Source organism: Carassius carassius, chromosome 39 (genome assembly GCF_963082965.1).
Source record: "Carassius carassius chromosome 39, fCarCar2.1, whole genome shotgun sequence".
Taxonomy (NCBI): domain Eukaryota; kingdom Metazoa; phylum Chordata; class Actinopteri; order Cypriniformes; family Cyprinidae; genus Carassius; species Carassius carassius.
The window spans coordinates 20,014,871-20,141,618 of NC_081793.1; the positions used below are offsets into that span (position 1 = coordinate 20,014,871).

The window sequence follows — 126,748 nt, forward strand, 5'->3', positions numbered from 1 at the left end:
AGACTATCTGTAATGCTATCTAACATTTATTTACTGCTTTAGGAAAGTTCTATTAAACTAAATGTACAGAATAGTGCTAAAAGACAATTATAGCAAGTCATTCCTTTGATAACTTTTTTAAGAATGACAATAGCTCAGCAAATTCAAACATTAACAAGAGCAATTTCTTTTTTTTTACTGTTAATAAGCCGTAAATCCTTGAGGGTTGTGTGAAAAGCGATACTTTCAGCCTGTATGTACAGACACTAACACATCCTAAATACCAGTGAAGTATTTAGAAATCACCAAGAGAGAGACTGGAAGTTGTACTACATTAGAGCACTTTCATGAGCTCATGTTGTTTTACATGTCAATGTCAATGTCAATGTCAAAGTCACCTTTATTTATATAGCGCTTTAAACAAAATACATTGCGTCAAAGCAACTGAACAACATTCATTAGGAAAACAGTGTCAATAATGCAAAAATGATAGTTAAAGGCAGTTCATCATTGGATTCAGTTATGTCATCTCTGTTCAGTTAAATAGTGTCTGTGCATTTATTTGCAATCAAGTCAACGATATCGCTGTAGATGAAGTGTCCCCAACTAAGCAAGCCAGAGGCGACAGCGGCAAGGAACCGAAACTCCATCGGTGACAGAATGGAGAAAAAAACCTTGGGAGAAACCAGGCTCAGTTGGGGGGCCAGTTCTCCTCTGACCAGACGAAACCAGTAGTTCAATTCCAGGCTGCAGCAAAGTCAGATTGTGCAGAAGAATCATCTGTTTCCTGTGGTCTTGTCCTGGTGCTCCTCTGAGACAAGGTCTTTACAGGGGATCTGTATCTGGGGCTCTAGTTGTCCTGGTCTCCGCTGTCTTTCAGGGATGTAGAGGTCCTTTCTAGGTGCTGATCCACCATCTGGTCTGGATACGTACTGGATCCGGGTGACTGCAGTGACCCTCTGATCTGGACACAGACTGGATCTGGTGGCTACGGTGACCTCGGAACAAGAGAGAAACAGACAAATATTAGCGTAGATGCCATTCTTCTAATGATGTAGCAAGTACATAGGTTGTTATGGGAAGTGTTTCCGGTTCCGGTTTACCTAATTAATGCAGCCTAAAAATCCTTTAACGGATTTGGATAATAAAAGCATATTAGTATGTTATGTGTATGCCAGGTTAAAGAGATGGGTCTTTAATCTAGATTTAAACTGCAAGAGTGTGTCTGCCTCCCGAACAATGTTAGGTAGGTTATTCCAGAGTTTGGGCGCCAAATAGGAAAAGGATCTGCCGCCTGCAGTTGATTTTGATATTCTAGGTATTATCAAATTGCCTGAGTTTTGAGAACGTAGCGGACGTAGAGGATTATAATGTAAAAGGAGCTCATACATGACTGTCTACTGTTTGCAAGAACAGTCCTGTTCAACATATAGAAAAAAATGTATGATAAATTTTTACCTCGATTTTAAAAGAGAATTGAAGGGATTAAGAAGAAGAAGAGTAGCACAACATGGGATTTTGTTTTTGTCCTCAGCAGGGTTCAGAATGCAGAGGAATTGAGCCCTTACGAAAATTAACCATGGTTTTACTACAAATAAAACCAAAAAACCATGGTTACTATAGTTAAACCATGGTAACTACAAATTAACCATGGTTTTGCTATTTTAACCATGGTTTAACCATGGTATTTTAGTAAATCTGTGGTTATACAAATGGTAGTCAACACGCCAAAAAACCATGGGTTACTACAGTTTTACTATAATAAAACCATGGTTATATTTCGTAAGGGAGTCTAGGAGCCTTCGAGTGGTCGGTTTAATCTGGAGCAAGAGCAAAAACGTGTAAGTTCAACCATAGACATATTTTAGCTCTGATTACATTTACAATATCATTCCTGTACTTTGACTCATGACTAACTCGCTCTTGCTGAGTCTTGCTGAGACAGTGCACTATAGACCCCGTGAGGAACAGTTCCACTCATTCTCTACTATAGGTGAGGAAGAATTGTATAAACTTGTTAAATCATCTAAACCAACAACATGTCACCCTATACCATCTTAGCTCCTAAAAGAGGTCCTTCCAGAAGTCATAGATCCTCTTCTGACTATTATTAATTCCTCATTGTCATTAGGATATGTCCCCAAAACCTTCAATCTGGCTGTTATTAAGCCTCCCATCAAAAAACCACAACTTGACCCCAAAGAACTAGTTAATTATAGACCAATCTCAAATCTCCCTTTTCTGTCCAAGATACTAGAAAAGGTGGTATCCTCACAATTATATTCCTTCTTAGAGAAAAATGGTATATGTGAGGATTTCCAGTCAGGATTTAGACTGTATCATAGTACTGAGACTGCTCTCCTTAGAGTTGCAAATTACCTGCTCTTATCATCTGATCGTGGTTGTATCTCTCCATTAGTTTTATTGGATCTTAGTGCTGCGTTTGACACAATTGAATACAACATTCTTTTGCATAGACTTGAACACTTTGTTGGCATTAATGGAAGTGCATTAGCATGGTTTAAATCGTACTTATATGACCGCCATCAGTTCGTAGCAGTGAATGAAGATGTATCATATCGATCACAAGTGCAGTATGGAGTACCTCAAGGCTCAGTATTAGGGCCCCTACTCTTCACGCTTTATATGTTACCCTTGGGAGATATCATCAGGAAACATGGTATTAGCTTTCACTGTTATGCTGATGATACTCAGCTCTATATTTCTTCGCGGCCCGGTGAAACACACCAATTTGAAAAACTAATGGAATGCATAGTCGATATAAAAAACTGGATGACGAGTAATTTCTTACTGCTGAATTCTGAAAAAACAGAGGTGTTAATTATAGGACCTAAAAACTCTGCATGTAATAACCTAGAACACTGTCTAAGACTTGATGGCTGCTCTGTCAATTCTTCGTCATAAGTTAGGAACCTAGGTGTGCTATTTGATCGCAATCTTTCCTTAGAAAGTCACGTTTCTAGCATTTGTAAAATTGCATTTTTTCCATCTCAAAAATATATCTAAGTTACGGCCTAAGCTCTCAATGTCAAATGCAGGAATGTTAATCCATGCATTTATGACCTCAAGGTTAGATTATTGTAATGCTCTATTGGGTGGTTGTTCTGCATGCTTAGTAAACAAACTACAGCTAGTCCAAAATGCAGCAGCAAGAGTTCTTACTAGAACCAGGAAGTATGACCATATTAGCCCGGTCCTGTAAACACTGCACTGGCTCCCTATCAAACATCGTATAGATTTTAAAATATTGCTTATTACTTATAAAGTCCTGAATAGTTTAGCATCTCAGTATTTGAATGAGCTCCTTTAATATTATAATCCTCTACGTCCGCCACGTTCTCAAAACTCAGGCAATTTGATAATACCTAGAATATCAAAATCAACTGCGGCAGATCCTTTACCTATTTGGCGCCTAAACTCTGGAATAACCTACCTAACATTGTAAACTCTTGCAGTTTAAATCTAGATCAAAGACCCATATCTTTAACCTGGCTTACACATAACATACTAATATGCTTTTAATATCCAAATCCGTTAAAGGATTTTTAGGCTGCATTAATTAGGTAAACCCGAACCGGGAACACTTCCCATAACACCCAATGTACCTGCTACATAATTAGAAGAATGGTATCTACACTAATATTTGTCTGTTTCTCTCTTATTCCGAGGTCACCGTAGCCACCAGATCCAGTCTGTATCCAGATCAGAGGGTCACTGGAGTCACCCCGGATCCAGTACGCATCCAGACCTGATGGTGGATCAGCACCTAGAAAGGACCTCTACTGCCCTGAAAGACAGCGGAGACCAGGACAACAAGAGCCCCAGATACAGATCCCCTGTAAAGACCTTGTCTCAGATGACCACCAGGACAAGACCACAGGAAACAGATGATTCTTCTGCACAATCTGACTTTGCTGCAGCCTGGAATTGAACTGCTGGTTTCGTCTGGTCAGAGGACAACTGCCCTCCCCCCCCCCCCAACCACCCCCCCCCCCCCCCCCCCCCCACCAAATGAACCTGGTTTCTCCCAAGGTTTTTTTCTCCATTCTGTCACCGATGGAGTTTCGGTTCCTTGCCGCTGTCGCCTCTGGCTTGCTTAGTTGGGGTCACTTCATCTACAGCGATATCGTTGACTTGATTGCAAATAAATGCACAGACACTATTTAAACTGAACAGAGATGACATCACTGAATTCAAAGATAAACTGGCTTTAACTGTCATTTTGCATTATTGACACACTGTTTTCCTAATGAATGTTGTTCATTTGCTTTGATGCAATGTATTTTGTTTAAAGTGCTATATAAATAAAGGTGACTTGACTTGACTTGACATTTAGATACACTAGAGAGGAAAAGAAATGTGGCGGCTAAACTACGGTAAACATAAGAGGTAGTATTTGTAGTTTGTCTTATATTCACCATGTTGGGCTGAACCAGGAGTGTCTTGCTCTTTTATTTTGAGGTTACACCACTGGCTCAAAAAAAAATTGATTTTTATTTAAAAAAATAATTTAATAAAAATAAAAAAAAATTAAAAAAACTTGCATGAACTAGATGATACTTTTGGGCTCAGCCTAATTTTCCATTATATAGTATTTTTGGAGTTATAACATTTTTTTATAAATCTGTGAGAATCGTGTGTGTTTCACTGAAGAATGGAAAACATGTAATTATAAAACATGAAACTCACATAGTATAGTATAGTCACAAGATTCCATTGTTTGACAACTAAATTCTGCACTTTAGGATGTTGTTTTCTACTGAATTGACCTTCTACAAATGTACTAAACATGTATTTTTGACCTAATGATAAGGCATAAATCATCTCTTGCCTAGAACTGACCTGTTCAGCTTAATGGTGGCACATTTTCCATTGAGTTTTTAGAGTTTTTATTTTTAGTACAGCTATTTTGTATTCCATAAATCCTGGGATGACAATAAAATATGATCCATTATGATGGTGCTGATTTTTTTTTTTTTTAAGTTAAACTGTAACTTTGTAAGACAATTAAAAATGATGATGTAAGTCTCAAGAATAAGGTTGCAAAAATATTTCTGACTTGCCTTTGTAATATGAGTAATAATTACTTGGACAAGATCAGTGCTGGATACTTTTGAAAAGCGTGATGCATAATGATTTGTGAATAAAATGGTAAAAATCAAAGAAGAAATTTGTCTTTTGTATGTTCAAGAAGGATACAATTGGCTTTAAATCTAACGATTAATGTAAAAAAAAATTTAATGGTAAACAAACAAGCATTGTCTAACAGGTTAAACAGAGGTAAATGAGAGTTTTTCATACACCTGAATACATCGAACAAAGGATGTGGTTTATTTATGTGGTTATACTGAATTATGATATAAGTGTTTGGTTTTTATAAGTGAAAAAAGAATTATATCCCTGCATGATAGTAAACCTTTTTTTTATGTGAAATGTAAATAGCAGCTTTCGTCTTACGTGGAAGCTATAGATATTTTTTTTGCTGGGAAGTCGTCGCCTAATGGTTAGAGAGTCGGACTTCCAATCGAAAGGTTGTGAGTTCGAGTCCCGGGCCGGCAGGAATTGTGGGTGGGGGGAGTGCATGTACAGTTCTCTCTCCGCCTTCAATACCACGACTTAGGTGCCCTTGAGCAAGGCACTGAACCCCCAACTGCTCCCTGGGTGCTGCAGCATAAATGGCTGCCCACTGCTCTGGGTGTGTGCTCACAGTGTCTGTGTGTGTTCACTGCTCTGTGTGTGTGCATTTCGGATGGGTTAAATGCAGAGCACAAATTCTGAGTATGGGTCACCATACTTGGCTGAATGTCACGTCACTTTCACTTTTATAGGTTTGTCTCTTTCAGTGGATTTGTAGTATTTTAGCTCATGGCTGTGAGCACAAAGAAGTGGCTCTTCCATGATTTCTGCAATGATTTATAAAGCATCTTAGATGAAATACATAGATAATACATATAAACGGTTGATATTTCTTTGTAGGAAACCAGATGTTTTACCATATTTTTTATAGAAGGAGGGGACTTTAGTAGAAAACCTGCACACACTTCCCCCACCCCAGCTGCTTCATTGTGACATGAAGCATTTGAATCTGTTACAGAGGAATACGAATGATTAACCAGAATTGAACCGTTCATCACTCTCTGTAATAGTTGATTTTTTTCTGATATTTCATCTCTGGCTATTCTGTTTCCAGTCAGTCTGTATTGTTTTAAATAGATTTCAGACATACCTGATTTACCGCTGCTGTTCATTTGGATGATGTTAAATCTCTGGCAAAACAGACATATGTGTTGTAAGTAATGTCTTTATTACACACATCAGATAATACTTAAGCAATGGTGCATGAGAATATTCAAAATAGAAAAAGCCACAGTACTGTATTTTACACAACTGTATTTATGAAGTAAAAAAAAGAAATATTATATATATATATATATATATATATATATATATATATATATATATATAAACAAACAATCAGTTGACACACTCTTTAAAATATCTTCTTTTGTGTTCCACAGAGAATAACAAGTCATATAGGTTTTGAAATGATATGAAGGTGAGTAAATGATGGCAGAATTTTCATTTGAATGTTCAAATTCAAATAGGAATATTAATATTTGGAAAACCAAAACAAAGCTTTTTATTGTAAGTACATGACCAAACCTCCTGTTTCATAGTCAAATAGTTACGGACCTATTTACACTGGGTGATTTTCAGTCTAATTCTTTAAACCAAAGAAAGATGCAGATTGCCAAAAAAAAAAAAAAAAAAAAAAATATATATATATATATATATATATATATATATATATATATATAGTGTAGTAGTAGTGTAGCCATAATTTCTTAATGTGCTCAAATAAATCAGATCAGTTTAGTCATTGGATCAGTAGATTATAAATGGATTACCTTAACTACTGTGTGTGTGTCACAGTCCTGTTTTCACAATTATGAAAGTCATGATTTTGTTGGTCGCTTGTATGTAGACTTCTACTGTCGCTGAATAAGGTGGAGTTTCTGGTTATGTGTCCTTCCTTTGCTGAAAACATTTTAGGATTTTTGGTCACAGAAACTACCTGGTCCTTACTGGCAATGACTTGAAAACACGTCAAAGGCGAAGCATGTTGATTCTTTTCCTTGATGTCTGAGATCAAGGTGGTTATTTACACAAATTCATTCCAAATATAGATTAGTGAAATTCCACCACATTCAAACTTCCGTGTGAATGGCACATATGACTTGTTTTTCTTAATTTCTGATTATATCATATATGTAAAATAATTATATCACATGGCTCAAGTAAATCGTCTCAGGTTTGTAACCTTGGTTTCCGAATGTAACCATGGTTCCCTGAGAGGGAACGAGACACTGCGTCCTCTAGGGGTCGCTTTGGGCAACACCTCGTCGTGACCCGTGTCTGAAGCATAGTTTGAAAAACGCCAACATGTTGGATGGTGACAGCCTCTGACGTCACTACCGGCGCGACTATAAATACGCGCCCGTAGGACCCGTCACTTATCTTCTTCGTGAAGCTTGTGTTCGAAGCATGGCAGGGAGCTAGAGGATGCAGTGTCTCGTTCCCTCTCAGGGAACCATGGTTACATTCGTAACCTGAGACGTTCCCTGTCAAGGGAACTTCGAACTGCATCCTCTAGGGGTCGCTTTGGGGAACAGTATACCCACGCCGCCATGCTGAGGGGAGTGCAAGCCCTCACCATATAGGATTTTAGAAAGAACGCAGAGTACTAGCGTGCGAACTTACCACAGTTTGGATTTCAGAAAGTGTGCAAAAAGACTTCACGTGCACACTTACCATAGCATGGATTTACAAATACTGTTCTAAGGAGGTGCTCTCGTGGCACACTGATAGCGCAGCTCATAGATGGAATGGCCGAAGCAGAGCAATTGGAGGAAGAAATGTACAGATGAAGCCTCGACCACGCCTGTACCATGGCGTCCAGCCCCAGTGGAGCTGGATGAGTCAGAGGAAGCCAGAGGGGATAGTGCGATGCTCTCTCGAGTCGCAAACCGATCCACCCAAGTCTGGCCAACCTCTCGAACTCTGCTTCATCACCTTGGTGTGAAGGCGCCATTCCCCGAGCCTCAGCCCCTGCCTCAACAGGATGTCTGCTCTCACAGTGCATCTCAAAAACAGTATGTAGTACTGGAGCGCTCTGGTGAAAAAAAAGAGAATTCAGACTCATATGAGAGGACAACTCCGAGCTCAGAGTAGCACGCTCATAGGCGACCCTTTTTCTATTGGAAAAAGGGGGCGCTGCTAAACTACCACGAGAATTGCGAGAACACGTTGGCGTTTTTCAAAGTATGCTTCAGACACGGGTCATGACGAGGTGTTCCCCAAAGCGACCCTTAAGCCTGGTTCACACGGCAGGATAATTAGGCTGATTTTAGCCCCGATTCACCCCTTCCGACAATCTTAAGAATGCTCTGATTATCGTAAAATAATCTGATCAGATATTCCTGCCGTGTGTGGTGTGTTAAGACTGCTCTCCTCTGCTCGGAAGGACATCGGGGCCGCTCCGATCTCAAATCGGGGATATCCAACATGTTGGATTTATTTGGCCCGATTTCTTCTCGTGTGTGGTGTCCCCCGAGGACAAATGATCACGCAGCCTGTGGACTGTGGCGTGTAGCCAATCAGAAAGCGAGGTGACGAGGCAGCGAGGAAGTACCGGGAAACAAAATCAAAACAGCCGGCGGCATGGCGCACCAGAAAGTCCGGTTTCATGTTTTTCTTATGTTTTTTTTTCGGTTAAAAACAAAGCACAAACTATGGCCACTGCATCCTCTTCGTCCGCCATGATTGTTTACTCTGAAGTCACGTTTGATCTCGAGGGATTTTGCGAGATTTCCCGTCTGACCTGGGAATGCTCGGGAGCCAAATCGGTTCGTGTGTGATGTGTTGATTTTGCCGTGTGGCTGCACACCACACACTGTACGACCAAAACTGTTAGACCCGTGATTTTTTATCGCCGTGTGTGGGGTCTCTCAGGTTTGGAAAATCGGCCGACAATTTTAAAATCGTCCCATGTGAACCAGGCTTTAGAGGACGCAGTTCGAAGTTCCCTTGACAGGGAATTATAAATTTGAGTGCATTTTAAGGCCATTTAATTTGAGAGTATATTTTAATATTCCATAATACTATCCTCAAAAACATTAGATGAGATTAATTATTGAGACACTGGGATTCATCAAGGGTCTTAGATGAGGGATAATGAGTGCCTTGATTTCATGTTTTATAAGTAAACTATAAGAAACAACTTGCACTAAGACAATAGACCAAAGATTTATTCATCACTCTCAGTCAGAATCAGCTTCTACTGTACCTAAAACATGCATGTTTGGTTTATTTGAGTATTTGTCTTGCACTGCATTTGCAAAGTGACTAAAGTGTTGTCACACAACAGTGTATACAGTACATGAACTCTTAATAAGATGAGAAATATTAGTTTTAGAGGTGTATTTAATTATTCTTTTCAAAATACACATTTCTTTACTGACAGCAAAAGACAGTAATTCCAACAACTCAGTGCAGTTTTATAAATCACCATTAGAGAGACCTATTCACTGTAGACACATGGATGCCTATAACACCTGATGTGAGCTCTGTTTACTCTTCTCCATAAAAGGTAAAAAAAAGCGCTAGAGATCAGGCGAAAGATGACAGCTCTATTCTGGTATGCTAAAAAGCTAAAAATGCAAAGGGTGATCAGCGCAATCAATCAAGACTAGTTAGGCAAGCCTGGACTAATGCAGCTTGGATTGGTGATAAGCTTGACAATGAAAGTTTAATTATGGTTAAAAATATGTGGAAAAAACAACTGGTAATAGTGATAATGTTGAGTGCTAAAAATGACAGTGGACAATCAGTTATATCTTTCAAAAAACATTCTGTGACGTCACTGACGGTAGCAATGAGTAAGAATGAGGAAACACCTTTTTGCATTATGAATCATCTCACTAAGCATGTACATTTTTCATTAATCCAGAGTGACAGAACCATTCAAAAGTTTAGGAACAGTATGATTTTTTAAATGTTTTTGAAAGAAGTCTCTTTTGCTCACTAAGGCTGCATTTATTTGGTCAAAATAGAGTATAAACCGTAATATTGTAGAAAAAATCATTACACTCTAAAAAATACTGGGATATTTCAATCCAACTTTGGGTCAAATGTGGACTAACTCAGATGTTTACATTTTTAAAACTCAATTTCAATATTTAATTTTTTTTTTTTTTCTATTATTCAGTAGCCATTACTGCAATCTTCAGTGTCACATGATCTTTAAAAAATAATTGTACTATGCTGATTTGGTGCTTAATATTTTTTGATTCAAGATTATTTATATTATTTGATTATTTTTTAATCAAGATTCTTTGATGAATAAAAAATGAATACAATGAAAAGGTGTTTTTGTTCATTTTGAATCCTTGCTGAATAACCTGATTCATTTATTTTTTTAAACAAATCTGAACCTATAGCCTTGTGGTGTGTTACTGTATGATTTGGCTGATTATTAGATCTCCAAAATTTGAAATGTTAATGTGTCATTGGCCAGCGTCATTTTCTCTCCTCTCCTCTTCTAGTGAAATATTTTCAGTTTTTAAAAATTTCCTTCATTTTTGTTGAAAATGTCTTTCCAATCGGATATATGATGGGGGAAAAAAGAGAAGAATGAATTCAGCAAAAGGTGGATTGAACTCTGTTTGATCGTGTCAAAACGCCCTACACCACTAAGCCTGTTGGTGGGAAGAGCTAGTGTAAATAGCCTCTGCCAACAAGTTGAGCTATGTTTACTTAGTGTGGCCCTAGCTATTCGCAGTGCGCATGGGCCAATCTGGCCATGGTGACGGCAAATAAATGTAAAATGAATGCTGAAAATGTATTAGAATTAGAAATATAATTTTTTGAAGATTATTCTATTATATATTACATCAAGATTTGTGTATTTTACTAACCACAATTTCTATGGATAAATGAAAGATTTGTTGTTTAAATTAAGCTGTTTTTATATCATGCAGGAAGTAGGTGCTTCAAACATGGCTTTGAGAAGAGCACTGAAATGCTTTTGAAGCTGGTCTATAGTATGGAATGAAAACACTGCTTTGCTAGGAATGCATCTCCAACAGCTTTAACATGAAATGAATGTGTAGATTAGCCCATTATAATCTTTACTCATGTGTATCATGCATATTGCATAATGCAATTCAATGCAAACTTATAAAAATATTGCAGAATGCATTTTTTTGTTTACATTTTGCTTTACAGTAAAGTTTCTTTCTGTCCGACCTGTTTTCTCCAATTAGAAATAACCTACTAAGATTTACTTTTCATGTCTGTGGGATTATGCGATAATATGTATTTTAGTCCCAGGACCACAATTTTTACCAGGGGACCCCCCTCGAAATGCTTTTAGTTTGGCCTAGATTAGCAATTGGGCAGGTTTTGTTGTGAAACCATGGCAACCCTTTCCATCAAGTAACTAACTTACTTTCTGGAGTTCCACAACTATTGACTTTGTCACTGGACTCTCTCACTGGACTTGTGTGTGTGTGTGTGTGGTGGGTGATGTAAAAGAGGAAACCAGGCATTTGGACCGAGGGCAGGGGAGGGGGAAACTTATAATTAATGATTCTCAGGGATGTGATTTTTCCATATTTTCCGACCTCTGAGGGACGACCCATGTGAACTGCGCAGATCCCGGTTTATAGTGTTTTTTTTTTTTTTGTGGTTGGGGTAATTGAAATTATGAATGGCGGTGAGAATTTGAGATTGGTAGTGCTATTTGAGATTGGCAGTGCTGTCCTAAAATTCACAACGGGTGTGATGTAATTATATAATAGGCTGTAGTCTGACGCGCTACATGTCTGCTGTTACATACTGTTTTTAGTTTTAGTATTCACTTGTTACTGCCAGTCTTGCCAGCTCATTTTCAGGGGAAGTTGCTAAAGGCAGACCGATTTGTTGCTAAATGACGTTGTGATGTAATTTTGTGATGACATCATTGCATAACCATTACTTAAAACAGCGTTTGTACATAGAATACACAACGAGATCACTCAAATCTCAGCGAAAGATATATGTTTTACAGTTATTTCTTCATAAAAACATTATAAAACATAAAATATTTAAACTTTTACAACATTTTAAGTAAAACTGCACATTCTGAACAACTAAAGTTTCAAGCAATGTATTGGTAGTATGCAACACAAAAGTCTGTAAAAATACAATACTGTTAATTTGAAGGAACAATCCATATTTATTTTTCACAGGTGTTTTACCTGTATGAAATTCCACATTGTATTTTGTGTTTTAAGGTTACAGGGTTACAACTTAAAGGATAACATCCTGGCAGAAAATGACTAGTACCTTTTCAGTGTTTCTACATCTTTTTGTCTTACAGTGTACCTAACTGTACAACAATTATATAAACAAGCTAATAGCATGCTGTATCATAAATGTGCATATTTTATTGACCAATTGGAACTAGCAACTTAATGCATATTTGATGTTTCTACTGTTAGTCATCTTTCTCCAGCTCTCTCCAGGTTGATGTGCTGTTTGGCTGGCTAGCTGTATGGTTTCCTTTTTGTGTAATTTAGTAGAAAATATGTGCCTTTTTTATCATTTGAATCACTTTCAATTAGTTGAAATTGAGTTATGATTGATGATCAGCTGACTTTCTCAGACCACATTGCTAAAACTGTCCGATCCTGCAGATTTGCTTTATTCAACATCAAGAAGATCAAGCCCTTTCTTTCGAAACATGCAGCACAACTCCTTGTTCAAGCTCTTGTTCTGTCCAGGCTGGACTATTGCAATGCCCTCTTGGCAGGTCTTCCAGCCAATTCTATCAAACCTTTACAATTAATTCAGAACGCGGCAGCAAGATTAATTTTTAATGACCCAAAAAGAATACACGTCACACCTCTGTTTATCCATTTGCACTGGCTTCCAATAGCTGCTCGTATAAAATTCAAGGCATTGATGTTTGCCTACAAAACTACCACTGGCTCTGCACCCATTTACCTAAATTTGTTACTTCAGACTTATGTGCCCTCTTGAAGCTTGCATTCTGCAAGTGAACGTCGCTTGATTGTGCCATCCCAAAGAAGCACATAGTCACTTTTACGGACTTTTAAATTAAATGTTCCCTCCTGGTGGAATGACCTCCCCAACTCAATTCGGACAGCTGAGTCCTTTTTTTCTTTTTTTTGAGAGTTTTCTTTTCATTAATTATGCAATTGTATATGTGTGTGTGTGTGTATGTGTAAAGACCTTTAACACTAGATTGCCCTATTCTTTTTTTATTCTGTTTTCTTTATATTATATTATTTAAAATCCCATGCTAGGTGTACTGTGTTGACCTAACTGAGACTTGTTATAGCACTTATACTGTATATCATTGCTCTTTTTGTTGTTTTTGATTGCTTCCACTGTCCTCATCTGTAAGTCGCTTTGGATAAAAGCGTCTGCTAAATGAATAAATGTAAATGTAATAAATTCAGCCTTGATGAGCAAAAGATCTTAATCATTAATAATTGTAATGATTCCAAACTTTTGGCAGGTACTTAATAATAATAATTCTATATACTTTACTATAATATATTATAATACTTTATTAAATAAAATTATTATATTTTTTTATGATTATTAAATGCTGCTTTCTATCTTTTAAGGACAGTATATATTTTTACAATACGATATATCTTTCAATGTGCTAAAGCTCTAGCTGATCACATGCCTGGTTTCTAAACTTAAACGCATTTTGCCTTGTTTTTTTTGTTTTACTACCTACACAATTATTTAAAACTATAATATTTACAATACACAGCGTGGATGGGGTGTGTGTGTTGCGAGGTCTAAACACTTTTTGTTCTTGGCCATGATGGGAAAAGAAGTTTCAAGTCCGCAACATCTTATTGTTCATCTTGAATTTTACCATTTCCAAATGCACTTGTAAAAAATCAGTTGTATTCTGCTTTTTACAAAATGCGGAAAAACTGGTTTCATTCTGAGCCAATGTGGTTGTTTAGAAGGAAGCTGCAAGGGTTTGTTCTTAGCTGTGATAGGAAGGGTAGATGGAGTTTTGGTTAGATCCATAAGTTCTAAATTCTAAACTTATTATAAAATTAATAAATAAGTAAAAACAGGGTAGCAAACAACATCCGAGTGATGTATATCTGAGTGAATTTGGTTGTAGACACAACTGTTTAAACAATAGAGGGAGTTATGATGCATGATTAATTGTATTTTATTCAGTGAATCTGTTTTATGCATTAATGTGCATTTTAATCACATGCACACAGCAAAACACAAAAACGGCAGAAACAGTTAAATGGGAAGTTTAATAACATTTCACAGTGTAACAATGTAACAATATAACTATAGCAAAATTCATCTATATTTTAAGCAGGATATACTTACTGTTGTTCAGAAATCTTCATATTGAGTGACAAACATTTAAACCAATGCATAATGATTGGGAGCAACGTGTCACTGGTTACATGTATTGCAAAACAAATAAAGAATACACAGTGACAGAAATGTTTTATGTACATACACAGTAAAGTGCTGCTTTAAAATATATGAACAGTTAAACTAGTTTTTCACTGTGAAGTCTCAAACTTGTTATGAAGTAATACTTGACTCTTGTTCTCCAAACAAACAAATATAGTACCCACTGTCTCTTATGTAATTTCATGTACATGTGCCATTTTTTATACATATTTAGATGATTAATGTACATGCAAGAGAGAATAAGGTACTTTAGATAACCGGATTGCCTCTTCGGTTACCCAGTAGTGCCTTGTTTTCCACCTGTATGAGCAAATGACCCTTTGACCTTAAAGTAGACATGTGTACAACATTTTTAATATTTTTTATGGGGATGAGAGAATTTGTGTTAGATTTTGTTTCATGTGTGGTGGCCAGGGTTCAGAAAGATGCTTGGATGCTGCTGAACTAGGAGTTCTGCCTGCAAGTAATATCAGTAACTTTAATTATAGGTCTCGAAATACATTGATGAAAAAAACAACAACATTATTTTACTGTGATTAATCATCTTACCTCATTCTTGCTTAGAGTTTTAAAGCATTTCTGAATATTTTTTACTGTGTCTGTGGCCAGGATCTGATCTCCCCTTGAGTCCTGAATCTGACGTGACTGAGACACACTGAAGAAGATGATACATTGTAAGTAGTTCATTTCTACTCATATTAACATTAATTCTAGTAAAGACCTGTCATTAATTATCTTGCTGTAGTGATGTACCATGGTTTGCCTTCTTCCTGTGTCAAGATCTCCTTCTCACCATGTGTGTGTGTTTCACTACAAAGCAGAAAAGTACAAATGCCACGTTTATCATAACCACACTGCTAAATATATGTGAGTATTTTACTTAGGAAAGGATAGACTTTTACTCAACAGCTGACACATTAATACACCCCATAGTTATTTTCTCTAAGACAGAAACACCCTGCTAATGGTATTTCCAGTAGTTAAAATTAAGGATGTAACCACATATTTAAGATTAAATGCGTACCACTAATAATAACTCTATATGAATAGACTTCACTGGGGTAAAAACATCAGATAGTCAAAAAGAGATACTGTCAGTCCTAAGTGTATTAAGCAGAATAATGCACTAGTAGCTTTTCCACAACTCTCATGATCTTGGTAAAACTGACATATGAATACAGAGAATTGTCTGTTGCTAAAATTTTACCATATGATTTGATTGTTTAATTTGAACAAAGGTGAAACCACCTTAGACTACATCCTTTTTCAGATGCAAAATATCTTAATGATCGCAAAATCTTTTAGGTATGATAAAACCTTGCCAAATATTTGCTTTTATTTGAACTGCCATCCAAAACCATACCTGGTCAGCAAGAAAAAATATATAATTTTTTTTGTTTTGCAGTGTTTCAATATATATATATACTGTATATATATAAAAACATTCACATATATCTTGCATCAGGGCCATGAGGCAGAAGAAACTTAGTGAACAAATTAAAATGTAGCAAAGAGTAACAAACTGACAACTCATATATTTATCATAACTGACACAATAGTGCAATCTCATGAGGTAAATAACAGTGAATCAAAGACTTCAAAATTACGTTTTTTTTTTGCATGCAGTATCATCCTCCTGTTGGTCACCTTCCAACACCATTTGCCTAATCAGAAAAGACCACAGAACATTTAAATTAAACTGTGTCTCTGAAAATTATTTTATCTACAGTGCATTCCACAAGGCCAGTTAAAAGGAAAAGCGCTCTTAAACACTTGCACTGATCCCATGGTCATGTATTCATTGTTGTCCCTTGGAGGTTCATCCTGCTTCCCGTCCTTCTCATCTTTTTCCTCAATAACTGTAATCTGCCAGATAGAGGTTTGACTTTTATTTGTGTATTTTGTCATATGCACATGTGAAAGAAACTGTGTTTAAATGTGTAAAATCTTGTGTGTTACTGGTACTGGAGGTTCGCTGTGCTTGCGAGGATTGCCATAATGATTGTGTTGTTGTGAAGAAGTTAATTTAGATGCTGACCAACTCTTGTACTTTAGATCTAAAGTGCTCACAGGTACAGATCGTGATCTAAATTTCTTGTCCTGTAGAAAAGTTTAAGCATGTGAGCATCCACCCCTCTCAAAAGATTTTGTATACGGTACATTTGACTGACTTTTTTATTGACTCTCTGATCAAAAATAATATTTTTTTGGTTACTGCATAATTGCCATATTTCTTTTTAAGTTTTTCTATTATTCTCAAATGTAGGCAATAGTAGTAAGTATCAGTAGGTGCTCAAACATATAGCTGATAGTTCGCATATTCATATATGTAAAGATAGAGAGGGAGAGAGAAGGTTTGTTTACCTTCTGTAGGTTAGAAGCGTCTGTATGTTGCAGTTTATTTTGTGATTTCTGGATCTTCATTACCTTGACTATGGCAGTGTGCAAACCCTCCACTTCATCCCTGAAAACACCAGAAAACCTTTAACATTACTTTCATGGCACTATGTTATGCCAGAAATGAGAGATATGCTCAAAATAATGGTGGCAAACCTGTTTTCTCCAATGAGGAAATATTCTCTAGCTTGTTTTAGTGTATCATCTTCCACCTTTAAGAAGAGCACACTGGATGGAAAACACTTGAAGTTTTTCTGGATCCAGTCCCACTTCTGATGTGCCTCGGGGCCAATAAACAGCAGGCTGATCCTTTAAAACACAAAGGCGTTCTCATTATTGAAAATACTTTATGTATATATTTATGAGATCTTTTTCTTACTTAGAAAGGTCTATCTCTCCCAAAGTCTTGTCTTTCTTTTCGTTTTCATGATATGTCAGCTGGTATGAGTCTTCACGAGTTTTGGAGAGCACAAAGAAACGACGCTTCCATGATTTCTGTGACAGATATATAAAACTGCTAACTTTCACAAACAGAGGAACTGTCTTTGACAGACTGTAGATATTTCAGTTTCAGAGTAAACTGTAATATGAGACGTACAGTGGTTTTATTCAGGGCCGTTAGAGGGGGGGACTTGTGCAGGTATCCAGTGTACAGTTCCTCCATCACTGGTTCATTGTACATTTTTGCAGTTGCTTCTGCAGAAACATAATTAAAGCTGATCAGCATTAAACAGTGCTCAATTCTATTTAGCCTTTAAGTTCCTTGATTATTTCACTTTTGCTAAGAGATTTCAGACTTAACATGTTTTCTTGTTGGACATCCTGATGTTGTTGCTTGAGTTCTAAAATAGTTGTGAAATGTTAAAGTAATTTTACTGTAAGCCACTCATATATCTGATAAACAGAAGTAAACTACAGTGATTTATGATTTTGTAAAATAATATTTAGTGCGATGTCACTGTCAGCAGCACAAAGCAATTGCAATGCAATGGAAATGAATCCTTCACCATATTTCAATTGTATAATATTATGTGATATAATTATATTGCTCTACGTCTTTTGAATATTTCAACTCAAACTGTACTTCTCAGATAAATAGTATCAGCATTATTTCTCATGTTACAAGCATCACAAAGCAGAATCATCACATCAGTAGCCATATTCTATATTATTATTAGTTTACCTTGTGTCGCGTTAAAAATAATGTCCTCTGAAAGGTTTTCAGTTCTCCCAATGCTAGATGATTTTTGTTTTTTCCAGAGTGTTATGCTGGAAAGAGTTGGCTCTGGTCATATGTGAGCCCAGGTTTAAGATCCCTCCCATTATCTCTGTCATTCCTCTGGGGAAACTACCAGACAAACATGTTCATAGCATTAATATATTGTGGAAAGCGTACTACAAAAAGAAATGTAGCTTCTGATGCACATGCAGTACGCTGAGAAACATGTACCAATACAGTACACACTAATAATCTTACTTTTTTGAATTCAGTTTTTTTGCTTTTGTAGCTTTTTTATTCTCTATGTTTCACCTGTTTTTTTTGGTTCCCTTGTTTTTTTTGTTTTTTTTTTCTCCAGACAATAGGCAGATGACTATGTGGTGACATACCTGCTCATTTTCTATTTTTGATTGCAGAGGTTCGCCAAATGTCTGTGTGACAGAATATAATTCAGATGACTCAGCTTAAAGATATTATTTGTATAGCATATATGAAGTGTATGAGACACATTTTCAAGTAAGAAATGTCAAAACATTACGACGGGATCCAACAAGCATGTGGACGATTATTTAAGATGGCCAAAACATGGCAGTAAATAATTTGTTCTTCTCCCAACTACACAAATATGTTACACTGCTATTTAAAAACCAGAGACTATTTAAAAAAATAAGTCATACTGAATATTTGACTGTTTTTAAAACAAATGATAAAAATAGAAATTACAAAAATTCATAAAGTTCTTTGAAGGTATTCTCCTATTATATTGAAAATGTATGTATATTTATTAAAAAACATCACATCATTGTTTCAAAAGTTTAATAATACTTCACATTGTAACACAGTGTGCAAAAATGTGTTTTTTTTTCTACAGCATAATTCATGCATAAATTACGTAGGCTAGATGATATTCAGTAATCAGCAATCTAAGAGTGACTGAAACATTTAAATCAAATCATAATGACTAGGAGCAATACATAGCTGACTAAATGCTTTGCGAAACAAAATTGACAATGACAAAAAAGTTGTATATACACAGTATATAAAGTACCTCCTAATGTTAGTATTGTAAAAAAAGTGCATTTTTAAAGAGGATAAAATCCATTAACAGTTTTGAATTGTGCATTTTTCAATGTGAATTAACCTTCATACTTATTATAAGGTAATACTTGACTCTAGTTCTTCACATTAACAGATGTGAACTAATTTACCCACTACCACTCACAGTTTCATGTATACAGTCTAAATCTTACTCATTTCTTTCACTCAGTTACATTTCAATGTCAGGGAATCTAACATTCACATTGTTTCACATATTTACATTTTTACACCTTGTGTCACTGTAAAAAGTTATTCAGCTCTCACAAGGTGTTGGTTATGATGGCAGTTTAAGAGGAAGCTAGTTGCCTTTTGTCTCTTTCAGAGTGTTACGCTGGTAAAAGTAGTTTCTGGTTATACGTGAGTTCCGGTTTAGAATCCCTCCCCTTTGATTCATGTACAGTCATAAGAGGACAAGTTACTTTAGATAACCTGAATGCCTCTTCTGTTCTTCATTAACACCTTGTTTTCCAGATATATTTATAATATCTTGATGGTGATGAATCACATGTGATTTTGTTTCATGTCCTCATTATGTGAGCAGGGTTCAGAGTGCAGAGGCTGGGATCCTATAAGCCGCCGAATAGTGAGTTTTACCTGTATGTAATTTCAGTAGCATTAATAATAGCTCTCTTAATAGTGATAAAAAAAATAACATTATTTTACTGTGAATGGTCATCTTACCTCATTCTTGCTTAGTCTTCTTAAGTACATCTGTATCTCTTCTACTGTGTCTATCAGCAGGTCATTGAAGTCCAGGATCTGATCCCCCTTATGAAATAGACACAAGTTCTGAATCATCCGACACTCAGAGACACTGGAGAGAAAAAAAAGAACACCAACAATGAGAAACATAAAACAATGTAAGTTGTTAATTTGTACTCATGTTAATGTTTTCAGAATAGGATACATATTAAACTGTAATAACTGTAATTAATTATCAGTGAGAGTTATACCATGGTTTGCCCTTTGCCTGAGTCAAGATCACACTGTTTTTCAGATCATTTTGACTAACGCAGATCTCCTTCTCAATGTGTATGCTTGATTCACTGCAGAATAGAAATATGCATTGATACAATTCAAAAAGATGCCAAATTTTCATGCTAAATATAGCTCTTTTATGCATAATAGTCCAAATTTACCATTCATTTTCATCGTCCTCATCCTGGTTGACTGCACCATTGCACACAGAGGACTCGTGACCATTAATGGAGGTGCTGAAAAAAAAATTATAAACAAAAGTTCATCTAGAATCAAGATCATATTAGTGTTAAATTAGAGTAAACCATAGAAAGATGTCTGCTAAGGGTACATTTATTTTAGTGATAATTTTGTAAAAAGGTCCATTGACAATAACTTAGCGATGTATGAGTCACTGCTCACAGAAGTCCCTTATACATAGCAGCTTTCTTACAGTTAGTGCAGCAAATTAAATGAAATGAAAATTAAACTCTCAAATTTTTTTATTTGATTAACAGAGTACGTTTATATTCCACTAGGATTTAAGGTGGGAAGGTGCTCTCAAACACTTACAATGATGCCATGCACATGTATTCACTGCTGTCCTCTGCAGATTCATCCTGTATCTCATCCTTCTCATCTTTATGTTCAATTACTGGAATCTGCCAGACAGAGGTTTGAGTTTTATTTTTTCAGTAGAAAGTTTAATAGCAAGTATGTTCATATAGTTTGTTTAAGAAAGTGTTTGTAAATGTGTAAAACCTTGGGTGTTACTGGTACTGGAGGTTCGCTGAGTTTGCGTGGATAGTCATAATGGCTGGACGGTGACGGGTAAGTTAACATTAATTCAGGTGCTGACCGTCTGTCATTAGGCTGATCCTCAACCTTTGGTTCAGAACTCTTCACAGGTTCAGATGCTGATCTAAATCTGTTGTCCTGTGGAAAAAAGTAACGCATGTGAGCATGCTTTAATGCTTGTATATATGTTATAAATAAATATAAATGCATTTATAAATTTAATAATAATTTTTTGGACATATTTCATTTTGCTATTTATTATTCAAGAGAAATAATATTCAGTAGCTGTGTTCAAACCTTTGACAGGTAGTTTATATACATATATGAGAAGAGAGAGATATTTTAATGTTTACCTGAAGGGTATTTCCTGATCTCTGGATCTTCATTACCTTGACTATGGCATTGAGCCAGCCATGCACATCATCACTGAAAACAACAGTAAAACATTTAACACTAGTGAAACACTGCATCAGGTGTTTTAAAATTATAATTTTTTTTATAAAAGATTTCTAGAATTCTATTTCAAGTATATACTGTATAACTCATTTAAAAAGCAGAGTGATTAAGCGATTGCTTAAAGACTCCATGAAATCAGTATTTTACTTTATTTTATTTACAGCTCAGTAGGCTACATGTTGAATTAATTTCTAAATAAATGTGATGAGATGAACCACATTTTTATTTCATTGTACTTACAATGTCTTTTTCTTTTATTCTGCTTTGGAAATATACTAAATACTTAGTCATGCTGATAAAGCTTTGTTGACTGACTCTGAAGGCTCAATTTTAAATGTGTAGATTTACTAATGTATAAGCTACACTACTAACATATGCATGACTTCAATAGACATGGGCATTTTATTTATTTATTTATTTATTCTGCATGTCATGGTTGCTTTCATGGAACTGTGTAGTGATAGCAATGAGAAATATGATCTATATGATTATGGCAAACCTGTTTTCTCCAATTAGGAAATAGTCTCTAGAGTGTTTTGGTGTGTCGTCTTCCACTTTCAAGAACAACACACTGGATGGAGAACACTTGAAGTTTTTCTGGATTCAGTCAAACTTCTGATGTGCCTCATGGCCAATACACAGCAGGCTGATCCTTTAAAACAGAAGGACGTTCTCAATATAGTGTGAAAATACTTCATTTTTTTTATTTATGACTTTGTCAATCTTTTCCTTACTTCTATCTCTCCCAGAGGTTTGTCTCTCCTTTTGTTGTTTCCATGATATCTCAGCTGGTAGTCTTCACCCGTTTTGGAGAGAACAAAGAAACGACGCCTCCATGATTTTTGTAACAGCTATAACAGATAAAACTGCTAAGTTACACAAACAGAGGAACTGTCATTGACAGACTCCAGATATTTTGATTACAGGTTGAATTGCAATATGAGACATACAATGTTTTTACCCAGGGCCGTTAGAGGGGGGGACTTGAGCAGGTATCCCGTATACAGTTCCTCCATCATCGCTGGTTGGTTGTAAAATGTTAAAGTTGCTGCTGCAGAAACATAATTGAAACTACTTTATGCTGCTCTTAACATTGATTCTGCTCAGTTTAATTTTTCAGTTGTCTTCGTGTTTATCTCATTTTTTCTCAAGAGATGTTTAGACTTGGTTTCTTTTTTTTTGGAGATTATCATCTTGTTGCTTTAGTTCTAAAATATATGTCAATTATTTTATTTGTTTTACTGTAAGCCACTGATATAGCTGATAAACAGAAGTAAACCGATTTTGTAAAAAAAGAAAACCATGCAATGTCAGCACAAGACCAATTCAAATGGAAATGAACCCTCCACCATATTTCAAATACATAATACTTTATGAAATAACATTGCATGATGTCTTTATGAATGTTTTAAACTCTAATTCTTATATTCACATGAATAATATCAGCATTATTTCTTTACGTTACAAGCAGCACAAGCAGAATCACCATATCAGTAGCCATATTCTATAATAGTATTGCCTTACCTTGTGTCACCGTAAAAAGTTAATCAGCTCTCACAAGGTGTTGGTTATGATGGCAGTTTAGGAGGAAGCTAGTTGCCTTTTTTCTCTTTCAGAGTGTTACGTTGGTAAAAGGAGTTTCTGGTTATGCGTGAGCTCAGGTTTAGAATCCCTCCCCTTTGAATTCAGACAAACGTGTTCATGGCATTGTGGCATTGTGGTAAAGTCAATAATACAAAAATAAATGTAGTTTCTGAAGCACATCCAGTAAGTGGTGACTAAAACATGTACACATATACACTCATAGTTTTATACACAAGCTGGCCTGCTTATTGGATTATAGTTATGTATGCAGTTATACGCTCAAGGTTCCCCTTAGTAATGCAAGAGACTTACTGTAAGTTACCGTGCCAAAAAATAATTCTTTCTTTCTCTGTGTGCAGCTTGGGATTGTAGGGGGAAAACCTGATTGATTTCAATAAATAGTCTAATGAGACTGTAATGTCTTTCCTCCACCGGTTTTAAGGTGTTTTTTTTTCTTCCTTCCAAGTGTAAGCTGCTGTTTGCAGGGTGAGGTGGGGTTGGGAGTGGTTAGGTGGTTTTATCACTGATGGGATTTGGTTTTGTGTCTCTAAGGGTGTGATAGTCTACACAGTCTATGACAAATAAATGTCAAAGAAAATGTCAAAACATTTTTAGCTATTTGAATGGACATTAACTATCGATCTAATAAGCATTATTAGCCTACAGTATATGCAATAATTTGAGTTAATACTTTGAATAGTAATAAATTATATTATAGCTTTTTAGTGTGATAAACTGATTAGTGTATGTAAAGGTCATATATATACTGTATATAAATGGGTATATGTTTCATTCTTGCACTTTGTTTGTTCCAGACCTAAAAATACATGCAAACTTCTGCCCTGGCACTGTTTTGTTTTACATCTTGCACAGAATGCACACATTCAGATACTGTAATTATTTGAACATATAGATAGATTGTGCAATTAAACTGAATTTGATGACAAATTGGAACACGCAGAGTAAGCCAAGTGTTAAACCTTTATAATGAAAGGCTACATACTGTATAAAATACACAATCAAATGTAATACACTGCATTTGAATTAGAGTAACATGTACAGTATAAAAAAATAGTTATTTTAAAATGGCATTATTGCATTTATATTATTTCCTTTCTATTCATATAAAGCTAGTTTACAAAGAGAACACATTTGTTTTAAAACTTCATAGAAACATTATACTTTTTAAAATATGTACTGTATTTAGTACATATTTTCATATACTACAAAATTTTCTGTATACTAAGGTATTGTTCTGGCCTTTTTGAAAATTAGCTGCCTTGTTCTGAAATCACTGTTTTGTGGTCATCTCCTTTATTTACTTGCTGACATACTTGCCCATTGTCTATTTATGATTGCGGAAGGTTCACCAATGTGTCTCTTTGACCCAAATGTTTGTGTTACAGATCTTTAGTTCAGATGAATCACCGTGAAATTAACATTATACCATGCACACTTGTGCATGAAATACACTAGATATGGTTTCAAGTAAGAAATGTCAAAACATTAATTTGGGATCCAACAGTCTGTGTGGATGATTATTTAAGATGTCATATAAAGCAGTGAGCCATTTGTCCATCTCATTTTGTCCAATTGCACAAATATGTTGCATTGCATCTTTCAGAGACTATTTAAAAATAATAGATTCTTTTTTTTTTTACTTTTTAAAACAAATGCTAAAAATAGCAATTTCAAAATTTAGTACATATCTGTAAAAGTAATATCTTATGACGTATAAAATATATGCATGAAATAACTTCAAAAATATTTTTTCTCCAAAAGTTTAATAATACTTCACATGAACAGTAACAGTGTGCAAATATGTGTTTTTCTACAGCATAATTCATGCATAAATTACGTAGGCTAGATGATATTCAATAATCAGCAATCTAAAGAGTGAATGAAACATTTAAATCAAATCATAATGACTAGAAGCAATACATAATTGGTTAATTGCTTTGCAAAAAAAAAAAAAAGACAATCACAGAAAAGTTGTATATACACAGTATATAAAGTACCTTTGATTGTTAAACATGTGTGCCTTTAAAGAGGTTAAAATACATGAACAGTTTTGAATTGTGAATTTTTCAATGTGAATTAACCTTCATACTTTGTGATGAGTGGGGCGGGGCTGAGGGATGTGGGAACACGAGCGAGGCCGGTGGAGTGATTGGGAAATCAGCGACACCTGCGACCCACCACCGGTCTCGAGTCCCACAGAGGAGATGGAAGGATATAAAACTAGAGCGACGACAGTGAAGGACGAGAGAGGACCATGCAGGCCTGGGCTTTAGTTTATGTTTTGGTTTTGATTTGTGCGCATCAGTCGTCCGTGAGGGGCTGATGCGCTGTTTTGTGTTTATTTTTGTAATTAAAGTGTCATTTTATTGTCCGCCGGTTCCAACCTCCTTCTTCCCGATGATTATGGAGATTTTATTAATACATACTTATTATAAAGTAATACTTGACTCTAGTTCTTCACATTAACAGATGTGAACTAATTTACCCACTACCACTCACAGTTTCATGTATACAGTCTAAATCTTACTCATTTCTTTCACTCAGTTACATTTCAATGTCAGGGAATCTAACATTCACATTGTTTCACATACTGTATTTACATGATTAATGTACAGTCATAAGAGGTCAAGTTACTTTAGATAACCTGAATGCCTCTTCTGTTCTTCATTAACACCTTGTTTTCCAGATATATTTATAATATCTTGATGCTGATGATTCACATGTGATTTTGTTTCATGTCCTCATTATGTGAGCAGGGTTCAGAGTGCAGAGGCTGGGATCCTATAAGCCGCCGAATAGTGAGTTTTACCTGTATGTAATTTCAGTAGCATTAATAATAGCTCTCTTAATAGTGATAAAAAAAAATAACATTATTTTACTGTGAATGGTCATCTTACCTCATTCTTGCTTAGTCTTCTTAAGTACATCTGTATCTCTTCTACTGTGTCTATCAGCAGGTCATTGAAGGCCAGGATCTGATCCCCCTTATGAAATAGACACAAGTTCTGAATCATCCGACACTCAGAGACACTGGAGAGAAAAAAAAGAACACCAACAATGAGAAACATAAAACAATGTAAGTTGTTAATTTGTACTCATGTTAATGTTTTCAGAATAGGATACATATTAAACTGTAATAACTGTAATTAATTATCAGTGAGAGTTATACCATGGTTTGCCCTTTGCCTGAGTCAAGATCACACTGTTTTTCAGATCATTTTGACTAACGCAGATCTCCTTCTCAATATGTGTGTTTGTTTCACTGCAGAAGAGAAATATGCATTGATACAATTCAAAAAGATGCCAAATTCATGTAAATATAGCTTTTTTATGCTTAATGCACTTATAAGAAAGTTGACGTGATTCAGGTGCATTCAGGAGAAAATGCATTCAAATCCAAATTTACCATTTATTTTCATCGTCCTCATCCTGGTTGACTGCACCATTGCACACAGAGGACTCGTGACCATTAATGGAAGTGCTGAAAAAAGATTTAAAAACAAACAAACATATATATATATATATAGCCTATATATATAATAAACAAAAGGGCATCAAGAATCAAGATCATATCAGTGTTGAATGAGAGTACACCATAGAAAGATGCCTGCTAAGGGTAAATTTATTTTAGTGATAATTTGTTAAAAAGGTCCATTGTCAATAATTTTGCGATGTATGAGTCTCTGCTCACACAGAAGTCACTTTCAAACAAATCCGCTTTCTTTTGGTTAGTGCAGCAAATTTGTGTGACCAACTAGAACATGAGAAAAATCTGAGTAGGCAACTCCTAAACATACAGATTTTCTATTGAAATTACTGATTTTCCCTTGCAAAATCTTGGAGGGTAACAGTATAGGCGAATTGTTGTAGTCAGAGATGATTGCATCTCCTAAGATTTTAATCTTAACATTCATCCATGACCAGACCTGTTCAACATGAGTGGAAGTTTCCAAACAACAAAACACACCATTAAGCAACACTAAGATTAATCATGTAAATTAAACTCAAAAAATGGTATTTTATTAACAGAGTACATTTTACATTCCTCTAGGACAGTTAAGGGGAAAAGTGCTCTCAAACACTTACAATGATGCCATGCACATGTATTCACTGCTGTCCTCTGCAGATTCATCCTGCATCTCATCCTTCTCATCTTTATGTTCAATTACTGGAATCTGCCAGACAGAGGTTTGAGTTTTATTTTTTTCAGTATAAAGTTTAATAACAAGTATGTTCATGTAGTATGTTTAAGAAAGTGTGTGTAAATGTGTAAAACCTTGGGTGTTACTGGTACTGGAGGTTCGCTGAGTTTGCGTGGATAGTCATAATGGCTGGACGGTGACGGGTAAGTTAACATTAATTCAGGTGCTGACCGTCTGTCATTAGGCTGATCCTCAACCTTTGGTTCAGAACTCTTCACAGGTTCAGATGCTGATCTAAATCTGTTGTCCTGTGGAAAAAAGTAACGCATGTGAGCATGCTTTAATGCTTGTTTATGCATTGTAGATAAATATAATTGTCAAGATTTACATCTATGAACATCAAAAAATAAATAAATAATTTAAAGAAATATTTAAAATAAAAATTTTAGCATTTTTTGATCAATACATAATTGCTATATTTGATTTTGTTGTTCATTATTCAGGAAATGGTAATATTAAAAAAAATCAGTAGCTGTGTTCAAGCCTTTGACAGGTAGTTTATATATGCATACATGAGAAGAGAGAGATATTTTAATGTTTACCTGAAGGGTATTTCCTGATCTCTGGATCTTCATTACCTTGACTATGGCATTGAGCCAGCCATCCACATCATCACTGAAAACAACAGTAAAACATTAAACACTAGTGAAACACTGCATCAGGTGTTTTAAAATGTTTTTTTTTATTTTTATAAAAGATTTCTATAATTCTATTTCAAGTATATACTGTATAACTTATTTAAAAAGCAGAGTGATTAAGTGACTGCTTAAAGACTCCATGAACTCAGTATTTTACTTTATTTTATTTACAGCTCAGTACATGTTGAATTAATTTCTAAATAAATGTGATGAGATGAACCACAAAAGTTCATTTTTATTAAATTTTTATTTTATTGTACTTACAATGTCTTTTTCTTATGCTTTGGCAATATACTAAATACTTAGTCATGCTGATAAAGCTTTGTTTACTGTCTCTGAAGGATTTATTTTAAATGTTTAGATTTACTAATGTATAAGCTACACTACTAACATATACATGGCTTCAGAAATAATATAAAATGTTTACTTAGATTTCATTGAGGATTTAAATATTGATTTGTTTGTTTGATTTTTGCCTGCATCATGCTGGCTTTCATGGAGCTATGTTGTGATTGCATTGAGAAATATGATCTAAATGATTATGGCAAACCTGTTTTCTCCAATTAGGAAATAGTCTCTAGAGTGTTTTGGTGTGTCGTCTTCCACTTTCAAGAACAACACACTGGATGGAGAACACTTGAAGTTTTTCTGGATCCAGTCCCACTTCTGATGTGCCTCGGGGCCAATAAACAGCAGGCTGATCCTTTAAAACAGAAATACGTTCTCAGTATAATGTGAAAATACTTTATTTATTTATTTATGACTTTGTCAGTCTTTTCCTTACTTAGAAAGGTCTATCTCTTTTGTTTCGTTGTTTGCATGATATGTCAGATGGTAGGAGTCTTCACGTGTTTTGGAGAGCACAAAGAAACGACGCTTCCATGATTTCTGTGACAGATATATAAAACTGCTAAGTTTCACAAACAGAGGAACTGTCTTTGACAAACTTCAGATGAAATGCAATACAAGACGTACAGTGCCTTTAGTCAGGGCTGTTTGAGGGGGGGACTTGAGCAGGTATCCAGTGTGCAGTTCCTCCATCATCGCTGATTCACTGTAAAATGTTGAAGTTGCTGATGGAGAAACATAATTAAAACAACATTAAACTCATTGATGCTGCTCAGTTTAATTTGAGTTTTTAAGGTCTTTCTTGATTATCAATTTTTTTAAGAGATCTTTAAGACTTACTTGGTTTCTTTTTGTTGGACATCCTGATGTTGTTCCTTTAGTTCTAAAATAGATGTCAAATGTTTTATAAAAAAGTTATACTCTAAGCCACTGGAATATATCAGATAAACAGAAGTAAACTACAGTGATTTATATATATATATACATATAAAAGCAATGTCAGCACAAGACCAATTAAAATGCAATGGATACCATATTTCAAATATATAATAATATGTTATATAATAACATTGCATGATATCTTCATGAATGTTTTAAACTCAGATTTCTTTACATGCTACAAGCCTCACCAAGCAGAATCATCAATATTCTATAATATTATTGCTTTACCTTGTGTTGCGGTAAAAATAATGTCCTTTGAAAAGTTATTCAGCTCTCACAAGGTGTATGTTATGAGGCCAGTTTAAGAGGAAGCTAAAGGTCCTTTGTTTTTTCAGAGTATTATGCTGGTAAAAGGAGGAGTTTCTGCTAATATATGAGCTCAGGTTTAGGATCCCTCCCCTTTGATTGTGTCTGTTATTTGTTTGTGGAAACCAGACAAACGTGTTCATGGCATTGTGGTAAAGTCGATACTACAAAAATAAATGTAGTTTCTGAAGCACAACCAGTAAGTGGTGACTGAAACATGCACACATATACACTCATAGTTTTATGCACTATCTGGAACATTATAATGCAAATACATCAGCGACTAAAGACTACTCCATCATGAGTCCATATGAGTCTGCAGGTCTTTGCACATGCATTTCTTCCTTGTTTACATTGCAGCTGTGCACTTTATAAATGCTACACTTGTGTTTCTTACCTCTTTCTTTTCAGTAATATTGTGATTGTTTAATTTATGTATTGTGTTTTATTCTTATGTCCTTAACTTATGTGAGAGGATTCACAGAGTAAGAATTTCATTGTATGGTGTAACAGACTGCTGAATCTTGAAATCGTCAAGTATTTGTTTGTTTATTTGTTTGTTCCTGTTTTGATTCTGATTTTGGATTGCCCAATAAATCTCACACTGCTCTTGGATCTCACGTCTCCTGTGTTCCCGAACGGGACAGAAGGACTCCATCAAGACAAAATCCAGCGGTGTGGGATTTTTCTTTCTCCGTTCCCCAGGCAGCATGAAGCGGAGGAGAAGATTCAGTAAACTAACCACCCTCCGTCAAAGGGGGAATGAGGTGGGCGGTGTAGCACAGGAATTCTGGACGTTGGCGGTAGGATTGGGGTACAATGATGAGGCCCTGAAGGACCTATTTAACAGCTGCCTGTATGACCCTTTGCCTGGGTGGGAGATGAAGGGGCTGGAGATACTGGACTTTTGGGGGTTCACCAGTTACCTACAACATCGATCTCAGTAGGATACCCCAGCCACACCTGTCTCTCCCGGTGGGATGGCCGACTCTAGACCGGGGTCTACAGACAGTAGGACCGTCAGCCCAGCACCACTGCACAATATGGCCGCCAACCCAGCACCACAGCACAAGGTGGTCGCCAGCCCAGCGCCACCACGCAAGATGGCCGCCAGCCCAGCGCCACAGCACAAGGTGGCCGCCAGCCCAGTGCCATTGCCCAAGATGGCCGCAAGCCCAGCGCCACAGCACAAGGTGGCCGCCGGCCCAGCGCCACAGCACAAGGTGGCCGCCGGCCCAGCGCCACAGCACAAGGTGGCCGCCGGCCCAGCGCCGATGCCCAAGATGGCCGCCGGCCCAGCGCCACTGAACTCTCTGTTCTCCCCTGGACTTGTGTTTTGTTGTTGTTTTGTTTTTGTTTTTTGGCACTTCCTGTCTCTGTTACCCTCTATTACCTGGCCCTCCGTCCCTCCCCCTGGTCCTCCGCCGGTCCACCTCCCTCCTTGGTTCCTTGTATTTGTTAATTGCACTTGTCTCTGTTTCCCCATTTTACCTTTTACCGCGAGGAAACCAGGTGACGGGCAGCACCACTGCCTAAGATGGCCGCCAGCCCAGCGCCACAGCACAAGGTGGCCGCAAGCCCAACGCCATTGCCCAAGATGGCCGTCGGCCCGGCGCCACAGCACAAGGTGGTGGCCGGCCCAGCGCCACAGCACAAGGTGGCAGCCGGCCCAGCGCCACTGCCCAAGATGGCCGCCGGCCCAGCGCCACTTCCCAAGAGTCGGGTCAGTTCATCGTTGACCCCCCAGAGTCGGGTCAGGTCACCGTTGACCCTCCAGAGTCAGATCAGGTCACTGTTGACACTCATGAGTTAAGCACTACCACAGCTAGACCTCAGAAGTCAAGTCAAGTCACCGGTGATCTTCAAGGACAGAGTCAAGTCACCGGTGTTCTTCATGGGCAAATTCAAGTCACCATTGATCTTCATGGGCAAAGTCAAGTCACCAGTAATCTTCATGGGCAAAGTCAAGTCACCAATGATCTTCATGGGCAAAGTCAAGTCACCAATGATCTTCATGGGCAAAGTCAAGTCACCAATGATCTTCATGGGCAAAGTCAAGTCATCAGTGTTCTTCATGGGCAAGGTCAAGTCACCGACTATCTTCATGGGCAAAGGCAAGTCACCATTGATCTTCATGAGCAAAGTCAGGTCACCAATGATCTTCATGAGCAGAGTCAGGTCACCAATGATCTTTATGAGCAGAGTCAAGTCAGCAATGATCTTCATGAGCAGAGTCAAGTCACCAATGATCTTCATGACCAGAATTAGTCACCAATGATCTTCATGAGCAGAGTCAAGTCACCATTGATCTTCCTGAATCCAGTCTAAACTCTGCGGAACTACCAGAGCCTCTCCACGTCTCTGCTGAACTACCAAAGCCTCTCCACGTCTCTGCTGAACTACCAGAGCCTATCCACGTCTCAGCCGAACTCTCTGAGCGCTTGACTGATCCTGTCGTGGCCACTGTGTTCCTTGGTCTCTTCTTGGGTTCGGGTGGAGCATCTGGTAGCTGCTCCGTGGAGGAGGGGGTAATGTCACGCTGTCTGGTCTCTGTTTCCCTGGGTGTCCACTAGTGGTCTCACTTCCCTATAGGCACCTCACCGCAGGCACTACAATTCCCACAAAACCTTGTCCCTTCATCACAGTAATTGCACTTCTGTTAATTGCACTCAGGTGTCTTCACTTGATAGTCATTACCCTGCCTATATATATCCGGTCTGTTTCCATTTGTTTTCATGGAGTCCTTACTTTCCGTCACCTGGTTTCCTCGCGTTCCTAGTTTTCGAGTTCCTGTTCCTGTTTGTTTGTTTGTTTCTGTTTTGACTCTGATTTTGGATTGCCCAATAAATCTCACACTGCACTTGGATCTCACATCTCCTGTGTTCCCGAACGTGACAGTATTTGAATGAACTTTAACTAATGATCCAATATGTGCAAGAATAAGATAATACTTTTAATAAAAGAATCTTAACATAGAACATAAAAAGAAATCTAGAGTCCTTGTTAGGGTCCCTGAGCATGTAATATTGAACTTCCCTGTTAAATGGTGTCATTGAGGAGTTGTGAACAGTGTAATACCTCACTCTCTGACAAAACCATTGATTAGCGACAATGTATATAATGGGAGTGTGAGAATGTGTTTCATTGTTGCACTTTCTTGTTCCTGGCCTAAAAATAAATAAAACGTCCGACCTGGCACTGATTGATCTAATCTGCTATGTAGAATGCACAAATATAGATATATTCTACAGATAAACTGATTTGAGGACAAATTGTACATACATATTGGATATTTATATCATTTAAAATAAACAAAAACATATAATACTTAATTTGTTTGTGGAATAAACAAAAATATATCATAGTTTTGGGACTCTTTGCTTGAGAACATACACTGGAAGTCAATTAAACTGATACCAGAAAACTTTTTTTAAGAGAAAAATGACATTGAAAGAAAATGTGCACAAAACATGATATAGTTACTTTTTATTTGGTCTAATTTTCACATTGAAGACGTTTATAAGAACATACATTTGTTTCCAATGTAATTTTTAAATGTATAATTAAGTACATATTTACATATGCCCAAAATTTTCTGCCATTAGCGTTAATCAGTACAGTATATGTATTTTTGTAAATGATGTAAATTAATCCAACTTTAGCAGTTCATCTCATTATCACTTTCAGTTGAGGTGTCCAGGGCAGTCTTATTGTGAAAACATGAATCATTTTTCTTTGCTTTAGTGCAAGCCAAGTGAAACAAAATTTATGATAAGCATATAAAGAATCCTGTTCAACTTTACGTTTATTTGGAAATTAATTCAGTATATTACTTCAACTGTAAAAAAATAAAACAACAAAACCAATATACATTAAATTAAGTTTTGTTTCAAGGCGGTTGGTCTGTTGTGACAGTTAGTGCTCCAGCTGGAATTGAGGATGAAGACTGAGTTTTTATTCATCTGTGTCGTCATCTTCATGAGTTATTTCAGTCTCCCATAATCAAAAAGAGAGTGAAAATATTAGTAAAGTATGTTTATGTTTTAAAGTGTATACTTTCTCTTGTGTTCTTTGCATGTATCTACCTTACTCTTCAGTTTTATCTGAGTAACATAGATGGGGTCATGGGTCACAGATGATGGCAGCCCATGTGTATCATATTTTGGTATACCCCACTCAGTTTTCTGTCATTGGCACAATATAGATAATGAGATTATTTTCTTGTCTTATTATTGCACAGTTACAAATGAAGTTCAATAATAACAAAAATATGTCAAAGGGATTGAATTGGTTTTGTTACAATAACTCTGACAGTAAAGGGTTAAATGAATCTCATTACAATATCAACAAGCAATGTTTCTAAAAATAGCAAACCTGTTCTCTCTCTCTCTCTCTAGATGATAGGCAGATTGTTTTTAGTTTGTTTGATATAATCAGTAAGGGTTGCAAAATCGTTTGATGGAGCATTTATAAGAGCTGAATAATGTTTTAAATTACAGTTAAATGGGACTAAACTGTGTCAATCTCCTAAGGTGTTTACAAAATATATGTTCTCAAAAATAGTTGGAAAACTTTTCATTGGCCAATAAATAAAGTACAAAAGATGGGCATCATTAAAGATCATAAAACCTGTAATACAAGTATAAGCAACACAAACCAGACCTATTTTTAGCAGCCGGTTCCATGTGCCAACTTACCTTCTTAATCGTCCTGTTGGAATTATAAGGTTCCTCTTCAGGAACTCGAGCTGGGTCAAGAGCTTTGGGGAAACGCCTTTGGCAAGATCAACTCTGAATATTGTGTGCAATCTGTTCAATGGAAGGGTGTGACGTCACAGGCGGGGTGACGTAGCGACCAGGAAGCTATAAAGGCACCTGCCACGCAGCTGACTTCAGCTTCGCGTCTTTCAGCAAGCACTCTGTGTGTGCATGCCTAAAGTCTGTCTTGTGAGTCTTATTTATTGTTGTCTGTCCCAATAAACAACATAATGCCAAAGAGCAAAGCAAAGACACAACATTTGAAGGGTGATTCCAGATCGCGCTATAGATTGTGTGTTCCTCCCTGCCCACGCTACATCACGGGTGGGGATACACACAGTCCATGCGTGGTTTGCCTGGGATCGAAGCACTCACGAGGGAGCCGACTGTCCAGCCGATGCGGACGTTTCAATCCCGGAGGGCTCTCTTCGAGGAGGGAGCCTTCGCCAGCGTTCCTCGCAATGCCAGTCCCGCTTTCGCCGAGGCGGAGTGGCACCGGCATTCGTTGGGTTTGCAGATCGATCTGATGGAGGGAATGGAGACGGGCACATCCTTATTTCCTACCTTACCCATCAGATCTGCCAGATTCCTGGGTTCGGAAGCCGGAGTTTTGGTTCTTCCCCCAGAGCATCAGGCTTGACGCTCTGCGTTTCTTTCTCCAAGGAGATTGACATGGAGGGCGTCGGCAACTAGTAGTTGCACAAACATAAAGTTGCATAAGCACCAGTATACAACAAACAGTGTTATGCCTAACATTATACGGGCAGTGTTAATGAGCAGCTATTTAATTTCCGAGGGGATTAATATTGTTTCACTTCAGTGCCCTTGGGAGGTGGGTCTGCCAACCCTGCCAGAGTTTCAGGGCGCAGCGGCTTCCAGCGAGCACTGCTTTGTTATTTCCGCCCGTGAGCGTAGCGGAGCTGAGACGCTCGCCGCCCCTTCGGGGGCCTCTTACACCAGAGGTCAGTCTCAAGAGACTGATTCCTTTAGTACATTAGTAAGCAGCGTGGAAACTACTGCCAAATGTATCTCAATGGGTCCTGCACACAATAGAAAGAGGCTATTGTCGGCCATCCATCGCCGACATTCAATGGGGTTACACCGACAGTAGTCGGCCCCCAGCAGGCTCTGGTGATGGAACAAGATGTGAATACCCTATTAAGGAAGGCGGCCATAGAGGTGGTCCCTCCTCTAAACAGGGAGTCCGGGTTTTACAGCCGGTATTTCATAGTTTCAAAGAAGGATGGGGGGTTGCGTCCAATATTAGACTTACGTCATCTAACCTCTCAGTAATGTCACTGAAGTTCAAAATGCTCACTGTCAAACAGGTTGTAGCTAAAATCAGATCCGAGGACTTGTTTGTCACAATAGATCTCAAAGACGCATACTTCCATATATCCATCCTTCCACAACACAGGAAGTTTCTGAGGTCGCTTTCTGCTTACCACGTCCCTTTCAATGGTCAGTCAGTGGGTAGACACCCCCTAGTTACACGTTTCCTCCACGGTGCACTGAGGCTGAGACCTCCAGTACGGTCCCGTATTCCCCCGTGGGACTTGGTTGTGGTGTTAGAGGCTCTCTGTAAAGCTCCATTTGAGCCAATACAAGATATATCAGATAGACATCTGACCCTTAAGACTGCCCTGTTACTGGCTATTACTTCTCTAAAGAGAGTTGGAGACCTTCAGGCCCCCTCGGTCGGCGCTTGCTTCCCTGCTCGAAGCTGAAGTCAGCTGCATGGCAGGTGCCTTTATAGCTTCCTGGTCCCTACGTCACCCCACCCGTGATGTCACGCCCTTCCATTGAACAGATTGCACACAATATTCAAAGTTGATCTTGCCAAAGGCGTTTCCCCAAAGCGATTGACACAGCGTCTCGTTCCTTCGAGGAACTAGGGTTACATTCGTAACCTAGAGACGTTCTATCTGACAAAATTTAGTTATTCACATATTCAGTGACAACTTATTTATATTTTGTGGTATATTTTTTATGTTCTGTACATTTTGGAACTTTTTATTTAAATAAACAACAAAGTTGTTTCTATACAGTCGAAATGGAATGCAAAAACGTTGAAGCTCAAAATCTCAAAACTACTCGGAATGCAGATAGAACCTTATAATTCAAAGGGGACGTAATGTCATTTTCTGATTGCGAGGCTCACCCACGTGTCTGTTAGAGTCAATTGTCTGTGTGAAATGATTAATTCAGATGATTCATCTTAAAGAAATAATTTGTATAAAATGCACATTTGTGCAAGGCAGATTTGCAGGTGAAAAATGTCAAAACATTACCTTGAGATCAGGGTACAGAGTGTGTTGATGATTATTTAAGATGTCAAATAAAGCAGTGAACCATTTGTCCATCTCCCCACTGTAATATGTTAAATGTTAAAGTACGTGTTAAAATTTGTAACATTGCATCTTTTAGAGACTATTTAAATGTATACTTGAATAAAATCTTGTCTATTGTGCTTTTTTAAAACCAAACGTAAATATATATATATATATATATATATATATATATATATATATATATATATATACACGTGTATATATATTATTTATATTTAGAATGTATCCATATTTCTAAAATATGTCCACTCAATTTATGCCATGAAAAAGAACAACAATAACAATAACCATCATTGCCCTTAACAAGGCGAATACATTGACAAACCTGTTTTCTCCTATAAGGAAATAGTCTCTTTCTGTAACTTTAATAAACATCACACATGACGCAAAACATCTGAAATTTTTTTCAATCCATTTGCACATAGGATGGCTCTCGGGGGACAAGGACACGTATGTGACCCTAAAGTACAGAGAGAAAAACACTGACTCAATGTGCAATACTTATTATAGAAGGAACGTTTGTCTAGACAATCTATGATGTTGAATAGATAAGACATATTGTTCTTAAGATACTGTGGGAGGTTGCTTGACACTTGACAGATTTTGGGGTTTAATGATATGATACAGGAAGTCTGAATAGTAATAAATCATGCAGAGTTCAATTACATGGACATACTTAGTCAAGTCAATGTCTCCCAGTGGTTTGTCCTTCTCTTCGTTTTTGTAGTACTTAAGTTGGCATGTGTTGTCTCTGTACTTTAGAAGAACAAAAAACCTCTTTTTCCATGATTTCTGCAAAAAAGGAAAGGGAAGAAATACAGAATGAGATAAATTAGCAAAGTGAGTCTCACCGACTCGCTGATGTACTTCTCTCATCCAGAGAAACATACCTGGGACTTGAATTGATTCTCTGGGGGAGATTTGTAAAGATATCCAGAACATATTTCCTCGGTTGTATGTACGTAAAATGCATAGTTATTATCTGCAGAGACAAAGAATATATCCAAAATGAAGTCACATATTAAGTTTAAGAATATCATAAGATCACAGTGCTTTGAAAAACACACCTTCCATTTTTCAGTTGTGGTGAGTATTGGAATGCTGTCTGTGTGAGCCTGAGAACTGAAAAAGCAGTTTTTACTTCAGCATATTGAGCCTAATGAATGATTTCAAGTGCCAAAGTCTCGAAACTCAAGATGCTCTTAAATGGTACAATTACACTGAATGCACATAGTGTGATCTGTGTTTGCACATGATGTACACGCCTTTAAAATCACCAGCAATCTTCAGAAATATAATTGTCTGTTTGCTGAACAATAGATACTATTGCACAAACAAGAGAAAAAAAAGACAGAAAACAATTCCTTAAATTGACAACCAATGTAAATATAGTTTTATTTGAAATATTTATTCAAATTATATGTTAATAAATATATACTAAATAGTGACTTATCATCTAAATTTGCATTTGTTGATGATGTCATACATAATGTAACAGTACACTTTCTAAAGCAGCAATCAGAATTATTAAGTAATGCATGCTGTTTTAATTTAATAAGTATGATTGTAATATTATTATTTGATTATGGTTTCTGTACCTGATATAGATGCTCCCTGTCTGTGAGAAAACAAAATTTGATTAAACTGTACAGTACGTATGAGGAAGTTTACACCATAGGTGAAAAACCTTAGATGTGATGTCACAAAGAAGGTGGCGATTTGAGACATATTTGCTATGTACTCGAACAAGAAAAACTTGTCAAGAAGTATTTGGTAAGTTTAAACCAAATGTTTGTACTCACTATTTCAATAATGGGAGACTCTGTAATATAGCATACATTATTCATGTTGCCACAGATACAGTATTATAATTTGACATTTAAGGTGATTTCTGCCACCATTGAACTGAACTCCTCCCATCTGACATTGGTTATAAAAACAGAAAGCCCCATCCTGAAATCAATCCATTGGTTGAGCTGAAGTTGATGTATGGAGCTAGTAGGGAATCAAATATTATTGTTATTGTTATTTCATATTTCCTCACAATTTACATATGCATCTGTATACTGCAAGAAAATCTGTATAGGAGCTGTTTACACAGAACAAATTTCTGCCTTTGAAAATTCTACAGCAGATGGGAAAAAAGCAATGCAACTGTCAAAGACGCTTGTCTAACATGCCCAAAACACACCACAGCATTTGCTTTTGCACCTTTCACTTTATTTGTGGTGTTTTCTCCACTTTCTGCAAGTTGTCATAAATGATTGCGCACTCTTCAAAACCCTGTTTTTGAAGAGAACACTGTTTACCAGAACACTGTTTACGTTTGTAACGAAAAATTGTAAAGTCATTACAAACTATCAGCTACAGTAAATGACATGCGTGCTATAATCAAGATGTCAGTCTATAATGAGTTTCACACATCTATGAAAAGAAGTGTGAGTTTCATTTGAATCATTTATGCAAGGGTGAAAATTAGACAAAAGTTTATCTACATTCCAGAAGTCGGCTTCAAAGAAACTTGGCAGTAACCTTACACTTGCTTAGTGTAAAAACCCTGCCCTAATTTCCAGCCATGTTTAAAATGTATAGTCTCAATCGACGAGACATTCCAGGCTTGCGTCAGTTACCCCTGTACATCAAATGACTTGAGGCTGAATAATTGTTGCTCGGTGACACTGTGACGGAAAGTTGCACATGATGTGTCGGGATAGTCGTCTGGATAGTCGGGTACAGATGTAGAAAGACAGGCGGCAGCTGCAGGTGGTTTGGCACAGGCCTCAGTCCAGGCATTCCTACTCGTGCGTCATTCATAGAATTTGTACCAGTCATTACAAGTGCTAACAGGGTCATGGCTAAAGCCTATAATTGGTGCTACCTGCTCCATACCTGTTTCTGAACTGGAATTTGTCCCAGCACATTCAGACTAACTGTAGATGAAGACCCTGTCAAATTTTTCCCCAATGGTTAAACTGGACATCTTAATTTAAACGTCCAAATATTAGTTGTTGCGACACATGCAAAGCTTTTATAAGTCTTCCATGTGAGAGGGTGCTTTAAATAGAAGCTTTCTTTGGCTACAAGTGCTGCTTCCTTTCTCTTTTTGTGCACAATGTACTCAGACTACAGCAGACCCAGTACAGCTCCTTCAGTTCTTTAGCCAGATTAACGGACACTAGTCAAACAATTAAAATATTTCCCAGGGCAGAGGAACAACAGATGGACCGTCTCCCCCACCTTTGGCATTTAGTTTAGTATAGTATAATATAAAGTATTATACTATAACACTTATGTGAAATCAAATAGGAATATGCAATACTTAATTTTAACAAAATGCTGTTCATTTAAACGTTCTATTCATAAAATAATTCAAAAAAAGAGTTCTAAACATGGTTTCCAAAAAAATATTAAGCATCTCATCCATTTTCAACATTGACAATATTAAGAAATATTTATTTAGCAAATCATCATATATTTTTCTGAAGGATCACTGAAGGTGACACTGAAGACTTGAGTCATGGCTGCTGAAAATTCAGCTTTGTCATTACAGGAATAAATTACATTGTAAAATATATCACAATAATAATACAAAAATACAGTTATTTTAAACTCTAAAATTTCTAAATATTACTTTTTCTGTATTGTTAATCAAATAAACATTTGGATATTTGTATACTGTAAATATTTTCGAATGTAAAACCTATTTATATGGTTTAATAAAATATTAAGTATATTGAATAGATAATTAAATAATTAGCTATTGTACTTGAACTGAATTTTTTTCCACAAAACTATGTATATTTTTTTGTACTGTTAAAAAGCAGAAAGCTGAATAAATAAATAAAAAATATTTTATAAAAATGTAAATAAAAAACAATTACATTCAATATATTTAATTATTATCTTAAGCACAACATCAATATGAGCCCTGAAAATCATTTTGTAAAATCTTTATTTCTTTTAAAATGTTTTGCATTCCTCGGTTTGGAAATTCCTTAAGCACATAAATATATTTACTTACAGATATGAGAGATGGAGGAAAGGTAAGTAGTGTTGCAGTTTTGGGAATCTGGTTTCTGGTCCATGACAAACATTTCTGGTATGGACAGAAATGTAAAAATATGTAACAATCCAAAATGTCTGGAACATTTTACCCTGCATTGCTTTTTTTCATTTAAGTGGTTTACATGTTATTAAAAAAAATTCATGTTTTCATTTGTGAGATGGGAAAATAATTCGGTAAACTCCGCCAAGCATTTAATCAAGCATGCGATCTGAAGTTTACAAACCACAGTCCTTCCTTCTTGTACGGTATACAAAGATGTGAGGATCTTCACATTTTTACATGACAATTTCTCTTGCACTTTAAATAGGTACAGCTAAAGCAAGTGTTTTCCTCATATCTCTCACAGGAAATTTGTTTCTAAATATAGTTTCTAATTCCTTTGACTCAGTCACTTACACCGATACCTGGCAGGACGTTTCTGAAAACCCCTCTCGATTTGACACCAACCTGAATGTGATTAGTCGGAATTTTTTCACAGAAGTTCACAACTAATGGGAGGTGCAGGTAAGACATACTGGGAACTAGGGCTCACATACCCCAACATCCCCAGGAAAGGCCAAGAGGAGGACTGCTGGCTTGGCCAGTCCAACGTCCATGGTGCGTTGAGTACTTCAATGGCGACTACATTGCCTGGCACAATGACGTTCCCCAAAAGCTTTTGAGCACATTGGCATCTTCTCCAGCTGGGGGCCGACACCATGACACCCTTGTACAGTTTTTGTGCAGAAACCTTTACAGACTCACTCTAACAGGCTGTCTGTCCTGGTCATGACAAACAGGAGACCAACAGGAGACTGCTGGTGATTTGAAGCCCCCCTCCCCCCACCCCATGCATTAAATTGATCAAAAGTGACAGTAAATATATTCATAATGTTACACAAGATTACCATTTCAAGAGTCACAAATATAATGTATCAGCAGCTCAATCTTTTTTCAACACTTGATAATAATAAGAATAATTTCTTGAGAACCAAATCAGCATATTAGAATGATTTCTGAAGAATGGCTCCTGAAATTACAGCTTTTTCATAACAAGAATAAATTACACTTTAATACATATATTTACATTTAGCATTGTAGCAGACACTTTTATCCAAAGTGACTTATAAATGAGGACATTGGAAGCAATAAAAAACAACAACAACAACAACAAAAAACGATATATAAGTGCTATAACAAGTCAGTTAGCTTAATTGCAGAACACGTAGCTAGGGCTTTTAAATAATATAATAAATAAAAAGAAAACAGAATAGAAAAAAAACAGAGCAAGCTAGTGTTATATGTCTTTTTTAATATATTTAAATATAAAAGCTAATTAATTTTTTTTTTTTTATAACGTACAACTCTAAACTTCTGAACAGTAGTGTATAACTACTTTGAAGTATTAGTAAAAAAAGAGAAGGCAGATTTCAATAAAGTCTTTTAATACAATAAAATAAGGCTGACAAAGGCATTCATTTGAATTAAAGTAATTTAAACAAAAATCAACAAAAATGTTGACACAATGTAAACAAATTGTTCAGGGCATTTGTGCAAAAAAGAAAATTATTTATTAATTCATTTTTTTCTGTTAGCATTCCTGTTATCACCATAAAGCATTTAAATTTAAAAACAATGTACTATACAATTAAAAATAAAAATTGTTTTCCATTTCAAAACAAGCACTTCCTACAGTATAGTTGGAGCACTTCACTAATAATCCATGCATAAAGAAAAGAAGGCCTTTCATTTGTGGCGGTCGGATGGTGCACAAGCTGGCAGATTCAGTCTGGCAGATTCAGTGTGTGATCTGGATGAACAATGAGAATGAAAGACATCGAAAGGAAAGGAAAAACTGAAGACAACCAGCTCTGAACAACATCAGAACCTTCCATTCAGGTTGAAACAGCACATTTGTTCAGATGGGTGATAAATGGTTAAAATGGTCACCAGTAAAACAATAGCTGCCTGTGTAGATTATAGTCGGATTCAGTACAACACATCAGTAAATACAGTTTGTTCAAAATACACGGGATGAATGCTGATCTTAGTTTTTCAGTGAATGCAAACTAACCAGCGTGGGATGAATGAAAAGCTTTTAAAACTGTGCAGGTGTCAGCATTACTTCACTATTTGCCACTTCATTTCCATTCATGCCCTTTCTTTGACCTCCTCTGAAGAGCATTCTGGAATAACCAAACCAAACCAAACTAAAATGTTACAAATGGCCTTTTATATGCTTAGAGTTTATGCTTGAGTTGTTTGTAATAGAAAAACAGAACAAATAAAAATAAATATTTTAAATATTTTATTAAGATCAATAAAGGGTGTTATCTAGTAAAGTAAAAGTTGCTTTCAAAACTTTCAAAGTTGGCAAAGCGACATGGATATTTGACACGGCACAAAGATCAAATCATATGTGACATCACTATTCCCTGGAATACTCTTGAGAACATTCTCTGAAAAGGTAGTGAACTTGAACTGGAAGTAGGACAAAGGAAGACCTTTCAGTGTTCGTATGTCCAGCATAACATAACAAATTGCTTTCACACACAAGCTTCCAGCTGGGATCCTCCCTGAATGTTGTGACGGTTTGGTTGAGTGAAATCAGTCGTTGGTCAGTCAGTGGTCAGTCTTTGAACACCTGATGTGTCTTTCCTGTCTGCCATCCTAAAATGTGCACCACTTAAAAATTCTGCTTACATTTATGTAAAAGTATTTTGCTCAAGTATTAGACTGAGGTTTCCCTCCTTGACAAAAATGTTAACAATTTGGTTAATGTTTACTGTTAAAAGATAACAAAAGTGTGCTACTATAACGTTCTTGGAAAGAAAATGTGTGCGCTGAGAAAAGGCACAGCATGTAACGATGGTCTACTCAGATCAGTTAAAGTAGAGCTCTTTAGTCAACATGGACACTACACAAGGTATCTGTTTCTTCTCACTAAAACGGGGGTCCTCTGACCAGGACTCGAAGTTGGTGGCCACCATGTAGTTGACCCGTGTGAGAATCTGCATGATCTCAAGTTGCTTGCCAAACTCATCAAGAACGTTACAGAGGGCCTGGACAAACCAGGAGCCTCGGCCTGGGTTCCTCCAGGAGTAGTAACCTGTGAGAACAAATGTGTAAGAATGTTACAATACTGTATGTCACATGTCACACTCAGGGATTTATATCTATACGGGTTTTCGAATTCACAACCTCTTGATTTGATTGAAATTGATTGAAATTGATTCATCTGGGCATTTGATTTTTCATGTCCATTTTGCTTGCATATGAAACACATTCTCTTTAAGTTAAACACAGGAAACCTATTAACTTGGTACTGTGCATTATAAAAATATTAACTGTAAAATTGACAATAGGGCCAAAACTATGCAATTCAGTTGCTAATTAACAGATACAATAATCAATGCAACCAAAAATTGTACAGTGGATACCAACAAAAAAAAGTTATGAAACTGTTATTATATCGTGTATATAGCTATTATTAAGAAGTAGCACAAGGGAAGATGTGCTACTTGTGCTGCTTAATATTTTTGTTGATACTGTGAGCATCCATGGAGGGGCCACAACCGACAGTGGAGTGTGAACGGGCTCACAGAGCCCTGGCACTCAAACCTCCACCAAACCAGCGGCCAAGACCGATCATCATACGTCTCCTCAGGTTCCAGGTGAAGGATAAGATCATCCGCCACGCACGGACCATGAGGGGTAAACTGAAATTCCGGGGCCATTCCATCCTTGTATTTGAGGACTATCCACCAGAGGTTGTGGAGCAGCGGAAAGAGTTTAAAACGGTCATGTCAGAGTTGTACGAGCGTGGATTCAAGCCGGCCTTGCTCTACCCGGCCAGGCTTTACATCAAGATGGAGTCGGGAGGTAGGAAACATCTTCCCACGGTAGCTGAGGCTGAAGCTTTCATCGTCTCCTTACCCTCGCGGAATACCTAGATCATTGTTGCCCAAATCCATGCGACGAGGGCGAAGAGACCTGCAGGACACGGCTTACTGTCGCTTAAGCTCCTATTTTATTTCCGTTTTCCACTGACAGCGTACAGTGGTGATCTGGTTGCCTCTACTCTTGCGGATTTTGGACGACAGTCTCTCTATTATGACTTAATGTGTCTAATAAGTTAGCCTATACTCCTCTACGGGACACTTGATTCGTATTTTGTACCGGAGAGGTGAGAGACATTTTGCTTTCTATTTCTATGAGTCTATTTTTACTTTTTCTTTCTTTCTTTGCGAGATGGCGCGGATGACTGCAGCTTGGTACAAATAGTTTACTCAATGGTACTAGAATATTGTTGTGTGCGTGTGTGTTGTGTATGTGTGTGTGTTTGGTTGCTCCGAGCGTATTCGCGACTATCGCCATGGCAATGTCTTAATGTAATCCCAGAAAATTCCATGATCAATTTGTACTGTAAATACTATGGGTTCTGATGATTTCAATATTGTTGGAGATTCTCAGCACTGTATTGATATGGATGGCAATACTACGTGTAATGTTTTTGACCTTGATAACTTAAAACAATTAAATGACATATATAATTATTCACTGTTACATTTAAACATCAGAAGCCTAAACAAACATCACTCTGATTTAGTTTCTCTACTATCTAATTCAAGTTGTCATTTTGATGTTATTGGATGTAGTGAAACCTGGCTCAATGATTTTTCAAATACCGATTTGCTTGACCTTGATGGATATAGTCTACACATTAAGAACAGACCAAATAGATCAGGTGGAGGGGTCTGCCTTTATGTTAAAAGTAGCTTCCAAATGAATATCTGTGATTTTTATTTGGAGGATGATCTCTGTGAGTCCTTATTCATTGAGATTAAAAATTATAATAAAACATTTATCGTCGGTATAATTTATCACCCACCAGACTCTGCCCTTGACACCTTTTATTGTAAACTGGAAGATCTATTACATAAACTGAATAACCAAAAAAAAGACTGTATACTTCTTGGTGACTACAACATTGATATTTCTAAGGAAGATGGGGCAAAATATGACTTCATGAACACATTGCATTCCTCCTCTTTTTTCCCCACCATTGATAGATTTACCAGAGTAACACCTACTTCCAAAAGTATTATTGACAATATCATTACTAATATTCAAAACATCAAGCTGGAGACAGGAGTCGTACAGGTTGACATCACAGATCATTTTCCAATTGCAATATTTTTTGGCTCTGGCAAATCAGTCTCTCCTCGACTCTCTAAAATTAAATCTAAAATCCTTAATCAGAAAACCTTACAGCATCTAACTGTTAACTTACATGCCAAGTCGTGGGCTTCTGTCTATGATAGTGCGACTCCTAATGCTGCATATGACAATCTGCTAAAGATCATTCAAGACTCTATCAAGGATACAATTCCTGAGAAGACTGTCAAATGCAGCACTACTCTCCAGAACCCTTGGATTACAAAGGGAATTTTGAAATCTATTAAATATAAGAGTAGGCTTTACAAAATCTACATGAAAAATCCTTCTAGTTTAAATAAAGAGAAATATATTTCATATAAAAATAAATTAACGCAGCTCATTAGAAAGAGTAAAAGAAATCATTACACAGAACTTCTAAAAGCTTCACAAGGGGACTGTAGGAGCTCATGGAATGTCTTAAATGAAGTTCTCAATAGGAGACATAAACCGACTGCTCTACCTGATCTTGGTGATAGTAAAGCTGACCTTGCACAGAGTTTCAATAATCATTTCGCTTCAATTGGTGTAAATCTGTCTAAAGAGATAAGTCAACCCAAGGATGTCACTTTTAAGCAATTTCTTTCTGGTAGTTATATTCATTCTTTCTTCATGATACCGACAGACAGTACCGAACTCCTCAAGATCATTCTGGACTTGAGGAGCTCATACACTGCGGGTGTAGATGGAATATCTAGTAAGATCATGAAGGCCATTGCGAACGTCATTGTAGAGCCATTGGCTCATTGTATTAACCTTTCTTTACTTACTGGTATTGTACCTAAAATGACAAAAATCGCAAAGATTATTCCAATTTTTAAATCGGGTGATAGAAATGATATGAATAATTACCGGCCCATATCAATTCTACCCACTTTTTCTAAAGTAATGGAGAAGGTAGTATACAATAGACTTAGTGGCTATCTTGATAAATTAGATATTCTTGTTTCCTCTCAATATGGTTTCAGAAAAAAGAGCACAACCTGTATGGCAATACTAGACCTAATTGAACAAATTAATGACTGCATTGAAGAGGGAAAATGTGGCATTGGTATTTTCTTGGACCTATCAAAAGCCTTTGATACCATTGATTTTGATATCTTATTGTATAAACTACAACACTATGGTATCAGAGGTTTAGCACTTGAATGGTTTAGAAGTTATCTATCTGAGAGGGAACAGTATGTCCATGTCAATGACCATAATTCTACTTGTAAGCCCATTATCTATGGGGTCCCCCAGGGCTCTATTTTAGGGCCACTCTTATTTATTTTATATATAAATGATTTTGTAAACTCATCAACATTATTTCATAAAATCATCTTTGCAGATGACACAAATCTGTTTACATCACACAATAACCCTATTATTTTAAAAGATATAGTCAATTCAGAGTTAATCAAAGTTGATTCTTGGTTTAAATGTAATAAACTGTCATTAAATGTAAGCAAAACAAATTTCATTATATTCAAATCGACCAAGAAAAAAATATTTAAAACCACTGACCACTGCTTGATTAAAATTAATGACCAAATGATAAAAAGAGTGCATTCTGCTAAATTCCTGGGGGTCCTCATTGACGAATCTCTTACCTTTAAATGTCATATTGATCATCTTGTAAACAAACTGTCAAAGTATGTTGGCCTGTTTTATAAGATCAGACACATTCTTCCGCTGTCTGCCCTACTCTTATTGTACAAAACTTTTTTTGAACCTCATCTTAACTACTGTAATGTGATATGGTGCAACACCTTCACAAGTCATCTTAAAAAACTTGCATCGTTGCAAAAAAAAGCCATACGGGCTCTGTCCTGGTCAGAGATAAATTCTCCTACTCACCCTTTATTCTATCATATTGAGTTACTAAGATTAGCTGAGTTAAACAAATATCAAAATGCCTGCCTTATGTTTCAAATTGTCAATTGCATGAACACTGCTCTGAGTAGTCTTGTTCCTATCTCCAGCCGCCAGCATACATACCAAACGAGAACCAAACCACTCATATTTGGAAAATATCGCCGACATGTTCGCACCAGTATGAGCGTTGTCTGTAGGGGGCCGCAGATTTGGAACAGCATTGACGATGGTCTTAAGGTGTTGCTCTCTATCTCCAACTTTAAAAGACATCTAAAAAAATATTATCTATCAACCTATATTTAATATATAAACTGTCTTCTCATGGACTACTGGGATCTATGTGTATGAATGTATGTGCATGTACTTTTATGTATTGGTGCGCTTTTGCACTTTGTTTACTTACCATCGTCTGGTGGCAGGTGGTAACTGTGTACCTTGTCTGTACCACTTTTCTTTCTTTTCTTTTTTTCATGAACTATGGGCCCCTACCTATAAGCTTTTTTTTAGCTTCTTTGGGGTACCCATTCACTATACCAAATTCTGATTTTTGTACCCCCGCTGTATTATAGAATTTGCTGGTAATGGTATTTGTGAAATAAATCTACTACTACTAAAAAAAAAAAAAAAAAAAAAAAAAAAAAGGATTGTCTGATGGAGAGGATTTTTTAAAGAACAGCATTTGAAATCGAAATTGTGAGATATAAATGTGAAATTGTAAGAATAAAGACTAAATTGTCGCAGTTGAAAATGTCGCGGTTACCTTTTTATTGTTTTATTCCATGGCGGAAACCAAAAAATTCAGAATAAGTCAAACTCTCAGAGAAAACAAAATAAAGAGAGAAAAAAAGAAAAAAAACTGTGGTGGAAATAAGCTTTACATACTTTCCTGTTCTTATTGAATAGAAGTATTAATAATGTATTTAAAAAACAAAAGCTTACTGACCCTAAATGTGTGAATAGTAATGTATAAGTAATACATACACACACACTCACACACACACACAAAATATATTAAAAAATTTAGTCATTTGTTCATGAATTGGACTGTACAAGGAATGCTGTATGTTTATTGCATGCAGCTCTGGAGGACAAGTCAAGAGAAAGGCATGTTTTACATGGGAGTCTTTGAGACTACATTTCCTGCATTCTAATTTCCGTAATTAAGAGTAAAAATTACCTGGCACAGTTGAATAAGCAAACAGGAAGTCCGCCTCTACCGGAATCTTGTGTCCTGGATTGGCATCTGTCTCTATCGTGTCATTGGGCGGTCCCGAGTCTGTCTGCACACCATCATCAAACTCTGAACCCCGACAAGCCTGTCAGGTAAAACACATGACCATGTCAATATCCGCCTAGAGTGCACTTCAATAAAAGTAGGTTAACTCCGGGTATGGTGCGACTGAAATAGCATTAAAACAATAGACACCGTTGTATGTAGGTGCTCCATTTTCTCCTCCTTCATGTTTTCCTCCTCCTCTCTCCTCCCCAAATCCTCATGTGGCCCTGCTCCTCTTACCTGGATGAAAAAGAGCTTGGGTTTGCCCACGAGGCTCTTGCACATGTCTCCTTTGAAGAGCGAGGTCATGCTCTTGATGGGTATGGCTCCATCTGTGCCGTAAATCATGCCCTCCTCACCGTGGCTCAGCAAGATGCAGGCGAAGCAGGAGCTGTCAGTGTGGTCCTCTTCTGAGACTGAAACACATACAGGCAAAATATGTGAGAAAAAAAGTCAAGTGGGTTTGCAAACTCTGTACACTTTAAATAACACAAGTAATTTGGCCCACTAAACAGTAGAGGGCAGCAGTGAGGCTTTCAGTCAAAAATAGTAAAATATAAATTTGACAAAGGACTAAATGAATTAAAGGGATACTCCACGCCAAAATGAAAATTTTGGCATTAATCGATTACCCCCATGTCGTTCCAAACCCATATAAGCTTCATCTTCGGAACACAATTTAAGATATTTTGGATGAATACCAGGAGGTGTGTGACTGTCCCATAGACTGCAAAGTAAGTTACACTGTCAAAGTCCAGAAAAGTATGAAAGACGTAGTCAGAATAGTCCATCTGCCATCAAAGAATAAATACAAGTAGAAACAGCGCATCCTTGTGGCCCGGCTGACACAGAATAATAATAACAACACAGAAGAGCATTAGGGCTGTAAAAATTGCTCAAAATTGACGTTCGAATATTCCCTCTAAAAAATACACGAATATTCGAACTATTCGAACATCTGGTGGCGCATGTTGTCAATGACGCGCATTACGTCAATAACAGGCAAAAATAATACAAAGAGACATAACTACTTGTATAGATAGTCTATTTAAGTTTAAACATATATGACAACGTATTACCTACACAAAAACAAGGAAATCAACTAATGGCCAAGACTGCAGACCTCACGCTCTCTCACCCTCACGTTCTCTGCGCATAATGGTTTAAATGAACAAACAAATTTTTGTGTAAGCAATTTAAGGTCGCGACTGTTGTCCCAAATATAGCAGGCTTCATTCAGTGATTGAAACAAATATTATTAATATTAATTGAAGTTTTACAGCATATAGAACTGACATTGAATGCTCCGAGCGAGCTGTGCTGTGGTAAAAATGGAACTTTTCCTTCACATGAAACGATAAATAATCAAACCTCGGATCTATTGCTTGACAGAACTCCCCGAAGCGTGCCCCATCCGCGATACTGATCGGTCTCATGTCCTTACAAATAAACGAAATTATTTTATCCATTATGGCCTCTTGTGATGTTGCTGACAAATTGCGTGCGGCGGGCGATGCAAAGTAACGTTAAGTGTCAAGACGTGACTGTTTAGCTAACGTTCCACACATTATGCCATGCTCATTTGGGTGCACATTTTTGAGATGTGACCTTATGTTGCAAGTTGTCGAATGGTATACTAACTGTATCTTAAATAGCTTGAATACAACAATCTCGCGGGTCAACAATTTTACCTCATTTTCTCTGCTGCGGTCGAGTTGGGCTCTGCACTTGCATCTTCCATGAAGACGCGTCAACTTTCAGCAGTGATGCTGTGCCAGACAGTGCAACTCCTGTGAGGCTGTGACCTGTCCCTGAACCCTCACTCGCAAAGCAGACAACCACGCCTCTACTACCGCGGGCCTTTTTTTCCACTTTTTTTTTAATTCGAATATTAATTTTCACCTTCGAAATTCGTTTTTTAAAACTATTCGAATACATATTCGAATTTAGAATATTCGTTGACAGCCCTAAAGAGCATAGGCAGTTTGAGTGATGTGGAGAGACACAGAGGAGAATGTTGAATAAAGCCGTTATTTTTGTTTTCTTCGTTTACAAACAGTATTCTCGCCGCTTCATTCCATTACGGTTGAACTACTGATGGCAGATGGACTATTCTGATGATGCTTTTCATACAACCCGAATTCCGGAAAAGTTGGGACGTTTTTTAAATTTTACTAAAATGAAAACTAAAAGACTTTCAAATCACATGAGCCAATATTTTATTCACAATAGAACATAGATAACATAGCAAATGTTTAAACTGAGAAAGTTTACAATTTTATGCACAAAATGAGCTCATTTCAATTTTGATTTCTGCTACAGGTCTCAAAATAGTTGGGACGGGGCATGTTTACCATGGTGTAGCATCTCCTTTTCTTTTCAAAACAGTTTGAAGACGTCTGGGCATTGAGGCTATGAGTTGCTGGAGTTTTGCTGTTGGAATTTGGTCCCATTCTTGCCTTATATAGATTTCCAGCTGCTGAAGAGTTCGTGGTCGTCTTTGATTTATTTTTCGTTTAATGATGCCCCAAATGTTCTCTATAGGTGAAAGATCTGGACTGCAGGCAGGCCAGGTTAGCACCCGGACTCTTCTACGACGAAGCCATGCTGTTGTTATAGCTGCAGTATGTGGTTTTGCATTGTCCTGCTGAAATAAACAAGGCCTTCCCTGAAATAGACGTTGTTTGGAGGGAAGCATATGTTGCTCTAAAACCTTTATATACCTTTCAGCATTCACAGAGCCTTCAAAAACATGCAAGCTGCCCATACCGTATGTATTTATGCACCCCCATACCATCAGAGATGCTGGCTTTTGAACTGAACGCTGATAACATGCTGGAAAGTCTCCCTCCTCTTTAGCCCGGAGGACACGGCGTCCGTGATTTCCAACAAGAATGTCAAATTTGGACTCGTCTGACCATAAAACACTATTCCACTTTGAAATAGTCCATTTTAAATGAGCCTTGGCCCACAGGACACGACGGCGCTTCTGGACCATGTTCACATATGGCTTCCTTTTTGCATGATAGAGCTTAAGTTGGCATCTGCTGATGGCACGGTGGATTGTGTTTACCGACAGTGGTTTCTGAAAGTATTCCTGGGCCCATTTAGTAATGTCATTGACACAATCATGCCGATGAGTCATGCAGTGTCGTCTGAGAGCCCGAAGACCACGGGCATCCAATAAAGGTCTCCGGCCTTGTCCCTTACGCACAGAGATTTCTCCAGTTTCTCTGAATCTTTTGATGATGTTATGCACTGTAGATGATGAGATTTGCAAAGCCTTTGCAATTTGACGTTGAGGAACATTGTTTTTAAAGTTTTCCACAATTCTTTTACGCAGTCTTTCACAGATTGGAGAGCCTCTGCCCATCTTTACTTCTGATAGACTCTGCTTCTCTAAGACAAAGCTTTTATAGCTAATCATGTTACAGACCTGATATCAATTAACTTAATTAATCACTAGATGTTCTCCCAGCTGAATCTTTTCAAAACTGCTTGCTTTTTTAGCCATTTGTTGCCCCCGTGCCAACTTTTTTGAGACCTGTAGCAGGCATTAAATTTTAAATGAGCTAATTAAGTGGATAAAAGTGTAAAATTTCTCAGTTTAAACATTTGCTACGTTATCTATGTTCTATTGTGAATAAAATATTGGCTCATGTGATTTGAAATTCCTTTAGTTTTCATTTTATTAAAATTTAAAAAACGTCCCAACTTTTCCGGAATTCGGGTTGTACTTTTCTGGACCAGATGTGGCATTCTGATGATCTGGAGTAGAGATAAATATGTTGATCACTCACCTTTTTTAAGTAGTCTCTCCATGTTCCTGCAGGTCTGATCATTGTAGATGTTAACTTCAAAGCCCAAGTTTGTAAAGCACTTCAACAGCTCTCCAGCATCACGATCTGTGCCATTGCGTATATTCATCCCTTAAACACAGATCACAAAGTTAGAGGCCATAGTCTAACAATGCATCAATCTAGTAGCTTTAAATTACTCAACATTCAAGTTTTATTTTTGATATTTTTGATAAAACTTTTAAAGGCAGTCACCTTAGTGTCCATATTGTTTTTTGCAGAAACTATTGTAAATGTTTGTAAGAAAAGACAGATAAGCAGGTTTGGTTGTGTTCTAAGTACAGTATTGTCTTTTTGACTCATTAGTTTGGTATACTAGTGTGTTTTTACACAAGTAATTTTTTTTACTTTTCCATTATTATATATGTGAGGAGCAAATCTTATATACAGGATACCACATAAAGATTCACATTTTAAATTATTTGTTATTAAAATAAAGTTTTCATTTTAAAAATAAATGTATCAATGTAAATGACAGAAATGAATAAAGGATGATGGATTTTTTTTTAAACTACATGACAATAAAGCATCTGGTAGAAGCTCATAAAAGAAAAAGAAAAACAAAAAAACAGTTGAGTCCGTAATACAACAAAACATTGTTTAATATTATTATTATTACTATTGCCCCAATGAACTTCAAATGTTATAAATTCCAGTTTTTACTCTGTGTGCCAATTAAAGGGCAAATAAAAGATGATTGTTCAGCATAGGATGACATGGAGATGAAGACTCACCTGTCTTTTCATCAAAGTTCTTGTTGTTGATGATGATGCACTTGCCAATGCGCCGGTGGCTCATCTTATACTGGAATGTTGGTGAAACAATCCTGTAATAGCTTTCAGAAGACTGCTCTTTTTCCTGAAACTTGCCATCCTTCTTCTTACTGAGAGAGAGAGAGAGAGACACAGTTAGCCAATCTATTACAGAACCTTCATCCATCACGTACTTCACCAAATATATATTTATAAGAACGTAGGGTGTTCTAAGAGACATTAGGACACATTAAAATAATAAATAAGCTCATCTTTAAATAGAAGAACAATCAAACCTCATCAAAAATTATGCCTGGATATCCGGCATCATGAAGACGATTAAATCCTCTTATCAATCATAATATTAGCTGCTCTAAAACTTCAGTGTCCCAAAAAATAATATTCTACATGCCTGATGGAAAATTCTCACAGATGTCTCATATCCACATTGTGAAATTTCCAAAGGATCCGTCCAGATTAGTAGGCCACGGTGGACACTGGATGCACAATATGTGCAATTATTCCAGAAGAGCCTAGTCATCATGTTACCCAACCACAACAATGGGTTCCCACCTATAGACTCCCTCTCACACACATGAACAGTGGAGCGAATCACAGCTGTCCCATGTGATGCGGGGCAACAACCCCCCCCTTACTACCTCCTTTCCCATCTGAGTGCTCTCCTACCTGGACTCTTCTTTAAATGCTATGCCACTCTGCATTGAAACGTGTTGCTCTTCCCTTTAGATCTGCTGAATCTTTCCCAAATTTTAGGCTCTTTTGGGTGGATTTTTCCTTGTGATGTGGAGTTGTGTGGTGTGTGCTAGGATCCTGTCATGCTCTATACTCTATAAAGAGTGGAGTGGTGGCTCCGCTTGGCTGGGGTGGTACACGCTACCTGAGTCAGCACACACGCAACCCCCCAGAGCTTTCCAAAGGCCCATTCAAACCCCTCAACCAGGCTCATGCAGGACAAGAGCACTGACAAAAACACTATCATACTTACATATTAGGCCTGTTACAGAGCAAATACATTCAAAAGTGCCAAATAACAGATCATCAGAGCTGTTAATCTCTGCATACAGTATATATATGCAGAGATTAACACACACACACACACACACATTTATATATATATATATATATATATATATATATATATATATATATATATATATATATATATATATAATTTTTTTTTTCTTTTTTGGATAAAATTAGTTTAATATAATTCTAAATATGCAGGTGGCTTCATATTGAATTTATATTGAAGAGCTACGAAAAGTTATTCTGAGCATCTCAAAACACCTTCAAATTTTTCTGATGCAAGAGTTAGGGCTTGTTTGCCTTGTCATTTACAAAGAGGACTTGTGGTGCCACCTAATGTATATAATGAATTTTAACATCTAAAGCTGTACTGTAAATAATAAATAATTAACAAAACGCCTACTAAATAATCACAAAGGAAATTATTTTTCTCTCTTAAATAAAAGGTTACGTCAATAGTTCTGGTTCATATCTGCACATTGTATGAATGAATGGATGGACTGATGAATGGATGGATAAATTAATTTAGAAATAGTCTTACCTGCCAAAAAACAAAAATCTCGATCTGCGGTCAGGTTTTGCATCTACTGTGTCTCCTTCTCCATAGTCCTCTTGGTCCACCATACCTTCAATTTCAGTAGGGAGGGTTTCTTTGTCCATTCTGGAGCAAGAATTAATGGTGTTACTGTTCAGTAACACAACGGCAACAAAGCAGAGTAACAGAAATGGAAATTCTTGACAGGGTGAAACAAATTTGTTTTCTAAATTATAATTATCTTGACATGTTACCCCATCCCACCCCTTACTTACATTTACTATTGTAGAGGAAGAATTGTAACTTGTCAAATCATCAAAACCAACAACATATGTCAGACCCTATTCCATCTAAACTACTAAAAGAGGTCCTTCCAATTTTATTAATTCATCAATGTCATTAGGATATGTCCCAAAATCCTTCATAATGGCTATTAAGCCTCCCATTAAAAAATTAGAGAATTTGTTAAAGACAGACTGATCTCAGTTCTCCCTTTTGTCAGAAATACTAGAAAAGACCATTTCCTCTCAGCTGTGTTCTCCCTTTTGTCAAAAATACTAGAAAAGACAATTTCCTCTCAGCTGTGTTCCTTCTTATAGAGTAATGGTATCTGTGAGGATTTCCAGTCAGGATTTATACCATATAATAGTCCTGAGAGTGATTTCATCAGAGTTACAAACAACCTGCTCTTATTATCTGATCGTGGTTGTATTTCTCTATTAGAGCTACTGGATCTTAGCGCTCGTTTGACATTATCGACCACAAAATTACTTTGAGTAGACTACAAAATTATGTTGGCATTATTGTAGTTACATTGGCATGGTTCAAATCTTACTTATCTGACTGCCACCCATTCGTAGCGTGAATGAAAACGTATCATATCATATCAATCACAAGTACAGTGTGGAGTACCTCAAGGCTCAGTACTCAGTGCTTTTCACATTTTACATGTTACCCTTGGGAGATATCATCAGGAAACATGGTGTTAGATTTCACTGTTATGATAATGATACTCAGCTCTATATTTCTTCACGGCCTGGCTAAACATATACATTTGCAAAACTAGCTGCGGGTGGCAGATCCTTTCCCAAATCCAGTCCATAGCCATAACAGATGGTGGATCAGCACTTAGACGACCTCTACAGCCCTGAATGTCAGTGGAGACTATGTCAATTAGATGAGACCTATAGACAGATCCCCTGAGAAGACCTAGTCAACTAGACGACTATCGGGACAAGACCACGGGAACAAGTCCTCTGAACAATCTGACCTGTGCTGCAGCCTAGAATTAAACCACACCATGTTGGTTTTGTCTTGCCAGACGGGGAAATGGCCCCCTGACTGAGCCTGGTTTCTCCCATCGTTTTTTTCTCTGTATCTGTCAACGATTTTTGGTTCCTTACCACTGTCGCCTTTGGCTTGCTTAATTTCAGGCAATTGTCGGCTTGATTGCACAGACACTATTGAAAGAGAGCTGAACTGGATGATGTCATTACTGAATCATCAATGAACGGATTTTAACTGAAAACTTGACTGTTTGTAAGACAGCCCATATTAGTATACTATGATTTTACAGTAGTGACAACAACTTTGTAGCTATTTTTGAAGTAAATATATTTAAAGTTATCCTTTCCACTTTTTAAAAAGCCCCTTTCAAACAGCAGTGAATTGACTGTTATTACTCATAGTATGTAAAGTAACGTTACCTGCGTAAAGTAACTTTTACTTTCAGTTTGTGATGTTGTCTGAACTGAATCTTTTTTAATGACTTTTTTTTCTTTAATTTTTATATTATTCATGGCTTGAGGAGAAATAAAATCTCTGTATTTATGTATAAAAGCTGTAAGAGCTGATGAGGGAAAGATACAGTAGCCTATGTGACATGAAGTGTACAGCGGGGAAAAAAGAGAGATTGACCCCCCCTTGCCTAAAGACAAGGTGTGAATGAAATATATATTTACATTAGCATTTATTGATGCCAGTATATTTTAAGGTATTTACATATAGTATGCAATGTGTTCTACAGCTAAAATGTTTTTCGTGGAAGTGTGAAGGTCCCCCTTAGGGCAACTTCCCTTACGAAAATTAACCATGGTTTTTACTACAAATAAAACAAATAAAAAAAAAACTGGTTACCATAGTTAGACCATGTGAACCACAAATTAACAATGGTTTTCCAACCTAGAGTTTGAAGTAATGCATATTTAACGTTATATTGATTTCGTAAACGCTTCGATGCATGGCCTGTCTAGCAATGCACCGCAAAGTTTTTTACAGTTAGCCAAATAAATATGATTCAGTTCAGCATAGCTAGATGTTTTCATAAATTTACTATATTTTCTCTCGAAACTTACATTTCTGTCGGACCAGCCTCAGTTTTGTTCTATCAAGTCCAAGTACACTAGACGGAGAAAACGAAACTCATTTCCAACTCCTGGTTTTTCATTTCCTCCAGCAGAGTATCTCGTACATTTAAAGAAACAGTCACTTTAGATGTAGTGAAAAAAAAAACGGCGCGAACTTCCTGTTTATAAATCAAACACTAGAATATAACATAATAGCGTATAATAAAATAGAATATTGATGAATGAAACGTGATATTATTCAGAAATAACATCTGTATTATACAAATTTAAATGCAAATGCATTTTACCCCACATTACATAATAATAATAATAATAGTGTGTAGGCTATTTTAAACACACACACGCACGCACACACACACACACACACACACACACACACACTTTGTGAAAAGTGGGGACATCCCATAGGCGTAATGGTTTTTAAACTAAATTCTATGGCCCTACACCAACCCTACACCGAACCCTAACCCTCACAGGAAACTTTGTGCATTTTTACTTTCTCAAAAAAAAAAAAAAAAAAAAAAAAAAATACTCAATTCTGTATGATTTATAAGCGTTTTGAAAAATGGGGACATGGGTTATGTTCTCATAAGTTACCCTCTCCTTGTAATACCTGTGTCATACCCATGTCATTATACAGAGTTGTGTCCTGATATGTCACAAAAACAAGAGCACACACACAAACACACACACACACACACATATTTTCGATATAGGCAACATATTTATAACTATCATTGGACTCGAACTCCAAATACAACTCGATCACACAGAGATAAGCAAACTGAACTGTAATTAAGAAAACTGTAACAAATTATAGAAAGTGAAAGAATTAAAGAGATCAAAAAGACAAAACAATGGGAACGCTTTTTGTCCATTTGTGTTTATGTACATTGTATATAAATAGAACAATATGTTTTCCTTTTATTGTTATATTGTATTAATTCAATTCAATTCAATTTTTTTGTATATCATTTTTTAATACAATACACATTGTTTCAATGCAGCTTTACAGAAAATGAATGTGTCTACATTACAATTTAGGGTGATCTGTTATCAGAAGTGAATGTGTTCAAGTAATGTTCTTTTCACAAATGAACAGTTCAAGATAATAGAATCATACAGGTAGCTAATATTAATTAATTTCAGGCAGCTGTGCATATCGATTCAAGTTGGTGTCATCTGGGGTCCTTGCAGGGGTCAGCATCATCTCTTCACAGGTATTGGGTCATCTGAAGTCTTCCTATGAGGCTGGATCCACTCGGGAGATTGTGTAATTACAATGATATATTGTTTATTACTGGCTGATACTTAAAAGTATAAAGTGTTATTAAATATATGAATTTGTACAATACAAGTGTGAATAAGGGATAATGCATGGCTAGCTGTGCATTAGGCTAAATGGTACAGATTAAGAAACAGAATGAATAATGTCGGAGCTTATCTTTACAATGCAGGCTCCAGCACTACCAAATTGGCCATGGCCTTGCCAATTGGCTGTACAGAGTACTTAGTAGCCTAGCGTGCAGAGTCAGGTCAGTTGCTGTGTGCATCTCACATCAGAACTCTGTCTGGACTCGTCCATGGTGTGGAGAAGCTTGTCCTGAAACACCTGGTGCATGCCATTGTGCGAAGCACTGAGCCAGCCTGGCCAGCCGCTGAATAAGCCATGTTTGCTAGGGCTGAGGTAGTCCTGCAGGGCTTAGATGGATGCACTGCATGGGTTTTCACCCCAAGGCCAATGGAGGGCACAGAGCTTGCTATAACCTCCTTCCTTTAGAGAGCAAGAGGTAAAAGTGGTGGAAGTAGAGAGATTAACATGCGCCGGGTAGGAGGTACGTTTCCTTGTGATGGTGTCCCTCCAGGTACCATTCAAGGAGGCCATGGGGAGGCTCTTCCAGAGCAAACAAAGCCAGGCCGAGATCCTCCACAGCCTTAGTTAGAATGTGGATCAGCTCACTGTCCATGATGGGCTATGTTGTCAGTGTCAGAGGCAGGGTTTTGGGCTCTTTGCCGAAACACAGCCACTCTTCAGCATCCAAAGCCATTAACTTCCTCCTCAGATGGACGGACAAAATCAATCTGCTCACAGCCGACGAGGGGTGCTGTTCCTAATGTGTGAAGCACACAAGTGAATCAATGAGTAGGGGGGAGAGTGAAGCATGTGGGAGCTGCGCCAGCATGAGTTCACTTGAGCCCAGTGTTAAAGCCCTGCTGCTCTGCTGTTTCTTTTTTCTAGGGGAGAGAAGAAATGGGAGAGAAGATCGGGGAGGACCGCCTTCATTAAAGAAGGCAATCCATGAGCAGAGAAAGGTGAGACTCATGCTCTCTTAGTGAGACCATGCCGTCTAAGTGAGCACAGCCTCTGTGTGAATGCTGTCAAGACAGGCGACACATTCACTGTGCCCATCTGCATCGTGCAGGGGAGCCACATGTGCAGCGTGACATTTGCAGCAACATCACTGGAAATTTGCTCTTAGATTTGCTAGATGGCCACATGGGAAGGCTTCAGGCTTCTTCTGCTGCTGGGGGCTCATGTCAGCAAGTAGCAGAGTGAGCTGAGCTTCTTCCTTCTTCGGCTTCTTGCTTGCAGAGTCCATGAGGAAATGATCTTCATCCCTGAAGGAAAAAAATTCTGCCAAAATGGTGCTCAGAGAGTTCTTATATTGGTGGGCTCCGCCCCTTTTGGTGAGTTGAAGTGCTATTGGTTCATGCAGCTACATGAACATGAACAAATCTGTCTTCAGTATCAGAGTAAACAGGTGGTTCTCCATAAACATGTCAACACAATGGGGTAGATCATTCAAAAGGGAACTGTGTGTTTAAAAAGGAAAGTAAAAATACAAAAAAAAACTAACATACATCCACAACCCAGTAAACTGTATAATATTAGAAAAAATTACAGATGGGTTCAAGACAGCGATGAAAAATGCCTGAACGCAGCTGACCACCCCCAAGTGTGTTTACTCATGGATAACTTTATAGAAAACATATATCCTCATAATGAATATGGCATTATTTGACAACAACATCTAATCTTAAAATAAAAAAAAAATTAAAAAATACTTGAGCAAAAACAAGAGAACGAAAAATAGTTTGATTCGGATTGGGAAAGAATAAAGGAAAATTTAAGGCAGCTTGCAAATCAAAAGCTTAAAAAAATGAAAATACACTCAGAAAGAACATTTCAGTCAAAATCAGCAAAAAATAATTTAAGAATCTGTCCATTCAAACAGTTTCTAGGACAAATGGAATCTTCTGAATAAAAAAACAAAAAACAATACACACAAAATGTAAACACCTGGAAAAATAACTTTGAACAATTCCATGGCAAAATAAACATGAATACAAACAAGCACAGATATATGAAATATTAAACTATATAGAATACATAATTGGCAAATACCAAAATCCACTAGACTACCCCATCACAGAAAAAGAATTGATGAATAAAATTCAGCACTGCCAACAAAAAAAGGCAAGTGGTCCAGACGACATCCCAAATTACATGCTCAAAAATACAAATCATAAATTCTGATTGGCAATAACGAAACTGTTTAACATGGTTCTGAGTGTTGGTTATTTCGCTGACATATGGAACAAAGGACTCATTATGCCCATATTCAAGAGTGGAGACAAATCGGACCCAAACAATTACAGAGGCATCTGTGTAAGCAGAAGTCTGGGGAAGTTGTTCTGCAATATCATCAGTCTTGTACACTTCCTTACAGAGCACAATGTGCCAAGCAAAAGTCTGACTGGATTCTTACCAAATTATAGAACAACAGACCACAGACAACAGAAAGCAAAACCAATATATTTGCTTGCTTTGTAGAATTCCAAAAGGCCTTTGATTCAATTTGGCATGAGGGGCTGCTGCCAAAACTTCTAGAAGCAGGTATTTATATATATATATGTATTCAAACAACCAACAAACAGAATTCTTCACTCAAATTTTGCTCAAATGGGCTAAATTTTGCTGTGGATGGACTGAAAGAGAAAGCAAGAAATGCCTTTTATATCATAAAAACATCTATCCAAATTGAAATACCAATCAGAATCTGGTTCAAGATAATCAAATCAGACACAGAACCTATTGCATTATATGCCAGTGAAGTGTGGTCCCCTCTCCTAAATCACAAATTTGAGAAATGGGACAAAGAGACGAATGAAGCCCTACATGCTGAGTTCTGTAAGAGTATCCTCAGAGTACAGAGAAACAAACCGAACAACGCATGCAGGGCAGAATAAGGCCAATATCCTCTACTAATGCACAGTGAGAAACAAGCCAACAAATTTGGAAAACATCTAAAAATAAAGTCCTTAAAAACAATGAAATGAACCCTGAAAAAGTCCGCTAATTAAGATGGTCCTGAAGCTGCAAAAACAAACTAACATGACTAACAACAGCCAGCATTAGGACACTGAAACATCCACAAAATTTGGCCCAATCAAATAAGAAAAAAAGCACAAAATTAAAATTATCTACATTATTAGATTAAAACAACAGAAAAACAAAGAAAACTTTATAAGTTTTCAGAGACAGAGCAAAACTTCCTCACCAGCTGTATATAGTGGTTGCTAGATTCAATGTAAACACTATGTTTTGGCAATAAAAAATAACAATTCTCATGCCAACAAAGAAGAAAAAAATAAATAAATTATCATGAAAATGCTGTCAATTGCATTTTAAAACAAACATCATTAACCAGACTAAAATCAATAGATTATTGACATTAAATTGAAAGTAAATTAAGACCTTTTTATTCCAATGTGATGAGAAAAATAACCATGTGCCCATTTGAACAGCCTCTAATTCCTCTGACCTTTGACCTTGAATTTTTTGTATTTTCAGAATACTATTTAAAAAAAATTGACAACACCAATAATATGAGATAAAAGAACAAAAATGCTAATTTATGTTATTATTTAAATACTTAAGTTATTAACCCTTAGCATTCCTCTAAAATGTTCCTAAAATGCCTAAAAAGGCAAACCCAAAGTAAATTGCATGCTTTCTTGATCCATTTGGAGTATATGGTTTTGGTCTCTTTAGAAATTTGACACTCTGAGGTTTGTTTCTAAACAGAACAAACCTCAGAATCACTGTAAGTCTTACTGGTATTGAGCATGGAAGTAGCCAGCGTTTGAAAATGAATGAGGTCTGGGGTGGGGTTAAGAATTCTGCTAAAATAACCCCACATACAACTTATTATACACACTAAACACTTTAAAAGAGACAGATATGTAAATGTTTGTGAAAGATTTCTTCTCTGTTTAGGAGGAATGAGCATTGATCAATTAAATCATATTACACCATTACTTTAGGTTAGAGGTAGCCTATATAATTTTGTAAGTTGTTTATTATTAATTTAAATTAAATTAAATTAAATTAATGCATTATTCATTTAACAATACATAGGCATATTACTGTTATAGTTTTCATTAATAACCATTGCTATATAGATGACAACTTTATGTAGTGCTGTTGACCTTATGAATGCTGTTGTAAAAAATTTTAACAATACTCAATGAAATAGCATAGACGTAACCTACCTATTCGTTCTACAGATCTCTGCACTAGTGTTATATGCTACTGTTTTTATATCGTTGATAATGTTTCTGACAGATAATATCATGAGTTTTTTTTTTTGGCTTACCGAATGTGGTATCTTGTTGTCAGTAATAACGTTCGTGTGTGCTCTTTTGATTAGTGTCAATTTAAATTCTGGCGATCATTGCAGTGTTGCCAGATATTGCTATGAAAACAAATAAAAACCGAGAATGAATAAATAAATAAATAAATAAATAAACCGAACTGAGTGCAATTCTTTTGTGAATAAGATAAAGATATTGCTGACCCTAAACTACAACATCCCGCTTTATTAACTTTCTAAAGTGTCAAATTAAGTAGCAAAGACAAGTCCAAAGACGCTTATAATAACTGGATCTGGAAACAAGTCAACAACTCTGCCCGCTCCCTCACTCAGTTCTCTCAATCCTCGTAACTTCTTGACTCTGCCAGGTTTCGCAGTGATCATTTTCATACAACGCATGCTAAACATTCTTGTGAAAACTTAATTATACATGCAGACACTCATTAAAGCTGCAGTTTTGCATATTTGTTAAACCTGTCATTATGTCTTGACAGTAGAATATGAAACAGATAATCTGTGAAAAAATCAAGCTCCTCTGGCTCCTCCCAGTGGCCATTTGCACAAATACACCGCTCCCGGTAAGAAACAACCAATGAGAGCTGCGGTCCGTAGCTTTTTTTGTGTTCAAAAAATACAAAATGTATATAATAAGCGAGTACACCATGAATCCATTTTCCAAATCATGTTTTTAGTCTGTCCTGAATCACTAGGGTACACCTATAATAAGTGTTTATATTCGAAATATTTTAGATTGCTTCGGGGGTACCGCGGCGGAGTAACCCAGTACCTATGTGATCCTTCATAGACATAAAAAGAGAGAATTGTATGTCACAAAGTAAACCCTTAAAAACACGCAGTGGAACACTAAGCGGTTAACTTTGTTTAAATTTGCAGTAATGCTTAACCTAGGAAAAATAAAATGAGTAAAAAAAATAAATAACTGTAAATTTGTAAAATGATGTAGAGTCAAATATTTAATATTATTTCATAAAATTATATAAGTATGCCTCTTATACAGGGTTTCTGTTACATTTATCAATCCGATGGCATGTTTGTCACCATATTTTGATAATGACTTAATCATAGTATCTAAAGGTTATGTAGTACTGTATATAACAGCATGAACAATAACATCTTAATTGAGAAAATGACAGAAAGTCATGACAGCAAATAAGAAAGTAAGGCATTTCAACACATGCAACCATCTAGTCGTGACTTCACTCACCTATTTAGAGCACGTCTAAAGGCTCTGACTAATGTACTCAAAGTGAACAACACTGTGATCACAATTCAGTGACATCTCTCTCCCTTTTCAAGTAACTTACAGTTGGTGAACCAGTCAGCTGACCAGCAATAGCTAAAGAGGGGAGGAACTCTGCACCCACCAACATGTATTAGACAGGGTCTCAGTCAAAGAGCAGATCTAAGTTTAACACGGGACAGAGACTGAGACACAATTGGGAACAAGAGACTGTCTGGGACGCCTTACTTTCCAATACTGACTATTTGCATAAGTTGTTTTTATTTCTCTCTGGAGTTGCCATTTTAATTTGATACAAATATGAATGTTCAAAAGTGTGCCAGGTGTGGGTTTGTGTTGTACCCAGCGGAGAAGATCAATCTTATTGGTCAGGTAAGTCTTTATGATGTGTCTCAAAGACCTACAATTAAAATTATAGTATAGTCATACACTTTCTATGATGTAAGCAAGACTAATTAAGCTGGACAGATTTCAGGAGAAGGAATTGGATTCAGCCATTTTTAAAATACACATGTTCATTTTCTCCCACTCTGCATGTGTCTCTTTTTCTCTTTCAGAATTGGCACAAAGCATGTTTTCACTGTGAGGTCTGTAAAATGATACTGACTGCCAATAATTTTGTTAGCCATCAGAAAAGGCCATACTGCCAAGTGTAAGTTTTTGAGTAATTTTATGCTTAAATATATCTTTTTTTTTTGTAAGAGTTAATAATTCAGCATTATTTTCCATTGCTTCATGACTAAAGGCATAATTTGTATATACTGCATAGTTTGGTCATTAAATGTTAAATGTTTAATTATTAATTATATCTCTTATATCTCATAGGCATAATCCAAAGAACAACACATTCACAAGTGTTTATGAGACCCCTGTCAACATCAATGCCAAGAAGCAATCTGAGGCGGTCAGTGAGGTGAGGTTTTGTTTATGTCACAGACGCCACAAAATACAACCAAACTTACTGTACATCTGGCAAAGTACTATAGTAATGAAACTTAGTACACCCTTTTTAATAGAGGAGACTATAAAAACATAATTTGATAAAAATTCAAGTCATATTTTGTTTTTTTTCTGTAACATTATTTGAGAATTTTTACAAGTGTGAAGTTCTGACCAGTTGACTGTACATGACTTCTTACCAAATAAATAAATATATAATATAATAAGATCTGAGTTTAATATATCTTGTCAGTTTACTCAGTTGAAATTATCTTGTTAGTTTACTCATGGAGATTTAAAAATACTCTATTTTGAGGTCATGAACTGCTTTCAAACACAGGTATGCGGAAAGTAAAATATTTTTAAATAAATGATATAGAAATTCTTATTTTAAAAAATCTTCCAGATTCAAGAACACTTTTTAGGCAGCCTGCTGCTGAACTGCTGTCAGTTTATTAACTGTTTTATTGATAACTGTTTTACAAGCAAAAGTAGTTAAAGAATTGAATATAGGTCGTTTGGCTTGTAATACTCCCTATATGAGCTGGGTTAAAGGTCTGTTTTTAGGAGAGCTCAAAGGCCCTGGTGACTCTACAGGTTTGGAATGAGAACTGCAAATCTCCAGTTATTTCTGTGGTGTGACATGATACTTCTCTGGCCTTCTTTATGTATTTGCTGTTTAAATTTATACCACACGGGCCACCTCTCTTTTCTTGCTTCCTTTCGCTCCCTCCCTTTCTCTGAATCTCTCTCAGTGGGACCCCCACCTGCCCCTGTCTGTCACTGGTCTCTAGAGTGTACTTAATGCAGACTGACAGAAGGCAGACCGCCTTATGTACATTTCACATGTATAATTTTATTTCTTCCCTGAATAATTACATAAAGACAGTGTGTAAAAATAGCTCTCAATAGCATCACTGATGTTGCATGTCTTTGAATGTGACTTTTAATAGTTTGTGATATTCCATCATTCTTCATACATCAGGAATCACAGAAAAGGGATTTCAGAATCAATCATTGCCACATTGTAATTTACTATTGTGCTAATAGGAAGCTCACTATCATTTCTCTTTTTATATCTCTGTGGTTTTTAGAATAGATATAGAGAAGAAGGGGAGCGTTTCATGTCTACTTTCCACTATGACATGAGATCAAAGGAAATCGAGCAAGCTCGTAAGGCCAGCCAGCTTGTCAGTCAGGTGAGGAGCCAAAGGAAATAGTACCAAAAATCCATTAAGTTTAGCTGTGGACTATTTTATTAACATGTGACTGTTTTTAATCTTTCTAAAAGCAGCAAGGCTACCAAACTGAATTTGTAGGCCAACAATCAATTTACTCGGGCAGCGTTACCAGCCAGGACATTGTTCGTGTGACCCAGGCACAGAAGACCATTAGTGACGTGAGTTATCTGATTCAGACTCAATGAACAAATGAAAAATGAGGTTCTTGCTATTTTGCTATGCCAATAAATGGATAAATTATGATGATGTATTACAAAGAGCGACCTGACGTGGCAATTTGGGCTGCAGGTGGAATATAAACGAGGCCATGAAACTCGTGTGACGCAGTTTACCTCTGTAGCCGACACACCTGAGATGTTACATGCCAAGACTGGAGTCTCACTGGCCAGTGATGTAAGGATACATTTTCCAGAGTGACCTTTCTGACTGAAATGGCATGTATGGTTTTAAAAATCCTAGAATCTTTATACTTTTTCTTTTATATAGTATTCTCTCATATAAAACTGTGGTAGTAGAAAAATCTTTCTGTCATATTTCTAACTGTTGACCACAAGTATTTTTTATATTATAGTATAGTAGTATAATATAGTAGTAAATGTAACATTTTATTATATTATTTTAAAACATAACATTTTAATAATGAGTTACATAAGCTTTTAGTGTGAAAGTTGAACCTATCAATATTACTTTGTCCTGTTGAGTGACACATCCTCAAGATTTTGTACTTAATTTTCAAACAATTTTCATACACCGGCCTCTGAAGATAAATATAGAAGCAATTGAGTAGGGTGACCATACATCCTCTTTGTCCCCGGACATGTTCTGGCTGGGATTTCTAAATTACCTAAAATATCTGGGTTTTGGCTTTGTTTTCCTATTGTTTTCATCCCTGCTGAAGATAATGACTGAAAAGAAGTTTGACAAATAATGTGCATGCATTGTACATAATCAACCAATCATGACCAAAAGCCAAGACCAGGACATTTTAGGCAATTACAAATTCCCAGCCAGGACTTTTCCAGGACATATGTTCACACAGTCATCTGGTGGCTTTCCTCTTACCCCTGTTTATGTGATTAGTCATTGTACAAATTGTGTTTCTGGTCTGTGATGTTATATGTGTATTTAAAGGTGAAATACACAGAAGAATATGAGCAGGGTAAAGGAAAGGGTAGTTTCCCAGCTATGATCACGCCAGGATATGAAATGGCAAAGAAAGCCAATACACTGGCTAGCAATGTAAGTAAAGTCTTAGTTGCAAAAAGTCAATTTTCTGTCCTACCAGATGCTTTTCAAGCTAATTATTCCGTTCTTTTTTATTCAGTTGGAGTATAAAAAAGGCCACGAAGAACGAATGTCAAAGTATACCACTGTGACGGATGCTCCTGATGTACTTCTAGCTAAACATCAAGGGAAGATTGTCAGTGATGTAAGTAAATAGAATTTAGAAATTTCTTTGTGGCCGAATATTGTCTATATGTCTTAGTTTTGCATCTCCTTCCATAAAAACAGTATGTCTACAATGAGGAATATGAACAGCAGAGGGGCAAAGGCAGTTTTCCTGCCCACTTCACTCCTGGATACCAGGTGGCCAAAAAAGCAGGCGAGATGGCCAGCAAAGTAAGTGTCCAAATTTGTAAACTACAAGTGGATGAGATCTGCATGTGCATGCCAGTTGTAAGCTGGTTTTGTTTTGTGCAGGTGAAATATCAACAGAAATATGAGCAAGAGATTAAGGGCACGACCAGCACTGATGCCGGTTCTGCAGAGTTTGCATTGGCCAAAGAGAATGCACAACACTTCAGTCAGGTGACACAGTGTTCTTTTGTGCATACAGTGCCTTTGCTTTACATCCTATGTGGTTACATCCTTGCTTATGGTTATACTGAATGTCTCTAATTCCTTTAGCATGCCTATACTGAGGAATATGAACAGCAAAAGGGCAAGGGCAGCTTCCCCGCTATGATTACCCCTGGATACCAGATGGCCAAGAAAGCCCATGACATTGCCAGTGATGTGAGTATCACTGCATCATCACTGCTGAAGTGGTCTGTCATTTTAGATGTTCCACTTTTCACATTCGGAAATACACCAGTTCTGTCCAAGTCAGGGTTCAGGGCTATAGTAAGCTAAACTAAAACTAAAAATAGAAAACCATACATTTTTAGTTTTTATTTGGTTTAACTTGATGTACTAAAATAACTAAAACTAAAATAATAATTAATATAAACAATATAGACATTTATAAACAAAAAGAGCAATGATATATAAGTGCTATAACAAGCCTCAGTTAGGATAACACACTACACGTAGCAAGGGCTTTTAAATAATATAATAAATAAAAAGAAAAAGATAGAATAAAAAAACAAATAGAGCAAGCTAGTGTTAGAGATCTTTACACACACACACACACACACACACACACACACACACACACACACACACACACACACACACACACACACACACACACACTTGCATAATAAATGAAAAGAAAATAGAATACAAAAAGTTTAGAAAGGTAGTTAGATTTTTTTTTAAAGAATAGAATTAGAATAGTGAGTGTTAAAGTTAGAGGGTCAAATAAAGATGGAAGAGATGTGTTTTAAGCCGATTTTTGAAGATGGCTAAGGACTCAGTTGTCCGGATTGAGTTGGGGAGGTCATTCCACCAGGAGGGAACATTTAATTTAAAAGTCTGTAAAAGTGACTTTGTGCTTCTTTGGGATGGCACAATCAAGCGACGTTCACTTGCAGAACGCAAGCTTCTAGAGGGCACATAAGTCTGAAGTAACAAATTTAGGTAAATGGGTGCAGAGCCAGTGGTAGTTTTGTAGGCAAAAATCAATGCCTTGAATTTTATGCGAGCAGCTATTGGAAGCCAGTGCAAATTGATAAACAGAGGTGTGACGTGTATTCTTTTTTGGCTCATTAAAAATTAATCTTGCTGCCGCGTTCTGGATTAATTGTAAAGGTTTGATAGAATTGGCTGGAAGACCTGCCAAGGAAGCATTGCAATAGTCCAGCCTGGACAGAACAAGAGCTTGAACAAGGAGTTGTGCAGCATGTCCCGAAAGAAAGGGCTTATATATATAAAATATATATATAAAATATAAATATTATTTAAAAAAAAATTAATATATATATATATATATATATATATATATATATATATATTTAATAAGAAATGAAAAAATAAAAATACAAGCAAATTCTAATTATTAATAATACCAAAATAACACTGATCCCAGTTAATGTTTTCTCACCTTGGCCCATCATCACTAAGTGGAATTTGTAAATTTTCTCCCATGACTCCCACCAACAATCCAATGTTGTCACTCTAGGGGCATCAAAAGGACATATTAAGACACATGACTGTCTAAATGACTGATTGTGTATGTTCTCTCATGTCACAGGAATTCATCCTGACAGATCAGACATATTTTACAGTAGATTGAGCTCTTTCTGGTATTCTTGTGTTTGAACACCTTTTTCTCATTCCCCTCTCTCCATGTTTAACCTGCAGCTGAAATATAAGAAGGATTTCAACAAGATGAAGGGATCTTCTGCATATAACACTCTAAACACTGACGACAACTTGTCTCTAAACAGTGCAAGCAAAATCAACAAGCTTGTGAGCGGGGTGAGTGATTTATGCCACTGGTCCATTGCCTACATCAGGTACAGAAGAGAGGCTCATCTTTGCAGGATTAAAGAAGGGTATTTTAATTTTAAGAGACTTTTATTTACTTTTGCCGATTTGCCCATTAAACAAATTTAGAAACGACATTGATTAGTTAGCTGAAGATTTGTAATATGACTTCCTGAGTGCATTTTGGGATGCACAAGTGCAAAAAGAGAAAGAGAGGATCAGTGAACTCATCTGTCATTGGCTCAGTCAGACATAACGTCTCCACACCTGCTTTCTCCACATCCCAGCCACCCACAGATATAAACAAAGACTACACATAAGCCCAGAGGCCACATTGTCATTCTATTTTCACCCTCTCACTTGACCAGTAGATCTACATTCCACAGCGTATACCTGATGATGCTATAAACAATACTGCATCCTCATACTACCCTGATTTACAACCAAATGTCAAAAGGGCACATGGTTTTCTGTATGCAGATCATAAAGTTCACCACAAGTGAACTTGTGAGACTCAAAATTCCATAACATCATTGCTTATGTGACACAGACATCCTCCCGTTATACAGGTTGAATACAAGAAGGACCATGAAACCACCAAAGGCCACAGCATGAACTACTGTGAGACGCCACAGTTCAAGAATGTGTCAAAGATTGCCAAGTATACCAGTGATGTGAGTGCCCCATCAGTGATATGATGAAAGAATGACAGCATACACTATATTTAAAGTGTTGTTGTGCTGGGAACTTGTGTGCAGTCATATGCAAGCTCATTTACTCTGTTTGTGATTGCAGAATAAATACAAGGAGAATTACACCAGTCACATGAAGGGGCACTATGAGGACAGTGGCATCGACAAGAAGACCATGCATGCCATGAATGTCAGAAAGCTTGCCAGTGATGTAAGACAAAAGCCATTTTCTGAACATATTACTTTATACATATATTTTTTTTCATGTTTAATTGCATTAAATTTGTAGAATCCATATGATAATAGAATTAGCATTTGTACAATTCTGAGATATAGACAAAGATTTTTAGATACATTACAATTAAAAAAAAATTGGGGTCAGTAATTTATTTATTTATTTATTTTTTCAGCAAAGACACATTGTGTCCTTTCAAAATTTCAAATAGTTCTGAAAAAAAAATATATATTTTCCTAAAAATATCTATCCATCAAAATAGTTCTGAAAAAATATATAAATAACATGTTTTCCATGAAAGTATGGAAAATATAAATATTTAAACATTGTTCTTAAAAAGAAATGTTACTTGAGCACCAGCATATTAGAATTATTTGTGAATGATCACGTGACACTAAATACTGGAGTAATACTGCTGAAAATCAGCTCTGCCATCACAAGAACAAAATGCATCTCAAAAATATATAAGAATAGAAAATGGCTATTTTAAATTGTAATTCACAATATTACTGTATTTTCATCAAATAAATGCAGCCTTGGTGAGTTTAAGAAACTTCTTTCAAATATGTTGAATACAATTTTACCAACCCCAATGTATGTTTATATATATATATAGATATATTATTTATATATTTATATATTATTTATTTATGTTTTAATTTTAGGCATAATTCATATTGGTTACATATTCTGCAATACCATCTGATTTCAGATTGCCTACAAATCAGAATATGAGCAGGAGAAGCATGTGCAGAGTGAGTACAACTATCCAGCCACCATCACTCCATCCTATCAGTCACAGAAGAAACTGGAGCCACTCAAAGATGTAAATCTATCATTCTTGTTGTGACTATAAACCTAAACTTCATGTATTGGCTATTCTGCTTAGAACTTGTCTTTCAGCGATTGTGCCATGCTGATTAGCTTGAATAGTGCTGCCTTAGCCTTACAAATTAGCTTCATTTTGTAAACATGCAAGCTAATCTACTGAACTGTAAATGGATGTCTTTTCCCCCCACACAGAAAAACTACAGACAGCATATCGACAAGCTGAAATTCAGACAGGTTACAGACACCCCTGAAATTGTGCAAGCCAGAATCAATGCCCATCAGCTCAGCAATGTAAGCATAAATTGTCCTTGTCATTGAGTGTTCAAGTGAATTTAACATAACTTATCTTATTTCATATAACTCATCACATATACATGATATGTAAAAATTGATAGCCTCAATGCACTGTAAGTCGCTTTGGATAAAAGCGTCTGCTAAATGCATAAATTTAATTTAATTTAATTTAATGTAATCTCTCATTCAAGCTGAACTACAAAGCCAACTATGAGAAGACAAAGATGCAGTACACATTATCTCAAGATACACCAGAACTTAAAAAGGCCAAAGCCAATACAGAACTCTCCAGTGATGTAAGCCTGTACTCACACATTCCAGAGCCACATTGTTTGTCATCCATATATATAGTTCACACACGCGTTGATTTTGTTGTTAAGTGTTGTCTGGACTTTCACAGATCAAATACAAAGAGAACTGGGAGAAGATCAAATCCAAAGGATGTGACATCGGCCTAGACACACTGACACTCAAAGCTACCAAAGCCTCTCAAGACCTGGCTAGTGATGTAAGAATCAAATGTTCAATGTTTAAATGTAAACGTCATTAAAATTTGCTTTCTTGGGTTGATTTGATCTCTTGGGTTGTACAGATCAAGTATAAGGAAGCATTTACAAAGAACAAAGACAAAGCCATTGGAATGGGTGTAAGTGACTCAAAAACACTGCACTCCCTTCAGGCATCCAAGCTTAGCAGTGAGGTAAGCCTGAGTACCCCAAATCACGTTAAGTTAAACAAAATTGTATTTTTCCCATTAACATGAGTGCACAATCTGAGATTCTTCAGATGCTATTAAGCCTAGAAAATACACAAATCAAATTTCTTGCTATAGGTTGCTTATAAAAAGAATTCTAAGGAGACTCAATCCAAGTGCCACCAATCTCTGGACATGGTGAATCTGAGTCATGCTAAGAAGGCTCAGGCCCTGGCCAGTGATTTGGAATACAGGAAGAAGTTACACGATTATACCATCCCGCCTGACGACATGAAAGTGCAGCAAGCTAAGAAAGCCTACCAACTGCAGAGTGATGTAAGAGGAAGAAAGCATGTCTATTTGCAAGACAAGAGTAGAATGATATAAATAGTATACCTTTAAACATTCTATATGGTTTTTTGATTTGGCTCTTTTAGAATCAGTACCGATCAGACTTGAACTGGATGAAAGGAGTCGGATGGGAGGTTGATGGCTGCCTGGATGTAGAACAAGCCAAGAAAGCAGGAGAACAATTCAGTGAGGTTGGTCATTACAAAATGTTTATTCCCTACTGATTAGACTCGCATATCAGTTCACCAGCATTTTCATAGGCTTCTTAACTAGCCACCAAGATTTCTTTGGTCTTCAACAGGAAGACAATGCTGGACAGCAAACTTTACATATTTACTCTAATTGTGCATTTTCCACCTCTATACAGAAAAAGTATCGCCAGAAGGCAGACAGTGTGAAATTCACACAAGTGGCTGACACTCCTTCCATCATACATGCTAAGAAGAGCCAGGAGCAGCAAAGTGGGGTAAGATATGATCCATCCGATTGGACATTTAACTGAAGTCCTGTCTGAGACTGGTCTGCCTTTTCTCATCCCCAGCTGGCATACAAAGCGGACACTGAACAGACAATGCACCAGTACACTATAAGCAAAGATGAGCCTCTCTTCAAGCAAGCCAAAGCTAATGCAGAGCTTCTCAGTGAGGTATGAACTGAATCACTTGAATCTGTTACTTATGTTGCAATAATAACCTACACTTGAACTAACAACCCACAGCCTGATTTTAATCAACACATTCAAATTGGTGATTTTCAGAAAGCATATAAGAGTAGATGGGAGGAGCAGAGGGAGAAAGGTTTTGAACTAGGCTTGGACTCACTTTCAATTCTTGCCGCCAAAACAACAAGGGATCTTGCCAGTGATGTGAGTGACCAGACACCCTACTGATGCACATGACTCACTTTGTACTCAAGTAGACACTGTAAGCTCAGGTATTGTGACTAATAATTGAATGTAACATTGCTGATATTCCATATATGTAGGTGAAGTACAAGCAAGAATATGAGTTGACAAAAGGGAAGATGATTGGCGTGAAAACTGTGTCAGATGATTCTCAGATGGCCCATTCAGCCAAGGCCACCAAACTCCAGAGTGACCTCAACTACAAGAAAGAGTATGAGGACGCCAAGACCAAATACAGTACCTCACTTGATATGCTGACCCTCACCCATGCCAAGAAAGCCCAGGAACTGGCCACTGAAAAAAACTACAAAACTTTTTTACACAAGTACACACTCTTGCCAACTGATATGCAGGTGGAATGGGCCAAGAAAGCCTATGGCCAACAGAGTGATGTAAGCATTCAATTTAATGGCTTGTAGAGCCAAAACAGTTACAAGCATGCATTTTGTTTGGAATTATAATAATGAAAACTTTGTTTACTTCACAGAAAAAGTATCGCTCTGACCTAAATTGGATGAAAGGGTTGGGATGGGAGACCACCGGATCCCTTGATGTCCAGCAGGCCAGAAAAGCTACAGATTTAGCCAGCGAGGTACAGATTGACCTCTCATGAACATGACCAACTATACACACTTAATGTCATAGGTTTTCATCTGTCAAGTTCTAAAATCAAGTAACTTGAGGAGTCACCAGATTTCTAGGTCATCAGCAGGACCCTCTGAAAATGAAATTCATATGTGACAACAACAAGAGCAGTTATGTAATGCTTGCATAGCAAATAGCTTAAGTAATAGGTTATATTTAGCAGGGGTAGGAATAGGAAAGAACTATTTCTTCAGTTCATCAGCACCTTGTGTAGTTTATTAAGAATCCTTGTCTCAGCAAAATGGCTGAGAACCACATAAAAAATTATTTTCTCAACAAATTTACATTTTTAGGTTATTATGCCTTCAGAAATCTGACATTTCTTGATAACAGTGTATTTTGCTAAAGAATGTGTTTTGTTATTTACTAATTTATTAGAGCATATTCCTATACATTTAAACCTGGGGATAAAAAGTGCTGCTTTTAGGATAGAAGCCATGACTATTATTAGATGCACTTAACTTTGAGTATAGATATTCAACTCTGCTAAAATAGAGAAGCACATGCCTGTGGTTAGCATTTCAATTAAACATCTGTTTAAAGGTATTATGAAATGACTGAACCACGTCGTCCTTGAAATGATAGACCTTGGTGGCCGTACACTGAAGAGACAGTTCAGTAAATTCAGAACACACTCTACATCTCCCAGCACTGACAGTTGATATAAATCTTTGTCATGTGTTGTGTATGTTCCAGAAAAAATACAGACAGGATGTGAGTGCTCTTAAGTTCACCAGCATTGAGGATACACCAGAGATGGTCCAGGCCAAAATCAGCAGCAAACTGATTCTTGATGTATGTCTTCATTTTGAACATATATTAATTATTCTTTCTATGAATCTGTTCATTGAACTGGAGGGCAATTGTTAAAAGACAGAGGAATTTCTGCACATATGTATGTGATTATGTTCATATTTTGATGTTAACAGAGATTATACAGAAAGAAAGGAGAGAGCGAAATGCACAAGTACACACTGATTGGAGATATTCCACAGCATGTGCAGGCAAAGCTCAATGCCATGAACCTCAGTGAGGTGAAAATTCATTACACACACTGCCGTTGCTGTTTCAGAAACTATTTAACACCTGCACAAAAATGTATTTTTTAATTTCCACATTAAACATTCTACTAAAATATAATTCTTTTCTATATAGTCATGCTACAAAAAGTCCTGGAGAAAGATCAGAGATGGTGGCTACAAATTGCGCTTGGATGCTATTCCATTCCAAGCAGCCAAATCATCTGCAGAAATCCTCAGTGGTGTGAGTATTTTGTAAACAATAGATGAACTACAGTTTATTTTGGTTACCTGTCTGTCTAACTGTATAAATGTTTGCCTCCAGCAAAAATACAAGGCACAGTTTGAGAAGACAAAAGGGAAGATGATTGGGCTAAAGGGACTACAGGATGATATAAACATTGCTCACTCTGTGCATGCCACAGATATACAGAGTGATGTGAGTATTCCAGCACACTGAGCAAGGCTACAGTATTTAGAGTTGCTGTGTGAAGTGCCACAAATATAAGTTTGAGAGGTCATGTTCAAGTGATTGGTCAACTTTTATTTCCTTAGCTCAAATACAGAAAGGACTCTTCTAAGGTGCATTCTCAGTTCCATCTACCAATGGATATGTTGGAGGTGCTCCACGCTAAGAAGGCTCAGTCTCTGGTCAGCGATCAGGACTACAGACTTACATTGCACAAGTATACAACATTGCCTGACGACCTCAAAGTGCAGGCTGCCAAGAGAGCATATAAACTGCAGAGTGAGGTAATGGCTTATTTAATACAGCACTAGTATTGCTAATAATCACAGTTTCACATAATGCCTCTTGAAAGTTGAATGCTCTTGAACATTTTATCTATGCAACAGAAAATCTACCGCTCTGATCTGAACTACCTTCGTGGTGCAGCCTGGATTGCCACTGGTGCCCTACAGATTGAGGGATCCAAACGGGCCACAGATCTAATTAGTGAGGTATGAATGGCTATTCATATATTAACACATTGAAATAGCAGTTTGGGATCAGTACTTTTTTTTTTTTTTTTTTTGAAAAATATATTAAGCAAGGACATGTTAAACTGATCAAAGGTTGACAGTAAAGACTTTTACATTGTTACAAAACAAACAATTCTGTTTCGAATTAATGCTGTTCTTTTGAGCTTGCAGTTAGTCCAAGAATACTGGAAGAAAATATGTAACAGTTTTCACAAAAATAACAAAAAGCAACAGTGATAATAATAAGAAATGTTTCTTAACAACAGCAAATTATTTCTGAAGGATCATGTGACACTTAAGACCAGAGTTATTGTCATCACAGAAATAAAAGGCATTTCAAAATATTAAAATAGAAAATATCTATTTGAAATTGCAATAATATTTCACAATATTCCAGTTTTAGTATTTTTGATTAAATAAATGCAGCCTTGGTGAGCATTAGGGAAACTTTTTTCAAAAGCTTCAAATATATTACAGACTCCAGACATTTGGAATGTTATTGTATATTTCAAATTTGTAATATATATATTTATGATATATTTCTTTTGCCTGAACAGAAAAACTATCGCCAGCAGCCCTATTCATTTAAACACACATCTGTCACGGATTCTCAGGATATTGTGCATGCTAAAAGCAGTAACAAGATCACTAATGAGGTAAGAGGGCATATATTGTTTCTGTGTTTTGTAATTTCTAGCAAAAAAGGGATTATAATGTTTTGTGGTCTGATGTTATTCAGCGCTTGTACAAAGAAAAGGGAGAGAACTTTAGGCACAACTACACCATGACTGCAGAGAGACCTGAAATCACCCAGGCCAAGATTAACGCTGCTAACTTCAGTGATGTAAGATGAGCCTTCCAAGTCTATTTTCATGTATATGGATATTGCTACATCATAAAAAATCCCCTATTTTAAACTGAAGTTGATAGCTCATTTCAAAGATATTCTAAATAAGAAGTTATTCAAATGAACCTGCATGCAAGATGTTAGAGAAGGAAGTTTGAACATTTTCTGTTTTGTTTCAGGTTAAATACAAGGAGTCATGGCATGCACTCAGAGCTCTGGGTTATAAACTCACCATGAAGGATATCCCCTTCCAGGCCGCCAAAGCCTCCACCAGCATTGCTAGTGATGTAAGAATACACTCTCTAAATTTACACACATAAACATCTATGGTCAAAAACAGCTCTGATAAACTCATGCACTAATATGCATAAGCAATCATACCGCTAAGTTTGTGGTGACCAACAGTTCCTGCATGTGCACAAATATCCAGTTCACATATTCACCTCTATTACCTTGGTAGGTCCAGTACAAGCATAGCCATGTATTGGAGAAGGGCAAGCATATCGGAGCTCGCAGTGTTCAGGAAGACTCGCATCTAACGCACTGCTTAGAGATGGGTCGCCTGCAGAGCGACCAGCATTATCGCAAAGACGCTGCATCTTTTAGTGGCCAGTACCAGATGCCTCTAGACATGATGAACCTGGTTCATGCCAAGAAAGCCCAGGCCTTAGCCAGTGACCAGGATTACAAGACTCACATACACTCTTACACAGTCCTACCTGATGACATAAAGGTGCAGTGGGCCAAAAAGGCGTATGACCTGCAGAGCCAGGTGAGAAAGAGTAAGATCCTAGAAAATTGACAAGGCAAAGCATCATAACATAAATACTATAATCTCGTCTTCTTTGTCTTTCAAAGAATGTATACAAATCAGATCTGAACTTCATGAAGGGAGTGGCCTGGGACTCAGTAGGTGCACCCCAGATGGAGTCTGCAAAGAAAGCTGGAGAGCTCATTAGTGATGTAAGTTGCATTAAAATTTAACATGAAATTAAAACTGAGTCTGATTAATGCAAGCTCGTGGTCTTATTGTGAATTTTGTATCATTGCACATTATTCCAATATTTAAAAATGCCTATACAACCTAAATCAACCAACTTTATCTTTATACTGACATCAGTTAGTCTTTGCTATTTAGTTATTTTAGATCTGAATCCATTCTGGTATGGAATGTCCACTTTTCACACTCTGACTAATGGATAACCAGTGGATAACTTTTTTTCCCTTTTAAATACCCTGTTTCACTTGTATTCGTGAAGTAAATAATGAAATAAAATGTGGGGTTTCATGTTTATAGTCATCATTTTGCTAGCATATTGTGAAAAAATAATACCGCATAAAATCAAGGCTAATAATATATGCTTTTCTTCACCGTAACCTTCTGTAGAAGAAGTATCGTCAACATCCTGACAGTCTGAAATTCACTCAAGTTGCTGATTCACCTGATATCATTCACGCAAAGAACAGCTACATGCACTGTAGTGAGGTAAACTTCACTCAGCATTCTTCTATCAGTGTGTGTTTACAGTGGTTGTTTTGGGTCAAGTGAATAACAAAACTTTTATCCTGTTTCAGAGGATGTATAAGTCTGGAGACTCTGACTCTATGCACAAATGCACATTACCCTTTGATCATCCTGATTTCATCAGAGCAAAGATCAACGCTCAGCAAATAAGCGATGTAAGCCTGTTGTTGATTGGTAACATTGATTGGTTCTTATAAGAGGTATTTCAGTTGTTATGCTAAGTTTGGAAATTTTTAAGATTTAAATTTACATTTATTCATTTGGCGGACGCTTTTATCCAAAGCAAATACAACAAGGGATTTATCATTTGTTAATGGTTTTGAAAAAAGTTTTTTCATAAAGGCTTCAATGTTAAAGGTTGCAATAAAAAAAAAAAAAAAAAAAAAAATATATATATATATATATATATATATATTAAAATATAATAGATTTTTTGATGGCAGTTTCAGAAGGCTTTACTCCAGGCTTCAGTGCCAAATGATCCTTCAGAAATAAAAAATAATAATTTTTAAGTAGCAAAAACTTGTTTTCATTGATATTAACATTGAAGATTCCAACTTTTTTGACTGGTAGTACATCCTTTAACATCGTCTTTGTTCCTTTATCTCTTTCATTTTGCAGAAAGTGTACAAAAAATCAGGTGAGCAGGTAAAGTCTGCAGGTTACGACCTCAGGTTAGATGCCATTCCCTTCCAGACAGCCAAGGCCTCCAGAGAAATCGCCAGTGATGTAAGTCAGAATCAAAATGTTTATTTGCCAAACTGTGAGCTACTTTCTCAAGTAAAACCCAGCTTTGGAATTGTATTTTAATATATGTTGTACCATTTCTTCTCAGTTCCACTACAAGGAGGCATATGTCAAAGGGAAAGGCCAGCAGGTGGGCCTCCTCAGCGTTGAGGATGACCCCAAGATCAGACACTCACTGGCTGTAGGGAAGCTCCAGAGTAACAACGAGTACAAGAAGCAGTTCCAGGAGACATGCTCTCAGTTTAAGATCCATGGCGACCAGCCTGAGTTCCTGCATGCTAAGAAGAGCCAGGCTCAGCTCAGCAACCTCAACTATCGCCAGCATCTACATGACTACACCTGTGATCCTAATCAGCTCAATGTCAAACACGCTAAACAAGCCTATCAGCTGCAGAGTGATGTGAGAACTGAGTTTTGGGATTATTCAATGATTTATGACAAACTGTATTGATGCCATCCTAGTGTGTCTGACGAAATGAGTGGAGAAATTCTCAGCCATTTGAAAATATGATATTGCAGTGACTTGGTGGCAAAAAATAAAAAATAGAATAAAAAAAAAACATAACTACTTTGACACAGGAAATGTTCTTGTAGTTGTCATCATGTAGCCAGGTTTAATGGGCCTTACACTGTGGTTGCAGGTGAACTACAAATCAGATCTGAACTGGATTAAAGGTGTGGGCTGGACCCCACCGGGCTCTCATAAGGCAGAAATGGCCCGCCGTGCAGCAGAACTTGGGCTTGCTGAAGGAGTAACCACTGATGAGGCTATCGCCAAGTATCAACAGCTAATGGTGAGACAACTCTACACACAGTAACAATATTATATGTTATCTGAATATATCTAAATATAATATACCTAGTAAGCTGCCTTGTTTAGTATCCTAACTGCAGTTGGAACCTCATAAGTGAGTGATTTGGAACACTCTACTTAGCCAGCAACTCCACGAGCTACACAAACAGCACCAGTGGTGCGACCCACAGCTGATTTCTATAGAGTCTGGTGTTATCATGTTGCTGAGCTAACAGCACAATTCACTAATAAGCATACAAAATCTATAGTTTTTATATATTTTGAATTCATTTTTATATTTTCAGTTTTCATTTTAATTTTAGTAAAATGTTTGTGTATGTGTTTGTCATTTTAATGACTTAAAAAAACATAGCTACTGTATTTAGGTTTAATTTATTTTTATTTAAATTTTTGTTTTAGTTTTTCTTTTTTTATTCATTTCCAGATAATTTTACTGCTTCACCTTAAACTTAGTTTCAGTTAGTTGCCAAAACAGCATTTTGCTTATCATTTAATATTTTTATTTTATTTCATACTTATTTCAGTTAACATAAATGTTTTTTCATAGTTTTAGTTAATACTAATATCCCTGTCTATAACATTCTATTATAAAATAGTTTCATGCCAACTTCAAAAGTTTATTTTTAAATGTGATTTCTCTTACCTCATTCACCATCTTTGATTTTTTTTTCACTGAGATCGTTATAGTGCATTATGGGATTGCCTTTTTTTTTGATACATACCGTGCTGCTTTAGAATTTAGGCATATTAAGCTGGCTATGGCCTTCAAGTCATCGTACATTTGAAATTTTAACCACATTACCAAATTGCCTCTATTTCCTCTCCTTCATAATGTATTTCTTCTGTCTCAGATGCTCCAGAGACAGCAGGAGTTCCAGGAGCAACAGCAATCCACTACAGAGCAGACGGACACCACAAAGGAGTTCCAGCAGCCAGGAGTCAATCCTGATGCGACGGAGATCCTCCACGTCAAGAGGAAGAAGACTATTCACACCGCATTCAAGCAGGCCAAGACCACAAAATCCATCACGTCACAGTCTGTTGCTTCCCACTCAACCACAAGTCAGTCTATCACCAATCAGTCCACCAAGAAGAAATCCATTATGAGCCAGTCTCATGCTGATGAATCCACCGCAAGTCAGATGAGTGAAAACCGGGCCGTCACAGATCAAGTTGCTGCAAAGTCAGGAACAATGTAATCTGTCATTTCTGTCTTCCTTACTTTTTTTTTATTATTAAATTTATGAACATCATGTAGATCCTGGTGTTCTTTGAATGTGTTTTTGATTGATACATCAATTTAGATAAAATATGTAAGTGAAAAGAGAATGTGAAGATGGTTTTAAGTGAAAAGTGAACATGAAGATAAAGTAAGTTCAGACATTTTTTTTATGGTTTAATGTGGTTCTAATTATTAAGGTTTTGAAAAGATATCGAACAAAGCTGTAAGTATGGACAGTGTATGTAAAGAATAGAGGTGAGCATGATTTTGCAGAAGTGATATTTTATTATACACTATTTTAAAAGTAGATAAACTATTTGCTGGGATATCTTTTTTTCTTTTCTTTTTTATTTGCTGAGAATATAATAAGCAAGAATCAACTGTATACTGTCTGGTTAAATTTATAACATTTAATTTGTTCCTCTGGTGCATTTGACAGCTGTGTTTGGTGGTTCTGAAATAGTTATATTTGACTTACTGGATATAATGTATGTCTATCAAGCTGTGCAATATGAGAGAGAACCGCAACTCTGCTAGCAGCGTTAAATAGCTGATCTGTAAGTAAAAGTTTGAATTATGACAAATGAAAATAAAATTTATTTTGGTTTTCAAATGTCCTTCACAAAACTTGTCACTAAACATTCCCACTAGAGGGCAGACACAGACAGTTTTATTTTATTTTATTGTGATTATAGTTTCTCGTAAAACAAACTAGTTTGGCAGACAGACAGACAGTGATGGATGGAGATAGATAGCTAGATAGACAGACAGATACTTAGACAGACAGACAGATGATCAATCAATCAATAGATGATGAATGGATTGATGGACATTTGGATGGATGGATGGACCGCACTGTAGAAGCTATAAAATAGCAGTATTCCTCCAGCAGCATGGAGGAACTGCTCAGCGTGGCTTCACTATTGTTGAATCAGTTTAAGGAAATAAATCATGTTTATTTTCTTGCTTTTCCAACGCGAGTGTTGTTGACCCATTTGCCTAAAGCAGAGGTGCTGAACAACTGTTGTGGAGGAACTGTTGATGGTCAGCCCAAAGGGACACTTGTGAAGGCTGATGCAAGTTCACATCTGAGTTCTCAGCACATGGGCTTTTGGAATTGGTTACAGGAATCTATGTGGAAAAACCCCTCTCAACAGAAAAAATAGGTCTGGTTATTTCCACTGAATTTTAGCATACAGAATAAAAAGAGATTTCTGCATAATGTATGATACATGTGTATTTTAACTTCAAGCTCTATTAAAGTGATTATTTTCATACCGCTTAGGATTAGAACAGATGGGTTTTCAAAATACATATTTCTAATAGTTATTCTTCAAGAGCAGTGATAGGAAAAACAAACAGGATGACTAATTATGACATTTTTTTTCAATTAATGTACATTTTGCATGCATATAAAAGCAGGAATGACATCTCAAGTGTTTTAAAGACAAATATGTGGCCATTCCCTTAGGCAAAGTTCACTGCTGAGGAAGAGGAGAGCATGACAAAACATTGAGTAAGGTGACCATTTTTCCTACAGAGACCTGTGTCAAATGACCTGTGAGTCAATGGGTTTGTGTCAAAGTGGCAATAAAATCGTCTGTATGTGAAGACATCATTCATCTCCTCTGTTAAATTTGGTGTCCAGCCTTAGTCCCGTAATTAAGCCCCCTTGTCACCCAAAGTTATTTATGGATTTCACTGGGCTTTTGCTTCTTACTGCTGTACAAATGCCCACGTGTGATGATGTCCAAGAATACGTCAATACATAGAACTGGATTGTATTTGAATTCTGCTAATCCAAACGTAATTGAAAAAAGGTTGGCATTATCTTGAACAGTTCAAAAAGGCAAATGTGCACAGACATATCTGGAATTCTTCTGAAATGAAAGCCTTAATCAGAACTAGTTTGAACAGACATTTCATAATTGTTTGTGATGGATATTAACTACTAAATTCATAACATAACCAGTGCAGCCACTTGGCTCTGTCATTAGTTTGGTTCTGCAAAGAACATAAATGTGCCAAAGATCTTAGGAAACATCGCCCTTTGAGTATAGTTTACAGACGTTGTAAATTTCGAGTGTAGCTTTAAGCTCATTTTGAAATGAAAATACTGGACACTGTGCATTTGCCTCAGCCAGAGTGGGGCACCAATGGACACACAGAAAACATGACATTTTGGCCAGTCAGTTCTGTCCAGTTTGAAGTGAACCTTGTCCGTTTAAAGAGAGCCACATGGTTTGTATAAAGTAAGCCCAACGTAATGAGTTGTATTCCACTTGAGTATTGACTTTCATGAGTCGGCTTTTCCACATGGAAAATAAGGAAATTCCTGAGTCTTCTGTGCTGCAGCACAAACTGTCAGAATTAGATCAGTAGATGGAAAAATGAACACATGCTCTCTGCCTTAGAACCGCAATGCAACACCAGTGATTTTTACAGAGGTGGTTCGAAACTAGTGGATCACGACCCAAAAGTGGGTCACAGATCTGTCCTGATAGGGTTGAGGGGGAAAAAACAATGCAAAATGTCAAAAATACAAAATCAAAAGTGTTACTTACAGTACCATACAGCCATGCATAGGTAGGAAAACAAAATAATTAAACATTTATTTAGACAGCTCTCCCCATCTTGTTTGTCCAGTAAAATTCTACAATATTTTATATTTAATTTATGCAGTGAATTGAACTAGTTCACCCAAAAAATGAATACTGATATCCAAACAGTTATTGGTAGCCATTGACTTCCATGGTATGGAAAAATATATACTACACAAGTCAATGGTTATCAGAAAGTTTTTGGTTACCCACATTCTTCATTTTTTTGTGTTTAACAGAAGAAAGAAATGCATACAAGTTTGGAACAATATGAGGGAAGAGTAAATGACGACATATTCATTATTGGGTGAACTATTCCTTTAAGGTCAGTTCTGTCAACTTTTCTATGCTAAAGAATTTTGGTGTATAACTGTCAAAACCAGCTGAGAACCACTCATGTCAGTAACCACAAAGTGATGTAAATAAACTTATAAACTTGATCCACCAGTGCTTCCTTCTGTCTGTCTACATTCCTTAAGGTGCCATATGTAATGCATTACAGATCTCCAACTTATTCTATCTTTCTTTCTCTCACTTTTTTTCTGTGGTATTTGGCAAGAGGGACAGAATAAATAAGAGCATGGAAGAGACAGGGATTTGCCTCTGGGTGCCAGGGCAGGGTGACCTAAGTGTGAAAATGAGAACAGGATCCACGAGAACAGTTGCTATGACAGGCCTTTGGGATTCCCAGCAGAGCGAGGTTTTCTTATGAGTTTTTACTGGACACAGTTCCATTGGAAAACTAACCTTTGTGAGGGCTGTTAATCATGTGCATAAATAAAATGTGTAACATACATCACTTTTGCAACATGGTTCCATAACATGACATTTAAAGCTAATTTGAAGGCTGTCTGTTTTTGCTGCTGCCTCACCACATAGCCAAAGTTCCCCATTTGTGACGTGCAGGTTCACAAAACCACTGTTGGATCCCTCAGAGAGGGTAACCGGCATGCAAACAAGTCCAAACAAGTCAAATGAGCGTAATCATTTAATGGCCTCACTGCAAACTTGCTGATAAATCTAATATTTGGTTAAAGCTGCTGTATTAAATAGACTATTTCTTGCAAAGCAGGAGGCACATTGCAGTTGCACCAATCACTTCACAATCACTTCACTTCAAGCCAAAGAAAGTTATTTGGAAGTGTGATACGAGAGATGTGCATGTCTACATTTTTCTTTTTTTTTCTTTTTTAATGAAGTGACGTGTAGCCACTAGCCAAGTATGATGGTCCATACACACAGCAGTGAGTATTGAACACACAAACAAACACACCATGAACACACACGCAGTTGGTAGTTCAGTGTCTTGCACAAGGGTCTCACCTCAGTTGTGGTATTGAGGCAAAAGTGATGTATGTTACACATTTTATTTATGCACATGATTAACATTCACTCCCCCCACCTACAATTCCCTACCTTTGGGTTACAAGTCCCACTCTATAACCATTAGGCCATGACTGACCCCACAGTTTACTGTTTATAGTTTTTTTCGGTTGGTATCCTTGCGATCTTTGATTTTCCCAAGCAAATCTGGCACCAATTTCCAGTTATTCACGTGGATTCACTGCGTTGATCGCAACAGAAACCTGCTTGGATTGAAATAGACTTATATGGGAACCAGTGTTGTTGTTTGTTTTGTCTTTTTTCAGAATTTCACTAAATCTGACTGCACCTTAAGATCCAGAATTGTTTTCTTTTCATGATCAAATAATTAACCAGTCAATTTCAAAAACAGTATTTATTTATTTATTTTGTTCCAAATGACTTTTCTACAATTTTGACAATGTTAAATGGCTAGCTTTTACGATCCCTTCACAGTGTAGTAAAACAGACCTCTGCTGTAAATTCACAAAGAGTTTGAGGATAAAAATAGGCCATAATTTGTATCCTTATTAAAATGATATTTAATTATAATAACGATAATTATTAGCTCACAAATATACTGCTTGGAATATGAACTCATCTAAGATGATTTGCTATGCAGAGCACCTTATCTAGTCCAGACATAGTTTCAGACATCTCCAAAACTTTTTCTGTCATGAATGGTTTCTTTTGGTTCTAACACAAAGTTCAAGGTTTATTTTGGGAGCAATTCAGAATTCCATCTGTAGAAGTCATTTGTTTTCCTGGACAAATTTATCTAAACTGGAAAATGTTTTCCCTGTGCAAGATAGAATGAACTATGTTTCCATATTTACTGTAATTATGTTGAACAAAACAAAAGAGTTTAAAATGTATGTTAAGTAAAGCATTACAAACTGACACACCAACTGTTCAGACTGGAACAGGAAAGTAGCCAAAAGTACAGCAGAGAGCATCATAAATGAAGGTAAACCACAATGTATGACTATTTGGGTGCTAATACTTCCAACCCTGGGATAAGCCCTCGGGACAGAAGAGATGAAAAGGACAACATTTAAAGAGAAGAAGGCCTCTGTCAACAGATGGTACTGGAAAATGATTTTAGGTTTGGACTGCAGTGTCAGTGCATTCTTTCGCAGCTGGCAGTATGTTTGAAACATCACGCTAACTTGCATGTTTCCTCGGCAGAAACATCTTGGACAGTAGCCTGTGTGAGACGACTGAATGATATCCATTAGCCTGACACGGCGTCCTTAGCTGAACTCACATTGCCTGATTGCAGAATACCCTAGAATACACTGCATCAATTCACTCATCTCATAACCTTTTATACCTCACAATGCTCCCCACATGTCTTTGATAAATTCAAGATAAAGAGGCTCCAAAACATGCTCATATTTTGGACTACGTGCAAGCAACATGATTTAACATCAAGCACACAATGTTATCAAGATAATCTTGAGTGGAAAACAACTCTTTATATTTGCTTAAATACTTACTTTACATGTCATTTTGATACTCAGACATCTGACACATCAACCATGTCACTCTAACAACACGAATAACCCATGTATATGTTGCAGTATCATGAAAATGATTTCCTCCCATTATTGGTTAAGCTAAATGTTCTGAGGATAAAACTGGTTTTGACGTACATCTGCTTATGAAACTAATACACCTCTGGCTGAAAAATGGCTCTTGGCTATTTGTTTGAAAAATCTTTTATTACAGCTATTAAAAGTGCTCTACTTTTTCCCATCAGTCTTAGTTTATGATTAGTATCTCTGACACAGATCTGAGGTTGGTGCCCCAAACTCTATTACACATAACTTCAAAATGCCAATTAGCCAGCTCACCCTTACTTTCAATAAGGGGTTAATCTTAGGAGTTATTTTTTAAACACAGACAAGGACCAGATCATATGTGTGGTCTTTTGCAGGAGAAATACTGCAAAAACTTCAATAATGTAAATTATTACAGACAATTTGCTACTTTTATGACCCTAACTCTGATTAAATATGAAGGGTTTTTTGACTGGACTAATGACCTTTGACCTCATACAAGCTTTCAAGTGTTTTGACAGCCCCCTCATACTTTCTCCAAAGACTGCACACCATAAATTGGCACCACAAGGCAGCTATATATTACTGCAGGACTACCCATGTTGCAATACTCAAACTGGAAATCTGATCTGAGAAGCCTCAAATCATTGTATTTACTGTTTTAGCCTGTTTGCCTCAAGGATGCCTTGATGTTCTACATGAGAGATGGAGATAGACCAGGCAACTTTCTGTAGTCTAACTGAGGGAGATGTGGTAGACTCACAGAGAATCATGGAACAGACTGCTTAAAAATATTCCGAAGCAGTAGTTCTGCAAATCCTGCTGATCCTGTTCGATGGATTGTCTTACAATGCCTCAAATGATAATTCAGTAATTTGAATTGCAAAAAAAAATTCTGGAGCAGAATAAAAGTGTTCAGTATGACAAGGGTATCTGTTTAGCGTGTGTACTGTAGGCAAATGTCATGTTGTGATTTCCATGCATTCTATCATTCAAGGTATTTGTATTTCTGTGAATTCAGTTCAGTTCAGCTGTAACGATTCATCATTCTTCTGAGCTGCAGTCTCTGTTTTATTCATTGATACTGAGAGAGTTTGTCCAAAGCCAGGGCTGGTATGCCAACATCTTAGCCATGCATGGTACAACAATAATTACAAACCCAGATTCTGGACTGATGTGATCCCCTTCATAGTCTGAGTGAGTCAAGGTTTAAAGTCCTCAAGCATATGTAGGTCATTTTCATTTTCCCTGGTAATAAATTGTAAATGGAAGCAAGTGCTAACTTAAAAGGCATTTTAAAATGGGTTTCACATTTGAAATATCTGTCAGTGTTCCTTATGTACTGTAACATCATTATTTTAAATTCCCAGGGCCTTATTGATTAACTGTAAGTAAAACCTCCAAAACATTTTTTCTACACCAATGTGTTTATAAGTACAATTTAAGTGAAGAAACAAGTGAAACACAGGTGAGGCTGCACAAGTCCTTATATAAAGATTATTGGGAAGTGTTCATGCAAATTTCTACCTACAGGCAGGCGCTCCATCATTTGGACGAGCTGCCATCTTTGAAACTGTCAACATAATAAGGATAATTATTTGAATCAAAGTCAAAGAGAAGATGCATTAATGTATTTATTTTATGTGGAAACAGTTATAGTTTGTTAACTGCCTAGGTGTTAATCTTCAACATATTTGCCATGGCATTAATTTGGAAGAAAACCTAATTTAGAGTAAAAATAAAATGAAATCACCATGTGGGACAGGTAGGATTTACAGAACTACCCACTTGATTTAATCGTAGAAGAAGCTGCTCACATAAATGTGCCCTTGTGCAAGGCGCAGAGCTGAGGAATGAAAAAGATTGCAGCGAAACTTGGCACATGTCAAATATGTTTAGCCTATATAGAAAAAACGAAAGAAGTGCCAGAAAAACATGTTAGGTATGCTTCGGCTGTTGTAAAAAAAAAAAACAGAAAAACAATATACATATATATATATATATATATATATATATATATATATATATATATATATATATATATATATATATTATAGAGTTGTTTGGAGTGGTGATAAATTAAACGTGATCTGCGATGCATCATAGTCGTGTTGCATTGTGGTCTATAGAGTGGCCTATAGTGTGCATGAGCTCTCTTGGTCAAAATCGTCACGTAAACCATACATCATATATTTCAAACAGGGCATCTTGCTTTATTAATATTTATTAAATTTCTTAAATTTCAAACTTTAACAACATAAGGGCAGATCCCTTTAAAGCTAAAGGGAGCTTCGATATATTAGCTGCGTTCGAAAACTCAAAAATGCTGCCTTCGGAGGCAGCATTCTAAGGCAGGAAGGCATCAAGGCATGTCCGAATCCAAATTCTGCTTTACTTCCTGTCTCTGGGGGTACCATCTTCTGATCAAATTTTGAAGGCAGCATAGATGTATCCCGTACATTCCATTCCGTGTCTGTTGAGCTATGAAGGCAGCATTTTATAGTTTTCAGATGCAGCCCATGTGTTTTTCTCTCGCATCCTGAAGGGGCAGTGCTAAGACGCAGGGAAAGGAAACGAGGATGCGCAAACAAGAGAAGCACCCCATATAAACGTCCCTCGTCCACCTTACAAAATGGAACTCACTTCAAAATGGCAGTGGGATGTGTCAAATCTGCTGATGTAATTTCTACTGCTAAATGGTAGAGAAGGGGAGGGGTAGGCCGGGGGAGAGCTGAGCTCTCGTGCCCCCATTGAAAAAATAAATGAGCCAATCAGCATCGAGTGTTCACTCTCATCGCTGAGCAGTGTTGAGAAAAGAAACCTCACAAGGGAGGCTAGCCTCCCTACTGGTATATCAACCGCTCATCATCAATGTACTGTAATTATAATCTCAGTCAATTTATCTAATTTAATAAACCTTAATAAAAAGTTTAGTTTATGGTTTAGCTTTTGAAATTACTAGATAAGTGATTGTTACTGTATAGTGTGATTTATTAACAAATATATGATTTAAATGAACAAAGATATCATGAATAGATTTGTGTGTGTGTGCATGTGTGTGTGTGTGTGTGTGTGTGTGTGTGTGTGTGTGTGTGTGTGTGTGTGTGTGTGTGTGTGTGTGTGAGATAAACCAAATCTTGCAGACTTCATCTATCAATGCACTTTCATCTTTTAACCTAGTGTTTGGATGGTCAAACATATTGTGTCACACTTATCATAAACCTCATCTACTGTGGGATATTTATATCTTTGCAATGAACAAATTTATCTAAGAAGTTTTTCTGTGCAAAGACACAGCTTGCATGCCATTATTTTTTGTTTTATTCACGGTTCTCTCACAATTTTCCATTTTAAAAAGATAAATTGAACAATTGAATTTGTTTTCTGAGGACTTTGACAATTACAGTATATATTGTATGTGTGTGACTTGATCATACTATCCATGCATACTGCCAAACCAAGAAAGTCTATCTTTAATATTTCCTCAGAGAGGCTAGGGAGTTCCACATGACACTGACAGACTAATTCGCAGTTATCAAGGGAGCTCTTATTGGCTCAGGTTTTTTTCAGTTGTCGTCATATTTCACAACACAGTTGCTCTAAAGGAAAATCATTATTGCTCACTGTCATATCAGGGCTTTCAAAATAGAATTTGTGGAGACCCAGGTTTCCTAACCACAGATGTTCACAGCTACTTCTGTACTGGATGGATATTCCTGAGAATGGCCATTGGACTGTATTTGTCAAGACGAAAGCAAACCGTGCAGACAGAATGGATGCAAAGAGTAAGGAAATAATGTCTGCTTTGGTGTATTTACAGCTATTGCAAATGATACCTCCTCTGAATGGTTCTCTTTTGTTAGCGGCATTCACTTTTTCTGTGGTTTTAGAGCTTACAGTGACAGATAGATGTCCCTGTAATGTTTGTGATATGTTATCCTAGTGCCATCTCTAGTATGATGCTGTATTAAAGGAAGCCAAAATGGAAAACACTTGTGGTGATCCTGGTGATGCTCTGTCAAATAGAAAAACGTCTCAACATCTTCGTCTGAACTCGCTGAAGATTGCAGATGATTCCTCGTCCCTTTCTCTCTCACTCCAGCATCACTCGTCCCTTTGCCCCCCTTCTTTCTTTATTCAAATATCATATGGAAAATTTATCTTCTCCCGAAAGTAAGGCCAGAAAAAAAAAATCTTTTCTGGATTGTTCCTCAGCAGCAGTGGTGATTGATAGAGATATAGCTGTTTTTATCTTAAAATGTTGGACAAAACAAATAGCTATAAATCTTCCTGTTTGCATACAGGGAGAGATTGGCCCGAGAGAAAGCAGGGAAGAGTGCAGTGAAAAATTTATGGCAGCAACAACGTTAATGGCAGCTCTGGATGATTCCAGGAGCCCAGCAGAATCAGACTTGAAGTGTTGATGCCAGTAAATGGTGATTTCATTCAACTCCCATAACAGATTAATTTCTCTTTAAGTAACAGCAGCTACCTTTCACTTTGGCATACCAAAATGCTTACCAATTGACATAGTTTATTTAACATATGTTTGGGTCATCATAACAGTGCTTTAATTATTTTTTTTAGTTCAGCTTCAAGCAAGTGACTGTCTAGTCTAAACATGGCCTAGATTTTATTTGGTTTGTACTATCTAAATTTAAGAACAGTGTGTGAGTGATAACGTGCATGTGTGTTTCTCTGGCAAGTAGCATCTGAAGTCGGCTAAAGAGAAATGAATTAATTTCTGTCTGGAAAACATGACGTACAGCTCTCACTTCCACAGGTGCAGAACAGAATGGGGTCATCTTGTATTTATCCTCCAGCTTCCTAAAATTCAGATTAGGGGTGTCGCGATATACCGGTATTGGCGATAACCATGATATTCAAAGCAACAATTATAGATATCATTTTAATTTAGTGTGTGATGATATACCGGTATTAGCAATAACCGCAATATTTAAAATGAACAGTTCTCTTATGATAACACCACATGTGAATACTCCAGTGCCAGTACCTGGTTGAGCTCCCAGGTGGTAGTACTGTGCCTTAACGCTGACACTGTCACACAAGCAGGAGACACATCGCTCGCAGCTACTCAGAGGAGAGCCGTGTTCATCAAAGTAAGTTGCCATTATTTTACTGGTCATAGAATGGGAAACGTTATATTAACCTGTTAACAGCAGTTTTCTGTGTTCATATATTTGATTAAAGGGTGATTATTTTAATAAGTAACGCGTTTTCTTTACTCGTCTAGTTTTTGTATTTGCAATCAATACGGCCTGTGCGTAGTCACACTTTATTTCTTTGTTCAAATCTATTAACAGTTACACTATTAAAACTGATCTTGCTGCATTAAACTCTATAAAATGTTAAGTTGGCAGCAGTGCCATGCACTGAATGCCTCATCTGCGGTCATTCTTCAATTAGGTTCATTAGTTAACATTAGTTAATTACATTAGTTAACATATATAAATAACATCAATAATAAACAATATTTCCACAGCATTTATTAATCTTAGTTCATGTTAATTACAGCATTTACTAATGAATTATTAAAATTGCAAGTTGTGTTTGTAAACATGAATGCACTGTGAACTTACATGAACAATTACTCCATTTTTATTAACATTAACAAAGATTAATAAATTGTGTTATGTATTGTTCATTGTTCATTCATGTTAATACATTATTGTTAATAAATGACATCTTATTGTAAAGTGTTACCATTAATATTTATTCATCATACTGTTAAACTTGACAGTATATTCTCTCTTGTTATTTTATAGGAGCTGCAAAGAAGACAGAGAAAGCCAGAGTCTTGTGCCCTGCATTTATCAGTATCAATATTATGTTCGTTGGGTGAAAAAGAAAAACTCAATAAACAAAGTAAAAAATCATTTGACTTATCTTTTCCCCTCCAAGGTTTCTATAGATATCATGATATATAGATATCGTGAATTCTTATGGCCACAATAACCGTGATATGAAAAATCAAATATCGTGACAGCCCTAATTCAAATCATCCAGTCATCAAGATTTATCCTTTCCTTAAGAGAACACAGTTAAGAACACAACAAACCAGGAACATCAGTGGAGCTGTAGGTTTTGTACTGTTTTTCCATTTTACCAAACTATGAAGGTAGTCCACCTCTAAGATAAAATATATATATTCCTGGATGGTTCCTGGATCATTCAATCTGCTAAGAATTATTTGATGAAATATGACCTGAGGATGATGTTACTGGTGCACCATTCTGATTTCTTTCAACAGTCTGGCACTTCTCTTTGACAACTAATCACGTTGTGATTGAAGAAAAGCAATACTTTAAAGGGAATGTTGGAACATTCCAAGGCTGCTCCTGGAACTCTGCTTCCACAGAGGACTCAGAATTTAATGATATCTCAAGGCCTGTCTCCTGTGCTGTTTGAAAGGAGCTTGGCATGATGAACAAAGTCCTGTGTGATGACCTCACAGGTTCAGAATAAGTAGCTATCATGTGCGATGATCTGACTCAAAGGTCCTGGAGAACGGAAAGGACCTCTAATGGTTTTGCATTTCTTGTGTTAAACTCCCACACTCAAAGACCAACACTAGAAAGATAACATTTCCTATTTTTTATATAAACAGACTGTAATGTTTTACAGATGTATACTCCATTGTCCATTTAAAAACCAGAAAGCTGGTGAGCAGTGCATGTGACATTTTTTGCTGCTTTATTAACTCAAAAGTTTCAAAACTTCCTAGCATAAACATTTATCCATCTTTGACTGTTTAGTTTAGCGGCTTCAATCATGTTGTCCTTCCTCGAGGGGGTTTTGTCATTTTCATCTTTTCAATCTTTGTCTGAGAGCAAAAAAAAGTGCTGCTAAGTTACAAAACTCTGAAATTATGGACACCATCTTTATGTGATCCGGAAGTTTTCTGTCACTTCTTTACTGTCCTGTATAATTAAAGGCCAATAACTTAAAACAAATTAAGAAACTTAAAATTCATGAAGAATAATATAACTTCCCAACATATCTAAGTCCATATTCCAATTCAAAGCATTAACTATATTAGGATAAAGTTTTGAACTGGCTGAGTTGATAGCGTAGACTAGCCTGGTAATACCGAACTCTGCTACTTCGCTTTGCTTCATAGACAGAATCTGGAAGGTAGGGATGGGCGAATCAATCCTGAAGTATCGATATATCGATACTGATGCAAGTATCGAAAGTATCGATACTAAAATAAAAAATATTGATACTAAGGTGTTTTTATTTACCAGTGATTTTGTTTATTAAACAAAAAATTATGCCTACAATATGCCTTAAGTTGAACGAATAACCTATGTTAGCAAATAATTGCGGGGAAAGGGATTTTCCTGCTCATCTGAACACACACAAATGTTGCAAGGCAGAATTACAGAGAGCGTTCACTCACTTCTGACAGTCCATTTAAATAGAGCTGCGTTTCCCAAGAGTAGTCTATAATAATAATATAATAGGAACATTGCTCAGATTAGATCGGTGGTCTCAAGAAAAGAGATGGAGATGCTTGTTCATGCCTTCATTTCGTCACGTTTGGACTATTGCAATGTTCTTTATACTTATATCTTCTATGGAGCGACTACAAGTTGTACAAAATGCAGCTGCAAGGCTGTTTACTGGTACCAGTAAGTGGTCTCATATAAGACCAGTTCTCAATGACCTTCATTGGCTCCCAGTTGAAATAAGAGTGCAGTTTAAAATTTTAGTTATCACTTATAGAGCCTTGCATGGTCAGGCACCTCTCTATATTCAGGATCTTTTACATAAACATTCACCGGGTCGGCTCTTACGGTCTTCTGGTCTGGACCTTTTAATTGTCCCTAGAACACGTCTTAAGACTAAAGGTGATCGTGCTTTTTGTACTGTGGCACCGAGGCTTTGGAACTCACTTCCATTAGCACTGAGAACTATGGGTTCTGTCAATTCTTTTTAAAAAACATCTGAAGACGCATCTTTTTGTACTCGCTTTTATTTAACAGCAGTGGTTACTTGTCATTTCATGTTTGTGAAGAGTGTTTCTGTGTGTTGTGTTATGGTAGATTTATTGTATGCATGTTTGATCCTTTTTATTAACAAATTGTAAAGCACTTTGTGACTTCTTGTCTGTGAAAGCACCGCTCTTCTGTTCCGATCAAAACATTAAACAGGTTCTCCCCACTCAGTGATGCACCCACTGAGAAACCTGATGAAAGTGCTCTAGTTATTGGTGATTCTGTTGTACGGAACGTGAATATAGAGACACCAGCCACCATAGTCAAATGTTTACCGGGAGCCAGAGCACCTGACATCTTGGCAAATTTAAAAGTGCTGGCTAATGCTAAACGTAAATACAGTAAGATTGTTATTCATGCCGGCGCTAATGATGTTCGACTTCGCCAGTCGGAGATCACTAAAAATAACATTAAAGAGGTGTGTGAACTTGCAAGCACGATGTCAGACACTGTAATATGCTCTGGTCCCCTCCCTGCTTACCGTGGTGATGAGATGCATAGCAGATTGTCATCACTCAATGGCTGGATGTCTAAGTGGTGCCCACAGAATAACATAGGTTTCATAGACAATTGGACGAGCTTTTGGGGCAGACCTGACATGTTTAAAAGAGATGGTCTTCATCCCTCCTGGGGTGGCGCCACTCTTCTCTCTAGAAATATGGCAAATAGTCTTAGTGTTTATACTTGACTAACTGGGGCCCAGGTCAGGAAGCAGACAGACTGGCTAAACCGGTCTGGTCTGCTAGCTGCCTCCCGTCACAGAGGTCAGTTAATTCTCAGCACATAGAGACTTTTTCACCTAGATATCACACTATAGAGACTGTGTCTGTTCCCCGAACTAGAAAAAACAAAAAACGTCCAAACCAAGTTAAGATTAACAATTTAATTGAGGTTCAACAAATAAAAAACAGAAGCAATATGGATAAACAAATGATAAAGCTTGTGTAGCGGCTGTAGACTAGGCAATGAAAAAAAGGGGGAAATCTTGCAGCCGCGAGAGACTAACGCCTGAGAGACTGTAAACACTGCGACGCGCACAAACTCAGTTCCAATCGATGATCCTTTCAAAACGTTTATTGTAGGCTACTTCAACATGTAAAAATACAACTGGTACTGCAGTTACCAAGTAATAAAGTGCTGCGTGCATGTGAAAGTGCGGTCAACAGAAAAGTATTCGCTCTCAGGCTCACTCCCTCTCTGTGTCAAACTCCCATTGATTATCCCAGGTGAAAGTGAAGCAAAACATATAAGCCACTATCACTTCCGCCCAAACGCCGGTGGACACGCCCACCACCTACGATCCTTGTGCAGTGAATCACATAAACACAGAATACATGAGATACTTACAGATGACTCTTACATTCCGGCCCCTAATTATTTTAACACAATAATTATACAACTGCACATTATGTAAGAGATCAATCAATAAAAAACAAGATAAGGCAGTCCATTTGAAAGTGTCCTTTCTTCCTTAGGCCAAACAAAAGGAAGAAACAAAGTCCTTAGTCTTTGTAAGGAGTGATCTTAACAATCACTTAGTCAGTGTCAAGGTTAAAGTCAAAGTTCAAAGGTCAGCTGGATCCTTGTGCATCCTCTGCTTCCTGTAGAAGGCAAATCTTGGTAATAGGCCTGTCCAAATAACTGGTCTTCGTCCTAATTTGCACTTGACGGACAAGACCTCTTTGGTCAGGGGTAGTTTGCACAATCCTTCCTGTAAGCCATGAGTTGCGAGGTGCTGAGTCGTCAACTATGAGTACAATATCTCCAGTAAGGAAGTTGCGCTTGACACCAGACCACTTCTGACGCTCCTGAAGAAGTATTCCTTAATCCAACGTTTCCAAAACAAGTCAGATATATATTGAACTTGTTTCCATCTGCGACGAGCATAGATGTCCTCCCTTTTGAACTGACCCGGCGGCAAAGATGGCATAGTCTTGAGCAGCAACAGATGGTTAGGGGTTAAAGGTTCCAAATCATTGGGATCAGTGGATGCCTTGGTAATAGGACGACTGTTGATAATGGCTTCTGCTTCACAGAGAACTGTGTGAAGACTCTCCTCATCAAGGGTCTGCAACCTCAGGGTGGAATTCAGGACCTTCCTTACAGACCTTATCAACCTTTCCCAAACCCCTCCATGATGCGATCCTGTAGGGGGATTGAAAATCCACTTGATTCCTTTCTGAAGGAGGGTGTTATTAATTAGAGCATGATTCCAACCTTCCATTGCCTGTCTCAATTCTCTCTCTGCTCCAACAAAGTTGGTTCCATTGTCTGAGCGCAGTTCCAATACTTGTCCACGTCTTGCTGTAAAGCGTCGAAGAGCATTAATAAAAGAATCTGTATCCAAGGATGACGCAACTTCAATGTGGATCGCTCTTATGGAAAGGCATGTGAAAAGAACCCCATACCTCTTCAATGTACTCCTTCCTCGCTTAACTTCAAAAGGTCCGAAGTAATCAACTCCAACCCGAGTGAATGGCGGTTCATCTGGAGAAACTCTGTCATGAGGTAAATCTGCCATCTGCTGCCGCCCTGGAGCTGCATGGAGTCGTCGACAGACAATACATTTCGACAGGGTTTTCCTTATAGCCCCACTAACCCCAGGGATCCAGTATTTTTGGCGCAGACTAGCTAGCATGTGGTTACGACCACTATGTCCCACCTCTTGATGTATGTACTGAAGAATTACATCCGAAATATGTAAATCTTTTGCCAATATGGCAGGATGCTTAGCTTCTTCCGGCATAGCTGCTCTACTAAGTCGTCCTCCGACTCTCAAAACACCATCTTCAAGTATTGGGTTGAGCTTGTAAATGTGACTAGTCCTTTTCACACTTTCTCCCTTTTGCAAGCTGTTAAATTCTCCTGGAAACCTCCTTCTCTGACAGAACTTAATAATCTCCATCTCAGCTCTTCTGAGTTCCTCAACTGAAAGAAGACCACTGCCAGTCTGAGCCTTGATAATCTCTCTCTTGCTATTTTTTTTTCCTGTTGGTCCTTATCCAAGCCAGAATGAGCAAGAGTCACGCTCAATTGCTTTCTCTTCTGACTGAAGTACAGTAGTAGACTCTTCAGCTTAAGGAACCAACCAACCGCCTTCTTCAGACGGGTCCAAGAGGAGAAGTAGTTAATCAAGCGAGTGACTGCATCAATCCTTTCTTCAGCCTGCACGGCATTCACAATCAAGCCCATCTTAACCTCAGGGTCATCTGTTGGGATTCTCACAGAGCCATCTGGGTTTTCAGGCCATCCCTCCTCAGGCCCAACAAGGAACTGAGGTCCAGACACCCATATGTTGTTTCTCAGGAGTGATGTCACCTTTACTCCTCTGGAGGCCAAATCAGCAGGATTGCTTGTGGTGTTAACATATCTCCACTGAGATGGGTTTGATACACTCAGTATCTTTGAAACCCGATTGGCTACAAACGTACGAAACCTTGAGGTCTCATTGCTGATGTACTTCAGTACGGAAGTACTATCAGTCCAAAAAATTGAGTCCTGAAGTCGCATCTGCAGCTCCTTCCTCCACAGCTCATCCATTCGACCTGCAACCATGGCAGCTGTCAACTCCATACGAGGGATGGTAATTGGCTTTAATGGAGCCACTCTGGCTTTACCCATTATGAAAGCACAGTGAACTTGTCTGTCTATGTTGTTTAATAAAAGATAAGTCACTGTTCCATAGCCACTCTCACATGCATCCGCAAAGTGATGTAACTGAGCAGAAATCACTTCCCCAAAATCCATTGGTTTTAAGCATCTGTCAATTTCAAACCTTTCAAGCTGCCAGAGCTCCTTCAACCAACTTCTCCACTCCTGTGCAGACAAATCTGGTATAAGGTCATCCCAACCTAGATCCTTTCTGCACAAGTCTTGAAGGATCTTTTTGGCAGATAAAACCACAGGTGCCAAAATTCCTAAGGGGTCATAGATTGAACTGACCGTGGAGAGGATCCCTCTTCTGGTTAAGGGTCGATCCTTGATGAGGATTTTGAACTTAAAAGTGTCGGACTGAACACACCACTGTACGCCCAATGCTCTTTCTACAGGAAGCATGTCATTGTCCAAATCCAAATCCTTAACCTCTTTTGCTCTCTCTATTGTAGGTATGGCTGCCAGCACAGCACGTCTGTTACTGATCCACTTCATGAGCTGAAAGCCCCCTTTCAAACAAAGGGCACGGAGGTCCTGGTAGAGTGCTATCGCCTCCTCCTCAGAAGCCACTGATATTAGGCAATCGTCCACATAGAAATTGTGCATTACCGTTTCGATTGCTTTGGAACTGAATTGCTCCCGGTTATCTTCTGCACACTTTCTGAGAGCAAAGTTTGCACAACTTGGCGAAGATGTGGCTCCAAACAGATGCGCAACCATTCTGTGCTCCACCAAGCTCTGTTTATGGTCTCCATCCGGCCACCAGAGAAACCTCAACAGATCTGAATCCTCAGCTGGCACTCTGACTTGGTGAAACATAGCCTCGATGTCTGCCATGAGCACAACAGGCTCCTTTCGGAATCTGGTCATGACTCCGATTAACATGCTGGTAAGATCGGGTCCCTGTAGGAGCTGAGCATTCAAAGATGTTCCCTGGAATGTAGCTGCGCAGTCGAAAACCACCCTGATCTTTCGTTTCTTTGGGTGATATACACCATGATGTGGTATATACCATACCCTGCTGTCGCTCCGATCCAGATTTTCAATTGGCACCTTCTCTGCATAGCCCTTGGAGATGATATCATTCATAAATGTCGTGTAATCAGCATAAAATGGAGCATCCTTTTCAAACCTCCTTGTGAGGCTCATAGCACGCTGTTCGGCAACTCTTCTATTGTTTGGCATATTTACATCCCCTTTTCTTAAAGGTAAGCCAACACTATAGTGACCATCCACCAGCTTGACAGATTTTGTAACAAGCTCCATGAACTGACAGTCTTCTCTTGATAACCCCATCTGCTCATCCTGATGACACTCAGGAAAATCTGCCTTTAGCTGCTGCTTCCACAAATCATTAAGGATTGCAATAGAGATCCTATTGACAGTGACGTCTGGCTGTCCACAAGTAATTTCTCTACTTTCAACACCTCTAAGAGGTCCATTTACAGTCCAGCCCAGCATCGTTTTGACTGCATATGGCCCCCCCCCCCTCCGTGCTTCGAACGACTTGCCATGGCTCCAGTGCTCGAGGGACATTGCATCCAATCAGGAGGTCAACATCTGAGTCAATCTCCCTTAACTGGACATGCTTCAGATATGGCCATCGTTGGAGGTCTGGCTGGCGAGGAATATTACCTCGATGAACTGGCATGGTTTTCTGCGTATAAATATCAGGCAGTTCACAAAAACAACCGCTATCTAATTCAGCCACTTCCAAACCTGAGACAATATGGCTTCCAACGAACTTCTCCTGACCCATAGTCCGTAGGAGAATACCAGTTCTTCGTCCCCTGACATTAAGCTTGTTCATCAGCCGCTCTGTGCAGAATGACGCTGAGCTCCCAGGATCCAAGAAGGCATAGGTAATCAACACTTTATGTCCTTTCCTAGGCTTAACTTGTACTGGAACTATGGGGAGCGTACAGTCTGGGTCACCGGCCCCAGTGAGACCACTGGATTGAACGGAGATCAGAGCACTGCCCACTGCTGTCTCAGATTCTCCTTTGACTTGCACTAAATTAATTTCTTTCTCTTTTGGGTAAATGTGGAGTGCAGTAGGATGCTTCAGACTGCACACTTTGCATGAGAGACGCTTCCTACAGTCTCGGCTCATGTGCCCAATGCACAAACAGCCAAAGCACACACCATGTTTCTTTAAGAAAGTAATCTTCTCATTATGCACCATCCTTTCCAACTGGCGGCACAGTTCCAATGTGTGCCCACCTCCACAAAACATACAAGCCTTCATACCAGCTGAACTTCCCTCTTCAGTTTTTATTCTAGGTTCAACCTTCCTTTCCACTGTTGAGATGGTGGTAGCAAAGCTACTCCTCTTTACTCTAGAACTAGGCTCAAACCTAGATTTCCTTATATCCTTGTTTGCTGTTGTCGATGGTAAATCCTGTATATCCCCAAATAGCGGATCACTTGCAATCTTCACTTGTCTTTCAATGAAGTTGACAATATCTCCAAATGTACCTCTCCGGCCACTCCTTTCCTGCAACTCACAAGCCACAGATCTCCATCTATCCCTATGTTTATAGGGTAGCTTTTTTACAATGGTCAGCATAGTGGTAGGCATGTTCAACTCTTCCATATATTCAAAATCCTCCATGGTGTTACAGCATCCTCGTAGAAAAATACCATATGCCTGTAGAGATTTCACATCTTCAGATTTTATTGGTGTCCAAGAAAGAGCCTTTTCCATGTAGGCTGAAGCAATTTTCTGTGCGTTACCAAAATGCTCTTGCAGCAAAGCCTTAGCCTTGGCATATCCTCTGTCATGTGCCATATGCTGACAGCTTCTGACGAGCTCCCTTGGATACCCCCTCACATACTGTTCAAGGAAGTACAAACAGTCTTTAGGATTGTCAGACTTCTCTTCAATGCTATGCTCAAAAGCCCTGATAAAGGTATGGTATTGCAAAGGATCACCATCAAAAATCTGAATATCTCTTTTAGGCAACAATGAACGAGACTGTTGCTGAACCAATAAAGCAGTTATCTCATTTTGTTTTTCCAACACCGTAATTATTTGACTTTGATCACTGTGACTTGTTACCTGTGTTGCCAATTGTTGACTCCTGTGCTGAAACAGTGGACGTGATTGTACTGTATCTTGATGTCCCGTGACTTCTGGGCGTCTAGACGATGTGGGTCGAGGTGGTTGAATGACATTTTTCACTTGAGGTTTTGTACCCAAGACACGTGGATTGAGCTGTCCTAGCACAGAAATATTTGTATCAGGCACAAATGATTTTGCATCAGCACTTAGTGATTCAGTTTTCTTTTGTCCCCTTTCTAGATAAGAATTCATGCCATTGGACTTCACAGATAGTTTACTTGAAACACGAGACCCTCTTGAGCCTCTCAGCACATTCACTTTGGCCGCTGATGCAGCTATTTCTACTTCAAGATCAAACTCTTCCCGTTTTTTTCTTAGCTGCTCCTCTTGCTCTTCTAATGAATGTTTGTCTTTTAATAATTTTTGGCTCACAATGAGAGCAGCCATGTCTGCCTCTGCTGTAATGCGTGCTGATGATGTTGTTGAGACACTGGACCTTTTTCCATTCGAGCTCTGCCCAATGCTAGAGCATTTACTCCCAATGTTTGACACGCTATCACTGGGCTCTATATTATCATGTGCTTCAGGGGCTTGAACACTTTGCTCAGCGTGAATTGAAACATCAGACTCCTTATCATTATGAGGTTCATCCAACTTGTGCATCGATTCCATTTGTGCATCCTTTGTGGCATTGTGAGCAATGGTCCGGCTTGTTTGTGTCCCAATTTCAGAAAGCCATCCTTTTACATCCTCCATAAATCCTTTGTGACATTTTAGTACATTCACAAACCATTCCTTTTGTCTTTCTTGTTCCTCTTCAGGAAGTATGGGAATTACAGATTCATGTAACGTAGTAGTTTCATCCACCATTTGACTCATTTTCTCCAAATGAGAACGCACTTGTGAGGCATTATCATCTTTTTGCATAAGATCTTTTATTGTCTGTATTAGAGTTTTAATTTGATGAACCTTTTTCCTACGTTCCTTTTGTAATGTTTCAATTTTGTTCACCAAAGCTTTTGCAGTGAGTTTGATTTCTCTCCTTTTTTCATCCATCTCTGAACCATTGACATATGAATTTGATTTTGATTCACTTGTTGCCATTTCCCAATATACCACAACTCTTCAAAGAATCCATGCAGTTCAATCCGTCAATCCATCCACCAATAAATCAACTGCTGCGTCATAAACCACATTCAAAAGACCAACAATAAACACCAGCAAGCAACAATGCGTCCCCAATGGATGAGCGGCAGCAGCCTCTTTATACCGTGTTCAAACAAACAACTGGCACAGCACAAATTGACGTAGTTTTAGTACATACCGCTTCTGTTGCTGTATTGATTGTGGCCGGTAGCTTCTGTGTTTCCTCTGACCTCCAAAGCGTTCCGTTATGATCCGCGGAATCCGTGATCAACAGTTCGTTTCCGTAGAACAACACTCTGGTTTAAAAGATTTTCTGTTGACTTAATGTAGCGGCTGTAGACTAGGCAATGAAAAAAAGGGGGAAATCTTGCAGCCCCGAGAGACTAACGCCTGAAAGACTGTAAACACTGCGACGCGCACAAACTCAGTTCCAATCGATGATCCTTTCAAAACGTTTATTGTAGGCTACTTCAACATGTAAAAATACAACTGGTACTGCAGTTACCAAGTAATAAAGTGCTGCGTGCATGTGAAAGTGCGGTCAACAGAAAAGTCTTCGCTCTCAGGCTCACTCCCTCTCTGTGTCAAACTCCCATTGATTATCCCAGGTGAAAGTGAAGCAAAACATATAAGCCACTATCACTTCCGCCCAAACGCCGGTGGACACGCCCACCACCTACGATCCTTGTGCAGTGAATCACAGAATACATGAGATACTTACAGATGACTCTTACAGCTTGGCTTATTGAATATCAGATCCCTTTCTACGAAAACACTTTTTGTAAATAATATGATCACTGATCATAATATAGATGTACTTTGTTTGACAGAAACCTGGCTAAAACCTGATGATTACATTATTTTAAATGAGTCCACCCCCCAAGATTACTGTTATAAACATGAGCCACGTCTAAAAGGCAAAGGTGGAGGTGTTGCTTCAATTTATAACAACGTTTTCAGGATTTCTCAGAGGGCAGGCTACAAGTATAACTCGTTTGAAGTAATGGTACTTCATATAACATTATCCAGAGAAACAAATGTTAATGATAAATCCCCTGTTATGTTTGTACTGGCTACTGTATACAGGCCACCAGGGCACCATACAGACTTTATTAAAGAGTTTGGTGATTTTACATCCGAGTTAGTTCTGGCTGCGGATAAAGTTTTAATAGTTGGTGATTTTAATATCCATGTTGATAATGAAAACGATGCATTGGGATCAGCATTTATAGACATTCTGAACTCTATTGGTGTTAGACAACACGTTTCAGGACCTACTCATTGTCAAAATCATACTCTAGATTTAATACTGTCACATGGAATTGATGTTGATGGTGTTGAAATTATTCAGCTAAGTGATGATATCTCAGATCATTATTTAGTTTTTTGCAAAATTCATATAGCCAAAATTGTAAATTCTACTTCTTGTTACAAGTATGGAAGAACCATCACTTCTAACACAAAAGACTGCTTTTTAAGTTATCTTCCTGATGTATCCAAATTCCTTAGCATATCCAAAACCTCAGAACAACTTGATGATGTAACAGAAACTATGGACTCTCTCTTTTCTAGCACTTTAAATAAAGTTGCTCCTTTACGCTTAAGGAAGGTTAAGGAAAACAGTTTGACACCATGGTATAATGAGCATACTCGCACCCTAAAGAGAGCAGCCCGAAAAATGGAGCGCAGCTGGAGGAAAACAAAACTAGAGGTATTTCGTATTGCTTGGCGGGAAAGTAACATATCCTACAGAAAAGCATTAAAAACTGCTAGATCCGATTACTTTTCTTCTCTTTTAGAAGAAAACAAACATAACCCCAGGTATTTATTCAATACAGTGGCTAAATTAACGAAAAATAAAGCCTCAACAAGTGTTGACATTTCCCAACACCACAGCAGTAATGACTTTATGAACTACTTTACTTCTAAAATCGATACTATTAGCAGTGTTGGGAAGGTTACTTTGGAAATGTAATAGGTTACAGATTACAAGTTACCCTGTTTAAAATGTAATAGTAGTGTAACTTTTTCAATTACTTTATTAAAGTAATGTAACTAATTACTTTTGAGTACTTTTTGATTACTTTTCTAAATTTGTGAAAATTAAAGAATAATAAATGAAAGCATATACATCAACTTAAATACATTTATCTAATAAGCATGTGACGTATTCTGTGTACTAAACTCCTGAAACATTGGTGTTTGTTTTTTTAAACTGCTGTCTCTTTGTATATGATGATAGTTTTCTCAAAATAAGTAAAATGCACATGAAGTGACACAGAGCAGTTCTAGAAATTATGTTTATGTGCTCGTGTACTCCTATATTGTGGCAGCAGAGGTTGAAAACACTGCGAGCTTCAGTAGGCCTATGTAGTAAATGAAACCATGTCTTTGCCATTAATTTACAGGGGGGGGCAGACTGGGAAAAAAATTCAGACTGGAAAATTCAAACTCATACAAACAAATTCATGGACAAAACAATTTTTTTGTATGGACCTGACATAAAAAAGGTTTAAATCTTTAATTTGGGGACATGCAAAATAATTAAAAGTTCTCTCCTGAACTGCACCTTCACCTCCATTTTTCTCTTCAGTCTTTTTATTTTGCCCTGTTATCCATCTCTCTCATGACTTTAATACTCAAGATTGAACAAAACTATACTTTACAATACAATACTCTACAATACTACAATATCTTTGTAGAAAAATCCTAATACTGTACACGAGTCATGTTTTCCCTAACAAAAAAATACCATGCTTTTATTAGCCTCTATAAAAGTAAAATAACCTTGTTTTGTTTTTGTTTTTTTTGCAAATGGATTTGTATTTATTTTTAAATAATTTTACATTTTTGGTTACCACAGTTAAACAATAGTAACCATTTTCTCTGGATTTATAGTTAAATATTAAAATGTTAATTTTCGTAAGGGTTGTGTTGTCTGTCGTATAGCTCCCCCTAAACCTATAAAAAAAAATCTGATTTTTTTTCAGCTAAATTCCTACTGTAACATTACAACAGATAATAATGATGTCCTTTATATAGTATTTTGAGTGATGACTGATGAGCAACGTGCTGCTGCTTGATTAATTAAATATAAAAACAAAGACAAAAAAGCATCTTTACAGATTAAACTGACCTAAAACCCTGAACAGTAGTTCTGCTTCTCTGATCCAGCTGTGCGCTTTCACAGTCCACTCTTTTCTCTCTTGTTCTCTCGCATTGATTACTCTGATTGATTACATTGATTGAGTCTGATCCAACCCGTTTGGCGGAGGCGCGGAGAGCGCGCGAGTCATGACTAACAATTCATGACTTATTAGAGATTTAATTATCAAATGGCGGATTCGCAAATGATCGCTTTAGTATACAATAATGATATTAAATAGTGGGGCAAAATCGGCTGCCAGGCCACCGGGAATTGTCCTGGTTCTCCCGGTGTCCAGTCCGCGCCTGATTTCCACAGACACGCAGAATGTGCAAGTCATATATTGCATTTTTGGGGCTTAATATTCACAGACACTAGTCGATGTCATGTTTTGATTCAAGTGTACTGACCTACTTTTGATTTAGTCATCCAAAATGTGGCATATTCCGTCCGCGTTAGGCATTCCGTTTTTATGACTGGATTCTACGAACCAGACTGTATTTCCGCATCCTGGAAATTATTAGGGCGGTATGTCTCAGAATAGTCAGTGCAATTTGGGAAATAAATCAGTTAAATCTGTATGTGGATGTGTGTAAATATTCAAATGTAATCCCCTTTGTAATCGTTAAAAATTTCATAAGTAACTGTAATTTAATTACTCATTTTTTCGTAGTAACTGTAACTAATTACAGTTACAATAATTTTGTAATTAAATTACGTAACGCCGTTACATGTAACTAGTTACTCCCCAACACTGACTATTAGAGATAAAATTGCAACCATTCAGCCGTCAGCTACAGTATCACATCAGACAGTGCACTATAGACCCCCTGAGGAACAGTTCCACTCATTCTCTACCATAGGAGAGGAAGAATTGTATAAACTTGTTAAATCATCTAAACCAACAACATGTATGTTAGACCCTATACCATCTAAGCTCCTAAAAGAGGTGCTTCCAGAAGTCATAGATCCTCTTCTGACTATTATTAATTCCTCATTTTCATTAGGATATGTCCCCAAAACCTTCAAACTGGCTGTTATTAAGCCTCTCATCAAAAAACCACAACTTGACCCCAAAGAACTAGTTAATTATAGACCAATCTCGAATCTCCCTTTTCTGTCCAAGATACTAGAAAAGATGGTATCCACACAATTATATTCCTTCTTAGAGAAAAATGGTATATGTGAGGATTTCCAGTCAGGATTTAGACCGTATCATAGTACTGAGACTGCTCTCCTTAGAGTTACAAATGATCTGCTCTTATCATCTGATCATGGGTGTATCTCTCTATTAGTTTTATTGGATCTTAGTGCTGCGTTTGACACAATTGACCACAACATTCTTTTGCATAGACTTGAACACTTTGTTGGCATTAATGGAAGTGCATTAGCATGGTTTAAATCGTACTTATATGACCGCCATCAGTTCGTAGCAGTGAATGAAGATGTATCCTAACGATCACAAGTGCAGTATGGAGTACCTCAAGGCTCAGTACTAGGGCCGCTACTCTTCACGCTTTATATGTTACCCTTGGGAGATATCATCAGGAAACATGGTGTTAGCTTTCACTGTTATGCTGATGATACTCAGCTCTATATTTCTTCGCAGCCCGGTGAAACACACCAATTTGAAAAACTAATGGATTGCATAGTCGATATAAAAAACTGGATGACGAGTAATTTCTTACTGCTAAATTCTGAAAAAACAGAGGTGTTAATTATAGGACCTAAAAACTCTGCTTGTAATAAACTAGAACACTAGAACGTCTAAGACTTGATGGGTGCTCTGTCAATTCTTCGTCATCAGTTAGGAACCTAGGTGTGCTATTTGATCGCAATCTTTCCTTAGAAAGCCACGTTTCTAGCATTTGTAAAACTGCATTTTCCATCTCAAAAATATATCTAAATTACGGCCTATGCTCTCAATGTCAAATGCAGAAATGTTAATCCATGCATTTATGACCTCAAGGTTTGATTATTGTAATGCTTTATTGGGTGGTTGTTCTGCACGCTTAGTAAACAAACTACAGCTAGTCCAAAATGCAGCAGCAAGAGTTCTTACTAGAACCAGGAAGTATGACCATATTAGCCCGGTCCTGTCAACACTGCACTGGCTCCCTATCAAGCATCGCATAGATTTTAAAATATTGCTTATTACTTATAAAGCCCTGAATGGTTTAGCACCTCAGTATTCGAATTAGCTCCTTTTACATTATAATCCTCTACGTCCGCTACGTTCTCAAAACTCAGGCAATTTGATAATACCTAGAATATCAAAATCAACTGCAGGCGGCAGATCCTTTTCCTATTTGGCGCCCAAACTCTGGAATAACCTACCTAACATTGTTCGGGAGGCAGACACACTCTTGCAGTTTAAATCTAGATTAAAGACCCATCTCTTTAACCTGGCTTACACATAACATACTAATATGCTTTTATTTTCCAAATCCGTTAAAGGATTTTTAGGCTGCATTAATTAGGTAAACCGGAACCGGAAACACTTCCCATAACACCCTATGTACTTGCTACATCATTAGAAGAATGGCATCTACGCTAATATTTGTCTGTTTCTCTCTTGTTCCGAGGTCAACGTGGCCACCAGATCCAGTCTGTGTCCAGATCAGAGGGTCACTGCAGTCACCTGGATCCAGCATGTATCCAGACCAGATGCTGGATCAGCACCTAGAAAGGACCTCTACATCCCTGAAAGACAGTGGAGACCAGGACAACTAGAGCCCCAGATACAGATCCCCTGTAAAGACCTTGTCTCAGAGGAGCACCAGGACAAGACCACAGGAAACAGATGATTCTTCTGCACAATCTGACTTTGCTGCAGCCTGGAATTGAACTACTGGTTTCGTCTGGTCAGAGGAGAACTGGCCCCCCAACTGAGCCTGGTTTCTCCCAAGGTTTTTTTCTACATTCTGTCACCGATGGAGTTTCGGTTCCTTGCCGCTGTCGCCTCTGGCTTGCTTATATTGGCTAGCGATATCGTTGACTTGATTGCAAATAAATGCACAGACACTATTTAACTGAACAGAGATGACATAACTGAATCCAATGATGAACTGCCTTTAACTATCATTTTTGCATTATTGACACTGTTTTCCTAATGAATGTTGTTCAGTTGCTTTGACGCAATGTATTTTGTTTAAAGCGCTATATAAATAAAGGTGACATTGACATTGACATTGAAAGGTGCTATATAAATAAATTTGACTTATTTACTTTCTTACTAATAAGAAAGCATTTCTTTTCTTGGAAAAGGCAGCCAAAAACAATGCAGAAAAAACATAGGCTATATGTTTGAGTTATTAAACCTAATGAAATTTTACCCTAGTTTATGCAGTACATTTATTTAAATTTGAATGTAAAAAGTTCATACTGCTCATGTACTCTCCGAATAAAATGGTTGCATTTTATGCATGCAACAGCCTTTTACTGGCAGTCCCTTATGACAATGAACCATGGTAAAGTGAACATATTTTAACTATTTGTAGATTTCCTTGGTTACCACTACAGTAAACATATTTTAACCATGTGTAAACAAAAATATAACCTACAGTAATAAGTTGCAATTAACAATCACAATTATCGCCTTGCCGGACTTTGGCCTCCACAGTTTCTCACTAACGATCGGTAACATTTGATAAATTGAACTTTTCCCAAAACATGTCGGGACTCGGGACGGGAGTAGGGCCACAACTTCACCTCCATTCAAAATGTGAAACAAACACTCTTCCTGTTCGGGCTTCAGTTGGCAAATGCCGGGAATATTCTCCAGAACAGAGCGAATAGCATCCCGTGTCTTCGTGTCTGCTGTCGTTTTTGATTTCCCTAATCTAAATCGATCTTAACGATCTTAAACTCTGCGCTTAGCATCTACGTCACGGCTCTCAGCCTGCCCTCTGTTCGTTGATTGGCCGGCTGTTTTGGAGTCGGAGGAAAACTGGGAGATAGTTCGCTATCTCAGACTGAATACAGAAGCGAACTGAAATTGAGAGAAAGTACGAAGTCTGACATAGTAAGGCTAAGCATAGACCATTAGAAAACCAAAATCAAAGGTAGCTAGGCAGAAGAAAAAATGTTTGGTTTCTCCTGAGTCACCAATGCCTGACAGAGTTTTGCTGTCTTGTTTCCGCTCCTGTACTGGACAAAGTGCTTTTGCAAGAGTGGGGTTGGGACTCCTAGCATGTTAAAGTAATCATTTTCTGCTGGTGGACCTCACGACAGCTTTGGGAGTTCTCTCCAGGGCTTTTCCTGAGTCACTGGAGAGAACACATAGCGGTTTTGTGAAAAGGACACAGGCTTTCTTCTGAAATACCATGCAAAAAAAAAAAGATTGATGATTTAAGCCTCTGAGAGTATGATAATAAGTAAGTTCTGATAATAAAAGACTGCCTGGAGTGTGCGAACATACCGACATGACTTTTGCCCCCCTTGGTGTGCAAGCTCAATTTAAATGCAAGACAAAACAAATGCAATGGACAAAATTATAAACACAACACTTTTGTTTTTGCCCCCATTTTTCATGAGCTGAACTCAAAGATCTAAGACTTTTTCTATGTACACAAAAGGCATATTTCGGTCCAAAATTTTTTTTGGGGGGCTTGAAAACCAGTCAGTATCTGGTATGACCACCATTTGCCTCACATAGTGCAACACATCTCCTTCACATAGAGTTTATCAGGTTGTTGATTGTGGCCTGTGGAATGTTGGTCCATTCCTTATTGGCAGGAACTGGAACACACTGTTGTATACGCTGATCCAGAGCATCCCAAATATGCTCAATGGGTGACATGTCCAGTGAGTATGCTGGCCATGCAAGAACTGGGATGTAAGCCGGTATATTATGAGTGACAGCTCTCCATCCAGGGCTCCACCACAAATAAAGGAAATAAGAGGCACTGCTCCAAGTTTTTTCCTCAAATGTGCCCCAGTGAAACTCTTTAACACATACTCAGAAAGCTGTGAAGGTTAGCATAAATGCAATGGCGAGAGACATGTCTAAATCCCTAGCAGGATTCTAACCTTATGATATATCACATAGTCTGAAACACATCATTCTCTTTCATCCAAACAAAAGGGTTCAAAGCTGCTAGACTCTAAATTATGTGGTTTAAACATGAAAATGTGTTAAATAAGGCTGAAATAGCTACATGACATTGGTTGCTGAAAGCAAAATCAAATTAAGTTATATTGTACATTGTTTTGTGATAGAACAAAACTGTGTCCCAAACCAGTTTGCAAAATGTAATAAAAGACAGTAGTGCTGAGCCAAACTTTAGAATCAGAATCAGAATCAGAATGAGCTTTTATTGCCAGGTATGTTTACACATACGAGGAATTTGTTTTCGTGACAGAAGCTCGGCAGTACAACAGAATGACATAACATAAAACACATAATAAAAGAATATAAAAATACAAAAAATAGAAATAAGTAGACAAGGAATGACAATATACAAATTGACAATTGTAGGCAGGTATATTACAAAAATGCAGTTATGTATGTACATGTATATTATGTGCAAAATTTAAGTGTATCCTAAGTATGTGTGTTAGATAAATTAAGTGTATGTGTATATAAATATAAAGTGTAGTGTGTTCAGTGTGTTCAGTGTGTATCAGCTGTTCATAAGATGGATTGCCTGAGGGAAGAACTGTTCCTGTGTCTGGTCGTTCTGGCGCTCAGTGCTCTGTAGCGTCGACCAGATGGCAACAGTTCAAAGAGGGAGTGTGCTGGATGTGAGGAGTCCAGAGTGATTTTAACAGCCCTTTTGCTCACTCTGGATAAGTACAGTTCTTGAATAGATGGGAGAGTTGAACCGATGATTCGCTCAGCAGTCCGGACTACCCTCTGTAGTCTTCTGAGGTCCGATTTAGAAGCTGAGCTGAACCAGACCCAATATGTATTATATATAAAATATATTTACCCAATATGTCCAATATTTTGGCCTCTCCAATATGAAAATAGTGCCAAGTGTACATGCATAGTACATTCTTGAATTTGATGCGAACGGCTACTGGTAGCCAGTGTAACCTGATGAGGAGAGGAGTAACGTGAACTGTTTTTGGCTCATTGAAGACAACCCTTGCTGCTGCATTCTGGATCAGTTGCAAAGGCTTGATAGTACATGCAGGAAGGCCCACCAGGAGAGCATTACAATAGTCCAGTTTAGAGAGAACAAGAGCTTGGACAAGAATTTGGGTGGCTTTCTCTGACAGGAAGGGTCTAATCTTCCTAATGTTGTATAAGGCAAATCTGCAGGACCGGGACATTGTAGCAAAATGGTCTTTGAAGCTTAACTGATGATCCATCACAACTCCTAGGTTTCTGGCTGTCCTAGAAGGAGTTATGGTTGACGAACCCAGCTGTATAGAGAAGTTGTGATGAAACGAAAATAGAGTTGAGTGACATCAGCGTAGCAGTGATAAGAAAAGCCATGCTTCTGAATGACAAATCCTAATGACAACATGTAGATGGAGAAGAGAAGTGGTCCAAGTACTGAGCCTTGAGGAACCCCAGTAGCAAGTTGTTGTGACTTAGAAACCTCACCCCTCCAAGACACCCTGAAGGATCTATCTGAGAGGTAGGACTTAAACCAAAGGAGTGCGGTTCCAAAGATGCCCATCTTTCTGAGGGTGTACAGGAGAATCTAGTGATTAACTGTGTCAAAAGCAGCAGACCAGCAAGATGAGTACTGAGGATTTGGAAGCTGCTGTTGAGTGGCCGCTTTTGAAGCCAGATTGGTTGCTGTCCAAGAGGTTGTTCTGTACAAGAAACATAGAGAGCTGGTTGAACACAGCTCACTCAGGTGTCTTTGCAATGAATGGAAGAAGGGATACCGGTCTGTAGTTTTCTAGAAGTGCTGGATTTAGAGATGGTTTCTTCAGCAGTGGGCTTACCCGAGCCTGCTTAAATGCTGAGGGAAATGTTCCAGAGTGAAGAGAGGAGTTGATAATGTTAGTAAGTGAAGATATGACTGAAGAAGAAATCGCTTGAAGGAGGTGAGTGGGGATCAGATCAAGTGGACAAGTAATAGGATGACTGGACAGGATAAGTTTGGAAACGTCCATCTCTGAGAGTGGAGAGAAGGAGGAGAGAGAGTGTGCATTAGTCGTTGTGAAGTTATCCTCAGTCTGCGGTGTAGAGAATTGGTCACTGATGGTTCTTGTCTTATTTGTGAAGAAAACTGCAAAGTCGTCAGCTGTAAGAGTTGATGGAGGTGGAGGTGGAGGCAGATTAAGAATTGAAGAGAACGTTTTGAAGAGTGTCCGAGCTTAACAACAGTTGTTAATTATGTTGCCTACTTTTTTTGCCAAAACTTGTGCAGTTTTGTTGAGTTTCAAATTTCTTCTGAAATTCTCATTAAACATCATCTCTCAGTTAACAATTTAAGTTAGCAATTCTCATCTAAGCAGACCTACGTACAGTATGAAACGTTATACACTATTATCTGGATGTAAATCAAGACCTATCATGCATAGTCTCTACATTTTTATCCTCAAATGTAGTGACTTTGTAATGATCAAAATGCATGTGACCTTTGTCTCCGATAAACTGTGAAAGCAAATGGAAAGAAGTGCTTGTAAATGTATGATCATTCAACTTCAACAACATTTGTGAAAGATGTCATAGAAATTAAATACTACTTACATGCTACTAACGTAGTGCTTTGGGAAACGTCTCGGTTACGTACGTAACCCTGATTCCCTGATGGAGGGAACGGAGACGTTATGTCGAACGACATATGGGGTCTCACTTGGGAGGCCAATCATCTCTGAGTTTAAGAGAAAACGCCAATGAAAATTGGCTAGTGGATTTAACATACCTAAGCCACTCCCCGTGCCAACTGGTATAAATAGGGTGACAGGTGCATTAGGTTTTACGCTGAGGAGCCGAGAACGTGTCCCGGCAACAGCGACCGGTTCAAGGTTGTGGCATGGGGACATAACGTCTCCGTTCCCTCCATCAGGGAACGAGGGTTACGTACGTAACCGAGACGTTCCCTATCTGTCGGTCACTACGAGTTATGGCGAACGACATATGGGATCCTATGGAAAACGCCACAACCTGAACAGTCACAACCCTGTGGTGCTGCAATTGTCGACAAGGCCTGGCGTGCCACAAAAGTTACGCTTAAGGTCGTAACCTTCCCAAAGCCCCAGCGCAAATTCACTGACCTTGGTACCGAAGGGGCCAAAGGGAGAGTACATCGCTGCTGGAGAAGGCCACGCTGCTGTTCCGCCCACACAAAGTTAGTTTGGAAGGGATTTCAACCTTCGGAGAAAGATTGCTTCAGATCTTCCCTATTTGTTCTTACAGCTTGGCAAGACAATGGGGAAGCGAGCCTTAGGAAAAGGTCGCTATGGAGACCACATCCTACCCTTAGGGAGTTGGCATGTGGAGATACTGATATGGACTGACCCAGGGGGAAGTACTACATATGGAAGGGGTCTCTGAGGTAGGTCCTACCTTAGAGTAGGGATGGAATGGCTGCCAGAAGAGACTGACAGAATGGGTCTGTCAAGGGAAGACACGGGTTTGCCAAGAGGGAAACCTTACCATGGAAGAATACACATATGGGATTACCCTTAGGGAACCAAGCCATATGAAAACCTAGCCCAGTACAGGGGCTGACCGGAACTCCGGGCATGCTAACACCAGTACTGGGCCTGGCGACAGACTGCTCCGCCAAGTCTGACTGCTGAGGGTGCTGGAGGATGCTCGACCAGGGTACGCCAACCAGGGAACTCTACTGGGAGAAGAAAGGCGCTCACATCCCTGTGTTAGGGGGAATGGCGCAGCAAGCTTGACACCGAGCCAGCCCTTCCCGCCAATTACCTGTTACCCAACACACGGGAAGAAACTGGCTCTACACGGAGGTTGTAAAACCTCGCTAAGGTGTTGGGTGTCGCCCAGCCCGCAGCTCGACAGATGTCTGCCAGAGAGGCGCCGTGCACCAGTGCAAAGGAGGAGGCCACACTCCGTGTGGAATGGGCCCTTAACCCCTAGGGGGCACGGCTCGCCTTGGGAATGGTATGCCAAGGCGCTGGCATCCACTATCCAGTGGGCCAACCTCTGTTTGGAGACAGCCTTCCCCTTCTGCTGACCTCCAAAGCAGACCAGGAGCTGCTCAGAGTTTCTGAAGCTCTGGGTGTGGTCCACGTATATGCGAAGCGCTCTTACGGGACACAGCAACAGCAAGGCTGGATCTGCCTCCTCCAGGGGCAGCGCTTGCAGGTTCACCACCTGGTCTCGGAAGGGAGTGGTGGGAGCCTTGGGCACGTATCCCGGCCGGGGTTTCAGGACAATGTGAGAGTAGGCCGGCCCGAACACAAGGCACTCTTCACTTACCGAAAATGCTTGGAGGTCCCCGACCCTCTTGAAGGAAGTGAGCATGATCAGGAGTGCTGTCTTGAGAGACAGGAACTTAAGCTCGACTGAATCCAGCGGCTCAAAGGGACCCCTCTGAAGTCCCGTCAGGACAATAGAGAGGTCCCAGGAGGGAATCAGGGGTGTCCTAGGAGGATGTAACCTTCTGGCACCCCTCAGGAACCTAATGATCAGGTCATGCCTCCCCAGGGACCGGCCGTCCACTGCATCATGATGGGCTGCAATGGCAGCCACATACACTTTCAGGGTGGAGGGTGACAGCCCACGCTCCAACCCTTCTTGCAGGAAAGAAAGCACGACTCTGACCGGGCATCTCCGGGGGTCTTCTCGGTGAGAAGAACACCAATTCGTGAACAGACTCCACTTCAGAGCATAGACCTGCCTCGTAGAGGGGGCTCTAGCCTGAGTGATAGTGTCTACCACCGCTGGGGGCAGATCACTTAGGTCTGCCGCGTCCCGTCCAGAAGCCACACGTGGAGGTTCCAAAGATCTGGACGCGGGTGCCAAATGATGCCAAGCCCCTGGGAGAGAAGGTCCCTCCTCAGGGGGATGCGCCAGGGAGGGGCTGTGACGAGGAGCATGAGTTCCAAAAACCAGGTCCGGGTGGGCCAGTAAGGCGCAACCAACAGGACCTGTTCCTCGTCCTCCCTGACCTTGCACAGCATCTGTGCGAGCAGGCTCACTGGGGCCTCTTCTCTTTTTTAGGATCACGTCGTGGTGAGATGTGCTGTATGGCCTCAGTCTGCTATTGTTCTGTCAGGAACTGCTGGGCACAGCCCCTGACAGCGTCACCACACAGGACAGCCTGGGAGATGGGAGCGTCGAGAAAGTGCACTTTGTCAACGTCTCTCATACAGACCAGGCTGAACCAGAAATGGCACTACTGGACCACCAGAGTGGACATCGTCTTCCCGAGGGACTGCGTCGTGACTTCCGTCATCCAGAAGGGTGAGGGCACTCGCCGTGCGCAGCTCCTGCATCAACCTCGGGTTGGTTCTACCCTCGTGCATTTGTTAAAGCCTTTGCTTGGTGAGTTTGCAGGATAGCCATGGCATGAAGAGCAGAGGCAGCTTGGCCCGCCGCACTGTAAGCCTTGGCAGCGAGAGCGGCCGACAGCTTAAAGGCCTTGGGTGAGAGGCGCGTACTATTCCTCCCAGTGACGGCGTTTTTCGGACACAAGTGCACCACAATCACACTCTCCTGCTGGGGAATGTCGACGCACCCCTAGCTGCCCTGCCATCAAGGTTAGTGAGGATGGAGGAATGAAATGAGCTGCTTCCAGAGCAAAACACGGTTGTGAGCCACGCTCTACATAGAGAACCAATCAAACAGCCATGAGCACTCAGGGCTGGGCGGCCACCTCCATCCTGATGCTCACAGCTGCCCGGGCAAGCACGGCTGTCAACTCTGGGTCCAATACGGCAGTGGCGACAACACCTGAGGGGGCAGCCCCGCCAAATCTTCATCCACAGAGGTCAACAGCCCATCCCCGATGCTGCAATCGACATCTGACCCCCGGCGGCAAACTGAATGACCCGTTGGGACTGTCATAAGACAGCCCAGCAAAATCACCCAGCAGCCGCACAGGACAAAAAACACCGCGGAAGGGGTAAGAGGTCCGTGGGGCGTGGCCCGGCAGAGAAGCTCTCACTGTCACCTTCAAATATCCCAGACCACTAGCCGGCGATACTCTGCTCGTGGCAGAGAAACCGGAACCCGTAGTGACAGAGGGGTCTGCTCCTTTCCCTTTAAGAAAGGGGAGACGCGCTCACAGCATTGCCATGGTCACACACTCAGTGCGTGCACGAACAATCCACGAACGCGCCTTCAGCGTGCTGAATGCCCAGACACGGAAGACAACGATCGTTGCCGTAGTCAGAGAACAGGAAACGACCGCATCCAGGACGAAACGGCGTCTTTAAAAAGACGCGATTCGTCCGTGATTTGCTCTTTTAGGAAATCTGCTCTCTTAGTTGAAGCGCCCAGGGGAATCGCTGCTGTTTGCGCCGTACCGCCAACCAGAACAGCTTCCCGACACAGCAGATGAATGGCTTTGTGGAGTATAACAGCTTTCATACAACCACTCGGCTCCGAAGCAAAAATCTAATGAGTGGATGCACCTGTCGCCCTATTTATACCCGTTGGCACGGGGAGTGGCTCAGGTATGTTAAATCCACTAGCCAATTTTCATTGGCGTTTTCTCTTAACTCAGAGATGATTGGCCTCCCAAGTGAGACCCCATATGACATAACTCGTAGTGACCGACAGATAGGGAACCGAGTCTTAGCCAAAATATCTAATAAATTAATGCTCAAGGGCCACTATAGAACTTCATGAGGATCATGCATTCCAATTTTTCAGAACTTTTTAGCACATATGGGCCTAGTTGTTCCTTAGTGAGATGATGCAGCCAAGGGGATCTTAATTTTATCATTAATTTTGAAAAAATAAAAGCAGTTTTCTATCCTCTCCTCTCTATCCTCTCCTCTCCTATGCCATGCCTAGACTGTCTCCTTCGCATTCCTAATAGGAACGCATCTAGGACCTGCTTTTCTGTGTTGTGGACTGTTTAAGAGCATGAATCAGTCAACACTCAGTGTACTAAACCATCACAGCCAGCTGAAATGGTTTCGAAAGTTTGAAGAATTTGGCCTTTATTTCTCTCTCTCAAACTTGGCTTTTTTTGTAAATCATCAAGTCCAAATCATCTAAATTTATGAAGTGATAAATATAAAACCATACTGACAAACTTATCAAATTGTTCAGCAATCTAAAGTTCTCTTGGGAATTGTTAGCTAGCACAAACAGATTTACAAGCATAGAAATACTATATTCACAGATAATCAGTGCTGCAGGTCACAGGCTTATTAGTCAGCTTTGGAAGGTTTAAATATCTAAAAGAGACATTGCCAATACTTGATGCAGGCTACTGGCTGTCTGGAGAGTTCAGTTTTTGGGTCAAGCTGCACATGTATTTCTGGTTAAAACTAGCCGGAGAACATAATAAATCAGGGATGGTGAGAATCTTCTTTGGTAGCGGTAGACAGAGCACTTGTTCATATGAACAGGAAGCCAAATCTCACACAATTCCAGTAAAAGCTGGGACATTCTTAGACAATGCAGGACTGAAGCATGAAGTATTCAAAATATACAACCTACCAGCTTTTCTTTTTATCTCTAATGCTTTAAGAGTCCAAGGTGAAAATCCTGGAAGACGCATCAGGTGTTTAGCAGAATGGCATGCACTTGTAAAAAAAAAAAAAACTCTTGAAATGTGAGAATTACATAGAAGAAAGTGTAATATGTGACTGTCAGGACAAGAAACTACCATTTACTGTAGTTCATTGTCTGTTTGTTCTCAGTCTCTTTTGATTTAATCATCCAGATGTTGGTTCAGAAGAAAAACTTGGCTAGGAAAATTTGCTGCAGCTTTATCAAAACATTTCCATTTACCAATCAGTTTCTCTGCTATGACTTTTTAATCATCTCTTTGGTTACCTTGGCTTTAGTTCTACAACTTTTCAGCATAATCTTGACTGTTCAATCAGTTGAATTTCTTTAGTAACCAAATGCTTAATCAAGGGCTGTGACCTGAACATATTTCACTGTACATCATCCAGTTAGTGTTTTGTTTTTGAGGGTGACGTACAATATATTTTATTTAAATAAATAAAACATTAAAATCAATTTTAAATGTTATTGAAATTATTTTTTAAAGGTTAGCCAAGTGAGTTTTAGGTGAGGGTAATCTAATTGTTAAAAACAGGAAATGAGCATTACATTTTAACTACATTATGCATTACACACAGAAAAGGTTGGGGATACCGTGTAAAACAATCCATAGCAGACTACTGTAAGAGCAAAATTATAAATGCAACACATTTGTTTTTGCACCCATTTTTCATGAGTTGAACTGGATCTGAGACTTTTTCTATGTACACAAAAGGCCTATTTCTCTCAAATATTGTTCACAAATCTGTCTAAATCTAGGTTAGTGAGCACTTCTCCTTTTCCTTTGCAGAGATAATCCATCCACTTCACAGGTGTGGAATATCAAGATGCTGATTAGACAGCATGATTATTGTATGATGATGTACAGTGAAATATGTTCAGGTCACAGCCCTTGATTAAGCATTTGGTTACTAAAGAAATTCAGTTGATTGAACAGTCAATATGATGCTGAAAAGATGTAGAACTAAAGCCAAGGTAACCGAAGAGATGATTAAAAAGTCATAGCAGATGAAACTGATGAAACGTTTTGATAAAGCTGCAGCAAATTTTCCTAGCCAAGTTTTTCTTCTGAACAAAAATCTGAATGATTAAATCAAAAGAGACTGAGAACAAACAGACAATGAACTACAGTTAATGATAGTTTCTTGTCCTGACAGTCACATGCTACACTTTCTCCTAATTCTCACATTTCAAGAGATTTTAATTTTAATTTTAGTTTTTTTGGCAAGTGCATGCCATTCTGCTAAACACCTGATGCTTGGACTCTTACAGCATCAGAGATAAAAAGAAAAGTTTTATATTTTCAATACTTCATGCTTCAGTCCTGCATTGTCTAATAATGTCAGCTTTTATTGGAATTGTGTAAGATTTGGCTTCCTGTTCACAAGTGCTCTGTCTACCGCTACCAAAGAAGATTCTCACCATCCCTGATTTATGATGTGCTCCGGCTTAGTTTTAACCAGGAATACATGTGCAGCTTGACACAAAATCTGAACTCTTCAAACAGCCAGTAGCCTGCATCAAGTATTGGCAATGTCTCTTTTAGATATTTAAACCTTTCAAAGCTGGCTAATAAGCCTGTGACCTGATTATCTGTGATTATAGTATTTCTAGGCTTATAAATCGGTTTGTGCTAGCTAACAATTCCCAAGAGAACTTTAGATTGCTGAACAATTTGATAAGTTTGTCAGTATGGTTTTATATTTATCACTTCATAAATTTAGATGATTTGTACTTATGATTTACAAAAACAGCCAAGTTTGAGAGAGAGAAATAAAGGCCAAATTCTTCAAACTTTCTAAACCATTTCAGCTGGCTGTGATGGTTTAGTACACTGAGTGTTGATCGTCTTATGCTCTTAAACAGTCCACAACACAGAACAGCAGGTCCTAGATGTGTTCCAATTAGGAATGCGAAGGAGACAGTCTAGACATGGCATCAAGGAGAGGAGAGAAAACCTTCGTTTTTTTTTAATTTTTTTTTTCAAATGCGGATCCCCTGGGCTGCATCATCTCACTAAGGAACAACTAGTCCCATATGTGCTAAAAATTTCGGACAAATTGGAACACGTGATGCTCATAAAGTTCTATGGTGGCCCTTGAGCATTCGTTTATTAGATATTTTTGCTAAGGCTCGTTTTTCCCAAAGCACTATGTTAGTAGCATGTAAGTAGTATTTAATTTCTATGACATCTTTCACAAATGTTGTTAAAGTTGAATGATCATAAATTTACAAACACCTCTTTCCATTTGCTTTCACAGTTTATCAGAGACAAAGGTCACATGCATTTTGATCATTACAAAGCCACTACATTTGAGAATAAAAAATGTAGAGACTATGCGTCTTGATTTACATCCAGATAATAGTGTATAACATTATGTACTGTAGGTCTCCTTAGATAAGAACTACGAACTTAAATTGTTAACTGAGAGATGATATTTAACAAGAATTTCAGAAGAAATTTGAAACTCTTGGCAAGTTTTGGCAAAAAAGTAGGCTTACATAAACGTTAACATATTAGATTTGTGCACATTATAATGTGAAAGCCATGTGCACCATCTCCAGTGCCTTTCCACTAGAATGTTCCTCTACCTCTCTGTGAGGCTGAATTCACATCTGGATGTAGAGATGGAGCTTGAGTCCCTGAATCTCATTGCTGGAACCCTTTTCTGTGTGACATATCAGCTGCTAAAGCCTGGTAAACCAGCTTCTCACCTGCTTCCCTATTTGTCGGTTTCAAAAACCTCAAGAAAAGGACTGTTAACATGCTATTTGTGTTTTTCCTTATTATGGTTAAACATGTAAGCCTCCTAAGCACTTGACTTGATTTGTTTTTGCCAACATGAGCCAGAAGAACAATCTGGATAGCTTATGAACACGCCAACCAAATAGAAAACAGGTAGTCTTTATAGACCAAATTTCGTTTTTCTGTGAAACACAAAAGAAGTGGGATTTTTTTTGGTCCTAAGAATTAAATTAAGTGGGATATAGTGCTGTTTTGGACCCCATTAACTTTAATTGTATGGACAAAATAATTGAAACATCCTTCAAAATATCTTCTTTTTTGTTCAACAGAAGAAATAATGTAATAATGGTGTGGGTAAATGAAAACAGGAATTACATTTTCGGGTTGAGAATTCAGAATGATTGTGAATAGAGTGAGTTGTACAGTATACATGAGCAGCTCAGTTTTATATTCTCTTGGCTTTCCAAAATGTCTCAAAAGAAAAACTAGTATTAGATCTCAAAGACAAGTCTTCTGCTGGTTCCATAAGTGAGTTCCTCTACCAGTTTGGAAAAAGCAGCATCTGTGTTTGACTTGTTCAAATTATTAACCCAATTCAAACAGTCCTTACGGTGAGGAGGAAACAGTTCCTGGGAAATTTCTCTCATGAACTTTTATTATTGCTTTGTGTAGGATCCCCATCAAACACTTTGAGTGAGGTTAGAGATGTATTCTATGTCCAAGAAGAGGAATAAAGCCTCTGCACGATAAGAAAAGACCACAGCTCAGAAAAAAATTGGAGTTTTGCTCCATGCGAGGATGGAAGGAAAGTTGAATGTTGTCATTCATGAATTCATAAAAAAAAAACTTTTTTTAATTTCATCTGAATTAAATCAGTCATCTCAAATATCATCAATTGTGTCTGGAGAGATCAAAAGTTTAGCTGAAGGTCATCAGTTTCAAATTCCACCATGAGGTCTTTATCAAATTAAAACCCCGGGATAATAAAATGACTTCTATACAGACCCCATTCACCATCAAAACTCTGACCTTATCATCATGAAAAAATATTGGGCTACATTTTTGAAAAATAAAAATATAATCAAAGGTTGTCTGACATGTTCTTTATTGATGTAAAATGAGTGCATGAGTGATTCTGACTGAGCAAGGTGATATCTTGAAATGAATAAAAACAGCTACCCTTTATTGAAACCTCAAAATTGAGACACAATCCACCAGCAGCCAGGGGCAGTTATAAACCAGCTGAGCCTAGAACTAGTAAACCACTTTTGAGACACAATTTTAGAAGCCAAAGGGCAAGGTCAGGAATGCAGCATGCACAGTAAGGAGGTAAAATAAGCAAAACAAGGAATAATACAATGCATTCTCACTTCTTTTCTGAATACCTTTGATAAATGGAACTACTTCATCTCCCACTGTTTATCCATTTCCTCTGCTTTCCCAGTGGTCATGCAATGGGGTATAAAAAAATAAAAATCTAAATCTCGTTTAATAAACAGTAAAAAACAAACAAAACAAAAGAAGATTTTATAATTACTGACCATTTGTAAGCAATTAGGTTTTATACATGATTTTATTGATCCTTATAACATTTTTAGTATATGAATAATGGATATTGGCTTGGTAGGATATTAAGGTATTTCCTAGCTTTATAGTCATTGGCTGTGAGAAAAACAGATGTTGGCAAATATAGTGAGAGATTATTTAAAAATAGAAGAAAACACAAAATCCTATCAAATGATCTAGAGGAAACTGAACAGAAGAAACAGGATTTGATTTCAGTGCCCTACATACCTTGAAATTACTTGGGGGGGCCGGGATTCAGATGCTCTTAAAAAAAGGTTGTCTGAAAAGTCTACAGGAATGGATTTTTAGGAAAACTAGTCAACTAGTCAAATCTGGAGAATTCAGAAAGGTCTAAATCTAAGTGAACCACCACAGGCCGCACTTTTCCACTTCAGAAAGGAAACCAGGTTTATCTTACTGACTGATTCAATGACATCATCTCTCTTTTCCTGACGAAGAAATATTATCGACAACTCTGATTTATAGAGGTTGCCTGTCACACAGTTTGAACAAGGGAATCCAACTAGGACTTAAAAATAATTCAGTGCTTTATAATATTGTAAACTTGTACTGTTATTGTACTGTTTTTTTAAATGTAATCATTTTCCCACTTTATTAATTTCCAATAAAAAAATATGGCAAACTATTATTTCTAGCATATTAGTCTGCAGTGCACTTATTTATTGCATGATGCCTTGAAGAAAAAGTTTACATGTTTTTTCTTTTAGAAGTAACAAAAACATTACATTTAATCATTCAGATGGAAACGTGAGCAAAGTTTCAGACGAATTTGTAAACATATTGACTCACATAGACATGACATTTGGTGCCTTTCACTTTGCATTATTCCAAAAGAAAATATCACACATGCATACCCATTTCTGACTTTTAAAATATTGGAAACAGTGTAAATTGCCCAAGCGGAAAGGAACATAAAATAAATTGGTAAACATAGTGAAAAAAAAGGTATATATATATTACAACAATAAAAAAAAAAAGATTTCCCTGGGGCCCAAGACATAAAATGGCTGAGATAAAATAGGAAATATAAAGACTTTGTCTAGCATTCTCTCATTGTTAGCTCATAGAGTGCAATGTCAGTCTGGAAGTCATTAGCTAAATGTTCCATTTTAATTATAGATATATAAATACTTTAGGAGGTGAAGAGCGGGGAGGACTATCTGCTTATTATATAATGTGGGCATTAGGTTCTGTGACGTAAGGAGGATCTGAGGCTTTGCCATACATTTTGACTAGGTTATGCTGTGGAGATTGGAGTTACAAAAATGTGCATCATAACTTTGGATAGATGAAAGACAATAAGTTTTAAGGCACTGGTTTTCAAAGGTTTTTTAAGAGCGACCCTATATATGTCACGATCATTAGCTGGAGTGCCCATTAACTTCAGTAGAGGGCACTCCACTCAGGAGCATTTCACCCATCACCACCAGATGTCACCATATCATCACTTGGACATTATCAACTCTCATACTGTAGCACCACACCCAAACTACATTGATGTGCATGAACTTTAGCTTTCATGCACATCAATTTTGACATCATATTTTGTCCAGTCCATTGTTATGATTAACACTATGTCAATCATTGCGATTTCTGGAGGGAATCCCCCATTTACTCAAATTATGAATGGATTGGCTGGCATTTGAGCACTGAGAGGATTCTCTTAAACACCTCTGATTGGCTGTTGCATTCAAGAAATCAACATATACGTCTGTGATTGGCTACAATGCTCAATGCTGTAAAAACATGTTGTAATTAGAAACTTTTGAAGCTCTCAAGAGTGCAAACACAAAGAGAAAGATAAGCACTGGAGTCTGCTGTGATGTGGCTGCTGCTTACCTTCATTTTGTAGTTTGTATATATTTTGTTATTAAAGTTACATTTGCCGATTTGCTATTCCTTCTTCCTTGAGTCTCTAACTTTGTTTCATAGGCTACATATAGGCTATACATTTTCCTTGAATCATCCTGATGACCCAGGGTTTGAAAAGTACTGGTTTAAAGTATGCTTATTTAGGGGTATTGGGCAAAAACCATACAGAAAACATGAAATGTGTTTTTCAGTATTTTTCAGAATTTGCAGTCCATCCTTATAAGATGTGTTATATGCATTGGTTTATTATATGTTTGGTTTAATTATTTTTCTATTTTTTGATTCTATTTTTTTTCCAGAAATTGTTTCTACTATTAAATCCTCGTTAATCCTCATGATAAAATTCAAGAGAGATTAAATGCACAAGAGGCTGGTCAAAAGACAGCGTGAAAGAAAAGGAAGATTGATTGATGATCCTCCTAAAGATTTGCTTTGAACTTGGATCATATTGGAACAAAATCAATCAAGCTTCCCAGTGACCCCATGGGGACAGTCCAGTGGTCAGAATGTCCTTCTCTCCGAGATATGATTGCTAGATATTGTACAAAAAAGTTGTACTTTCACACTATGAGCATATTGAACAGTTCAGAAATTATATTTGCTATGATGTGACCTTTTCTCTGCATTAAAATGATAGTTCTATAACACATTTATAGCAACAAATTTATGAATGTTTTTAATGCTGCAGTGCAGTTGTCCTTCAAGAACAGACATAAAATCATATAATGTATTTGATTTGGCAGGCATCCCTATTCTGTGCATTATGTAATTAACATCAATCTTTCTCAAGAGCTGATTATAACATGCACATCTTGGCAATAAATAAATAAATAAATAAATAAATTAAATAAAGATCAGAGACTGTATGAAAATCCTGGATCTGTAATTTGCACTCCATGTACACTTCAGTTCGGTCAAAGGAAGGAAAAATTATTTTGCTAACTCTAATCAGGCACTTAAAAGAGAGCTGCACTAAGGGTGATACTTTCAGACTTAAACAGGATATAATGTCATTTTCAGCATAAAGTAGTGAAATGATGCCATCCTTTTAACCCTTTGCTGAGGTCAGATGGTGCAAGAACTCTGATTTGTTTCACCTAGGGCATATTGTAAACATACATCATTTGTTTCATCTGCTCTATCTCTATTGTACATGTGCTTTTGTAACAAGACTTGATGGAATGTCTACCTTTGTGTTTTCAGAAAGGGATGGAGCATATTTTCAAAGGAATGTAAAGCTCTTCAGA

General features: G+C 37.8%; 4 protein-coding genes, 1 long non-coding RNA gene and 1 pseudogene across 7 annotated transcripts; 1 reads left to right on the top strand and 5 right to left on the bottom strand.

The window, feature by feature from the left end:
• Positions 1-14,347: 14,347 nt before the first annotated feature.
• LOC132121088 (uncharacterized) lies at positions 14,348-18,247 on the bottom strand. The gene is made up of 11 exons (XR_009426231.1): positions 18,119-18,247; positions 17,534-17,631; positions 17,315-17,430; positions 17,092-17,244; positions 16,903-17,002; positions 16,498-16,638; positions 16,146-16,404; positions 15,292-15,348; positions 15,088-15,193; positions 14,476-14,995; positions 14,348-14,403 (listed from the first exon to the last, which is right to left on the bottom strand). It is a non-coding gene; the product is annotated as an uncharacterized LOC132121088 (long non-coding RNA).
• Positions 18,248-19,652: 1,405 nt separating this feature from the next.
• Positions 19,653-24,389, bottom strand: LOC132120989 (pleckstrin homology domain-containing family S member 1-like; annotated as a pseudogene).
• Positions 24,390-25,585: 1,196 nt separating this feature from the next.
• On the bottom strand, positions 25,586-29,528 carry LOC132121089 (pleckstrin homology domain-containing family S member 1-like). Its single transcript, XM_059530270.1, has 12 exons — positions 29,427-29,528; positions 29,097-29,139; positions 28,884-28,981; positions 28,693-28,796; positions 28,459-28,611; positions 27,813-27,885; positions 27,345-27,518; positions 27,155-27,243; positions 26,475-26,549; positions 26,238-26,330; positions 25,966-26,098; positions 25,586-25,877 (listed from the first exon to the last, which is right to left on the bottom strand). The coding sequence occupies exons 2-12, from the start codon at positions 29,116-29,118 to the stop codon at positions 25,785-25,787; spliced, it is 1,107 nt and encodes a 368-aa protein (XP_059386253.1). The 5' UTR covers positions 29,119-29,139; positions 29,427-29,528; the 3' UTR covers positions 25,586-25,784.
• A 3,891-nt stretch (positions 29,529-33,419) lies between these two features.
• On the bottom strand, positions 33,420-38,257 carry plekhs1.4 (pleckstrin homology domain containing S1, tandem duplicate 4). Its single transcript, XM_059530195.1, has 8 exons — positions 38,211-38,257; positions 37,680-37,734; positions 37,503-37,594; positions 37,289-37,404; positions 36,938-37,072; positions 36,553-36,631; positions 33,590-33,688; positions 33,420-33,431 (listed from the first exon to the last, which is right to left on the bottom strand). The coding sequence occupies exons 2-8, from the start codon at positions 37,684-37,686 to the stop codon at positions 33,420-33,422; spliced, it is 540 nt and encodes a 179-aa protein (XP_059386178.1). The 5' UTR covers positions 37,687-37,734; positions 38,211-38,257.
• A 4,707-nt stretch (positions 38,258-42,964) lies between these two features.
• On the bottom strand, positions 42,965-57,680 carry LOC132121582 (caspase-7-like). 2 transcript variants are annotated; one of them, XM_059531111.1, is made up of 7 exons: positions 57,553-57,680; positions 55,205-55,324; positions 53,599-53,747; positions 52,808-52,936; positions 49,248-49,423; positions 48,909-49,047; positions 42,965-43,766 (listed from the first exon to the last, which is right to left on the bottom strand). In XM_059531111.1, exons 2-7 carry the CDS (start codon positions 55,321-55,323, stop codon positions 43,540-43,542), a joined length of 939 nt encoding a protein of 312 aa, XP_059387094.1. In that variant the 5' UTR covers position 55,324; positions 57,553-57,680; the 3' UTR covers positions 42,965-43,539. The 2 variants fall into 2 exon arrangements, with proteins under 2 accessions (XP_059387094.1, XP_059387095.1); XM_059531112.1 differs by lacking the exon at positions 57,553-57,680 and adding an exon at positions 56,602-56,644.
• A 6,945-nt stretch (positions 57,681-64,625) lies between these two features.
• On the top strand, positions 64,626-83,729 carry LOC132121583 (nebulin-related-anchoring protein-like). 2 transcript variants are annotated; one of them, XM_059531113.1, is made up of 43 exons: positions 64,626-64,854; positions 65,040-65,134; positions 65,308-65,395; positions 66,516-66,620; positions 66,713-66,820; positions 66,951-67,055; positions 67,794-67,901; positions 67,987-68,091; positions 68,175-68,282; positions 68,364-68,471; positions 68,571-68,678; positions 70,188-70,304; positions 70,883-70,987; positions 71,109-71,216; positions 71,953-72,066; positions 72,264-72,362; positions 72,557-72,661; positions 72,766-72,873; positions 72,958-73,065; positions 73,198-73,395; positions 73,497-73,601; positions 73,778-73,876; positions 73,952-74,056; positions 74,168-74,275; positions 74,395-74,706; positions 74,802-74,906; positions 75,656-75,754; positions 75,889-75,993; positions 76,115-76,222; positions 76,304-76,417; positions 76,534-76,731; positions 76,834-76,938; positions 77,517-77,615; positions 77,699-77,803; positions 77,986-78,093; positions 78,267-78,578; positions 78,665-78,769; positions 79,194-79,292; positions 79,382-79,486; positions 79,953-80,060; positions 80,167-80,478; positions 80,720-80,872; positions 81,744-83,729. In XM_059531113.1, exons 1-43 carry the CDS (start codon positions 64,783-64,785, stop codon positions 82,089-82,091), a joined length of 5,589 nt encoding a protein of 1,862 aa, XP_059387096.1. In that variant the 5' UTR covers positions 64,626-64,782; the 3' UTR covers positions 82,092-83,729. The 2 variants fall into 2 exon arrangements, with proteins under 2 accessions (XP_059387096.1, XP_059387097.1); XM_059531114.1 differs by having other exon boundaries at positions 66,716-66,820.
• Positions 83,730-126,748: the final 43,019 nt, after the last annotated feature.

Excerpts from the sequence above, each read along its gene's own strand:
- LOC132121089 (XM_059530270.1), bottom strand. The coding sequence starts at position 29,118 with ATGTCCAACAAAAAGAAACCAA. Across the intron at positions 27,519-27,812 it reads GATCAGGAAATACCCTTCAG|GACAACAGATTTAGATCAGC; the intron begins GTAAACATTAAA and ends TTTTTTCCACAG. Across the intron at positions 26,099-26,237 it reads CAGGCAAAGGGCAAACCATG|TGTCTCTGAGTGTCGGATGA; the intron begins GTATAACTCTCA and ends TTTTCTCTCCAG.
- plekhs1.4 (XM_059530195.1), bottom strand. Across the intron at positions 37,405-37,502 it reads AGAATCAATTCAAGTCCCAG|AAATCATGGAAAAAGAGGTT; the intron begins GTATGTTTCTCT and ends CCTTTTTTGCAG. Across the intron at positions 37,073-37,288 it reads GGAGACATTGACTTGACTAA|GGTCACATACGTGTCCTTGT; the intron begins GTATGTCCATGT and ends TCTGTACTTTAG.
- LOC132121582 (XM_059531111.1), bottom strand. The coding sequence starts at position 55,323 with ATGGACAAAGAAACCCTCCCTACTGAAATTGAAGGTATGGTGGACCAA. Across the intron at positions 49,424-52,807 it reads GGAGAGACTACTTAAAAAAG|TCTCAGAAGAGGACCACACT; the intron begins GTGAGTGATCAA and ends TATGTGTTTCAG. Across the intron at positions 49,048-49,247 it reads CCAAGCTCTTTTTCATCCAG|GCTTGTCGGGGTTCAGAGTT; the intron begins GTAAGAGGAGCA and ends TTTACCTGACAG.
- LOC132121583 (XM_059531113.1), top strand. The coding sequence starts at position 64,783 with ATGAATGTTCAAAAGTGTGCCAGGTGTGGGTTTGTGTTGTACCCAGCG. Across the intron at positions 72,363-72,556 it reads ATGCCCATCAGCTCAGCAAT|CTGAACTACAAAGCCAACTA; the intron begins GTAAGCATAAAT and ends CTCTCATTCAAG. Across the intron at positions 73,877-73,951 it reads GCCAGGAGCAGCAAAGTGGG|CTGGCATACAAAGCGGACAC; the intron begins GTAAGATATGAT and ends TCTCATCCCCAG.